We start from the raw sequence: 144,179 nt of genomic DNA on the forward strand, positions 1-144,179 counted from the left end.
ATGATCTTTCCCTGGAGGTGGTGAAGTTGCCACTTGTTGCTCCTTTGATGCATCCTTGCCTCAAGGATGTTGGCATGTTTCAAGTCCTGGCTTTGCTCCACATCAGCCATTTTCCCTGTGTAGGAGGCAGGAGTCTGCGCAGGGAGAGCCTGGATGGTGGGAAGCAACCTGGACTTTCTACCCTCTCCCAACAGAGGGAGAGAGAGAAACCAAACCTGAGAGTCACAGAGTGTTGGAGGGGCCTTAGAGGTTATTTCGTTAGGTTCTTTCTTATAAGCCACAAAGAGCCACTCAATGATTTAAACTGAAAGGAATTAATTGAAATGACAGTGGGTGGCTGGAGACCCCGGCTTGGAGAAGAGGCAGAAACAGGGGCAGGTCGTTAATGGGCAGGACCACAGCCAAAGTCACGTCCCACAGTCAGTCTGGCGTTAAGTCCTGCTGCTTCCCGGACGCCACAGCTGGAGCCACCTCTGCTCCTGACGCAGCTGTCTCTGGAAGATGGATGAGGAATCTGCCACTTGCTTCTGTTCCTTTTTTTAGTACCTGATTCAGCATTCTGATGCCTTCAGGTTACACCTAGGTCACAGCCCTTCTGACTGCAGGGGAGGCTTTCTGCTTTCCAAGGGGAAGTGATCCCGCCCACACACCAGGACTTACATGGCTCGGTGTCTGAACCCAGGAAGATTAGATGCTGGGCAGCCCCACAAACCAAAAATGTCCACTACAGCGGTCATCTAGTTAAAATTTGTTTGCATAACCTCCCCTCCCCCTGCCTTAAACTACAGATGAGATGCTGAGTCCTAGAGGGGAGAATGGCTTTCTTAATGACATCTGTGCTAACACCAACCAACTAACTGGATCCCAACTGAATGGAGCACTGTTGGGGGATCTCGAGGCTTTGGCTGGCTGCGGGAGGAATGGGGGCCAAGGTTGTTGTGCTGTCCTGCACTGTGCTTTCCCACGTCAGGCATTTCAAACAAAGGCACAGCTGTTTCTTGCTGGAAAGCCTGAGTCTTAGGTGTCTCCTCTGGCCACCATGCCTTGTGGATGGCTAAACACACTAATGCCATTTCCTGTCTGGCAATTTTACTTTACAGGATGAGAACATTACAAGGTTTACCAAGAGACTGTTCGTACTCTAGACTGGATGTTCCCACACCTAGCTGTGCTGAGAACCATCCAGATTCCTCTGCCCTGCTAAAGGCCTATATGGGCAATCTCCTGGGCATGGGCAAGAAAAATCTTAAAAAAAAAAAAAAAAATCTCGTGGTTTCTTGTGTGGCACATTTCTTGTGTGGCATTTGGGAACTCACTTCCCAGAACAGAAGCCTGTCTTCCATAGGTAGAGAAGGTTCCAACAGCTCTTTATCATCTGAAGTCCACATGAACCCAAGGATGCAGAATTTCCAGGCTTAGAAATAGCTGGGACATTTCTCTATATATCTGCATGTCACATGACTTGGAAAACAATATTACAATTGCTTATGACACCTATCTTCTCTTGACCTACCAGGCTCCTAAGAGGAGCTCAGCCACATGCATCTGTGTCCTCTGCAATTCCTGGCACCCAGCAGGCTCTTGATTCATGAACATGTAGCATTATCCAAAGTCATTGTTCCCTCCACCAAACACCCAATACAAATCAGCCTTGAAAACTGCATGAATCAACTTGACAGTTGCCTTAGGAAGGTACTGCAGGATTGGAGTGCTTCCCAGAACCTGGGTCTGATCAGAATTCCAGGGGACCTAGACTGTCAGAAATCCTTGGCCTGTTCTCCAAAAGGCCCAAGATAGCTCAGGCTTTTCAGTGAGTCCTTGTACCTGATCCCGTTGGGCAGCAGGCCTTTTGTGTAGGATTTAGGTATTAATAAATCAGCTAACAGGTACTTCATACTGTCCTAGCACCTTACATGTTAGTGCATTCAATTCTTACCACCTTACAAAGTAGGTTTTATTACTTTCTTTGTTCTACTCATTTAACAGGCCCAGAAAATAGGCAGAGCTGGACTTTGAACCCAGGCATTCTGGTTCCAGAGTACTCACTTGTAACCACTATGATTTTTTTTCTTAATATAAATTTATTTTTGGCTGTGCTGGGTCTTCGTTGCTGCGTGCGGACTTTCTCTAGTTGTGGTGCGCAGGCTTCTCACTGCGGTGGCTTCTCTTGTTGTGGAGCACAGGCTCTAGGTGCGCGGGCTCAGTAGTTGTGGCGCGCAGGCTTAGTTGCTCCACGGCATGTGGGATCTTCCCGGACCGGGGCTTGAACCCAAGTCCCCTGCATTAGCAGGCCGGTTCTTAACCACTGCGCCATCAGGGAATTCCCATCACCACGTATTTTTGAATAAACGAGATCCTTTTTTGGATATCCCAAATTCAGCTTTAACCTGGGCAGCTAAGACCAAATAAATTTAGAAATGGCAATGATACACCTGCAGTCCAGAGGACCCAAAGGTCTCTATTTGCTGGCAATGATCTGCTTGCTTCCAGTCCACGCTGCCTGGACTTCCTGGCTGAAGCCACTTAATCCCATTTGTCAAGATAGTGGCCGCACACATGCCACCAGCAGCTGTGCTCTTAGCACAGGAACCTAAGGAGGCCTTCTCTTTGTGCAAACGAGCCTTGCAGATGGTGCTGCACTGACCTCGTGATCTGATTCTAGTGACCGCTCCCCCACATTTGAATCCTGGCCAGGTTGGTCAAGTCTGGTTGTCTGAATGTCCCTAGGCTGGACCAGCCTGCCAGCAGAATTGCACACAGGACTCCCAGCAAGTCCTGAAGTAAGCCGTTATCGTAGTAAGGACAATCTTTCCACCTTCTGTTTATATACTTTTGTCACAAATGACAAAATAGGCACTAGACACACTGAGACAAGGAGAGCCAGTGTGGGACACGCAGGCATCCAGAACTCAAATCCAGGCAGACCAGGCAAGGTTAAAGCAGAGTAATAAATGAGATATAAAGTAGATATAATTATTTAATGACAGGAAAATAATGTTATGAAACAAGATGGTTACAAATAGTGGATAAGGATGACTTACTTCACCTTTGATTAAAAAAAATTAAAATGTATACAAAACACTGGAGGGTTATGTATCAAAATACTGGCAGTATTTACTTCTGTTCAGTGATTAAATATTCTTCTCTTTGCTTTTGTATACTTTCTGAAACACGATTACTTCTGCAACAAAAAAGAATAGTTACTGGAAAGAGAAACAGTTATTAAATGCCAGAAGCCCAGCAATTGAGGCCTGACACCCAGGACCTGTCCAGCCAGGGAGACAGTGGTCGAGCCCAGGTGTGGGACAGAATACCATTCCTTCCTTTTCCTACTGCAGTGCTGTTCGCCAGACGGTTTCTTCTACACTTGATAGTAATATTTAATAGGAATCTATGAATATGAACTGGTACAACAGCAAAATGATGCTAGCAACTTTGGTTTTAAACAACTACAAAATGTAATAACCATTCTTAGTTACAAAACACACTAGAAATAAAACATAAAACACACCAGAAATCAAAAGTTCCTACAACAAAAAACCCCATCTGACTAAACCACTGACTTCGTTGCTCATTCTGATGTGTGTTCATTTTCAATTTTCACCATAAATCTATTTTTGTTTCATGGATCTAAAAGAGGCAATTTTTCTCAAAAAGATGCTCTGCCTTCTAGGTACTGTGAAGAGTTGGAAGGGCTCACCAAACTCCAAACCACTTCAAACAAACAAGTTTGACTGAGGAGTGTCACCATTCTCTGTGCCTTAAAAAAAAAAAAAAAAAAAGTCTGCTAAGTTACCAAATGGAGAACAGCAGAGTATTACACCTGTAAATGAGGCTCGAAGCTCTCAGATCCCATCCCCACCCAACCCTCCATGTCAGGACTGCTGGGGCGCTTTACTCAAGTAACAATGACAACCCGTATTTCTTCCTCTTAAAAAAGTAAAATGGAGAAAGGATCATTATTTTAAAATCCAACATATAAAGAAAACAGTGCCACCTTTAACCAGAGGTGCTTCTTAGGTATTTCCCAAAGCCCTCTGCCCTTTTACGTGGCAGCATTTTCAGGAGGGGTCAGAAAACTACTGATGGTCCAAGAAACAACAAAAGGTCCAAGAAACAACCAAAACCAAAAAAATAAACTGAGATAACTGCAGCTGTCCAGTGTCACCTGCCCTGTCTGGCAGGCTGACAAAGCACCCTAAGCCATACAAATCTTCAGACACCAGGAAGGAAAGGTACCAAGAGAATTACACTAGAAGAGTAACCAGTTTTGGGAAAAAAAGATTTAAACTTAAAAACATTCTGTCATCACAAAGACTAAGAAGATCCCTTGCTTTGTCCTTGGCCAATCAAGAAATACTGAACTGTTTTATATCCCCAAAGAGGAGACCCACTGGAAATATCAGTGCCAGCGCCCCAAGTCAATTCATACTCTTGTTAGATGAGTCCCAAATCCTACGGCAACAACAATCCCTTTGTTAGAGCAAGAAAAAAAAATCCATTTCAGGACAAAGGCGTCTTCAGTGAGAGAACTGCCTGCCATCAGATGGTTTCTTGCTTATGTGCTTGAAGATCTTGGACTTCTCGACTTTTCTGGCTTTCTGGTAGCCGAAGCCACCGCCGCCGCCCCTTTTTTTAAGTTTGCCATCGTTGCTGTTCACGTCTAAAGGGGGATGTTAAGGAAATCAAGCAACTCAAAGACAAGGACTCCAGTCTACCGCCTGCAGAAGAACCAGCGAGCTGTACCCCAGGGGCCCCACCACCCCTCCCCAGGCCACGAACACACGTGAACATTCCAGACAATCAGGAGTGGCCACGTAACTGTGGACTGAAACTAGCAGGACAGATTTTTAAGCCCAGTGTAATACTTGTATTATTCTTCCACGCAATGAAGCCGAAGGGGTAAGTCGGTAAGTGTGTAGGAACACATGAAGACATACTCCCAGTGTCAAAACGAAATGACTTTCACCTCTGCTGGGAGCTGATTCAGAGGCATCTGACCGAGTGGAGTTGCTCTTCCTGTCACATGGGGACTCAACATGTGTTCACAACGGCAGACATCCACTCGACGCTCCCGATGCGGACGGCCACCCAAACTGTGGTCCTCCAAGTCCCCTTGGGAGTTTCTACCAGTGTTAACGAGTGGGCCTCACTCTAGCTGGTTGTTTCTTCTGTTGAAAATATGTAATAAAACACATATTACATATCATAACAGAAGCAACTGGACGTGTTCCCTTTGCCTTTTATCTTGAGTAGCACTTAGGTTATTTTCTTTCACTGGTCTTATGACTTCCTTGCATGAAATGCTTCAATGACCGAGAGGATAAAAGCCCCCTGAGAGGTTCCATCTTGTCTTCAGCTTCTGCAAGGTATCCCGCTCCTCTGTGCACCCTGTATACTGGAGCCACACAACCGCCAAGCCCTGCCCCTCTGAGCTTCTCCCCAGAACGTACAACACCCCCTGCTCTGCCACTCAAATTCTGCTGTCTTTTTTAAAGCCATGAACTGTCTCGCTTCTGTAGTCTCCACCCTGACAATTAACCCCTGCCCACCCCATGTGAGCACTGACAAGAGGTCAGTGACCAGCTTGAAGGCCTGGGCCCTGCAGGCCTCAGCCAGAGCAGACACACCAACCCAAGTGCTAAGCCCCAAGGCCCCCGGTCAAGCCTCTGTCCCTTAGTGCCTGGACGAATTCATAACCACAAAGAAAAGGATACTCAAATCAACAAAAGGAGGCACCTTGAAACCAAAGGACAGAGCAACCTGAGGCAAGTTTAAGTTATTAACATTAAAGATCTGTTTCAGCGAATGGGAATCATACGCTCGAATGTATGACTTATACGCTTCCTGGGCTGACTTATGAAGGAAGTAGTTCTTTTCAATCAGTTTTTCAAGCTGAAACAGAAACAAATATTGCTTTTAATGAAATAAAAAAGCACGTCATATAAAACATTTGTTCCAATACACTTGCTCCAAGCTCTGTAATATCTGCAAAATCAGGCTGCAGTTAAGAATAATGACAAAATTCTTGTAAGATACGGACTGAAACAAGGTAGAGAGCTCTGGAATGTGGTCACCAGCACAACAAGACACCGAAACAATCGCTCAGTCCAAACTTCTCACTTTATGAAAAGGGAGACTTGGAGTACAATGACTGTCCATGAGACACTACAAAGGTGGTGCTGGGATGACCCTTCCTCCCCACCTCTGCCCTGCATACCTGAGACTGAATGTCAGAAACTTTGGACCAGGAAAACTCAAATTCACTTAATGGAACCTAGAAAACAAAAGTACACAGATGAGTAAAGCAGGACGGCTCTGCTGCAGCTCGTCAGGCACTGAAGAGATGAAAGGGGACAGGCCTGTGGGATCCCATGGGCCAGATATCTGCTTGTCTCCCAATGCCAATGCGAAAGGCTTACCTTCCCTCTGCTCACTGCACAGGAATCATGCTATGGAACCCTCTTGAAATAAGAGGCGAGAAACCGGCAGGGGCAATAAATCACTAAAGCCCTTTCTCTAAACGAAGATCTCTGTGGATGCAACGTGATGAAGCAGCTTGAAGCTTCTAGCTGAAGGAACCACCAGCCCTTCTCTCCAACACCACACTGCCCTGTGACTGGGGTTTATGACACTAGGTCACAATGATCACAACTCCTACAGGAAGGATATTTCTTACCAGTTCTAACTTATTAGACGACTGGGAAAGTGCGAGACCGGTGCTAGATGCTGGGGGAAAAGAACAGCTGCCCGAGTCACGGGCCCTGCCGCCAGGGAGCCTGCAGCCTTGGGGGGAGACAGGTAAGTGATCAGACAACTTGACAAGCACCCGTGCTGGGGGGGACATGAAGGAGGGCAGGGCCTCCCAGAGGAGACGGCAGCTAGCGGAAGCAGAGGCTATCTGAGAGCCAGGAAGCAGGCATCTGGAGAAAAAGTGCAAGGGCTGATGGGAATCCCGAGGAACTGCTCCACGATGGGGGCAGTGGGGGAAGGAAAATCCACCAGGCGACACTGTGCCAGTGAAGAGGCAAATGTTAGGCAAGACAAGGCCCGACAAGCATTCTCAGGACCTGGCAACAGAGAGGCCAAAGCCTGATTAGGGCGCACTGGAGACCAAAATCAGAGGAGTTGAAATATAACCCACTTCTCAAAACAGCAGACTGAGGAAAGGCGACAGGCAGTAAGTAGCCATGCTGGACCTAGTGATAGGAGAGTGGGTTTAGGGTTGAAGTTATTTTTTTTTGGTCAGACACTTGAGATGGTAAAGAGCTAACTGCCAGGGAGGGACTGAGTCAACGAATAAGTGCCCGAAAGAGGAAGAGGTAGGAAGGAATGGGTTCCCTTGGCCTCGGGCGAGGTGCAGACACCAGGGTGAAGACACGTGGAGAGGGGCTGCAGCAGGGGAGCAGAGATGACCGGTGTGAGGGAGCTCACTCACAAGGGGTGGAGGAGGTTTCAAACACGGCTGGGGGGACGAGAGCGGAGACTGGGGATGGGATGCACCCTGCGCGACACAGAGCTCAAGAACTGGGCCTCGAGGATAGTTTTCTGCTCACATTTCCTGGGGGAGACCCACATAAATCTCATCTGCTAAACTGCTGTAACAACTGGCCAAACAGCATGGCGACGACGCAGGACTCCTCAGACACACCTAGAAATGGTGCTTAAGGCCATGTGCACCGGTTACCAATTCCTCTGGAGAGGAATCTGTCCCCAGCTTAAGGTTTTCCAAGTGAAGGTCTTTACCTTGGACTGCTTCAAATAGCGAAGGAAACCCAATTCTTCAGGGCGCAAAATGAGCAAGGCATGCCCTCTGCCGTTCAGGCCTCTGGCTGTTCTACCCACACGATGAATGTATTCCTTTGGTGGAGAGAGAAAACCTGAAGTAATACACTGGTTTCCATGGCAACCTGTGGCGATCTGCATGTCCAGAACTTGCACGGTAGTGGACGGCAGTGTGCCAGCACATCAGTGTGAGACGGTGCCCACCTCTACCTAGTGGCGCCACGCAGCCCATGACCATGCTCCCCAAAGCTAGTCCCCCATTCCTTCTGCAGGGAGCATCCCCACAGAGGTAACAGAGCCGTGCGCGGGGCCAAGGAGAGCTAGATAGAACATTCACATTAATTCTATGATCTCATCAAATGACTATTAAGTGTGCTTCAACTTCAAAAGGGCTTTGGGAAACATATTTAAATGCTGGCTGATAATTTATATAATCTATTGTTTGTTGAAATACCCAATAAAACTTATTTTACTACATATACTAAAGAACGGTATCTATCTCTGTAAGCAAATTTTATTTCCTTCTGACACCTACTGCTCTTAACAGATCCTTCCAAGCACACAACTCGCCTAGCTTAAGTCCCACTGACACCTCTGCAATCTCCCTGCACACACCCCCTTTGGGTCCCGCAAAAGCCCTCAACACTGTCAGTATCAGAGAAGCACTGCAGTCACTGCATCCTAAAGGGATATCCTGTGGAATGTGGTATTTCTCAGGGAACCTTGGGGTCATCCGGAGGGTCATACTGAACGATCCAGTCCACTTCAGGAATATCCAGCCCTCTAGCTGCCACGTCTGTACACAGCAAGATCCCCGAATCGGCATTGCAGAACTGGAAGAACGTGGTCGTACGCTTGTTTTGTTTCTGCCTCCCCTAGAATCAAAACAAAACATCCATTGGAACAGAAAACTTGAAGTTGTTTGTGGGAGGTCTCGATGTAGAATCCCCAAGCTGTGGAACTATTACCCTGCTTTATTTCCAGTTCATAGCCCGTCCTATCTCAAGGGACGGCGCCTGCTCCTCCTGTCTGGTCGCCGCCCCTCCTCCCCCAGCAAAGCTCCCTCCACACAGGCTCAGTCACCCACTATCGCCCAAACTACCCAGAGCTATGTCTGGAGGAGACAGCAATACCTCAATCCCCACAATCTCTATAACGTGGTAAGTGTAACCTGTTTTTAATAAATTCATCACCATCACTTACATGAATGGCCAAGACAGGCAAATCGATGTAGTTCAGCAACTCGTAGTGGTATTTCACGGACTTACAGGATGAAAAGAAGACCATCAGTTTCTTCTTCCGGTTCTTCTTAAGGAATGTAAAGAGGAGGAGGAATCTCTTTTCGGAAGGACAGACAACATATCCCTAGGAGAGGTTCAAGTGAACAGACACGAAATAATCAAATGGACATTTTCAGCTTCATGAGCTAATATAATCTGATGGAGAGCACCACTGTTATGCCTCACCTACAGCAAAATTACTGCCGTCATTATAACAATGCATTCCTAAATATAAGACTAATTTTAACTCTTTTGATTCCTTTTATTGGCCACAATCACTGGATACTAAATACTTTCCATATTTCTGAGACTACTGGTTATTAAGTTCTTGTAATCATAATATACCAATACTTCTATTAACTGGAACCCTCAAAGTGTATCAATGATTCATTTTTAGAAGGTCCTTAACAGCAATATCTCAAATAACCACAGCTTAAGTGCACTGTCCTAAACACGATAACAAAGCTGGGTGAATATATTTTTAAAAACTAAACCACCAATGAAAGGTTTTTAAGCTAAAGTGTTACAGGAAACATCATTCATCAGAAGACTCAACCTTACAGCTCTATTTTTAATCAACCTAGTCTGGATCTGTCACCTCATTTCCACAGCGAGGCGCCTGAAACCAGCCTCTCCGCCTTCTAACTCACCTCACATCTTAGCGCAAGAGATGATTAAACAGCAAAATGTTTTTTACTCCTCTAAAATTGGCAGTGATATATTTAGCTCATTGACCCATTTGCTTTCTCGACGATCCTCCAAACACTTGCAAGGAAACACCAACGATCCTTAAAATTGAAGGTATTGACAAAAAGTACCTGCTCAAGACCGTCCACGGTTGCATGAGCTTTATCGTCATCAACACCAACATACAAGGGCTCCTTTTTCAGAGAAATCCTTGCCAGGTCTTCAACTTTTCGAGTTTGTGTGGCAGAAAAGAGCATGGTCTGTCTGCGGGCTGAAACACACCCACAGAAACATAACTCAGATCATTCAGGGAACCTTTAGAATTGCTTCACCACTAAAAACGCTCTCAGTGCAACTATCAAAAATGAGAGACATGGTATCACTATAAATAGTAAGAGAGGAACACCATGGACAACTTTATGTCTAGACATTTGACAACTAAGATGAAATGGACAGCTTCCTTGAAAAAGAAACTGCTAAAGCTTGCTCAAGAAGAAATAGAAAACCTGAATAGCCTTGTATCTATTAAGGAAATTATAGTTAAAATCTTCATGTGAAGAAGACTCCAACCCCAAGGGCCTCTGCTGGTGAAGTCTATCAAACACTTTAAGAAAGAAATATTATCAATATTTCATAAACTCTCCAGGACATTGAAGAGAGCTTCCCAACTCATACCTTTTACAAAGTTTTAGCAAAGTGAATACAGAAATATATATAAAGGATAATGCATCATGACCAAGTGGGGTTTATTCTAGGAATGCAGGGTTGGTTAACAGTTGAAAATTAACCAATATAATTTACCACATTAACAGACTAAAGAAAAAGCATCTGATCATTTCAATAGACACAGAAAAAACACCTGTCAGAATTTAACATTTATTTCTGATTTAAGAAAAATCTTAGCAAACTAGGAACAAAAGGGATCACCCTCAGTCCGATGTAGGGCATACAGACCTAGAGCATCTACAGCTAACATCATGCTTAATGGTGAAAGATTGAATGCTTTCCCACCTAAGATCAGGAGTAAGACAAAGATGTCTTCTCTTGCCAGTTCTACTCAGGATTATACTGTAAGTTCTGGCCAGCTCAATCAGGAAAGAAAATAATTAAGTGAAAAATTTTATCTCACAAAGATATGAAAAAACCTGTACACTGAACTCTGAAACACTGCTGAGAGAAATTAGGGAGCTAATAAACGAAGATCTACCTCATTCACGTGTTGAATCAACATTGTCTTCCACCAATGATCAATATTCAGTACAATCCCAAGATCCCCAGAGATTAACAAACTGATTCTAACATTCATATAGAAATGCCAAGGACAAGACCAGCCAAAACAATTTTGAAAACGAACAAAGTTGGAGGGTTAACACTACCTAATTTCAAAACTTAACAGGAGGAACTGGAAATTCCATACACTGCTGATGGGGATGTAAATTGGTACAAGTTAAGCATACACCAGCCACTCCATTCCTAGGTAATCACCCAGCAGAAGAGGAGATATACGCCCACAAAAAGAGGTGTAGATGGATGTTCACAGCAACTTCATTTGTAGTAGACCGAAACCATTAACAACACAGTCGTCCATCAACAGTTAAATGGATAAGCAGGTTGTGGCATATTTATACACTAGAACGCCACTGAGGAACAAAGCAAAGAACTACTGATATGTGTAACGGCACAGACGAATCACAGAAGAATTTGCTGAGCACAAGAAACCAGGCAAAAAGAGTTACACTGCATATGAATCCCTGGAAAATGCAAACTGATCTACAGTGACAGAAAGCAGATCGATAGTCCCCTGTGAGAGAGATGTGCGTGGCAGCTGTTGGAAGTAGGGGACGGTGAGAGGGAGGGATTACAAAGGCGCACAAAGAAAGTTTTGAGGGTTATGGAAATGTTCACTGTATTGACTGTGGTGATGGTTTCGAGGTGTAAACAGGACAAAAACGTATCAAATCATACATTTAAAATATGTACAGATTATTATGTTAATTATACCGCAACAAAGCATGAAAAAACCAACTGTATAATGTACTGAACCATGGTGTTTTTATAGACATAAGCAGGTTACAATGTTTCAAGTACTATAACCAAGGTATGTACCACTCAAACATAACACAGAAAGCAGCAAGTCGATGACTACCCAGGAGATGTGAGATGGGGTGGCGGGGACGGACGGGAACGAGATGCATGTTAAGGCTGTTCAACTTGCACGGCAGCCTCTCAAATGGCAAAACCACTGCATTAAGTCACTAGTGAGAGTGATGCTTATGCTGCAAACTACATCTGAGGGTGACTGGCACAACCACTTCACGTGCTAAACTAAAATTCTGACATTAGTAGTTTTCATACAGGAAAAACTCTCATCTACTTCCAGCAGCTACTCGGCAAACCACATGCAGATGCTACCTACTTACTTGGCAGAAGTTTAATAATTTGCTTTAATTCTTCTTCAAATCCAACATCCAAGATACGATCAGCCTCATCAATAACCAGACACTGTAGGTTTTTATACATAAACCCTGGTGTATTCTGACAAGACAAAGGACAAGGAAAAACTGTTAGCTGTCAAGTTTATGTTTCACACAGACAAAAGATGGGGACCACACAACAGTGTTCTCTTACCTGCATATGGTCCAGGAGACGGCCTGGTGTGGCCACAATGACGTTGATCCCATTGGCAAGCTTCTGTGCTTCAGCAGATCTGTTACTGCCACCCATTATTAACCCATACGTGTGAACATGGTGTGTCATCAGCTCCTTAAGGACACCAAAAGTCTGCATGGCCAGTTCCCTAGTAGGTGAGAGAATAAGGACTCCTGTTCCTAAAAAGCAAAACAGGATATACAGTGAAAGTCAAACTGTAGTTATCACCAGGAGTCCACCAACAGCTACAACAGACTTCCAGTGAGATACTGGCAGAAACAATGGGACCACAGACTTACCATTCCTGGGCATGAACTTTAACTTAACAATGAGTTCAACTGCAGGAATGAGAAATGCCAGGGTTTTGCCACTGCCTGTTTTTGCAGCTGCTAGAAGATCCCTAAAAAATAAAAAAGAAAAGGAGAGAGACATTTAGTCTACTCGTTCAACAAGCACCATGTACTATCACACATGTTTTAGGCACTGAGGCTGGATCATAACAAGAAAAAAGTCCCCATCTTCTCTATCACTGAAATCAATCATGTGGGTTAAATACTTAACTCAAAAATAAGAATTGTGCTAAAATCAGAAGTGAACAGCTTTCTCCAAACATCAGTAAATAAGCTAAAGCCTTTAACGAAGGTTGGGTATGTTACCCAACACGGTGCAAGGTGAATAGAACATACTGGTATTTTATTTCCCAACTACTAGCACTAAAAATAGAGATACTAATGCCCAAACCTCAATGTTAATCATACCTGCCCTCCAGAAGTGGTCTGATACTTTTATGCTGAATTTCAGTCATGTTTGTAAAGCCCATTTCTTTTATTGCCTTCAGAGTGTTCTCATTGACAAGATTAGCCAGAGAATCAAACGAAGTATCCTCAAAAGCTCCTGAAGAGAAGACAGTTTATCATTAGCAAATTTATCTTTTCTTAATAGTTACTATTGCTAGTTTCCTAAATTAGTTTTGCTGATTGAAAACATGACTGGGTTGGTGTCAAGCTTAGAAGAGCTTCTTCCAATAAGAAAATAAACCCCAACCATTCCTATAAAAAAACCTTATACTTTTGAAGTTTCTCCACTGCTAATGGCCGTGTGATGTAAAGTCCAGAGCCTATACTGTAACAAAATAACAGACGGAGAGGGACTTGTATGAAATGAAAATGCCAAGGTGGCGGGAAGGGGAGAGGGGAGAGACGGGGGTGGTTTGCGGGGGCAGAGTTCAGAGAGAAATGAAATGTTTAAGAAATGAGAAATAAATAGTGAAAGCATTCAGTGTAATAAAAACTGAATATGAAATCAATCAAAATAGTAACTCTCACTCCAGAAAGACAACAGAGAAGAGTCAGATGTAGCCACAGATGGTTAGACTGTACCCATGTATCAGGTGTACTGTGGTTCTCCGGCAGGGGGAGGCATCAGGATCATCCGGGAGCTCCCCGCCCCACACGTGCCCTGGCTATAACCCAAGTTTTGGCAACCTTGACACCACTGACGTTTTGGGATGGGTAATTTTTTGTTGTGAGAGGCTGTCCTATGCATTATAGGATGTCCTGCAGCATCACTGACCTCTACCTACTGGATGCCTGTAGCCTGCCCCCAGTTCTGACAACCAAACATATTGGTGGCCAACCCTCATGGTTTGCCTGGGACAGAGGTTTAAGGGATGCAGGACTTTGAGTGGGAAAACTGGGATGAGCCGGTCACCCTACCTGGGAGGTAAAATCACCCTGTTTGAGAACCACTGCCATAACCTTTGCAATTTTGATTATGGAGATTGGGTGCTGGACCTCAATTATTTTAATAACCAAAAAACCCAACCCAAACAACCCAAACAACTGCTAGACATTTCTGGTTAGGAGCAACTGATTCTAGCCTAAACGCTTGACTTTACAGGTAAAGAAATAGAGGCTAAAGGAGGTGACTCTGGCACCAGCCCCTCAATAATGTTAATTTCACCCTTCTCTTTCAGTATTGGAGCCAGTATTGAACGTCTGGGCTCCAGACTTCCGGGCCAATGATTTTCCTACTACAACATGGAGTGAGCTTTAGAAAGTGACAAACCAAAGGAACAGAGGACCCCAAGAACTATTCGTGTGCATGTCAGAATATTTAGTGTTAGAAATAAAGAAAAGGGGAAAACAGAGAAAGAAACAACAAGAACTAAGGCACACAACGTGGATGATAAAAAGCAATAGTTAGATATAAAACCATTTCTTGTCAATACTTATTTTTTCCAGGTAAATTAAAAGCCACAACTGAACCTTTAAATACTATAATCCAAGGAGGCATGGCATTTTAGAGAAGATCTATCTGGACAACACTGACAGCTACCTGTCAGTCCCAGGGGCAGGCTGGGCACCATGCTGTCATCGTCCTCATTGTCTGGCTTCTCCACACTGTTTTCTGTTTCTTCAGGAGCCTGGGCACCAACTTCAGAGTCTCCTTTGTCTTCAGTTTTTGCTTTTTTGGAATCTTTGGATTAAAGGACAAAGCCCCCCCAAATTTTTTTCTTAAAATAAGAATACCAAATGAGACCACAAAATAAAACATGTGTGATGCAAAAAGGCATATTTTCAAAAGCTTAACATATTTTCAGTTTTAATTTGCTAAGAATCTCTTTTTCCTGATTAAAAAATCTGGCTATATTAAAAAACCCAGTGGGACACACAGATTTGCCAACAAACTTTACTTTTTAGGTTTCTTAATACATATTCTTTTACTGAAGTATAGTTGATTTACAATATTGTGTTGGTTTCAGGTATACAGCAAAGTGATTCAGTTCTACATACATATATGTATATACTGACATTCTTTTTTAAAAATTCTTTTTCATTATATTGAATACAGTTCCCTGTGCTATACGGTAAATCCTTGTTCTTTGTTTTATATATGGTAGCATGCATCTGTTAACCCCATACTCCCAATTTATCCACCCCCCTTGCCCTTTGGTAACCATAAGCTTGTTTTCTGTCTGTTTCTGTTTTGTAAGTTCATTTGTACTATTTTTCAGATTCCACATATATGGGATATCATATATTTCTTTCTCTGTCTGACTTACTACTTATATATTATACCATCTTAAGTGAGCAAGAAATTTTTTATAAGCTGAACAATTTAAGTATATTAATCACACCCAGTTCTATAAACTTTACTGAGAAAAAAAACACGGGCAAGTCATTAACATTTTTTAAAAAAACTTGTAACAAGCACCGGTTTTTCCTCCTATGCCATTAAACATAAATTTTCTATAAAAGCTAATTTTGTTTTAAAGGGGAACAGAAACACAAAAGGCTCTTCATGTTACCAGACGCAGACTACAAAGCAAGAGCAACAATCTACTTAGCTGGGCGATAGAAACTGGCCTGTTCCTTGAATGTAAGTGGTGAGGGGAGGAGAGGGAAGGCCTCCTGGCTTTTCATTTCTACATCCACAACTTCTGTAACACAGTCCCTTAAACTACCTTTCCAGTCTTACCTCCCATCATGCTCTTCAATGTTCCACTCTGGGCCAAATGGCTTAACTACCATACTGGGCTTTTACAAGTTTATGGCAGTTAGTGATGCTAGTTAGAACAGAATTGACCTAAACCAGAACTCAGGACTCTTTGTAGCCCAGGACTGGGCTCTTGCTTGGACCTTACTAACACCCTTCTGGGAAATGGTCAACACTGCAGGACCCACACGTTCAAAGGCCATGGATATTATCAGCTGGTCTTCAAGGCCTATTACTTCTGTTTTCCTTAAAACAGTTCTTAAAGGTTACCAATAGGATTTAAACTCCCAGCCCTGTGATTCAATGCTTGAGAGAAGAAAAAATATCACTTCCTTAGGCATACTCAGAACAAGAATCCTAAGGGCACTAATCATTTTAGAATAGGATTACAATCACTTTAAATCAAAACTGTAATGTCTAATCCTCATGCTTTTCTCTATCTTATTTCACTTTTTGTTTAAACGATTTATCATAACTTATAAATGTATTATAGCCTGTAGGCAGTAAAAAGACAGCCATACATGTTTGGAAAATTCAAAGTGTCTTTCTAAATGAAACCTTTATTTCAGACAAAAGATGAATAGGATATGCCAACACAAGTGCTGGCAAACTTCTATAAAGGGCCAGACTGTAAACATTTTAGGCTTTGCAGGCCATATGGTCCTATCACCACAAAGGCCAAGTAAAAAAATGGGCATCTCAGTGTTACATTAAGCTTTATTTGCAAAAATAGGCAGAAGGCTGAATAGTTTGCTGACACCTGTCCTATCTTGTCTTGAAATCTCTGCTTGCTCACATTTCAATTAAAATGCCTATTCTTTCACCTAAGCTTATTCCATCCAAGAATCTTGCAAAAGATAATAGCCCTGCCTCCCCAATCCTGGCCATTCTACTCACTTGGAAATTAACGTTCCATTTATTCAGAAGTTTCCTAACTGCTATTTTATACACTTTGCATATCCAAGTTATCACTAAGTTGCCTTTCAAAGGTAGGAATTTATTGTAGGAAAAAGGAATGGGGCAAAAAAGACGTAAATGAAAAGAATCACTAATGCAAAGTCCTTGATACATAAAGACCCAAGATAGATTCTACTACCAGCCCAGATTTCTTTAGTGTCAGTAATTCCACAATTCTCTTTGGAAACAGGTAAACCTAAAATATTTTCCATAAGATCTTACGGAAAAACTCGAATGAACTTTTTGGCCAGCCCAATACTATGTCATAGTACGTTGTGTTTATCATTAAAAGCTCAGATAGTTAACTGCCAAAAAAGAGCAGTATTTTGAGAAACGTTAAACTGCAGCCCCCGCCCCCCGCCAATGTCTGCTTTAGCTACCAGGCTATTTTCTCGTATGCCAGTAAGTACAGAGGAGTCTTGCATGTCATGTGGACATAAGAAGAAGAGAGGAAAAGCAGAATGATAACTTGAAAACCTGAATAGCTTCAGTTCAAAGACAATACATACCAGGCCCAGCATCATCCACTATTTTTCTCTTTTTCTTCTTCTTCTTTTTCTTTTTTGATTCTGAATTGGGAGACTGCATTGCTGCTTCCCCACTGGTCAGTGTGGTAGATTTCTTGGAGGATTTTTTAACTTTTACATTTTCCACTGTTTCTTTAGGTAAGTCTCCATTTTGGGCTTCTGACCAGCCTGCATTCATAGACTGTTTTAGGAATTTTTTAACTTTTCCACCTACTACTGCTTCTTCAGAGATGTCTCCATTTGGGGTTTCTGACAAGCCCACATTCACAGACTGTTTTAGGGACTTTTTAATTTTTCCACCTCCCACTGTTCCTTCAGACGCATCTCCGTTTTGAGTTTCTGACAAGTTCACAGCTGAGGCCCCTGTTTAAAAACAGAACACACATAGTGACAAAGAAGGAGAGGTTTACTTAGAAACGCCGGTATCCCAAACGAGAAACGTCATGGCTTCCAGGACTAAAATGATTTAATTTTTACTTCCCTGTCATGTATATTAAAAGACAACTTCCAATTTTACAGTGTTCTACTGCAGGACAAATAAATTAAAAAAAGAAAAAAAAAAGGGAAAGCCGCATTGATTTTTTAACTTCAAAAACCACATCTCTGTCCATAAGGAATTAAAAGCGTGGAACAGGAAAACTTCAGTGAGGTTAAATAAACAGATGGGGCCAACGTTACTTACAAAATATACATTCTAATATTAGGTATTTGACAAATACACTTTCCTAGACATCAGTGAATTGAAAATTCTGTTGATGTAACCACTTATTTGATATTTATCATATATAAATGCCTAAGACTGTCTTTACAAAAGTTTCTTTTTGTATACAGAAGAAGCACCATCTTTTGTTACTTTTAACTAAGAAGTAGTTAGCAACGCTTTGTTATTCCATAGGAAATGGAAATATAAAGGAACTTCAAAAACATTATTCCTAAAACCCACACACCTCTTCTCTCCTCCAGAATTTCTTTCAATCAACTAATCTCTGCAGAAAACCAGCTAGTGTAAGGCATTATGCCTCCAACACTACCCTAGGGGGCTTCCGTATTATACAGGACCGAAAAAGGTTAACAACTTCAGGATGTCTGACCCACTGTCAGGAAATTAGGACTGCAAATGAGGTAGGTAAAGAAAAGTGACATTCAGGTAAAATGCTTTTCATGGAGGTCTTTAAGGATGCAAATACGTAGAAGCTCTTGAGAAATTTATAACCTAAAGTTAGGGGTGACAGGAAGACAGGGCACGAGATTACGCACATGCGTATGATATGTGCAAAAAGACACTTTAGGAGCTGAAAATGATGAAGTTCTTCAAGAGTCGAAACAGGGCAGGTGGGCAGGGGAAGGCAAGGGTATCAGGAATGTTCTGTGAAGAGCGACACCCACCTTGTTCTGAAGCGACAGAGACATGAGATAGATGATGTGAAAGGAAGATGCGGGGAGGTGAGAAAAGTCCCACGTGCCTGATTGGAAATGGGGGTTGGGGATGACCCTAGAGGTGGTGAGGAAGTCAGAAAGGGAGGGTGCAAGTGGGGCAGGCTGGAAATGAACTCTTAGAGGCCTCCTGCCCGAACTCTGTAAGGACCAACTGCTGCTCCGAAAGGGCAGATCTGGGGACACGCGGAGAGTCGGCATCTGCGCGGGGCCCGACGGGAGGCCGCCCCGGGCTGCCTTTCCACGCTCCGCAAGCACGCGCGCTCTGCGGGGACGCTGCCAGCGCTACATCGGGGCCGCAGGGCCTCCCCACCAGCGCCGCTCGGCCGCTCGGCCGCTCGGCCCCGCGGCCGCCGCAGAGCGCCACGGCCCACGTGCTGGCTCTCTCCGCAACCCAGGCCGCCGCGAAGCTCAGCGCATCTCACCCTGGAGCTTTAGGTTTCGCTGTCGCAATTTGAGGTTCCGCTTCTCGATCTTCTTGCGTAAAAGTTTCATCGGTAAATGAGACATGTTGTCGGTGAAGCGCCTTCACGGCGGCGCCACAACCCGGCTTCTCTGCTCTCCCCGATGACGTTACTTCCTTTCCGGCCACCCGAGCTCAGCTCAGCCAGCCGGAAATACGTCACAGGAGCACTCGCGGTCGGCGGAGCGGAAGTGGGTCCGGAGCGGAAATGCTTCCGGGCGCGTGCGCCGTCTTACCCTTGCAGAACGGATTCTCTGCAGCGCCTTCTAGGGGAAGGTAGGACTGGCCCTGCACTGTGTTCCTTCGCATTGTACCCGAGCCAGCAGAGCACTGGGGACATTTGGTAGTTTGAGCTTATCCCGGGGAAGTGGGAAAAATCAGGCGGAGCAGAGGGCCTTAGGGAGTCTCCATTCTTACGCGGGCCTCTTACTGTTGTGGCCTCTCCCGTTGCGGAGCACAGGCTCCGGACGCGCAGGCTCAGTGGCCATGGTTCACGGGCCCAGCCGCTCAGCGGCATGTGGGATCTTCCCGGACCGGGACACGAACCCGTGTTCCCTGCATTGGCAGGCGGACTCTCAACCACTGCACCACCAGGGAAGCCTGGGAGTCTCCATTCTTATGTTCCTACCCTCTTTGGATCCTGGACGATTTAATTTGAGTAGTACCTAAATTTCGTAGATGTGTGTTTTCAAACTTGTTTGACCGCTCTCCTTAGTGAGAAATACACTTTCCATGTCACTTGCTACCCAGTAATCCACACATAAATATAACATTTCTCAAAGCAATACCCTAACTCTTGTTTCACATTGATGTTTTTCCTTCGATACCATTCATCCCATCCTAAATTCTGAGTCCGTTAAATATTCTAATTAGAATGCATTTAAATTGATTTTACTACTCTATTAAAGGATCGGCTGCAGTTTGAAAAATGAAGGTTTATAATCCCCAAAGCTCATACCCACAGACCCTTCAGAAGTCAGGACAGAAATTACAATCTGGCTGGCCAGTAGACATTTTTGTGTGTGTGGAAGAAGGTACATTAAAAAAAAAAAAATGTTGCCAACATTAAAAATTTGGGATAGTTCTTGTAGAAATTCACATTTTCCTTTAAAAATTGGTCCTAATGGGCTCAAATTCCCCTTGGCAATAATCAATTTGAGCTGAACGATAATTGGAAGGGTTAATGAAAGCTAGAGTAATTTGTTCACTTGGAGTGGCAGAGCCTGAGCTCATAGGGATTAGACATAATCATAGGGAAAAAGAGAGAGGGAGAAAACTTGGGAGGGAGTTTAAACAGAATGTAAATAAACTGACTGAGAAATCACATTGAATTGGACTAGAAATTGAGACAAACCATGATGTGCTTAAGTTGTTACTAATTTGGTGGGTTAACAGATGAGTCAGAAATTTAAACTGGCACACACGCACAGACACACACACCCACGGACACACACACAGACACACACAGACACAGACACACATAGACACACAGATATACATACATACATACATATCTCAGTTTAAATATATATATGGCAGTTTAAATTGATATATATCAGTTTATATATTTGTCTATATACATTGTATTTTTTATACTTAGAATTTTTTGGTATATTATGAAGTTTTGACATCTTAAAAAACTCTTTCTGGCTGGAGAGAGATTGCTCCTCCAGGGGCTAGCCAATTTTTAGAGATAGCAAAAGACTCAGCCAGGAGCATGCCTTTAATATGCAAACTAAGTAATGCAGAGCCATACCTCCGGGCCTGTGTACCCCAAGAGGCAATATTCCTCTGCCTTAATCATCCCAGGGCCAGGTACCAAGCAACTATGGACCACTCCTATAGTTTACAGCCCACCTAAATTATTTAAACCAGCCAACTGCAAACTGTTTGTTTTGCCTTGCCTTGCTTTTCCTGAGGAACCTCCAATAAAGGCTGTGGCCTAGGCTCCTCCTTTGGTCCTGCCCCTTCTGCCTGTATGGGATGCTGGTGCTTTCCCATGTGGCCCTGCATGGTGTGGCATGCCTCCTCTTTCTAGTACCTGTGAGTATAATAAACTTTGTTTTCTTGAGCCTCTCCTGTGTCTCCTCTTGTGGTCATACCTGACTATCAACATGAAAGAGCACAGAATATACATACATATCTAATTCTCTCTATATATACATAAACATATATTCACATGATTACACACCTGAATATTGGGTCTGTGACTTTGAAATTCACATCCATCACTCTTAGGTGCAACAACCAATATCTTCCATTTTTCTTAAGGTACATGGAAGTGCTTAATTTTAGGGATTGGCAACCTTTCAGTAGCCACATATAAGGCTATTGATGCCATTTTTCTAGACTTTTAGGAAAGGGATGAGAGACGATAACCTTGCATCAACTCTCAAAATTGGGGGTAGGAGTTTAACAGAGTGAATTTCCAAGACCAGGTCTGGTGAACAAATGAGTATCACTGGATTGGACTTCAGAAAATATCTGTGAGGTTTGGAGAGGTGGCAATTAAAAACATGTGCCTCTGAAAATCCTTTTGTCTCTCACTGAGACAAAATATCTTAATATTTTGAGCCTATCTTAATATCTATTCAATATATGTTTGCAAAAGTCTTTAGAACTTTTTGCCTTGGTTCCCCATCCCAGATGTCCCTCTCCCCAGATATTCATTTCTCAATTATCAACTCATTTAGCAATTATTTTCTGAGCATATCTGTGCAATGAGTATGTGATTGGTGTGTGCTAAGTTCTGAGAATAGAACTGTGGGCAAGATCAATGTGGCTCGCCTTTGTGGAGCTTACAGAACTTACATGGAAAACAATCATGGTAAACTGTGCAGTGAGAAGGGAAGCACATGACAGGAACAACACCCTAGTCTGGGAGTGGAGTCCTTCATTCAGTACCCACTGTGCATGTGCACTGGGCTAGAGGCAGGCAGAACAGGGAGTGGAGATGATGTCTTTTACCTGCTTACAAGAAATATTTAAATTTAGTATGGACCATATTCCTTACCCATACCATTCTTTCAGTTCCATTTGAGATCCTTAAGGCTTAGACAAGTGTTTGTATAATAAAAAGCAGATTTGTCCATACAAAATTTCTTCTCATTCAAAAAAAAAAATGCCTCACTTCACTGGGAAAAGAAATCAGTCTACTTCACAAATCCCTTAGAATTTGTCAGAAATAACTGACTCACTCTCTAATCACTGCATTTGGATGCTTGAAACATTTTCCTAGGGACTTTCAAATGCTATTTTCTACAAGGTTAACCACCCTTTAGTGTGTAGGAAAGTGCTGCATTACTGTAAGTAAGTGGGGTGTTGCACCCTTCATGTGGCTTGACCCTGGTTCTCGGTATTGTCTTAAGCAGATGGCAGGTGCTTGAGAAATGTCTTCTTCAATGAACTGACAGATATGAAAATGAGAGAGCATTTTAGGGAGCATTACCACAATTCTCCAAGTCATGATTATTGCAGTGGTTCTAGGGACTAGAGTACATAACCTTTCTCTAAGTGTATTCATTTGCTATTTTAAAAAATCTACTCTGTTCCAGGTACTGTTTCGGGCCCTGGGAATCAGCAGTGAACAAGACAGGCAAGGTCTTTGTTTCCAGGGAGCTTAGTGCCTAGAGAGGGGAGACAGATATTAATCAGTTAAACAAGTGAGCGAACAAGGTAACTTTACATGGAGCTAAATGCTGGAGAGACATTAAAATAAGATGATGTCATATAATAGAGAGAGATGGATAGGAGGCCAGGGCAGCATGCTACTCACGGTGGGAGGTATTTTTGTGGAGCCAAAGTCAGCCATGCAAAGACCTGAGGCCAGAGAAAAGGCTGGCAAAGACAAGCCTTAGTATTTCATTAAATGACAGTACAGGACCACAAGAGCAGCTATGCATGGGAGAGTCCAGGGCTTGGGCCAGGCTTGGGGAGGGAGGCTTAAAAAGGTATAGGAATTGGTGGGGGAAAGTGAGAACTTCAAAAAGACACCTTCCTTTGACTACCTGCCCCCTGAGACCTCCAGTCTGACCACTGATGACAGAATCATAGACTGACCTTTGCTTATCCAGTACCTTGTGGAAATAAGAGTTCAGAATTAGGATTTACTTTAATACACTTTTTACTTGTCATGACTTTATTTATTTTAAAATTTTATTTATATATTTATTTATTTATTTATTTATGGCTGCGTTGGGTCTTCGTTGCTGTGCGGGGGCTACTCTTCGTTGCGGTGCGCAGGCTTCTCATTGTGGTGGCTTCTCCTGTTGCGGAGCATGGACTGTAGGTGCATGGGCTTCAGTAGTTGTGGCACACAGGCTCAGCAGTTGTGGCTCACGGGCTCTAGAGCGCAGGCTTAGTAGTTGTGGTGCATGGGCTTAGTTGCTCCACGGCATGTGGGCTCTTCCCAGACCAGGGCTTGAACCCATGTCACCTACATTGGCAGGCGGATTCTTAACCATTGCACCACCAGGGAAGTCCTGGCATGACTTTAGATTTACAAAAATGTTGCCATGATAGTACCTGCCACTCAGCTCCCCCTTATGTTAACAGCTCATGTAGCTGTAAGACATTTGTCAAAATTAAGACATTAACACTGGCAATTTACTATTTTCTAAATAATCCATGTGAATAAATGAAGGTAGTGGCTACCAGCTAGAACCTGGTAAGTTCTACATCTTATTTCCTAGCATATCATTTTTAGTGGTTCTTTATTTTACAACCGAAGATCTCTCCTCTGCCCATGCTTACTTACCCTATCTTTCCCAGGGTAGTGTTGTCATAGTAATTTTAACAACCACCAGGTCAACATATTTCTCTAAAAAATTTTGAAAATGGGCCACTTTCAGAGAATGAGTTTAGGGAAGCAACTGCTACCCCCCAACCCTCTACCTAGCTGCTTTACTACAGTGAAAACTATGAGACGTCTGACTCTTCACCAACTGATTTCACACAATTTATCAAACTACCTTCCTATATTATTGTCTGGGTCTTTACTTCACAGTTAATTTTCCTTTCTTGAAGACAGGAGTGTTGTTTCATTCATCTTTAGAGACCACCTACATTTAGAACTTTCCATTCATTCACTGATTCTTTCAAACTAGTATCTATGAATCCATGATGATGTGACAGGTAATTGGCTATATGCTGGCAATATAAAGTTAAATTAGCCAAAGCTCCCTCTGTCAACATGCTTACACTTTTGGAGGAAGTCAAAGATGTCTCCCTTCCCATTTAGACTTCCCATGCCAGCACAGTGCCTGGAGTTATGTAGGCCCTCAATAAATGTTTGACACCCTGTTTTGAGAAGACTTCTCTGACAGCAGTGGAGAGAATAGAGGTGAGATGATCAATCAGGTGGTGTTGCAATGGTTCCGTAGGGACATTATGAAGATCATGGGGCTGGAACAGAGTGAGTTTCAGTATATTTTCTGAGACAGAATTAATGTAACTGGGTGACCAGTTGGATGAGGAAGTTAAGAGAGAGGGAGGGGTAGAGGATGCTTCTGAAGTTTCCAGCTTGAGATGTGCTGTACAGACTACAGGAAGAGAAGAAGGCTTGGAGGGCACGGTGGAGAGGAGGAAGGGGAAAGGGAAAATGAGCTTAGTGGGACCATTTAGTTGGAGAAGAAGTACATATAGTAGATGGCCCACAAATACCTCTTGAATGAGTGAAGGTAGGGACGGATTGCTGCTCGAATGTCAACAGAAAGATGGGGAAGATGGACTCAATGGGGCGAATGCTTTTTCTGTATAAAATTCTGAGTCTGTGATGCCAGTTGCCCAGTATTTTTGACAGCCGGAGCAGGTAAAGGAGGAACAAGAACAGGTGGCACAGGGCCTGGGTCCTAAGCATGGATAGAATTTGGCTGTGGAATGGCAAAACAGAGGTGTAAGGTGGGGTTTAACCTCCTGTCAGCAAAGGACTAGAGTCATTAGAAGTTTTTGAGGGCAGTTGGGTAAGTAATAGGGAAGATAAGGAAATGTGGAAACAGGTCGTAAGGTCCTTAAGTAAGAGCCTGAAGTTTAGGCATAATGCATGACACTAGAGGCTCTTGAGAAGGGCAGTGGGGATGACCAAAGTTATGCTTTTGGAGGACTTTTTTGTCAGCAGTGTTCAGGAGGAATTGGATACGGGAGAGAATTGAGACTGGTTGGTGGCAGTTTTGCTAGTCCAGAAATAAAGTGATGGGATTTCATAGTGCTTGTTTCATGCCCCCATGTGGTCTCCATTGCTTGGCACACCTTCCCCTCCTTCCCTGCCTCCACTTAGTTTTGCCCCCCAGTCAGCTACCTTCTCATCATCCTTCAAGACTCTGCTTCAGTGCAGCCCCTCTCTGGGGAGCTCCCCCAAACCCCTGTGGGCTGAGCTGCTCACTCCCTCCTCAGGACTGCCTGTGTATTGTGTTTTTACTGATGCTTCTGGATAGTAATGTGTTCTCTGGAATATCTTTCTTTCTAGTACCCTGTGAGCTACTTAAAGACAGAGATACTATCCTTCAGTTCCAGAACTCTGCCTAGCACATAGTAGGCACTCAGTGAATTGAATTAAATTATGTTGGATAAATTAATGACAGGGAAAATGGAAAGAAAAGTATGGATCAATGGTAAATTTGGAGGATAAAACTGGAGAGATTTACTGATTAATCAAAAGAAGAACTGTCACCTATAGAGTTGATGTATTCATTGAGGGTAGAGCAGGGGTGGTGATCTATAATGGGAGTAATAAATTCAGTCTGGAACATACTTAACTGCCACATACAGTAAGTCCCCTGCATACTGACCTCCAAGTTGCGAACTTTCAAAGATGCGGACGTGAATTCGCATGTCCAGTCATGCAAGTTAGTTCACATGTCTGGCGTACATTGTCATGTGCGTGCATCCGCTACAAGTGGTTGTGCTTTTGTGTACTTTACTGTACAGTACTGTATAGAGTACAGTAGTACAGTATCTTTATTTCAAGCCCAGGATGTCCAGAAGCAAGCGTAAAAGCAGCAGTGATGTAGCTGGTACTGCTAAGAAGTGCCAAGCAGTAAGGATGGAAACAAAAGTGAAAATAGAGAGTGGAGCAAGGCAAAAAGATGGTAGATATCACTCGTTCTTATAACATGAATTGTTCAGCCATCGGCACGGTTCTAAAAAACACGGACAAGATCGTGGAACATGTGAAGTCTGCTGTGCCGATGATGTCAACACTAATATCGAAGAAGCATGGAAAAGTGAGGGAGGAGGTGAAGAAACTTCTCAGTGTGTGGTTGCAGGATCAGCATCAGCATCGAGTCCCACTCAGCTTAATGCTGATTCAAGAGAAAGCTAAAAGGCTTTATGAAGACTTGAAAAAGAAACACGGCTAAGAATCAGAGGGTGCATCTTTTAATGCCAACCATGGCTGGTTTCATTAGTTCAAGGCTAGAGCCCACCTTCACAAGGTAAAAGTAAGTGGGAGGGTAGCTGCCCGGGAATTTCCTAAAACACTTCGAGAAATTATTGATGACGGCACGTACTTACCTGAGCAGGTTTTTAATGTGGATGAGACAGGATTGTACTGGAAGAGGATGCCAGACCAAAGTTACATCAGTAAGGAGGAAAAGTTGATGCCAGGCTATAAAGCAGCAAAGGATAGGCCAACTCTGTTGTTTGGTGGCAATGCTTCGGTGATATGAAGCTGAAGCCTCTCTTAGTTTATCATTCAGAGAACCCAAGAACCCTTAAAAACATAGCCAAGGGCTCTCTTCCTGTTGTGTGGAAGAGTAACCCCAAATCCTGGTTTACACAGACCATTTTCCAGGACTGGTTTTTCCACCACTTTATCCTGGAGGTAGAGAAATATTGCTTGGAGAAGGATGTCCCATTCAGCAGTCTTCTGCTGTTCGACAATATTCAGGGCCACCTCGCGTTCATGGATGACTTGCATCCCAACATCAAAGTAGTGCATCTGCTATCGAATACTATGTTGCTCATCCAACTTATGGACCAGGGGGTTATAGCGACTTTCAAGAAATATTATTTATGTCATACTTTTTGTCAGGCAGTAAAGGCAAGTGACAAAACAGGAACAACCATGCAACAACTTCGGAAGGAGTATTGTTGTTCATCCAGAAGGCCATAAAAAACATTGACTTTGCTTGGCGTGAGGTTATGGCCATCACCATGAATAGGGTTTGGAAGAACCTTTGCCTGCAGTTTATTTACGATTTTTGTGGATTTGAGAAGGTGGATGAGGAGTCCAAAGAGGTCTTCAGCAGCTTTAGTGACCCTTAGCCAGAAGCTGGAGCTAGATCTGCAAGAGGACGACTTCATTGAACTCCTTGCTGTGCATCATGAGGAGCTTACTGATGAAGACCTGATGGAACTGGAGGCCCAGAGAAAGGACGAAGAGAGACAAGGGGAAGAAGAAGTAACTGAAGAACCGAAGAGAGTAACGATGCAGGAAATGGCACAGGGGTTTTCTTCATTTGAGGAGGCCCTGTTAGTTTTTGAGGCACAGGACCCAAACACAGAATGGTACCTGAAGGTTGCAGCAGCTGTTCAGAATGCAATCCAGTACTACCGTGTCATCTGTGACGAGAAAAAAAAGCTACCACCCAGACATCACTGGATCGTTTTTTCAAGAGTGTAGATAGAAGTGAATCCAGCAAGGAACCAGAACCTGTGTCATCAGCGTCAGGTGTGAGTGACATTGCAGCTTGTCCTCCGTCTCCTATTGCTGAGGATCCTTCAGCTCTACCATCTCCCACCTCCTCTCCCTCCTCCAGTCAGTAACTCTTCTTGCCTGTTCACGCGATGCCAGCCCCTGGGTGCCAGCTGTTGTACTGTACTACTGTACTTTTCAAGGTACTGTACTGTAAGATTAACAATGTTTTCTTTATTCTTTGTGTTTGTTTTCTATGTATTATTTGTGTGAAAAGTGTTATAAACCTATTACAGTACAGTACTATATAGCTGATTGTGTTAGTTGGGTACCTAGGCGAACTTTGTGGGACTTAAGAACAAATTAGACTTACACATGTGCTCTTGGAATGGAACTTATTTGTATGTAAGGGACTTACCGTATGTATAAGTATGTAACGATATATAATGTATAAATATATTAAAATAACAGTGTAATACAGTACACATAAATATGAATAACTAATATATAAATTATATATATAATGCTGTCTATGTATATATTACATATATTTAGTATATATAATATTTTATAGTTTCCAAACTAAATGTTTTGATTTTAAGAGAAAAATTAAGTTTAGTCGTTAAAGGCTCAGGTTTGGAGTAAAACAGATATAAGCTTGAATTCCAGCTCTGCCATTTATTAGCTGTGTTACTTTCGGCAAATATTTATTTGGTTTTAGCCTCAATTTCTTTATCTGTAGAAGGGGTATAGCAAGAATTATCCCATGGAGTTGTGTGAGAATTCAATGAGTTTATAAATGTTATGCACATTTACGCTGATGCTTAGCATTTATTAAATGACAACTGTCATTATTATTCATGCACATGTATTATTCATGCACATGGAGCAGAATTAAAAGGGAGTTCAGAAAGAACAGGGAGAGCCAGTTAAAACCAATAACTGTGGGGAAGCCTTGGAGCTGAGGACTGGAATTTCTACTAAAGTGAGAAAAGAAGGGACAAGGGAAATGGATCTCTCACACATTCGTGCAATCATTTTTGAGTAAGTTTAATTAAACTGCACCTATCAAAGCATCTGGTGGAAGAATTTCTGCATTTTATACTGGAAATATGGATTGAAATCCTAACTACATTCATGTGGCTAATTGGGAAGAATATATCCAAGCCAGAGTCACCTTTTTCCGTCAAAGGAAAGAGAATGTGTTAGCCCTGGGTAGAGAGTTAGGATTATTGACATGAGATTTTCTTGAAGTCCCACACTGAAAACTGATGCTGCTTATCCATTTTTAGAGTATAGGGGAAAATATGGTTATTGAAAGCCCAAAGGAGTATATCTTCATATACCTTAATTGAACATTATACTGAAAATATGAAATTTATGAATAGCTGGCTTGATTCTCCAGCCTATGACAGAGAACAGTCTGCTGCAAACTTCCAAAGGTTTCCTTGCTTGGGATTATGTAAAGATGTGCAGAGACTCACTCATCCTGTTTGCCAGAATGTCTGACTTGTTTTCCAAATGGGGATCCTGGGGGCCCAGTCTGGGATGGACAAAGCAGAGGTATTGTGTCCAGAAGGATTCATAGAATGCCAGGGCTGGAAGGAATGTTGGGGTACCAGCTTCTCGGAGTAGAGGCTCAGAGGGAAACTGTGAAGGCCTTCCTCTTAGGAGAAGATGCAGCTGTGTCCCCTTTGACACAAACATCAGGCTTGCTTACTGCAGAAAAATTTGATTATATATTCTTATGTAATCCACACACATTGGAAGGAGGCAGTGTAGCAGGGGTCACACACCTGGTTTTAGACAAGAAAAACAATTCTACTGAAACAAAGGGGCCCAGTGCTCTTGGTATCACAGAGGAAGAATTAAGCCCAATATTGGGGGGATCTCCACATCCTGTCCTGTGAGGCCTCAGCCTGACCTTAGCCTGTACTTCAGGTTAAAATATTTTTTTTAAGGCAAAAAGAAACAAGAAGGTACGTTTTCTTTAGATAATTTAATAAAGCAATCTATTTGTCCTTTAAGTTGTTTCTTAATCACTGTCTAGGAAAAATATGAACTGGGAAATACCAAAATACTGATGATGGCTCAGTGGCCAGTCTGACTCAGGATTCAGGCACAAATCCAAATGGAAATCATTTGTTTCCTTTGCATTATGATATTTGTTGTTAATTGCATCTGTCACGTAGGTATTAATTGCTCATCTCTGTCCAGTACACACTGGATATATTTTGTATCAGATATTTATTAATGGTATTAATAAATTGCATGTTTTATATCAAGTATTCATTAATGGTATTAGGACATTTATAATTAGCCACTGAGTGAGCCTCAAACTTGAATTATTCAGCCTATGACTTTACCAAAATGTCTCATATTTTGGACTGGTATAGTTTAAGATACATCTTGAGATTGTTTTCATATTAATTGAATAATTTTTTCAGCCTGTAACTGGTTTGATTGAGGATTTCAGGCTCATTGGGGTGCCAACATTGCAGAGTTTGACTTTTTAAACTCTTACCCTGTCCTGTCAGATCCCTGTATCTGCTGTGTTGTGAGGTCCCTTAAAAATATTTCAGTTTGATTCTATAACTTTTCATCTTTAGTTATTTAAAATCTAGCTATTGAATACGTCAACCTCTTATTCAATTCAAATCTCTCACCTCCCTCTAGAGCAGTCTAGGTGTTCCTCTCCAGAGATCTGAAGAGGAGGAATGAGGCCTTTGTCTGCTACATTCTTCTTCCCTCCTCTTTCCTGTGCTTGTTCCTTGGGTATTACAGTGAGGAGAAGGGAGAGGACAAAAATGTAGAGTCATTTACTTTCTTGAGCTTCCATGGTGAGTTGGTTCTCCTTTTGTTGCTGTTGTTGTTACTTGGACGTGCTTTCTTCTTACGCAAGCAATCACATATTGGCAATGGGGAGGTTACTCTACCTATTTTTCTAGTCACCATCCCTTATCTAGCTCCTTACCACAACGCAAGCACAGGGGAGGCAAACTGCCCCGGCACTTTCCATGGACAAGGAACTCCCTAAGGAGTTCCCATAGACATTGGTGGTCCTTCTGTGATGCACCCGTATCTTCCAGTTGACCCCTAGGTGGCAGCCTCTGAGTATCTTCCTGTCATGCGCGTGCCCTATTCTTTGTCCCATGCAGTAAACCTCTCCAGAACATCTACAGCATCAATCTCATCTACGTTTTGTGGACCCTTTAGTCCCTGCATTGGTTTATCTTCCATCAATTTTCTTAGATAAGACATTGCAATGGAGCTAAACGTGCTAGAAAAGGATACAGGGTTAGTTATTTTCCCTTGCCTTGCGCTACACCCCTACCCCCACCCCTCTTTCTTTAAATCTTCTCTGCTCAACTTAATATGACCAAGTCTTTTTGGGCCTCTCACTGTTGTGATCTCTCCCGTTGTGGAGCACAGGCTCTGGACGCGCAGGTTCAGCAGCCATGGCTCACGGGCCCAGCCACTCCGCAGCATGTGGGATCTTCCCGGACTGGGGCACGAACGTGTGTCCTCTGTATTGGCAGGCGGACTCTCAACCACTGCGCCACCAGGGAAGCCCAATATGAATAAGTCTTATACTTAGTGCTGCATTATCATGGGCCTATTTTTGTAAGTAGCTGCCTATGAATTCACAAGCATGAGACTTCCTGAGGCAACACGACAGGTATAGACAAAGGAAGGCCTGAGCTATGAGCATATTGTATTAGCTCAGTGCCGATCTAGGTGGCTGTATTGACGTTGTTTTGCCCCTTTGTTTGGGGAAATTCAATGTGACTATGCAATAAGAATGCCTTTTTATTCTCCTCCACCTTTTCACTTGGTTTGCCTTATGTCTATGTGAGAAGGAAAATCAACTGGCATTCTCAATACTTACAAAGTCTTAGAGTCAAGCTGTGTAAACTTGGGGCAAGCTACTTAAATTTTTGTGTTTTGTTTCCTTATCTGTAAAATGAAGATGAGGTTAGTAGCTACCTTGTAGTGTTGTTGAGAGAATGAAATGAGTAAATACAGGTGAAGTGCTTGGAACGGTCCTATCAATAAATGCTGTGTGATGTCAATAAGGTGTTCCTCTGGCTTGTTATTTTGCATCTGTAAAGAAAGCCTTATGCAGGCTGGAAGTAGCCAGAGAGCTCATCAAAAATATGCTTACTGTACTCCGAACTCTTGATGCCAAGGGAACATGCTCTGTTTGTCTTCCAGCACACAGTGTGGTGTTTGGCCCATGGTCAGTACTCAGTAGGAAATGCTTGAATGAATGAACATGCTCTCAGTCCTGCTTTAACCCTTGGCATGCCCTGTTCACAGTACAGCTCAGACACCTTGAGCAGGGGAAGAATGAAGCCTCCTAGAGGTACAGGATTTAAACCATAAAGCACCAAGGACCTGTTTTATTAGATCACCTCTCCACAGGCCTCCCATTTACTTAGAAAGCTTCAAAGAATTTTGTTGTTGAGAACCCACTCCCATGTGTTTCTACTCGAAGCAATGTTAGCACTGCAGATCTTTTTACTTGCTGTCAAGGCTACAATAGGGTCATTGAATAATGAGCAGATTAATCACAATTTCAGATGCTGCTTCTAACTCATAACTTATAGATTGACAGGTTCATCATCCTGAAGTCATAATTTTCCCTAGGGTCTGGGGCTTTTCTATAAGAAACTATTCTTTTTTCTTTAAACATGAAGGTTCTCAATAAAAGAAATACAATCTCTTTTTTTTTCCAGTAGAGTGCACTGCAGTTCTTTATACCTATTCAGCTAAAAAATATACATGTTTTAAGAAGTCACAATGAGGGATTGATTCATGCACATACACACACAAAGAGAAATATGGGCTAAATCTGTAGACTTAACTCACTGCTTTCAGTTCATAAAGTAACTTATGACCACGAAGTAACCCAGAAATGTGCAGTTTACCCTTCAGTCATTATGGTGGTGAGTTTAAAGTTTTTAGTCCACAGTCTGCTCCTAAACCAATGTCTGAGAAAATACAGCCATAATTGCTCAAGTTCTCCACTTGTATTTGAGGTCTTGAGAATTTGGATTTTTGTGACTGAAACAGTGTACTAACTCATACTGTTTTTTTTGTTTTGTTTTGTTTTGTTTTTGCGGTACGCGGGCCTCTCACTGCTGTGGCCTCTCTCATTGCGGAGCACAGGCTCCGGACGCGCAGGCTCAGCGGCCATGGCTCATGGGCCTAGCCGCTCCGCGGCATGTGGGATCTTCCTGGACCGGGGCACGAACCTGTGTCCCCTGCATCGGCAGGCGGACTCTCAACCACTGTGCCACCAGGGAAGCCCCTCATACTGTTTTTAATAAGGCTCAGAATGGGATAAATATATCCTTTTAAAAGTTCATGTGGCTCATACTCTTTGATTAAAGGACCTGTTTGCTCTTCAGACCTGTTACCTAATGCCAAAATTTTCAATAAATTGGGACAGATTTATATGGCTTGATGATATCTCCTTCTAAATCATAAGAAATATGTTGAGAGGAGAGACTCGAATGCATATCACTTATAATGAGGAAGCTCTTAAGATCTGATATCAAAAATATTTATCTTTTTTCCTATCTGTGACTTCTGCCAGAACAAGCCCTCTCTCTTAGCCCATCATGAATAGTTTTGGCTAGTTATCAATGGGTTTTGTACTTGGAGTAATCAATCTAGTCACTCTTTCTTGTCCTACTAATCACATGTGAACTAAAGCAATAGTGATAATTTGAATATCTGAATAATTTCCAGGGGCCTAATTACCCTGGCCGCTCATATTACTTGTAAATAACCTGAAGGCAGTAAATTGAAATGGAAGCTCTCTCTTGCTGCCTCTTCCAGATCAGCTTTTACGACAAACTTGTATTCTAGTACTTTCAACCATATTTGAGGACTTATGACAAACTGTGTGGTTTGGCTCTTACTTTGGCATTGCTGTAAACGAGAGTACAAGCTTAACTTCATCGTTCTTAAGGAAAAATGTATGAAATTTAACAGATGTTATGGACTGAATGTTTGTGTCACCCCCCCCCCCCAATTCTTATGTTGAAGCTCTACCACCTCAATGTGATGGTTTTAGGAGATGGGGCCTTTGGGGGGCCATTGGGAATAGATGAGGTCACGAGGGTGGAGCCCTCGTGAATGGGATTAGTGCCCTCATAAGAGTCACTGGAGAGCTTTCTTTCCTTTTTGCTCTCTGCCATGTGGGGTTACAATGAGACATCCTCTATCTGCAACAAGAAGAGGGTCCTCACAATGCTGGCAACCTGTCTTAGACTTTCAGCCCCTAGAACTGTAAAAAATAAATTTCCATTTTTTATAAACCACCTAGGCTATGGAATTTTGTTATAGCAACCTGATCTAAGACAACAGGAAACATACACATGAACTCTAATAATCAAGGCAAGAGTCCTGTTGGCTGTTCTGGACTCCTATTAGTGCCTTTTCTGACTCTAGTACACAGCCATGCATGGAGCTGTCTGCTCTGTCAGCACTCAGCACCAGAGGAATCATGTTCAGTCATTCATTCAGCAAAATTGATTGAGTGCCCACTGTGTGCTGGCACCAATGCAAAGCGCTAAGAACACAATGGTGAGCAAAATGCAGACACAGTCGCTGTTCTCTTGGTGCCCTTAGTATGAAGGTGTCAGACATCAAGCAAATATTTACATGTGGCTGTATCATTACAAAGGAAAAGCAGGGTTCTATGAGTGCACATGGCGTGTGTAAGTACTAAAGCCAAAGGCTGTATTACCTGCCTCTTGTGGGGGCAGTGCTGCCACCTAGGAGGCTCTTTGGAAATCTGTGGGAGCATTTTTGTTTGTACCCCAAAATAGTTGGAGGTGTTTAGTGGGAGAGGAACAGAGTGTTTGCCTACAGCTCACAGGACAGTCTTCTATATAAGGTATTGTCTCACTTCACACATGACTTTCATATATACTTATGTGTTTAATTATCTGAGCTTGGCACTGAACTCCATTTCACATAGAAATACAAAGTATTTTTGCATGATTTTAACATATGTAGAATTTTCCAACAATGTAACTTCAATGTAAATTGCAGTAAGATTATGCTTTATTTTGTCTGCAACTTGAATGAGAGAAGTGACCCTTTGTAGTCTGGACTCAACCACAGACAGACATGGGTGCAGCCTGACTGACTGCCTAGCTTAGAGCCCCTAGGAATAGTGCAGGGGTTCTCAGTTCTGACTGTCCTTAAGAGTGACCTGGGGAGCTTTTATAAAGTACTCACATCCAGACCTCACTCCAAACCAATTAAATCAGAATCTCTGGGAGTAGGCGGGCTTCCTCATTATAAAAGACTTCTCAGTTGATTATAATATTTGGCCAAGTGCTGAACACCTTGTGCAGGTTCTTTGGTGAATTCTGGTTCTACCAATAGGGCCATCTATCTCTCTGGTAGATTTAGAGGACTGGTTTATTGGATCAACCTCACCTGGCCAGGTAGAGCATTCCAGACTTAATAGGCCATTGATTCGCTCCTTTTTTTAGGTTGTTGTTCCTGGTGAAAATCAGTTATATACTCCTTTCTATTCTGTTAAATCCACCACTCTTAACATATCGACACTTAAAAGATTTAAGCTGACAGTAATTCATTTGCCAGTACTAAGAATAGGTTGATTCCATGAAGATTTATGAGTTTGTACACTTAAGCACAGTGTTGTACAATATGCTTTTTGTGAAAATTATCTAAAGAGGGAGACAGGGAGGGTTATTTGTGTCAAGGTACTAAAAGTTCTTTTTTTTAAGTTGTAGCAAATTGAGAGGAATGAAAAAAATATTTTTCTTGTAGTAGGCTACATGTAGAGAGATTGATCTGAGATAGACAAACTAGACACACAAAAATGCTGAGCATCATGTAGAGGAGATACTAGTTTGTAGAACCTGGTCTTGGCCCCTGGCTGCTTTGGTTTATTTGATTCATGGTCATTTGTATCTGATGCCGGAGGTCTATAAATCACCACCAGGGGGCCCTGAAAGCGTTTCTATCTGATTTTGGGGACTGTGGTCTCTTTCCATGAGCAGAGCTGATAAAATATCCCTGGTGTAGATTGGAGGGGTGCCTTGGACCCTATTTGAAGTTTGGCTTTCTCCCATGGATATTTTCGCTTAGAATGTAGCAGCAGCTGCTGAAATAGCTTTGATGTACTCTGGGTTTTATCAATTTTTTTACTGTAATGTTGAATAATCTTATGTCTTGGCTTCTATTTGATGAGCCAAGGTTTTGTGTAAATTTGATATTCGCTGTGGTAAGAAAAAAGGTTTATTTCTTTTTAAATTAAAAGCAAAAAAGAAAACAGTTAACTTTTTTCTCTATCTTTTTACTGAGCTAAAATAACTGGGGATTTGCAAAGTCTGTTCTGAGTGTATGGTGAGTTTTTGTAACACCCCATCCTTTGCATCAGATCTACCCTGAATTTTCCTTTAGATCTATTTCAAGAACCTTGAATTATTTTCAAATGAATACTTAATTATGTTACCTGAAATATAACTGTTAATTGCTCAAAAGGGATATGATTTGTAGCCTTAAAGTAATTTTATTAATCTGGGCAATCCATTTAAATTTTTAGAGAAATATTTCTCACATTCAGATAGTTATCAGTAGATTTTGCATCATTTCAAAATATTGCTATTTTTATTTAAATGATCTCTTTTGGGGAGGAGGGATTCATACCACTTAGAATGAGATACAAGAAGTAAGGCTTTATTATTGTGAAGAAATGAAAGATTATCTGTTTATTCTGCTTATGTTTTGAATTGACTTTTGCAAGTTTAGCATTACGTATCTGAAGTATGCGTATTCTTAAGTATTAGAAAGAATTTTATAGTTTTAATGGAACCCACATCGAATTCAAAATTAAAGTTGTACCAAATACAAATATTTAATAATACATGAATATATTCTAGTAAGGCTTGAATAAATATAGAACTAATCCAGAAAGCTCTCTGGCCCTGTATCCAACAATAAACAGATAACCACTTGCCAAGAATCAGAAGGAGAGATTCAAGCATCACAAATCTGGTGAGTAGAGATATCCCCTAAGACATTATTCACATTTTAGATTTTATACATATGTGAAATCAGATACTCCATTCAGTTCTATTAAAACTGTTGTTTCCACAAACTCCACAGTTTCCATATAGACAAAATGTTTTGGTGATATGAAATAAAGTTGAAGGTGAATTTGCAGGATGCTTAAGGCCCATAGAGAAACATATATTCAGGGTTAAGTTATTGAACTGAATTTGTTTCTGTAACTGATCATTGGATATAACTGAGTCTGTGTGCCTTTATGGTGTGCTTGCTCTCTGTCTACTTGTATGTTTTATATTTTCACCTTATAAATCCATTTGATGCATTCTTTTACCCAGTGCCCTCATAATACCAAGAAATTATGTCAGTTTGCTAAGAAAGCTGCTGTTAGTAGGGCTCCAAAATGCCAGGGGTGAGCATATCATCTTAGAATGAATTTAACAGTTTATTTCTGGCAACAACTTCTTTCATTCAGTGAACTCCAAGACTGTTGGGTTAAATGAAGGGCACAGATTTTATGTTTATGTACATGTGTGGTGCGGAGAATAATTTCTTCCCCAGTTCTTATAGGTAAGTGTTTTATAGAAGTAAATTTAAATGTACAGGAGTCAATCCAAATATTTGCATTTGAAAGTTACTAGTAGATATGGTTCTTAGAGATTCTAGAAACATTCCTCAATTGAGAAAATGGAATCACTATCTACAATGCTAATTCAGTCTCATTGAATTGATGGTAGAGAATTTCCATAGTTAACTAAAGGTCACATCTTCTTTTTTTATTGAGGCGTGGTTGATGTACAATATTATGTAAGTTTCAGGTTTACAACAATTTTTAAAGATTATATTCCATTTATAGTTCTTATAAGATATTGGCTATATTCCCTGTTTTGTACAATATATCCTTGTAGCTTATTTATTTTATACCTAGGAGTTTGTACCTCATAACCCTCTGCTGCATATTACCCCTCTCCTCTTCCCTCTCCCCACTGGTAACCACTAGTTTGTTCTCTATATCTGTGAGTCTGTTTCTTTTTTGTTATATTCACTAGTTTCTTTTACTTTTTAGATTCCACATGTAAGTAATATCTATTTTTAAAAATATTTATTTTATTTATTTATTTTCTTTCTTTTCTTTTCTTTTTTTTTTTGGCTGCGTTGGGTCTTAGTTGCAGCATGCGGGGTCTTCATTGAGGCGTATGGGATCTTACATTGAGGTGTGGGCTCTTCGTTGTGGCACTCGGGCTTCTCTCTAGTTGTGGTGCGAGGGCTCCAGGGTGTGTGGGCTCTGTAGTTGTGGTGCATGGGGTCCAGAGTTCATGGGCTCTGTAGTTTGTGGAACACAGGCTCTCTAGTTGAGGCGTATGAGCTCAGTAGTTGTGGAGTGTAGGCTTAGTTGTCCCACAGCATGTGGGATCTTAGTTCCCCGACCAGGGATTGAACCCACGTCCCCTGCATTGGAAGGCAGATTCTTTACTGCTGGACCACCAGGGAAGTCCCATAAGTGATATAATACAGCAGCGGTCCCCAACCTTTTTGGCACCAGGGACCAGTTTCACGGAAGACAATTTTTCCATGGACGGGGGTGGCGGGATGGTTCAGGTGGTAATGCGAGTGATGGGGAGTGACGGGGAGCAGTAGATGAAGCTTCACTCGTTTGCCCACCACTCACCTCCTGCTGTGTGGCCCGGTTCCTACCAGGCCGTGGACCACTACCGGTCTGCAGCCTGGGGGTTGGAGACCCCTGTCATACAGTATTTGTCTTTCTGTGTCTCACTTATTTCATTTAGCATAATACCCTCCAAGTCTATCCATGTTGTTGCAAATGGTAAAATTTTATTATTTTTTATGGCTAAGTAATATTCCATTGTATTATATATATATATGTGTGTATATATATATATGCACACACACACAAAGAATATATATATGAAGAAGATGTGGTATATATTGGGTTGACCAAAAAGATCATTCAGGTTTTCCATTAAGGAAAAACCTGAATGAACTTTTTGGCCAACCCAATGTATATGTATATATATATATTCGTCTGTTGATGGACACTTAGGTTGCTTCCATATCTTGGCAATTATAAATAATGCTGATATGAACATTAGGGTGCATGTATCTTTTTGAATTAGTGCTTCTTTTTTTTTTTTTTCCAGATAAATACCCAGGAGTGGAATTGCTGGGTCATATGGTAGTTCTATTTTTAGTTTTTTGAGGAACCTCCGTTCTGTTTTCCATAGTGGCTGCACCAATTTACATTCCCACCAACAGTGTATGAGGGTTCCTTTTTCTCCACATCCTCACCAAAAACGTGGTCTTTTTGATGATAGCCATTCTGACAGGTGTGAGGTGATAACTCATCTTGGTTCTAATTTATGTTTTTCTGATGATTTCATGTACCTGTTGGCCATGTGTATGTCTTCCTTGGAAAAATGTGTATTCAGGTCTTCTGCCCATTCTTTTAATTGGGTTGTTTGTTTTTTTGATGTTGAGTTGTATGAGCTGTTTTTATATTTTGGATATTAACCCCTTATTGGTCATATCATTTGTGAATATTTTCTCCTATTCATTAAGTTGTCTCTTTGCTTTCTCGATGGTTTCCTTTTGCTGTGAAAAAGCTTTTAAGTTTAATTAGGTCCCATTTGTTCATTTTTGCTTTTATTTCCTTTGCTTTAGGAGACAGATCTTAAAAAATATTGCTACAGTTTATGTCAAAGAGTGTTTTGCCTATGTTTTCTTCTAGGGGTTTTATGGTTTCCAGTCTTACGTTTCAATTTTTAATCCATTTTGAGTTTATTTTTCTATATGGTGTTAGAGAATGATTTCATTAAAGGTTACTTATCTTCAAGTATATATTTGAAATCTGGAACTTAGAAAAACAGATGTGTGACTGTCAAAATAGATCACTCAAGGTCCAAAATGTAAAGCCTATGTCTTTTATTCAAGAAAGAGCCTCTGAAGTCCTACTAGTCTCTGGACTCTTGATCTACCCACACTCCTATGAAGATTGGTGACTTTGATTTCTCATCTGCAGAAACCACAAACGTTGGGGGTGGGTGGGCGGAGGAGAGCAGATACCGAGAGCCATGCTGATAGGCAGCAAGAAGCGATTGCTGACATTGTGAAGGACACTATAAAACACATTCAAACTTAAAAAAAGGACATAAAGTTTGGATCATAATTTAGGATTATTGAGCATAGGAGTAGCCTTCTATCTTTCAGCAGCCTTTGAGAGTGTTACTATGTGGCACCAGAAGTTTCTAATGATGATTCCTGGAGTCTTAGTTTTCTGTGTTGTCCCAGAAATACCAAGTGGGTGGGATTCTGCCACACCCCTATTTCTCACTTCAACTCTTCTTTTTATCTATTTCATATGTTAGAATTGTATAATGTGGCTTCTCGTTTAAAATGTATAGTATTTGAAAGCCAACAGTTTAGAGTATAGTTTGGTTCTATGATAAGGCTGAATCATTAAGAAAAGATTAAATTATGCTCAGCCTTCTTTGTGTAAAAGGCAGAGAAAGATATAAAATATTTCAGAAATATTTGCATTAAAATGGTGAAAATAAAAGTTTAGGCATGGTAAAAGCTCTAAGTAAATATTTGTTGAATGGGTGAATTACTAAATGCAAAAGAGAGAAACTCAATGTATCCTGAAAGTTGCCTTCCCTCACATCACTGAATAAATAAGGCAGGACTGAATGTGGCTCCTTTATTGAATTTTGTTGTGTTTATGGATACCTGGGTTCAGTCTTCTAAGAACAGCTCAAATAGAGAGGTGACGACATTTGGCAAGGCACTTGTCGGAAGTGCCTTCAGGTAACATCCTGGAGTCTTTAAAATGTCTTTAAGAAATACATCATCGTGGGGCTTCCCTGGTGGTACAGTGGTTAAGAATCCACCTGCCAATGCAGGGGACACGGGTTCAAGCCCTGGTCTGGGAAGATCCCACATGCCACTGAGCAACTAAGCCCGTGTGCCACACTACTGAGTCCGCACGCCTAGAGCCCATGTTCCACAACAAGAGAAGCCACCGCAATGAGAAGCCCGTGCACCACAATGAAGAGTAGCTCCCATTCGCCGCAACTAGAGAAAGCCCACACACAGCAACGAAGACCCAACGCAGCCAAAAAAAAAAAAAAAAAAAAAAAAATCATCGAAGTATTTGGAGTGAAAGCTGATGAGCCATTCTCTTGCAGATGTGGAAACTGAGACTCACATCAGCTCTAGAGGAAGTACAATTTATTTTATTTATGTAATTAATATAGTTAATTAAAGAGAAAGGTACTTATTTTCTTAAAGGTAATTGATTCATTTGGTATTTTGTGCATTGAGTATCTAGTGCCAAGAATGAGGCAGAGCTATACATGAAATATATGTATATGTATATGAATATATGTATTTTACCAGTTTAACTATATATATATATATATATATATATACACACACATACATATAAAACTAAAATTGTAAAATACAAAATGTATGTATGTAATCACCACATATACATACATGTATGTGTATATATCCTTGTTTTTTTGTTTTTTTTCCTTATTTATTTATTTATTTATTTATTAAAAAAATTTTTTTTATTAGATTCTGCTTTATAACAAAGTGAATCAGTCATACATATACATCTGTTCCCACATCCCTTCCCTCATGCATCTCCCTCCCTCCCACCCTCCCTATCCCACCCCTCCAGGCGGTCACAAAGCACCGAGCTGATCTCCCTGTGCTCTGTGGCTGCTTCCCACTAGCTATCTACCTTACGTTTGGTAGTGTATATATGTCCATGCCTCTCTTTCGCTTTGTCACAGCTTACCCTTCCCCCTCCCCATATCCTATCCTTGGTTTTATCTCTTGACTGCACAGCCTAAAAATTTTAGCATCTGGCACTTTATAAGGAGAGTTTGCCAACTTCTGTTCTATTGTCTCACCAACCAACACTTGGATGTTGCCAATCTTTAATTTCAGCTATTCTGATGGGTCTGTAATCGTATTACACTGTAATTTTAACCTTTATTTCTCTAATTTCTAAATTTACTGGATACCTAGCCATTTGGATGTTATCTTCTAAGGAGTGTCTATTCAGGTCTCTTGCCCATTTTTCTTTTGGGTTGTCTGCCTTTTTCTTACTGATAGATAGTTCTTTATATGTTCTGGATGTAAGACTTGGTCAGTTTTGTGTTACAAGTTTCTTCTTCCACTGCATAGTTTGCCTTTTAACTTTCTTTATGGTCTCGTTTGATGAACAGAAGGTCTGCATTTTTATTTACCCATCTTTTTCTTTACAGTTATGTTTTGTTTAGGAAGGCTTTTCTTACCTTGATCATGCAGATAGTCCCCTAATTTAGCATCTAAAACAGTGACTCTCACACTTCCCTGTGCATCAGAGTGACCTGAAAGGCTTGACTGAACCCAGCTGGCTGAGACCCACTGCCACACTTTCTGGCTGAGCACATCTGGGGCGAGGCTGGAGAGTTTGCATTTCTGTCAAGTTCCCGGGTGGTGCTGACACTGCTGGTCTGGGGTCTTTATACCTATGATCCACCAGAAGTTATGAAGGGTCAGTTTTCATTTCTTTCCTATGGAAATCTAAGTACCATTTGTTGACAAGATAGTCCGCTCTCCACTATTCTGTAAACCAAGTGTCAAAAAGTACACGTATTTGTTTCTGGGCTCTCCAGTCTACAGTGGTCTCTTTGCCTGGCCTGGGCCAGTACCACTCTCTTGTTACTGTAGCACTATCTTGAGTCTTGATATACCATAAACTGTCCATCCTTCCTTTCCCTTCAATATACATTTATGACCAGCTTGTCAATTTACTGTCTCTCTCTCTCTCTCGGAGTTTTCATTAGAAGTGAATTAAATCTATGAATTGGTTGGAAGAATTGATATATTTACAATATTGAATCTCCTAATTCAAGCTTCTCAACCTTTTTTTCCCTAATATTCCTCCAAAGAGTCTTTTTTAGACTTTTTTCCCCCTAATTACCCCCCTACCTCCATGAAATGTTAATGCCACAGATATACTGTATGTCTGTGCCTTACACACAGGTAAGGACAGTAAGATTTTTCATCCCTCCAGAACCAATTTTTATTCCTTCTGGGGGAGATTTCAGTTCTGTTGTGAATATGTATCCCAATCCATAGTATAGCTTTCCATTTACTTAGATATACTTTGACTTCTCTTAATAATGTTTCTAATTTTCTGTGTAGCAGGCAAACACTTATTTTTAGATTGATTCCTAGGTATTTTGGAATGTAGAGTTCATGCCCTCCTGGGTTGGCTATGCAGCTCCCAGGCAGGCTCGGGTGAACAGGTGTGGTCACTGCTGTGCAGGGCCTCCTGGCTCCCTACCTCATTAAATCTTGATTTGAGGCGCCATTTTTCAAGACCTATGGTTGAAAGTCCTAGTGTAATTCCAAACTCGTTTGTCATTTGCACTATAAAAGAAAATAATATATATGGTTATAAGTGCAGAACAGGCATTTGGAAAGGATGAATTGGAAAGTCTTGGAAAGTGTTCCTAATTAAGGAAAGTCTTGGAAAGTGTTCATAATTAAGGTGTGAACAACAGTGAGTTTTTTTTCATGGTTTATATGAGCAGTGTGAAAATGTATCAGTAGATGGCACTGTTTCTTAATAGATAAAGAAATCCCTTAAACTGGTGGAATAGGTTTGAGGAAAATATTTTTTTGTTAAATCGGAATTAAGAATAAGATAAATAAAACTAAAGAAAGTTCTGCAGAATCCCTTGTGATCTACTTCTCTGGTGAGCTTAATTAAAGTCAAGGAAGACACTTAAAGCTCTTTCACCCCCTCATTTGTGGTGGGCTGTTGCTCTAACTGTGTCTTTTCCCAGGCCAGGGAAAAGTGACAGCGTATTGTGCAGTTGGCGTGGCTAGAATAAGATCACCAGACGGAAGCGCCGCGTGCCTTGCTGTGTGTGGCCCTGTGCTCTGCACAGAAGGCAATGCTGGTTTTCGTTTTCAGAACGATCTGTGTGGAAGACAGCCTGAAACATGAAAGGAATAAAACCCAAGCCTGCCGTCACTGTGTTTTCTGTGCAGCAGAGTGGAAGATCTGGTTGCAACCCTGCCTCTGCCACGTACTAGCTCTTTGAACTTAGCAAACCATTTAATCGCTCTGACCTCAGTTTTGTTACCTGAAAAACGGAGGTAATACCTACATGACACAGGGTGTTGTGAGGAGTAAATGTGGCATCATCTGTAGAGCACTTAGCCTGGCACCAGAGAGCGACAGTGTGCTCTTGGGACCAGTCCGTGCTCTTTGGAGCTTTGAAAGTGGCACAGAAAGTAGACCTCGTGGCATGTCAGTGATAACTGTCGTGTGCCCAGGTGACAAACATCATCAAACCTGGCTACTTGCATTGCTCTCAGGTTTGAGCTCTGCAACCCAGGCGAATGGCCTTAAGCAGTAGAACCCAAACCTGCTTGCTTCCTGGTTCCCCTGAGGAGCTTCCAAAAAACAGCAATGCCTCGGCCCTAGAGATTCTGATTTAACTGGTCCAGGGTGGGTCAGGTCTGAGGAGACTCCAGTGGGCAGCTGCGTTGAGATGCCCGGTTTACAGTGAGCCATCTTTACATGGTGTCACCTACAGAGGGTCTCAGGCTTGGGGTGTGGCCACAGGTTCGTATGTGAGTATCCGGGAGGTGTTGGAACCATTCCTCTCCTCCTGGGCGCTGTGCAGTCTGCTCAGGTAGCTGGCCCACAGACATCTTTGACAGCTGGTTCTGACTGGGCAGAGGTGCAGTTAAGATATAAGGGGCATGTTTCCCCCTCAGATGTACTCCCTGAAATAGAGAAATAAAGCTCCATGAGTGAATCAGAGAGAACATGTATTTTTTCTTACCTTTTTCTTATCTTTGTGCTTCTGTGCATAGGTATATCTGTGTGCATACCTTCCTGCTTTCTTTCTGTCGTGTGTTCTGTTTTTTTTTTTTTTTTTTTTGCGGTACGCGGGCCTCTCACTGTTGTGGCCTCTCCCGTTGTGGAGTACAGGCTCCGGACGCGCAGGCTCAGCAGCCATGGCTTACGGGCCTAGCCACTCTGTGGCATGTGGGATCTTCCCAGAGCGGGGCATGAACCCGTGTCCCCTGCAATCGGCAGGCGGACTCTCAACCACTGCGCCACCAGGGAAGCCCTGTTCTGTTTTTTTTCTATCTGCCTCTCTCTGTGTGTCTCTGCCCTGTACCTGTCTGCATCTGTTTTGTCTGTCTCTTGATTCCTCTGTTGGTGCAGGGCCTGATTTATGCACCCCACGGTTACCGAGTATATTAGTCAGGGTTCTGCAGAGAAACAGAGCCATTAGAAGATGATGTATGATTATATACATATAGTTATATATGTATGTCATATAATGACATACATATATAAAGAGATCTATTATGAGGGATTGGCACGCATGATGATGGAAGCTGACAGGTCCCAAGATCTGCAGAGGCAAGCCTGAGACTCAGGAGTGCCGAATGTGTGAGTTTCACTTTCAGTCCAAGTCCACAGTCAGGAGAAGACTAATGTCCCAGTTTGAAGATAGTCAGGGAGAGAGGTATTCTCCCTTACTCAACCTTTCTGTTCTATTCAAGCCTTCAGCAGATTAGATGGGACCCGCTCACACTGGGGAGGGCAATCTGCTTTAGTCAGTCTAGTGATTCAAATGTTAACCTCACCCAGAAACAGATACATCTAGAAAAATGTTTGACCAAATATCTGGACACCCCGTGGTGTGGTCAAGTTGACACATAAAATCAACTATCATACCAGAGAAGTCCGTATGTCCACCATCCTAGAATTTCTGGGTCAGAAAAGTCTTAAACCAGATGACTAAGGGTCAAATCAGGCATGTCTTGTTGGTCTCCCACCCTCATGCCTATGTTACATCCAATGATAATACACCCAGGAAGCTTCACTCTGTATGTTACCTACGTGACCACTTTTTCTAGGTCATGATGAGATATGTCACTGAACACGAAACCCCTTTTCTATCTATTCTAATAGAGTATAACAGAACTAGGTTAAACATGGTTTACTTACATCACTGAGAAAATCTAAACACATTTCCTAATTGCACTGGCGATATTACTCAGCTGAAAGAACTCAGCAGTTTGACTATGCAACTGCCTGAACTCACTTCTTGATTGACATTTCTGGAAAAAAAAAAAGAGTTTCAGTCATTCGCACCCTGTTTTCCAGGGTGAACCCCAGGGCGTTTTAGTTGTTGTCCATCAGGAAAGAAGGTTTTCCCAAACTCACTGTCTCCCATCCTGACTTCTTTTTTTTAGGTTATCTCATGCTCCTTCCTCACTGGAATTTTGCCTGACATCCCCAAACATCTAAATGCTTTATCAACCAAAACATATACCCCTGGGCTGCTCCAGATGTAAACTGTCTTGTGGAAATACCTCGGAGTTTGAAAATGTCAATACAGGTTTGTCAGTATATAAATTTTATGACGTTTAAAACAGAACTTAAAAGGTTTTGAAGCAAACTGTTCTATCCAATGGGAATAAAAGAAAAGGCAGGTCCATAACTATATAATAGAAATATAATACCCTGAGCTAAAGACTATGTAATTATGCCAGTGTTTTATATTCTTTTCTGAAAATCTTCGGGACAAATTATTACAATTTTCTTGTTTTATGTGGAACATTAAAATATTTCCAATATTTTAATATTTTCCAAAATATTCTTGTTTTGGAAAGTGTAGGGAAAAAAGCAGTTTCAAATATTAAAAATTGAAAACAATAAATGATAATTTCTGTGCTCTTGCCAGAGGCTAGAGGCAGAGGTAAGGCTCTGGCACAGAGAAGGCTGAAAGAGATGCAAGTGTAAGAACTGGTGGTGGAGGAAGCAGAGAGGGCGAGGCGTGGACCCTAGGAACCTCTCGAGGCTTCTTTCCTCAGGATCCTCTTGGCAATACTGGTCAGCGCTTAAACCATCCCAGAAAGTGACCGTGTGCCTCCAATCTCTAGGAACAATTTCAGAATCATTCCGGGGCATTTCCAGTCAATCTGGCAGTATATCCAGGTCTGCGATGGGGACTGGGATAAACCGGGGCCATTAATTCTGCTGGAGTTCTTAAAGCCTCTCAATCAATTTAGGGGCAGATTCTTTTTGCCCTGCAAAGGAATCCAGCTTTTAAAATAAAAGTTGAATCCAGAGGCAAGGATGGTCCAGTAACATTCTGTGTTTTCAGGCTGGCTGAGCACAAGTCAGGAATTTGGTTAGTGGCACCAAGGAAATAGATGAGAAGGAAAACCAAAGACTGTGTCATGAAGAAACGACTGATTTGCTCTGAGGAAACCTGTGTAGGAGGCCTCTAGGGATAACCTGCTTTTTGAAGCTATTGAGTGTCAAAAATAAGTGGAGCCCGATCCATGGTTGAGATCACTTCCAAGTGCTTCTAACCTCTGTGAAGCAGCGTCTCACAATCGTGGCATCTCCATCTGTGGCTTGGCTTCCACAGGGGCACACACAGCACCTCCTGCACTTTTCTCTGCCAATTTCAAAACCAGAGTATGTAGGTGCAAATACTTATTCCTGAGAACTGAAGGAAGCCTAGTGATTTGCGTGGTAAGAGATCCACAGATCGATCTCGCCACACTGCGGCTGCTGACTGGCGTCCTTCTCTTCATTGAACTATAAACTCCTTGCAAGCAGGGTAGCAAAGACTCTCTCTTTGACCCGACTTTAGTCAGGGTCCTCTGAGCCCTCTTCTTGACTAGATCCTGATTTGGACACTGTCCTTAGCCCACTTAGTCCAATTTAAGCAAAAATCCTGCTGGGTCAGTTTATCAAAAAATCCCCTACCCTTGATATCTAATCAAATCCCTCACCCTCAATATCTTATCACCCTTGTCTGCCTTCAGCAAGAATACTGTTGAGTTGGTCTAGCAAGAATTCTCCTTATCCCTACTGTTTCCTCTTAGTAATTTTTCATCCTCTGACCTTCACCCTGCTCTTTGGCTGTAAACACCCCCTCCTTGTCCTTGTTGTATTCAGGGTTGAGCCCGACCTCTCTCCCCTATTGCACCCTCCCACCCCCCACCCCAAATTTTGGTAGTCCCTTGAATAAAGTCTTCCTTACTGTCTTAACAGGTGTCAGAATACTTTTTTTTCTGCAGCTCGACTTTGCATCTCTAGGATCAAACACAGGACCTGGATCATAATTGGTGCTCAATAATTTTTGAAGGGACAAAGGAATGAATGAATGAAATAGGTAGCTTGGTTTAGCTTTGCAAGCAGGGGCTTTGAAGACCACAGACCTGTGTTCAAATTCGTGTTCTGATATTTACCAGCTATGAGGTCATGGATAAACTATTGAACTTTCTTTTGTTCAGCTTCTTCAGCTATAAGAATGAAGAAAATAGAACCTATTTTACAGTTGTTTTGAGGAGCAAATGTGATAATGTGAAATGTTGGGTACTTGGTTTTTGATCAATAATGATTGCCATTGTTATTATTATTAGTAAGAGTGATGGCAAAATGACCACCCAGCCTGGGGCATGTAGGGAAGGTGTAATTCTCCATTTTTTCCAAGGATTTCCCATTCTGTTATAGATGAAATTGTGTCCCCCTCCCTGCCCCCCTCCCAATCCACCTGTTGAAGTCTTCACTTACAATGTGACTATATTTGGAGATAGGGTCTTTAAGGAAGTAATTAAGGTTAAATGAGGTCATAAGGATTGGGGGCTAATCTGATAGGAATGATGTCCTTATAAGAAGAGAAGGAGACACCAGAGCTCTCTCTCCCCCAGCATGCACAGAGGAAAGGACATGTGTAGATATAGCGAGAAGGTAGCTATCTACAAGCCAAGAAGAGAAGTCTCACCAGAAACCTTGGCACCTTGATCTTGGACTACCAGCTTCCAGAACTGAGAGAAAACAAATTTCTGTTGTTTAAGCCAGCCAAGTCTGGTATTTTCTTATGGCAGCCAGAGCCAACTAGTGAATATTCTAAGGCCCACTGCTGACACTTAGCTCCTCACTATGTAAACAACCCCCTTTACCCCGCCACGTTGTAATTTCTCCATCCATCATTGCATTCTTTACTTACTCAATCTGATTTTTATCAATTTCATCTAAGCCTTTGTACCCTTTTCCAGAATTTGGCTCTTCAAAGACTATTATTATCTTCTCATCAAACTATCTTTCAAATGAAAATTGTTTTCCAAAATTTTGAGTTCATAATTTTTTTTTTTTTGCGGTACGCGGGCCTCTCACTGTTGCGGCCTCTCCTGCTGCGGAGCACAGGCTCCGGACGCACAGGCCCAGCGGCCACGGCTCACGGGCCCAGCCGCTCCACGGCACGCAGGATCCTCCCGGACCGGGGCACGAACCTGTGCCATCCGCATCGACAGGCGGACTCCCAACCACCGTGCCACCAGGGAAGCCCGAGTTCATAATTTTATGTGACCAAAGTGCTAATTAATTTTGTAAATAAGACTTGAGATGTTGGGAAAAAATTACAGAGAACTAATGCAGATTGGGAAGGCTTCATGGAGGAGCTATATCATGTGTTAAGAAGGGAGAGGAGTTTCATTATTTTGGCCAAAGAGAAGGTGGAAGCCTGCATTTTTTGAGGCATTGAACCCATTAATGCTTATGATTCAACTTTTAAAAGAGCAAATTCCTTTCCATGACACCATCTGGGGGAACAGTTATTCCAGTTATTTATTGCCTAACAAACCACCACAAATTTAATGGCTTAGAATACTGATTATTTATTTTGCCCATGAACCTGAAGTCTGGCCAGGGCTTGGCAGGTCTCATCACGTCTCTGTGATGAGATCTGGGGCAGGTCTACTGTGGGCTGGAGGAGCCACTTCCAAGGTGGCTCATTCACATGACTGGAAGTCTGGTTGCTCAGCTAGACTCTGGATCAGCTGCTTGGGCTTCCTCACAGAATAATAGCTGGATTCCAAGAATGAGGTCTTAAGAGACAGGAAGGAAGTAGAAGCTGCCAGTTGGTAAGGACTTGTCTTGGAAACTGGCATAGTGTCACTTTTGCCTTAATGTATTGGTCAAGTTGTCATGGAGCCCAGATTCTAGAGGAGGGACCCTAGACCTCTCCTCCTAATAGGAGAACTGTCAAAGAATTTTGGGTCCATGTGTTAAATATGGCACTGCAGATTGTATATATCAGAGGTTCTCAAATCCTGGCTGTATTTTAGAAACATTTTGAAGTTAAAAATAAAATACCAGTGCTTGTGACCACCTCAAGAGATTTTGGTTTAATTAGGCTAGGGGAGGCCTAGGAATCTATATTAAGCAAAATTCAAGGTGATTCTGACATGCAGCCTTGTTCTGTGGGCCAAAGTTCCTGTGTGCAAGGATTAGCAAAAATGAGCCTTGAGTCAAAGGGTGAGAATGAGGCTCCTTTGGCCATCTGGAGGCTAATGCAAGAAGACACAGCTCAAGAAGTTTGCCTAAGAGTTATCCCAACACCACTGCCTACAAGATAAATTGCTTCCAAATGAGTATGGGGAAAATCCTTCAATTAAAAGGACCTGCCATCACATACATGTTTTTTCTCATTTCACATTTTACCTGAAGATTGTAAATATTACTGAAAAAAATCAACAGTGCTGCCATATTGCCATGATCTAATTTGTCTTTTCTGATTGTGTGAAGCACGGGTAGGCATCTGGCATCACATTTCCAGACCACAGAGAACGAACGATGTTAAACATTTATAGTGTACTTAATCATCTGTCAGAAATGTACAAAAGCATAATGTCTCATTAATAATTATTAAATCATTGAGTCACACAGAAGGAGATGTTCTCCTCTTTCCTTATATAATGACCAGTAACCACTAAAACATAGGCCATTTGTGAGGCATGACCAGCATATCTGATAGTGGAAATGTGCTTGAGGAAATTAATAAAAAATCTTATTAAGAGATAGACTTTTAGAAAGGAAGAAAACATGCATATGGATGCTGTAATATTCAGCCAGGGCAAATAGATGCTCCCTCCCTGTTTAGAGTCAGGTTAAAATTCAGTCAGGTAATTGCTAGGAGTGAAGAGATGTGAAAGGAAATGATCTTATTTGCTTTCTGAGGTTAGATAACTCATTTCAAAATGCCCAGCTTTGGGCTTTTATTCATAAGTATATGTATCATTTTATGAATAAAAGAGATACATATTTTGATTTGGAATGAAGCTGGGCTGGAAGGTGCGATTTTTCAGGACTTGGGTTTTATTTCTGATGCTGTTCATGAGGATTTTTTTATTTTATAGGAACTTTTAATATCAGGCAATGTCATTTTAGCAACATATAATACAAGAATTGAATTACATCTGTTGTAGATTCCCCCCGCCGCCATCTCCCAATATTCAGCCCAGAGAATTTAAATATTTAGCCTTTAAAAAATTTGCAAGTTATATTTTTCTTCACAGCAGCTGATATGATCAACTCTTCTTATTTTTCATTTTCAACCTTAAACTTTCTTCATTCTGAGTAAAAGTGAAGCCTCCTAATCTACACATGTGACAATTGCATGATCTAGTCAACCAAGGTGGTGGTTCAAGGTTGTGTGGAATTGTTATGGGTATCACATGCTGTCTGTTTTGGCCTGATGTGGCATTCTGTGCCACCAATATTCCTTCAGTCAAACTTTTGGAGTCTTTCATACATTGCTCTTTACCATGCTAAGGCTGGGCTTTGGCAAAAAGTATTAAACACACAATATTTGCTTTTGGTGCTCATCCTTCCAGTTCTGGGCCAGTAATCAGTAACCACATTCCTTCCTGCCATTAGTTATCCCTCTGCACAGTCAGCTGTTAGACACAGCCTTCTCATAGACCTTTGAACCATTGTGGATTGAAGCACTTGCTAGTTGCCACTTACCAGGAAATCGTCAGAATGTCTTGTGTGTGTTATCATGTCTCCCAGAGGTTTTGGGAAAGAGGACCACGTTTAAAATGCCTCTTAAAATTTGGTAAGATTTACTTTCATGTTAATTTGCCTGAACAAATGAATAAAAATCCTCCCCTCCATTGTCCATAAATGATTTAAAGCATTTATAAGGGTACATTTAATTTTTTAAAACACCATAAATAGGATTAGGTGAGAAACAAGAAAGAAATGTACTGGTGGAGATATGAAAAGGGGCCAGGAATGAAGGCAAAACAAAATGCAGACTAATCTGTTACTCTTGAAACAGATGGGCCCCAAATTGTTCTGTAAGTATCTAGAAACGAAATGAAACGGAACATTTGTTTGGTTGTACTATTCAGAGTACATGAGAATAAAAACAAACCCATCCCTAAGGAGAGGCACAATTCATTTTGATATTATGGCAAGAATAACATTCCTTCTGGGATTCTCTCTAATGAGCACACCGTAAAATGCAACAGTGTCCTCAACCTCCTCCATGTAGAGACCTGAGGTTCCACTGGTGTGCCTCTTGTGTTTCTCAATGTAGACTGATGGCGTCACACCAAAGCCCAACTCAGTGAAAGCCTTTGAGAATATGAAAGGGAAAAAGGTGAAAGACAGTCTTAGTTCACAAATTCCTGCTGGTCTAGCTTAATTCAAGAGTGGACCTTAGAATATCTGGATGGAAGGATAAAAGGGATAGATTTTACACATTCTCCATCATAATTTTTTCTCTAAACTGAGCTTTTGATAAATACCAGAAGGCAGCAGCATGTTTAATGTTACATTTGCTTAAGGTGTGTGCATTTTGTGTCACCAATTAAGTACGGACCCAAAGGCCCTAACAGACAGTGGCTGGGGGTAAAAAGTTGACACACCCTGTGAAAACAGGTGCTGAGAGAGGGCTTACCTGAATCAATGTCCATTCCACTCTGGTAAGAGGTCAGCTGAAAGAATCTCTGTGTGCAAGGGCCAAGGGCTGAATTGTGTTTTACTATCTCTAAGCATTTTTGCAATTACTGTTGCAGGAACATGAGAATCAAAGAAGTAGGGCTGACAAATGATAATAGTCAAGGTGAATCATTGCCAAAGGCAGAGGGAGTGAGGAAGTAAGATGGCTGATTTGTGCAGATTCTAAGATACATCTAAATGGAGCTTTCTGGCAAAGCAATTGATTTACTTGTCCCTTTATTCTTTCAATACGTAAAAACATATGATTTAGTTCTCTCTGTCTATTTTTTTCATTCTCATCTTCCATAGATAGATCGATCTCCCTATGCCTTCTACTGGAGGTTTTGGAGCTCACTGTTTGTTGTATGGCTTCTCAGCACCAGTTACCCTCGGAGAGCAGGGTGCCAAGCCTAGTCATATGGTCATATAAAGACTTCAATCCTATATTCTGTTAATGACAGAGGTCCTGGTGTCAAGGAGAGAATTGTTTCCATTTTCTTGTATTTAAATTGAGTAATAAGATAATGGCTAGGAATTACCATTAGCAACACAGATATGAGAGGTCATTCTAACTTCCTCACTAGAATAATTGTTGGGAAGCCATAGTTTTATGCTGAATGATTTTGGGACCTAATTACTGAATCTGAAAGGCTGTTCTTAAAATGTCAGTAATGGTAGAAAAAGATCCTTTATTCTTAAAGGCCAGCCAGGAACGAGCAGTACAAAATGTTCTTATTAAAATTTCCCTTCTCTTTTTAAAATAGATGATCAAAGACATCCTGGCATTTCTATCATTTTAGGAAATGTATATATATATGAGGAATGGCACATAGGAAGACTCAGATCTTTATGACACGTGGAAGTTCACAGAATAAGAGAAAATTCAAAGTGGAAGGCAATGTCTAGCCCAGCCTCCTCATTTTGCAGATGAGGAAGCAGTGATCTACAAGGGGGGCATTACTTATAAATGTTGTTAAGTTTAATGGCAGAGCAAGTATTGGGTCCAGGGTTCCTCTTTCTGAATCTAGTGGCCTGTCAGTGGTGTCTAGGAGATGCTGGCTGCCCCATTCCTCCTTGCTCCTATAATGTCTACTTTGATGTTGCCATAATATGCCCAGCCCCAGTGAGACAGATGGTGACTATCATGGTAATGTTGACTGAAAAAAAATGCATAACCTAAAAGTGGAGAGTTATGTTTTATTCGGCGAACTTTCTGAGGACTTCCAGCTCAGGACACAGCATCTCAGATAACGCTGAGAAAACTGTTCCAAAGAGTCAAGGGGGGAGGGGGAATCAGAATATATAGGAGTTTTTGCAACAAAGACCAAGTATTTGGAACATCAAAAGATTACTGTTAATTAAAGAAAACCAGATATCTCAAGTTAGGGAATTTAGTTCTTCTCTATGTATGGGAAGATGCAAGAGTCTGGGCTCACTGAAGTCATTCCTTTGATATGCACCTCAGCTATCTGGGGCCAGTATCCTGTGTTTTCTCATCCTGAGTCTCTTTGGGGTGCACCATGGAGGTGGCTGCAGGGGCTGACTGCTAGATGGGCTTGGAAGTGGGCAGCCCGTTTGTCTCCATCCTGAGTTCCCTCAGAGGTCAACGTCCCAGCAGCTGAAATGTAATGGCTTGATGGCTGCAACATCCTTTACTGATATGGCAGGCAGTATTTTAGTTCTTAGTAATCACGTTCCTCTTTGCTAGTGGGTATGCTGTGGACTATGATATATGAGAGGAACTTTGCTGGTGCCCTTTGGAAGAGTTTTACCTCCCTGACAAGATGAGGCACTTGAGGTTAGAGCCCTTTTGCTAATACTTCCCTTGCTTTCTCTTTCGGACACTCTCATGGGACTATGCAAGGCTTAGAGCTGTGACAACTCCCCTTGTGACCATAAAAGGAGATTGTTGCCTCTGTATTGAAGTCTGCAGACTAGAAAGAGAAAATTAGTCTCATCCTTGTGGACATAACTGACCTCTGAGCAAGGCTGCAACTGACTACATCTTCTAATTAGGTTAGCAGAACATTCCTTTGATTTAGGGCAGGCAGGAGGGTGCTTGAATAGACAAGAGGCCCATGTGTTTGGAGAGCAGTGAATGAGAGGGAGTGTAGAAGGAGGTGAGGTTAGGAGGTAAGGGGAGACCAAATCAGGTAGGGTTTTGTAGCTCGTTAGGGACTTTTAGCTCAGTGAATGGGAAACCATTGGAGAGGTGTAAGCAGAAGCATGCTGTGTTCTGACTTATGTGTAACTGAATCACTCAGGCTATGTTGAGAATAGACTGTTGAGGTCAAAGATAGAATCAGGGAAACCTACTGGGACTCTATTGACATAATCCAGGGGAAAGATGGAGGTAGCTTAGGCTAAGAGAGTAGTGGTAAAATTCTCTAGAAGTCATCAGAATCTGGATACATAGTAAAGGTAAAGATAATAATGAATCTTGACGTAATAAGTAGAGAGATAGAGATAGAGAAAGAGAGGGGGAAAGAGAGAGAGAGAGAGAGAGAACAAGATAGATTTTGGGCTTGAGCGATGGGAAGAGCAAAGTTGCCATGAATGTGACCTAGTTGGGGTAGACAGCAAGAGGAATGAAAGTTGGGGGGATGATCAGAGGTTCCATTCTAGACATGTTAAGTTTGAGGTGCCTATTAGACTTAATGGTAGTGATGTTAAATTGGCTGTCAGATCATGATGTCTGGAGTTCAGGGGAGAAATCCATGCTGGAAATGTAAATTTTAGAATTTTTATCATATTGCTTGTATTTAAAGCCATGGAGCTAGATGTGATCTGTAAGGGGCTAAGTATGGAAGCGAAAGAGAAGAGATGCAGACATTGATCTCTGGGGTGCTCTAACATTTAGAGGTGAGGAGAAACTGGAGTCTGAGAAGGAGTAACCAGGAAGCTAAGAGGAAAACCAGGATAGAGGGTGATCCTGGAGGCCAAACCAAGAAGGTGTTCAAGGAGGAGGGAGTAATCACCTGGGCCAACAAAGTCAAGTTGGCTCAAATCCCCAGCCAGGGTATAAGGGGACACTCAGGGTCTCCTTCCAATATTTTCTAGTGGTCTTGGGGGTGGTGGGGAGGGGGAGAAGGAATACTTGCATGTCTTCAAGTTGCCTCTGACACCACAGTCTTCTAGTTTAGACTTCTTAATCTCTACTTGCATTTCAACGACTCCATACAGTGTCCCATTTTGCTACCACATCACTATACTGGGGACTTCCTTGACCATCTCCTCTCTCCAGTCCACCAACTCTAGGCTGCGTGTGTGGCAGACTGAATGGAAGATTTAGGGCGTCTGGGGGTGTGTGTGTGATATCACAGGGCAACACAACATTCAATGGAATTAATCAGCCAGGATAGGCTGTGTTATGCTATGGTAACAAACGACTTCAAATATCAATGACTGAAACGAAGAAATAAAATTCTTCAATTGGGCATGTAAGATTTGTGTATTTCACTTTCTGTACATTTTGCCAAAAAAGAACTGCAAACAAATATTGGGCTCTACTTAGCAACATGCATGCTGAAGTGTTTAGGGATGATATGTATTGATGTCTGCAACTTACTTTGAAATGCATCCAAAAAATAAAACATATTGATGAGTGGATAGAAGGATGAAAGGATGGATAGATATGTCCTTTATAACCTAACTTGGAATCTTATGCAGCACTGCTTTCATGCATTCTGTTTGTGGAAACTGTCACAAAGACTTGTTCAAGGTCAAGGGGAGGGAAATGGGGGGAGTGACAACATACTGGAAGAATATATGAAACTAGAGATATTGCCGCGGTCATTTTTAGAATATGCAGTCCACTGCAGCTGCATCTAATATTTTTCTTAATGGGAATGTGTATAGCAGCAGTGCTGAGGAAGCCTCCAACAGCTGAGGTGATGCTTGGCCATGGTGTAAGGAGTGATAGAATCTGACAGTCTGATTAGGTAGGCAGGACATATTTATTATTCCCAATTTGCATATGGGGCAACTGAGGCATAAGAGTTGACAAATATGCCCAAGGTCATGTGCTTTCATAAGGGAAATACTGGAAGTGGTTTCTAGTCTCCTGAACCTCAGCTCAGCTCCTGAGACAGCCAAGAGATTCTCACCCAGGCATGAGGCATTTCCTCAACCTGATGCAGGAGACACAACAGAATCTCCAAGAGTGGAACCTGAGAGCTTTTATCTATCAAATGGAAAGACACTTTTTAGAAAAGGTGAAAAATTCTTTATTAGATCTTAACTGCTGCAATTAACTGTAGAACGTTTTGTTGAGTTCTTTGATTCTAAAATCTATTCATTTAACCAAGAATCCTTAATATAAAATCCCAGATTCTGAAGATTTTAGGAAGTATACTTGAATTTAATGAGGGAAAGAAAAACCTTTACTTCTTAGAGTTAATTCCTTCAAGAGTTAGAGGTGTGGGGCTTCCCTGGTGGTGCAGTGGTTGAGAATCTGCCTCCCGATGCAGGGGACACGGGTTCGAGCCCTGGTCTGGGAAGATCCCACATGCCGCGGAGCAGCTAGGCCCGTGAGCCACAACTACTGAGCCTGTGCGTCTGGAGCCTGTGCTCCACAACAAGAGAGGCCACGATAGTGAGAGGCCCGCGCACCGCGATGAAGAGTGACCCCCGCTTGCCGCAACTAGAGAAAGCCCTCGCACAGAAACGAAGACCCAATACAGCCAAAAATAAATAAATAAATAATTTAAAAAAAAAAGAGTTAGAGGTGAATTGATGAAATGAGTTAGTGACTTACTGCTTTCCTCTCATGTCCGACTTCTGTAAACCTTTAGCGATTACTGAATGAGAAGAGTACTCTCTTTCCTTAGAGATCTTCAGGTCAATAAATGTTTATTGATAACTTTCTATGTGCTAGAAACTGTGTTATATATTGGGGGAACACAATACACACACCATACTATCTCCTCTGAAAAAGCTTACACGTAATTTATTTGAACACCAAACAAGAAGTGCTATGATATTTAGATATGTCCACACTGCTATACTGGTATTGAAATTAGTTTGGGAGGGAAGGGGCAGTCTTGCAGTAGAGGATGCTGGGCAGAGTCAAGAAGAAATTGTAGGAGATCCCCAGGCATAGCTGGTGGGAAAAGAAGAAGAATACAACTTAATCTTTTGGAGCTTCATGCAATCCAAGATTAACTGGAATGGTAAGGATGATGAATAAAATGAATTTCCTCTCCTTCTGGTGTAGTAGATTCCATTTGTCCACATCAGTGGATTTTCTTAGCCAATGTAACCCTCCACCTTCATGGATTGGATAGGGAACTAATTTGTTTTCTCGTTTGCTTAAAATGAAGAAAAACATTATAAATACTTAAAATGAGTAGCATTTTTCAAAACCTCTTTGTTTGGTTTGTAGAGCTGAAATTTCCGTACTTGATCAATATTAACCTTTCAAGTTGGTTTGGGTTTTGGATGCATGGATTACTCAATCTTTAAAGACTAATGCTTTGGTTCCAGGGAGGGATTTGATTCCCCCCCCCTTTTTTTTTTGCAGTACGCGGGCCTCTCCCTGCTGTGGCCTCTCCCGTTGCGGAGCACAGGCTCCGGACGTGCAGGCTCAGCGGCCATGGCTCACGGGCCCAGCCGCTCCACGGCATGTGGGATCTTCCCGGACCGGGGCACGAACCGGTGTCCCCTGCATCGGCAGGCAGACTCTCAACCACTGCGCCACCAGGGAAGCCCTGATTCCACTTTTGAATGTGTTTCTCTTTGTAGTCTCCTCCTAAACTGGAAGATGGGCTGTGTCTTGCTTTAACAGTAACTTCTCAGTTTCCAACAAATTTGATCTGTAGCCACTAGGGAAAGCAGGATGAAGATCTTCAGACAGAAATTCCAGAGGCTTAGCTTCAGTTACAGGCTTTGCATTCCTCTCTCCTGGGATGCTTTCTGAGCTAATTCTCAGAAGTCTGGCCTATCTCAGGTTCTAAAATGTGCCTGGATCACCACCGCATGTCATGGCAAGGTTGATACATAAAAAAAGCCAGTCACGGGCTTCCCTGGTGGCGCAGTGGTTGATAGTCCGCCTGCCGATGCAGGGGACACGGGTTCGTGCCCTGGTCTGGGAAAATCCCACATGCCGCAGAGCAGCTGGGCCCGTGAGCCATGGCCACTGAGCCTGCGCATCTGGAGCCTGTGCTCCGCAACGGGAGAGGCCACAACAGTGAGAGCCCCGCATACTGGAAAAAAAAAAAAAAAGCCAGTCACAACTATAATGCCCAACCAGAGAGGAATATCTTCGTAAGTTATGGCACAGCCATGCTATTAAGTGCACTTCTGTGGCTAACGCGAATGAGGTAGTTCTGGGTCTTCTAACAGAGAAAGATCTCAAAGATGTACTGTTGTGTAAAAAAAGTGAGCTGCAGAGCAATCTATGACACCATTTAGGTGAGAGTTATTCCCATGAAACCATACTATATGTTTCATGGGTCCACATATGTGGATGTAAATGCAAGGAGAAGCTCTGGAAGCAGAGATGCCAAAGGGTAGCAATGGTTGTCTTCAGAAGACAGGATTGGGGGTAATGGCCAAGTAGGAGTTGGAGCTTATTTGTTATAGTTGAGAGTTCTTGTTACTCAGGGAAGAGACCATACTCATGTATTACCCATGTGACTTTAAAAACTAAATAGAAGTCAGTTGGAAGTGACTGTTCTAGGCAACGGTTGCCTTGGAGGGGGTTTAAGTTAATTAAACAAGGAGGCCATTAGGCAGATGTGGCTGTACTGCTGTAGTGCTGTCAGTGAGGAAGATGTTTTCCTCTGCCCCTCTAGGTCTTCTGGCTGGTCCAAGATTTAAACTAACATGAGACAGATTAACAGGAGAAGATCAAACAAAGGTTAGTAACACGTATAGATGTTACAATGAGTAACTCGCCAAAATGGCTGAAGCTCTCATCTTAAATACCATCTTCAGCTAAAGACAAAAGAGGATGCTGGGGGTAGGGGGTTGGGACTTCAAAGAGGAGGAAGGCAATTCACAAGGAGATGGAATAGCAAATGTTTGGTAGATAAAGTTCTGCTAGACTGGGCAGAGACAATGGGACACACAGTGGACTCTGATCTCTAGACCCTGTTCCTCCCCCCTAACCTCGCCCATATTCCTTGCAGATCTCTCTGGTGATGGATGTATTCGGGGAACAGGCTGTCTGTCAAAATCCTTTTCGGCAGTTAGAGGGGAGGTCAAAATTTCTTTCTCAGTCTTTTGGGCCTTGACTGTTTTCAGCTTGAAATAACACACATGCATGCCAGAGACATTTTGGGGTGGCAAGTTTTGCTCCCCTTCAACGGCAAACCAAAATCTGAGCTTGTAAATGCCTCAAGGTTATGAAATCAAAATGCTAAATGCTAAAGACAACCAATCACAAACAGCCAACTAGGATTTAAGCTTTAGCCAATCAAATAATTTCCTTTCTTTGTCTTGTACTTTCTCTGTATAAATATTTCCCCTGGCTCTTGTTGGAGGAACTCTTTTAACCACTTCTGGTTTGGCACTGTCCAATTTGAATCAATTTTTGCTTAAATAAACTCTTAAAACTTTTAGTAAGTCTTATTTTTTAATAGGGAAAAGGTTGAGACCCCTCTCAAATGCTGGTTCTACTGCTCATGGCTGTGTTAATTTAGCAAGTCACTTATCTCCCGAGACCAGTAACAACAAACTTGCAGGGCTGTTGTGAGAATTATGTTTGATAATTTATGAAAAACACCAGACTCTATTTCTTTCTGCTCATGAATTTTGGATCCTGGCTTCATGGCCCCATCTTCAGTACTGGCCTTGGACTTTTCAGGGTTAGATACCCACTTGGAGTCTCCTGAGTTCTTTTGTTTTCAGTTCTGGAAGCCCATGCCTCTGGTTGAAGGTCCCCTGAAACTTCTGTCGAGAGAATCATTCTCCCAGTCCCCCTCCAGTCACATAGAATTCTACCTGCAGGGTCATTACCTCCCTGGGGTGGAGTAGGTAGCCTCACACATTGACATCCTTTATCATTTATATTCTCATCCATTAACATGAAGAGGGATGTTTTCAGGTCTCACATATTCTGGGGCATAATTCTCCTCTTCGTTGTTCTTTGTATGGCAAGTGGCATTTGTAAATCAATGGCAGTTTTGCCTGAGAGCAAACAGCAAAAAGAGAGCCAACAGTGCCTGCAGATTTGTTGGGATCGGGTACAAAGAAGGCAGGCTTTTCTGGGGGCAAGTTGTCCACAGTGACTTCCAGTAAGAGGGGGGCTGCTACCTCTTGTGAGAGAGGAGACACTCCCAAGTTAGAACACTGGACTGTCAGTGGGACAACACCACCTGCGTGCGACAAGGATAATTTAGTTTCCTCCTTTCTACATATTTTGTTTTTTTACAAAATCATTTCCCTTTGGAACTTTCCAGGATGATGGGAAATGTGGATTTTTAACCCCTTTTGTTTTCCCTTACCCTGCTGCTCTCTGCTTGAGCTCCCACTTTCAACACTGCCAACGGAGCGATTTTGCTGCCGGCTTGTTGATTTACAGAATATGTTTGAGACCCAGGTTTCTTATTATCTTTATTTCTTGTTAATGATATGAAGAATGTGAATTTCCTGTTGTTGACTGAGATTAAGGCTTTTCTGTGGATGTCTTTAGAAAAATGAACATTCAGCCCAAGGAGGTGTCCACCCTGACTTCTAGAAGGGTTGGCTTCACCCACAAATGGTCCAACAGCTGTAGAACAGTAGGAATTTAGAAAATCTAACCCAGGAATCAGCACTTCTTCCTCATTCTCTTGCTCTATTGCCTGAAACTTCCACTGTTAATGAAACCGTGCACCTCAGATTGGGACTTGAACCTATGTACCAGGACTAGAACCCGGCCAAAACTTAGATTGAAACTTGAACCCACAGTCTTTTAACTGAGATCACACACCTGGTCTCAGGACTTAGTGAAGCTCAGGTTCTTGATGTCTCATTGCAGAAAGAACTCAGTGAAAGACAAAGTGGTAGGTAAGAAGTGGATTTATTTAGAGAGATACACATTTTATAGACAGAGTGTGGGCCATCTCAGAAGGCAAGAGGCCCCGAAATATGGGTGGCTAGTTTTTATGGGCTGGGTAATTTCATAGGCTAATGAGAAGGAGGATTATTCCAATTATTGGGGGAAGGAGCAGGGATTTCCAGGAATTGGGCTATGGCCCACTTTTTCGCCTTTTACAGTCAGCCTCAGAACTGTCATGGTGCTGGTGGGTGTGTAATTTAGCATGCTGATGTATCACAATGAGCCTATAATAAGGCTCAATGTCCACTGGAAGTCGAATCTTCCACCATCTTGGACCTAGCTGGTTCTGACCAGTTTTTATCATGTCCTATGGCTGTGTCATTGCTTTAAAGGTTATGCCCTGCCCCCTTCCATCCTGTTCCATTAAGAGTCTTACCCAGGGGTGATTCCAGTAAAATGCAAGATGTGTTCCTGAACAAAACTTGGGTCCACTCACCCACGCACAGCAAAGCCTATCTACTGACACCAGGCTGTGGTGAAGGAAAGTGAGTTTGCTGCAGGGCAGTATGCAAAAGGTCCAGGCAGCTAGTGCTCAAAAAGCCCAAAGTCCCCAATGGGTTTCAGCAAAGCATTTTAAATGCCAGGTGAGGGAGGGGGGTTGCAGGGTATGTGATCAGCTCGTGCACAATTCTCTGATTGGTTGATGGTGAGGAAACAGGGTAGTGTCACAGGGGTCAACATCATCAATCCTCAGGTGCCGGTAGGTCTGGGGGCTATGCGTTCATGGTCATCAAGTAGTTAATTTCTTTCATTCGTTGGGGGTTTTAGCATCTGTAAAACAACTCATGAAATGTGTATCAGACACTATTATCTGGTACTTCAGAGAGGAGCTAAAGCAGAGGATATGGGGGTGGGGTCTGTTCTGGGAAGGCCTCAGAGGGTCCTGCTCGGTTACAGATGGTCTAGGAAGGGGAGTTGATCGAGTCAGAAATCTGCAAATGGTATTTGTGTAATTCTAGTTCCCAAAATGTTCCTTAAAAATAATGCCTGAGAGACATGGTATTAAATATCACCTGTCAGATATTAACAATATAAATCTGAACAGTAAATGTTTAAGATATTTTCAAGTAGAGTTGCTGACATTTATTTAAGTACATGTTTTCCACAATATACAATTTTCAGGTAAACTCTTCCATTGTCTTGAAGGATCAGTGTTCTCAGATAATATGTTTAGTGACACTTGTCAACAACCTGGTGGAATTGTTAGGGAACCGTTGACCAAAACCGCCTACCTCCCCAGCTCAGCCAGCCTGCTCTGGGACCATGGGTCATGGTCAGTCCTGACTGCCCTCCCCAACTTGGAAGCAGGCAACACAAAGCCCTAGGCAGATGGCTGAGAGTATCATCTTCTAAGAACTTTTGACTCTTCGATCCCAAGGATTTGCTGGGAGAAGTATGTGGACCTCAACTTATACTACATTCTACTGCAAGGGGAATAAGGTTTCAGCAACATTTTAGTAAAAAAAAAAAAAAATTACTATTTCTGTACTGGAGAGCCTGTGGAAATAGAAGTAATGGTTCTAATGGGAAATCATAATGCACCTAGCATGCCGTATGGCAGGAGTCACACTCTCCCCCACCTAACTCCCACCATATTTTTAAATAATATCAAAAAGTAATAGCTCATTTACAAGAAAAGTATCTTGTGAGCAATTCTAGCTGCTTTAGCCTTTAGCATTTATAGCCTCCATAACAAAGTTAGATGAAGGATAAGGATGTTGGAAATAGAAATTGGATGAGCCAGTCTGCAGTGTCTACCGCAGCAGAGTCAGGATTTGAACCTGGGCTATCTGACTCCAAGGCCTATTCCCTTAGTCATGATTTCTACAGACTCTGTTTTATTTGGAAAAAAAAAAAAAAAAAGGTCAACCAATGAAACTTTAAAAGAGCTAAGTTATAAGAGTGAAGTTGAGAAATGAATGGACTATTCAAACTGGTTAATTGAGAAAACTTCATAAGGAGGCAAATGGGGGTCTAGATGAGAAAAGGACTGAGCCATTTAGGAAAGAGAAAAGGAAGGAGGTGAGGTGGGGAAGGGGAGGAGAAGAAGAAGAGAGACAGAGAAGAAAGAGAAAAAGAGAGGAGAAAGAGGATGAGGGAGGGGAGGGAAGGAGGGAAGGAAGGAAGGGAGAAAGGAAGAAAGGGAGGGAGGAAGGAAACTTTGGGTTTAGTGTATAATTCTATTTGGAATTTATTCTATATAAGTAATATAAGGATCCAAGCTTGCCAGAAAACTCTGAAACAATTTAATAGTTGTCTGTGGCTTGAAGGGGAGTGGGTTTCACCACCCCAAAATATGCCAAAGATAATATTTGGCATGAGGATTAGTTTGAGCTTATCAAGGTCAATGTCTAGAGGAAACAAGGTTGTATCTGGAGAAAAAGGCAAAGTGTCGAGGCTGAAGAGCAAGATGAGAATGGAGAACAACAAGTCAGCACACCTGAGAATAAAAGCATAGAGTGGTCCGGGAAGCAGTGTATAAGTGGCGACTATGCATGGCACTCCAGTTCTAAAATGGCCCTCATGAGCTATGTTGAGTGTGAGCAATGCCCTGGTTCACAGGAGAGATGACGGAGCAGGCAAAGGCACTGATGTGATAACCCTGTTGCATTGAGATGGATTGTCACCATGGGGCATCCACCAAAAGATTTTCTCTATGGGTCTCCGTTTGTTGACAGCACAAATATATATTGTCTGCTCTCTTTGCCTATTTCCCTGGATTCCTTTTTCCAGCTCTGCAGAAGCTGGTATGATTAAATGTACCTTGGCTTCATCATGCACCCCCTCCAGGCATTTGAATGGTCTTCTTATCATCCCAGGCCATGGAGCGTGGCTCCTTAACCCTCTGCCAAAGATCACTCAGTGAATGAAGCCAAATGCAGTTCTTTTAGGGCTGTTGTTGACTCAGTGTAGGAACCATTCTCTGAGCACAGTGTATGGAGTGTTTTCCTTATCACTGGGCCATGAAGGCAGCTTAAGTGGAAAGCTGGCATTTGAGGTTGGATGATTGGCTTCTGGTGTCTTTTCTCCCCATAAGGTAAGAACTTGGATACTTTTAAAGATTAAGAGAAGACGTGCTCCATTGTTTTTCATATTCATACTGGAGGCCTGTGGTCTGCATTCTGCATACATGCATCTCAGACAGCCTGGTGCATAATTCAAATTTGGAAACAGGCACTGTGAAAGCCATACAGAATGCATGCATTCTGTAAGCAGGCAGAACGTTCAGCATCCTTATCCTCTTGTACTGGGTTTTATTTTGCATCCTGCTTTTTGCTGTTTGCTTTCAGAGCCTCCGTGTACAGTTGTAAACTAGGCTTATAAGTTATGCAGGTTGTGCACTGCAAAAACGCTCCTTGTCTAAGGAGACTCCATTATGTTGTATACATTGTGGCTTTGTGTACTCACTACACAAAATCTGGAAGGTGGCAATAAGTGTCTTGTTCTAAAAAACATGGAAAATATTCTGACAGATGGCAGTGATGTGTGATGTGTCTTGAGGAAGGGGTACTTTTTTCTTATTTGTACAAAGTCCTTAGATGAGTAAACTTTAGGAAACTTGAAAGACAGAGAGGTTTTCTCCCTTGCTTCAGTATATGAAGGTAGCCAGGTGTCTGTGTGGCCCTACCTAGGTATTATCTGGTGGTAGCTCATCGAAATGATGGGCAGAGAGTCTCTTAATGGGCAGTGAGGAGGCAGCCCTGGCTTGGCTCTCTTGTTCCACAGAAATGTGAATGGCTTTCCTATGACCAGGGAGAGATTGGGAGTGGTGGTGGTCTCCATGAGAAGTGGAGACCCAGGCCATGATTGTCCACAGTACCCTGGATGGAACGGTAGCTCCACAGACCCAAGGTTGTGTGTCGGGGGGAAATGGATGTGCTTGGAAGTCATGGCAAAGGATCTCCGAGGCCCACCTTGGTACAGACCAGGGATATTCCACCTTCTAAACAGGTCTTGCCAACCTGAGCACTGAGCATCTTAGTAGTGTTAAAAAAACAAAATTCAACTGAGTAAATTTTAGGATCTAATTGGCTTTATTCAACAAGTCACAAGTCAGGCAGCATTCCATCTAGTAAATAGAAAAGGGGCTCTGAGGAACTGTACAAAATTAAGGCTTTTATAGAACCTAGAGGGAGAAGGAGGTTATTAGCTAAAAAAAGAAAGGACTGTTTCCAGCAAGGTTACCTCACTAGTGCTGATCAGGAACTGCAATTAAGTCTTAGTTTGCAGTACTGGGGGCAGTGGCCCCACCTTGGGCCTGTTGTTTCCTTCTCTCCCTCCTCCTCCCCCTCCCCCTCCCCTTCCCCCTCCCCTCCCCTCCCCTCCCCCCTCCCCTCGTCCTCCCCTCCCCCTCCCATCCCCTCCCCCTCCTCTCCCCCTCCCCCTCCCCCCTCCTCCTCCCTCTTCCCCTCTTTCTCCCCTTCCCTCTCCCTCCTCCCCCTCCCCCTCCCCTCCCCTCCCCCTCTGCTTCCCCCTCCCCCTCCCCTCCCCTCCCCTTCCCCTATCCCTCCCCCTCCCCTCCCTCCCCCCTCCTCCCCCTCCCCTCCCCTCCCCTCCCCTCCTCCTCCCCTCCCTCCCCCTCCTCCCCCTCCCCTCCCCTCCCCTCCTCCTCCCCTTCTGCTTCCCCCTCCTCCCCTCCCCTCCCCCTCCCCCTCTGCTTCCCCTCCTCCCCTTCCCCTCCCCTTCCCCTTCTTCCTCTTCCTTTTCCCCTTCTCCTCCATCTCCTTCCTCTTCCTCTTCCCCTTCCCCTTTTTCTTCTTCTTCTTCATCTAATTCATCTTCTTCTTTTCCTCCTCTTCCTTCTTCCAGCAGCAACCAATAGGGATGTAACAACATGGAGAGAAATGTAAGCCATTTCTCCCTTCCTAGGACTTATGTATGAATTTACATGATATTAGGCACCTTACCAAATTAAATCTAAACCAAAAATAAAGCAATGTGATGTTACTTATACCAAGTCCAGTGGAGCACCTTTATATGCACTACACCTGAAAACAGATGGTGCATTTAGCTCAGAATCACAGTATTTCCAAAGCCAGTGCCAGTCACTGGAAGCAAGTGTAACTTTGGTAAAATCTGTCTTTAGCGTTCTGTTTCTTTCTTTATAAAACACCCTGTCTCATTTAGCTTCCTTCGCTTCTTCGTCCCAGGAACCCAGCCTGCCTCTGGTGCATGTTTGCTGCCCCAGGTCCCCCTTCTTGCAGGAAGCAACCCATACTCTCCTTCTTGCCTCAGTCCTGACCCTCTGTAAGCGAACGTGTCCTGTGACACATCCTTTCCAAACTTACCCTCTGGCAACAAATCAGGGGAGAGGCGTTAATGACTTTTGGTGAATTAATAGGTTACCCTGCTGTCAAAGACAAAAACAAACCAGAGACCCAGTTAGCAAAGGCCATTTATTCATAAGCTTACAGCAGCACTGTCACTTTCCTTTCAGCAGGGGTTTGAAGGGGCTGTATAGGTTTTATAGAACAAAAGGAGATGTCTTGAGACAGTCTCTGACTGGTGACCATTCAATTGGCGTGGCTTTCTGATCTGCCTTTAAGTATATTTTGGTAGCCTTTAAAGAGTTCACTATCCGTTTTTACATGACTGGGGAATTTTCCGGTTGGGCAGAATTAGAAGGGCTTTTCTGCCTTTCCAGGGCTATCTAAAGATATTTCTTTTATTTATTTATTTATTTATTTCCTTTTTTTTTCTTTTTTTTTTTACTTTTTGCTTTATAACAAATTTAATCAGTTATACATATACATATGTTCCCATATCCCCTCCCTTTTGCGTCTCCCTCCCACCCTCCCTATCCCACCCCTCCAGGTGGTCACAAAGCACCGAGCTGATCTCCCTGTGCTATGCGGCTGCTTCCCACTAGCTATCTACCTTACATTTGGTAGTGTATATATGTCCATGCCGCTCTTTCACTTTGTCACAGCTTACCCTTCCCCCTCCCCATATCCTCAAGTCCATTCTTTAGTAGGTCTGTGTCTTTATTCCTGTCTTACCCCTATGTTCTTCATGACATTTTTTTTCTTAAATTCCATATATATGTGTCAGCATACAGTATTTGTCTTTCTCTTTCTGACTTACTTCACTCTGTATGACAGACTCTAGGTCCATCCACCTCATTACAAATAGCTCAATTTCATTTCTTTTTATGGCTGAGTAATATTCCAGTGTATATATGTGCCACATCTTCTTTACCCATTCATCTGATGATGGACACTTAGGTTGTTTCCATCTGCGGGCTATTGTAAGTAGGGCTGCTATGAACATTTTGGTACATGTCTCTTTTTGAATTATGGTTTTCTCAGGGTATATGCCCAGTAGTGGGAGTGCTGGGTCATATGGTAGTTCTATTTGTAGTTTTTTAAGGAACCTCCATACCGTTCTCCATAGTGGCTGTACCAATTCACATTCCCACCAGCAGTGCAAGAGTGTTCCTTTTTTTCCACACCCTCTCCAGCATTTATTGTTTCTAGATTTTTTGATGATGGCCATTCTGACTGGTGTGAGATGATATCTCACTGTAGTTTTGATTTGCATTTCTCTAATGAGCAAAGATGTTGAGCATCCTTTCATGTGTTTGTTGGCAGTCTGTATATCTTCTGTGGAGAAATGTCTATTTAGGTCGTCTGCCCATTTTTGGATTGGGTTGTTTGTTTTTTTGTTATTGAGCTGCATGAGCTGCTTATAACTTTTGGAGATTAATCCTTTGTCAGTTGCTTCATTTACAAATATTTTCTCCCATTCTGAGGGTTGTCTTTTGGTCTTGTTTATGGTTTCCTTTGCTGTGCAAAACCTTTTAAGTTTCATTAGGTCCCATGTGTTTATTTTTGTCTTTATTTCCATTTCTCTAGGAGGTGGGTCAAAAAGGATCTTGCTGTGATTTATGTCATAGAGTGTTCTGCCTATGTTTTCCTCTAAGAGTTTGATAGTGTCTGGCCTTACATTTAGGTCTTTAATCCATTTTGAGCTTATTTTTGTGTATGGTGTTAGGGAGTGATCTAATCTCATACTTTTACATGTCCCTGTCCAGTTTTCCCAGCACCACTTATTGAAGAGACTGTCCTTTCTCCACTGTACATTCCTGCCTCCTTTATCAAAGATAAGGTGACCATATGTCCGTGGGTTTATCTCTGGGCTTTCTATCCTGTTCCATTGATCTATCTTTCTGTTTTTGTGCCAGTACCATACTGTCTTGATTACTGTAGCTTTGTAGTATAGTCTGAAGTCAGGGAGCCTGGTTCCTCCAGCTCCATTTTTCGTTCTCAAGATTGCTTTGGCTATTCGGGGTCTTTTGTGTTTCCATACAAATTGTGAAATTTTTTGCTCTAGTTCTGTGAAAAATGCCAGTGGTAGTTTGATAGGGATTGCATTGAATCTGTAGATTGCTTTGGGTAGTAGAGTCATTTTCACAATGTTGATTCTTCCAATCCAAGAACATGGTACATCTCTCCATCTATTTGTATCATCTTTAATTTTTTTCATCAGTGTCTTATAATTTTCTGCATACAGGTCTTTTGTCTCCTTAGGTAGGTTTATTCCTAGATATTTTATTCTTTTTGTTGCAATGGTAAATGGGAGTGTTTTCTTGATTTCACTTTCAGATTTTTCATCATTAGTATATAGGAATGCCAGAGATTTCTGTGCATTAACTTTGTATCCTGCAACTTTAACAAATTCATTGATTAGCTCTAGTAGTTTTCTGGTAGCATCTTTAGGATTCTCTATGTATAGTATCATGTCATCTGCAAACAGTGACAGCTCTACTTCTTCTTTTTCAATTTGGATTCCTTTTATTTCCTTTTCTTCTCTGATTGCTGTGGCTAAAACTTCCAAAAGTATGTTGAATAAGAGTGGTGAGAGTGGGCAACCTTGTCTTGTTCCTGATCTTAGTGGAAATGGTTTCAGTTTTTCACCATTGAGGACGATGCTGGCTGTGGGTTTGTCATATATGGCCTTTATTATGTTGAGAAAAGTTCCCTCTATGCCTACTTTCTGCAGGGTTTTTATCATAAATGGGTGTTGAATTTTGTCAAAAGCTTTCTCTGCATCTATTGAGATGATCATATGGTTTTTCTCCTTCAGTTTGTTAATATGGTGTATCACATTGATTGATTTGCGTATATTGAAGAATCCTTGCATTCCTGGAATAAACCCCACTTGATCATGGTGTATGATCCTTTTAATGTGCTGTTGGATTCTGTTTGCTAGTATTTTGTTGAGGATTTTTGCATCTATGTTCATCAGTGATATTGGCCTGTAGTTTTCTTTCTTTGTGACATCCTTATCTGGTTTTGGTATCAAGGTGATGGTGGCCTCGTAGAATGAGTTTGGGAGTGTTCCTCCCTCTGCTATATTTTGGAAGAGTTTGAGAAGGATAGGTGTTAGCTCTTCTCTAAATGCTTGATAGAATTCACCTGTGAAGCCATCTGGTCCTGGGCTTTTGTTTGATGGAAGATTTTTAATCACAGTTTCAATTTCAGTGCTTGTGATTGGTCTGTTCATATTTTCTATTGCTTCCTGATTCAGTCTTGGCAGGTTGTGCATTTCTAAGAATTTGTCCATTTCTTCCAGGTTGTCCATTTTATTGGCATAGGGTTGCTTGTAGTAATCTCTCATGATCTTTTGTATTTCTGCAGTGTCAGTTGTTACTTGTCCTTTTTCATTTCTAATTCTATTGATTTGAGTCTTCTCCCTTTTTTTCTTGATGAGTCTGGCTAATGGTTTATCAATTTTGTTTATCTTCTCAAAGAACCAGCTTTTAGTTTTATTGATCTTTGCTATCATTTCCTTCATTTCTTTTTCATTTATTTCTGATCTGATTTTTATGATTTCTTTCCTTCTGCTAACTTTGGGATGTTTTTGTTCTTCTTTCTCTAATTGCTTTAGGTGCAAGGTTAGGTTGTTTATTCGAGATGTTTCTTGTTTCTTAAGGTGGGATTGTATTGCTATAAACTTCCCTCTTAGAACTGCTTTTGCTGCATCCCATAGGTTTTGGGTCGTCGTGTCTCCATTGTCATTTGTTTCTAGGTATTTTTTAATTTCCCCTTTGATTTCTTCAGTGATCACTTTGTTATTAAGTAGTGTATTGTTTAGCCTCCATGTGTTTGTATGTTTTACAGCTCTTTTCCTGTAATTGATATCTAGTCTCATAGCATTGTGGTCGGAAAAGATACTTGATACAATTTCAATTTTCTTAAATTTACCAAGGCTTGATTTGTGACCCAAGATATGATCTATCATTTAGAATGTTCCATGAGCACTTGAGAAAAATGTGTATTCTGTTGTTTTTGGATGGAATGTCCTATAAATATCAATTAAGTCCATCTTGTTTAATGTATCATTTAAAGCTTGTGTTTCCTTATTTATTTTCATTTTGGATGATCTGTCCATTGGTGAAAGTGGGGTGTTAAAGTCCCCTACTATGATTGTGTTACTGTTGATTTCCCCTTTTATGGCTGTTAGTATTTGCCTTATGTATTGAGGTGCTCCTATGTTGGGTGCATAAATATTTACAATTGTTATATCTTCTTCTTGGATCGATCCCTTGATCATTATGTAGTGTCCTTCTTTGTCTCTTCTAGTAGTCTTTATTTTAAAGTCTATTTTGTCTGATATGAGAATTGTTACTCCAGCTTTCTTTTGGTTTCCATTTGCATGGAATATCTTTTTCCATCCCCTTACTTTCAGTCTGTATGTGTCTCTAGGTCTGAAGTGGGTCTCTTGTAGACAGCATATATACGGGTCTTGTTTTTGTATCCATTCAGCCAATCTGTGTCTTTTGGTGGGAGCATTTAGTCCATTTACATTTAAGGTAATTATTGATATGTATGTTCCTATTCCCATTTTCTTAATTGTTTTGGGTTCGTTATTGTAGGTCTTTTCCTTCTGTTGTGTTTCTTGCCTAGAGAAGTTCCTTTAGCATTTGTTGTAAAGCTGGTTTGGTGGTGCTGAACTCTCTCAGCTTTTGCTTGTCTGTAAACGTTTTAATTTCTTCATCAAATCTGAATGAGATCCTTGCTGGGTAGAGTAATCTTGGTTGCAGGTTTTTCTCCTTCATCACTTTAATTATGTCCTGCCACTCCCTTCTGGCTTGTAGAGTTTCTGCTGAGAGATCAGCTGTTATCCTGATGGGGATTCCCTTGTGTGTTATTTGTTGTTTTTGCCTTGCTGCTTTTAATATGATTTCTTTGTGTTTAATTTTTGACAGTTTGATTAGTATGTGTCTTGGCGTATTTCTCCTGGGTTTATTCTGTATGGGACTCTCTGTGCCTCCTGGACTTGATTAACTATTTCCTTTCCCATATTAGGGAAGTTTTCAACTATAATCTCTTCAAATATTTTCTCAGTCCCTTTCTTTTTCTCTTCTTCTTCTGGAACCCCTATAATTTGAATGTGGGTGCGTTTAATGTTGTCCCAGAGGTCTCTGAGACTGTCCTCTGTTCTTTTCATTCTTTTTTCTTTATTTTGCTCTGCATCAGTTATTTCCACTATTTTATCTTCCACCTCACTTATCCGTTCTTCTGCCTCAGTTATTCTGCTATTGATCCCATCTAGAGTATTTTTTATTTCATTTATTGTGTTTTTAATCGATGCTTGATTCATCTTTAGTTCTTCTAGGTCCTTGTTAACTGTTTCTTGCATTTTGTCTATTCTATTTCCAAGATTTTGGATCTGGGAAATAGAATCTTGGATCATCTTTACCATCATTATTCTGAATTCTTTTTCAGGTAGACTGCCTATTACCTCTTCATTTGTTAGGTCTGGTGGGTTTTTATCTTGCTCCTTCTCCTGCTGTGTGTTTTTCTGTCTTCTCATTTTGCTTATGTTACTGTGTTTGGGGTCTCCTTTTTGCAGGCTGCAGGTTTGTAGTTCCCGTTGTTTTTGGTGTCTGTCCCCAGTGGCTAAGTTTGGTTTAGTGGGTTGTGTAGGCTTCCTGGTGGAGGGGACTAGTGTCTGTGTTCTGGTGGGTGAGGCTGGATCTTGTCTTTCTGGTGGGCAGGTCCACGTCTGGTGGTGTGTTTTGGGGTGTCTACAGACTTTTTATGATTTTAGGCAGCCTCTCTGCTAATGGGTGGCGTTGTGTTCCTGTCTTGCTAGTTGTTTGGCATAGGGTGTCCAGCACTGTAGCTTGCTGGTCGTTGAGTGAAGCTGGGTGCTGGTGTTGAGATGCAGATCTCTGGAAGATTTTCGCCGTTTGATATTATGTGGAGCTGGGAGGTCTCTTGTGGATCAGTGTCCTGAAGTTGGCTCTCCCACCTCAGAGGCACAGCACTGACTCCTGGCTCCTCAATTTGGGATGATTTGTTGTCCATTCATGTATTCCACAGATGCAGGGTACATCAAGTTGATTGTGGAGCTTTAATCCGCTGCTTCTGAGGCTGCTGGGAGAGGTTTCCCTTTCTCTTCTTTGTTTTCACAGCTCCTGGGTCTCAGCTTTGGATTTGGCCCCGCCTCTGCGTGTAGGTCGCCGGAGGGCGTCTGTTCTTCGCTCAGACAGGACAGGGTTAAAGGAGCAGCCTCTTCGGGGACTCTGGCTCACTCAGGCCAGGCGGGAGGGAGGGGTACGGAGTGCGGGGCGAGCCTTTTGGGAGGTCTGGGGTCTTCTGCCAGCGTTCAGTAGGTGTTCTGTAGGGGTTGTTCGACGTGTAGCTGTATTTCTAGAGTATCCGTGGGGAGGACGGTGATCTCCGCGTCTTACTCTTCCGCCATCTTACCCGGAGGTGTCTAAAGATATTTCTTAACTCTGCAGGGCAGAGTGGGATATCTGGGTGTTGGTTGGTGGGAATATGGAATAATATCCTCCGAACTGAGAAGGAACTTTGAGACCAAAAAGTGAAGGAGACAACTCCATAAAGTGTAATGATGATTTTCATTGCAGGTAACTTCCATACAGGCAGGACTGGGCGGAGGATGATTCAGAGGCATTCACAGCTTCACTCCACACTGCCCAAAGGGGTACTGGGGATTTAAAGGGTCCAAAGCTAGAAATAGAACCTGACTACCAAGGGAGAAACACATCTGTGCCAACAGGAACCAGGGTTTTTTTCTTCCCCAGGGGTCTCATTACCATTATTCCTCAAGGACCATTAACCATCTGCATCTGTAGAAGGCATTCTTCCAGTTCTAATATCAGGGGAAAGCAAGGGTAAAAGTTGATTGGGAACTTATCTGGCTTGGGTGCATTCCTTGTGAGTAGGCTAAAGCCCAGTCATGCAGAAAGGGGAGGGGGCAGGACTGCGGGCCTAAGATGGAGCTGACAGAATAGAGTCAGTGTGGTTCAGCCACACACTGGGCCTGACAGAGACCAGGCAGGGCTTCCTTCCTTTGTGTGAGAATGTGTTTTTCTTTCTTCTCAAGAAATAGTTTCTCACTTCTGGGATTCTATTCTTTCCTTCTGTCGTATTTCAACAGCAGCAACAACAGCAATAATCATGAAAGAAAAAAAAATCTACGGAGTGCTTACTAAGTACAGATACTATGAGGTAAATGTAATGATTCCCGTTTTAATGAAGGAGAAACTGGGTCTCAGAGGGGTTGAGTGAACTGACCAAGGCTCTTCAGCTAGTCAGTGTCAGAACTGAGACTGAAGCCTGTTTGGCTCTGAATACCAAGATCTTTCAACTGTACCATCTCCTCCTTGGGTAAAGCCAACCAGGAGAATGATGGCAGCAATTGGGGGTACTGTTCTGGATAAAGAGCTCCACTAACATCTTCTAGGTCAAACCTTCTCTTTGGGCCAAACTATAGCAGCCTGCACATAGCTCTGGCTTTGATGTACAAAGTGTCTGTTCTGAAGTTTCGCATTCTTCAATTTCAGCTGTGGTTGCATTAGCGAAAATGCCCAAAGTTTGTTTAGGAAGAGGTGGAGGTAGCTAGAGGGCTCTAGGGTCTGGAAGGGACAAGTAGACTGTGGCAACCCAATTGTTGCTAAGTGAATTTGCTACTGGGATCTGCCACCAAAACCTTACATCTTGAGATAGAGGGTCGAAAAAAAAGGAAGATTTTCTTAAACTTTCAAAAGGAAAAAAAATAGCAGTAGAGAAGAGTACCAAGCCTTAGACATTTTCTCCATTACTACACAGTTGAGTTCATTTCTTCTTGAATTTTCAGCTCAGTCACATGACTACACACAGTCCTTTTATGGACCTATTGCTCCAGCAATTTGACATTAATGGGAGATGATAGGGTACTATGTTGAAACAGCCTCCATGGAGTGGAGAGAAGTGATAGCAACCATCCAAAGGAAGATAATGTTCTTTTTAAGTGTGTACCTGATGGGACTTGATTGTACCGTACATGCTGTAAAAATTTCTCCTTCTGCCATTCTTGCATCCCTGGGCACCTGACACCCTTGGATCTCAGGTGTGAAAGCTTTACTGAAAGCTCCCTTCTTCACACCCCCTAGTGTGCATACTTGGCACGGGGTGGGGGCAGACACTGGAGGATACTTTCAGGAACTCTTTGGCTTTTCGTCCACCACCAGGATGATCCATCTGCAAATGGGGTATGCCATTAGTACTTAAAAAACACCCACGGAAACTGGTTTTAGTTACAGGTTGGTAAGGGGCACCTCTGGGTGCAAAAGGGAAGTGGAATCAGATGTTCAGTCAGGTGAGGGGTAGAAGAGTTAGAAGTTCCTGCCACCCCACCCAGATGCCTAATGAATGCAGATGGGAGACAGGAGACCAATAAACAGATGTCTCTGTTGTTTGTGAATTTTATTGTAGAGGAGAAAAAGGTTACCATGTAAATTAGAGTAGAAAGCCAATACAAATTACTCATTACTTTTTAACTGCCACCAACCAATTAATGTTCTTTTCTCATACTTAAAAACTTGTACTTCCCTTCCCCAGGGCTTTTGAGTCATACTAGGAAGGTGCAAAATATATTCATTCTCAAAGGATGATGACTCTCAAACTCTTGGGCATGAGCCGTCATCTTAAAGATACTTCAAGGTGTACAGAACTAGGGACCCCCATGTTTCTTAGCCCACTTGTGCAAAGCAATGCAGGAAGGAGGGCTCATGGTTACATTAACAACTATCTGGTGGTTCCTAACCTAGAAAGCTGGGATCTGCTCACTCCTAAAACTACTCAGAGTAGTTTTGTATTAGCCAGATGTCTGCTGAGGTCTCCTGACCACTGAGATTCAAATGAAGTTGGCTCTGATCTTGTTCCAAATTCAGTAGGAAGTCAGTCATTCCCAGTCTCTTGAGGGATTCTGGGAGAGGGTGGCTTACATTTCTACTGGTTTTCTCTGGCTTCAAGCCTCTGTTTCCCAGAGTAATTCAGTTCACAGAGCATGTTTCTGTCCTGCTCACGGTGTCATGTTCCAAAATTCATCATCTGAGCTGCAGAACTTGGCCTCTTTCCTTGCCTTACAACGCTGTGCCCCAAAGCCCAAGGCCTTGAAGTGGTAATTGACTTCAGTGAAGATTTGGGAAAATAGAGAGAACTGATACTACAAAAAGCCAAACAACCTAAAATTGGACGATATTCTTTATAACCCCTTCACCATTTTCACCAACCCGAGCTCCAGCTTCACAACGTGTTCCTTGGCGTTTCTCACTTGTTTTTTTGCTCCCTTCCTTTATCCTATTTATTTCTCTTCCCTCCTCAACTCCTGTCCTCTTCCCACTAAGGCATAACAACAGGAAAAAGTCCCAAAGTGCTTAGCTCAGCCCCGGGTCTCTTTGCACATCCAAGGGTTCACAAAAGTGGTTTGCAGCTCAGTGGACCATGAACAATGGCCTCAGACTTTCTCCTTCCCCACCGGTGTCTGCTGAAAGGGAAAAAGAGTAGGAGAGAGATTTTAGGACTCACAGATATGGTTAATGACACTCCCCCAGCTCCCTCCTTAGAAGGCAGAAGCCTTGCAGTCCATTCGGTTTTGGTCATTTTCCCCTGTTGATTTGATGCATTCCTTCACTACATCACAAGTCTTCCCTAGTGGAGCTAAGCAGACTCCTTATATGCTAGGATGTGTCTTTTACGGGAGGTCTCCAAGTATCATTCCTGGACCAAGAGTACCATCTGGGAACTTGTTAGAGATGCAATGTCTCAGGCTCCATCCTAGACCTAGAATCAGAGATTCTAGGGGTGGGCCCAGCAGTCTGTGGGTTCCCATGTGCCCCAGATGATTCTGATTTACACTCAAATTTGAGAACCACTGAGCTAACAGATGGGCTTAAAAGACATCCGGGCAGAGCACGCTGTCCACAAATGCCAACAAATCAGTAACTAAAGTACATGCGAAACACTACATTCTTCCTATAGGGTTGATAATTGTAAGGAGGCTGAGGGCCTTGTGGGTTGTACCAAGTGAGGACAAGGAGGAGCATTAATGGAAGTTAACATTTACTGGGAACTTACTATGTGCTGGGCACTGTTCTGTTATATGATAACTCATTTATGTCTCACAATAATCCTGTGATGTAGGTATTATTATCTCCATCTAACAGATGAGGAAAGTGAAGCACAGAGGAGTTAAATAACTTGCTCAGAGACACACAGCCAGGAAGGGACAGAGACCATGCAAGGGGTTTGTGGCTCCAGTCTTCACCTCTCACCACTTTGCCATATGCCTTCTTTTCCACCAGCCTTTCTTGAAAGGGTACTTTGACGTCCTGCTTCCACTGGTAATGGAAGAAATGGATTCAAAAGAATATTAGCTACTCTGCTTGGAAAGAAAGCAAGCCAAGAAACTAGAGTCATTTCTATGGCTCTCTTCTTATTTGTAAATAGGAAAACAAACAAAAAACAAAAAACATTGGGAGGCAATATACTAAAGGGAAATCTGAACTTTGAAATTAGATGGCCCTGGGCTCAAAGCACTGCTCACTGTAGGCTGAGTCATTAGATGACCCTGGGCTCAAAGCACTGCTCACTGTAGGCTGAGTCTCTGGGGAAGTTACTGTCCTTATCTGTAAGATGGGTATAATAATTTACATCTCAGGGTTGTTGTGAGAATTAAAAAGCCCACATATGTAAAGATCCAGGATGAGCAATCCAAGAATGTGCATCCCTAGCCTGCCCCTTCCTTTCTTCTGCATAGAATGATTTCCATAGAAAAGTAGAATTTAGGAATAGGTCATAATTTTGTGGGGGATTCCTAGATACAAACAAATAAAAGCAGAATTACTAATTCTATACATTTTTTTTCAGATTTTATTCTTCTTTTGCAAGGTATTTCAGAGCATTTGATTACTAGTACACCTAGAAGGGTGCCGAGTGAGATACCTTTTGATTAGGTGAGCAGAGGTAAAAACCACTGGTCTTGAGCATGGGTTACCAGGAAGCAGAGGGGGCTACTTCCCTGTATCCTGGGTCTGTGGGTTACTGTTTATCTCCTCAGTCAGCATATGGACTTGCTCTTGGTAGCAGCTGGATCCTGGATAAAACCTTCACCAGCAGACCAAATATTGCCTGCTCCTCGGGAGCCCCCTCACTGGCCTACTTAGAACCTGCACCTTCTAAACATCTCAAACCCTCTCAGCAGCAAAGAGCAGGAGCAAGTATTCTTGAGACAAAATGTGTGAGGGTGATAAATTCACCATACAGTACTTTTTCTCTTCAGTAATCTCACTTCCAAATCCCTCCTGACCTTAAAATGATTAAGATGATAAAAAAGCTTTGTCATTTCATTGACCTACCATTGGCCCTCATAAAAAAGTCATCATGAACTTCAAATGTTAGTGTATGGTTACTAATATGATTTTAACTTTTCATATTTTTACTTTCTCTCATAATTATGTTCCCTCAAATAATTTTTTTCTCAATGACTATCCGGTGTACATTACAGGCAATTTCCAAAGTTTTAAAGAAATGTTCTGCTGGCCTGAGAGATTTTTATACTATTATAGGGAAAGTGTGTGGTTATTGTGTTCAGCATAAATGCCCCTTCTTGAGGCAAGTGTGCCCTGATTCTCCATTCTCAGCCCATATGCTTCTAGGAAATGAGTCTACTTCAGGCTTCAGGGTGGATCACATGATCCAAGTTAGACAGTCAGTGCATTCTATCTTCCTGGCTGTGGTTTGGCTCAGGAATAGGCCTAAGACCCAAATCAGGTCTACTGGCATCAAAAAGGCCCTATTCAGGGATTGTGGGTATAGTATTACGGGAGACAGAGTCTTTCTCTCACTTCCTCTGTACTTCACATTATATCATTGGGAATATAAGATGATGGGCTCAATCCTGAGGAACTTGAGGATGATGTCATCAAAGAGAAGAGTTGAGAGTTGGTTCCTGATGACATTGTTTGGTGTCTTAGTCTGCTCGGGATGCTTCATCAAACTACCATGTACTAGGTGGCTTAAACAACTCTAGGGATGGGGAGTCCAAGCTCAAGGCACTGGCAGATGTCTGTTGAGGACTTGCTTCATGGCTTGTAGGTGGTCTTCTTGTTGTGTCCTCACATGGCAGGAGGAAGCACACTCTCTTGTGACAGGAATCCTGTTTATGGGGGCTCCACCCTCATAACCTCATCTAATCCTAATTACCTCCCAAAGACCCCACTTCCTAATACTATCACACCGGTACACAAAGGGATACTGAAAACCTGGCAGAAGAATATAGTCCAGACCAGAATTATTCTTTTAGCCACATTGTTAGATATTTGACAACTATTTATTACTGAGTGATTACTGTGTCCCAGAATAATTACTAGTTTCTTGGTAAGATTGAAATGGAGATGGATATCAGAACCATTTCTTTGTGGTCCTTAGATATCTTTGTTCATAGTAAATTATATTTGTTTTCACTATAGAGTGTTGGTCCAGCTGGTCAACAAATTATTTTGTAGTCTTTGTAATATTATTTATAAATGAAAATCTCTAGGCATTACACATGGCTATAACCAGGTGCCTTGATTAGGTGGTCTTCGCCTGATTTTTCATAGTCATGACGTCTAAAGTGCAGATAAACAAGCTTCCTATAGGAGTCTATCTTTTTAAAATTTTTTTATTTATTTTTTCCCCTTATTTTTAAATGTTTATTTATTTATTTATTTATCTTATTAGTCATCCATTTTATTTTATTTTTTTTTTCTGGTACGCGGGCCTCTCACTGTTGTGGCCTCTCCCGTTGCAGAGCACAGGCTCCGGACGCACAGGCTCAGAGGCCATGGCTCACGGGCCTAGCCGCTCCGCGGTATGTGGGATCCTCCCGGACCGGGGCACAAACCCGTGTCCCCTGCATCGGCAGGCGGACTCTCAACCACTGCGCCACCAGGGAAGCCCTAGTCATCCATTTTATACACATCAGTGTATACATGTCAATCCCAATCTCCCAATTCATCACACCGCCACCACCACCCCCCACCGCTTTCCCACCTTGGTGTCCATACGTTTGTTCTCTACATTTGTGTCTCAATTTCTGCTCTGCAAACCGGTTCAACTGTACCATTTTCTGGGCTCCCCATATATGCGTCAATAGATGATATTTGTTTTTCTCTTTCTGACTTACTTCACTCTGTATGACAGTCTCTAGATGCATCCACGTCTCTACAAATGACCCAATTTCATTCCTTTTTATGGCTGAGTAATATTCCACTGCATATATGTACCACATCTTCTTTACTCATTCATCTGTTGATGGGCATTTAGGTTGCTTCCATGACCTGGCTAGTGTAAACAGGGATGAAATGAATATTGGGGTGCATGTGTCTTTTTTTTTTTTTTTTGCGGTACATGGGCCTCTCACTGTTGTGGCCTCTCCCGTTGCAGAGCACAGGCTGTGGATGCACAGGCTCAGCGGCCATGGCTCACAGGTCTAGCCGCTCCGCGGCACGTGGGATCTTCCCAGACTGGGACACGAACCCGTGTCCCCTGCATTGGCAGGCGGACTCTCAACCACTGCACCACCAGGGAAGCCCTATGTGTCTTTTTGAATTATGGTTTTCTCTGGGTATATGCCCAGTAGTGGGATTGCTGGGTCATATGGTAATTCTATTTTTAGTTCTTTAAGGAACCTCCTTACTGTTCTCCATAGTGGCTGTATCAATTTACATTCCCACCAACAGTGCAAGAGGGTTCACTTTTCTCCACACCCTCTCCAGCATTTGTTGTTTGTAGATTTTCTGATGATGCCCATTCTAACTGATGTGAAGTGATACCTCATTGTAGTTTTGATTTGCATTTCTCTAATAATTAGTGATGTTGAGCAGCTTTTCATGTGCTTCTTGGCCATCTGTATGTCTTCTTCAGAGAAATGTCTATTTAGGTCTTCTGCCCATTTTTGGATTGGGTTGTCTGTTTTTTTAATATTGAGCTGCATGAGCTGTTTATATATTTTGGAGATTAATCCTTTGTCCGATGATTCATTTGCAAATATTTTCTCCCATTTTGAGTGTTGTCTTTTTGTCTTGTTTATGGTTTCCTTTCCTGTGCAAAAGCTTTTAAGTTTCATTATGTCCCATTTGTTTATTTTTGTTTTTATTTCCATTAGTCTAGGAGGTGGATCAAAAAAGATCTTGCTGTGATTTATGTCAAAGAGTGTTCTTCCTATGTTTTCCTCTAAGAGTTTTATAGTGTCTGGTCTTACATTTAGGTCTCTAATCCATTTTGAGTTAATTTTTGCATATGGTGTTAGGGAGTGTTCTAATTTCATTCTTTTACATGTAGCTGTCCAGTTTTCCCAGCACCTTGCTGGGAAAAGACAGTCTCTTATTGAAGAGGCTGTCTTTTCTCCACTGTATATCCTTCCCTCCTTTGTCATAGATTAGTTTACCATAGGTGCGTGGGTTTATCTCTGGGCTTTCTATCCTGTTCCATTGATCTATATTTCTGTTTTTGTGCCAGTACCATACTGTCTTGATTACTGTAGCTTTGTAGTATAGTCTGAAGCCAGGGAGTCTGATTGCTCCAGCTCCCTTTTTTTCCCTCAAGACTGCTTTGGCTATTTGGGGTCTTTTGTGTCTCCATACAAATTTTAAGATTTTGAGTTCTAGTTCTGTAAAAAATGCCATTGGTAATTTGATAGGGATTGCATTGAATCTGTAGATCACTTTGGGTAGTATAGTCATTTTCAGAATATTGATTCTTCCAATCCAAGAACGTGGTATATCTCTCCATCTGTTGGTATCATCTTTAATTTCTTTCATCAGTGTCTTATAGTTTTCTTCATACAGTTGTCTCCCTAGGTAGGTTTATTCCTAGGTATTTTATTCTTTTTGTTGCAATGGTAAATGGGAGAATTTCCTTAATTTCTCTTTCAGATGTTTCTTCATTAGTGTATAGGAATGTAAGAGATTTCTGTGCATTAATTTTGTATCCTGCAACTTTACCAAATTCACTGATTAGCTCTAGTAGTTTTCTGGTGGCATCTTTAGGATTCTCTAGGTATAGTATCATGTCATCTGAAAATAGTGACAGTTTTACTTCTTTTCCAAATTGTATTCCTTTTATTTCTTTTTCTTCGCTGATTGCCATGGCTAGGACTTCCAAAACTATGTTGAATAATAGTGGTGAGAGTGGACATCCTTGTCTTGTTCCTGATCTTAGAGGAAATGCTTTCAGCTTTTCACCATTGAGAAGGATGTTTGCTGTGGGTTTGTCATATATGGCCTTTATTATGTTGAAGTAGCTTCCCTCTGTGCCCACTTTCTGGAGAGTTTTTATTATAAATCGGTGTTGAATTTTGTCAAAAGCTTTTTCTGCATCTATTGAGATGACCATATGGTTTTTATTCTTCAATTTGTTAATATGGTGTATCACATTGACTGATTCACGTATATTGAAGAATCCTTGCATCTCTGGGATAAATCCCACTTGATCATGGAGTATGATCCTTTTAATTTATTGTTGGATTCTGTTTGCTAGTATTTTGTTGAGGATTTTTGCCTCTATATTCATCAGTGATATTGGTCTGTAATTATCTTTTTTTTGTAGTGTCTTTTTCTGATTTTGGTATCCGTGTGATGGTGGCTTCATAGAATGAGTTTGGGAATTTTCCTCCCTCTGCAATTTTTTGGAAGAGTTTGAGAAGGATGGGTGTTAGCTCTTCTCTAAATGTTTGATAGAATTCACCTGTGAAGCCATCTGGTCCTGGACTTTTGTTTGTTGGAAGATTTTTAGTCACAGTTTCAATTTGATTACTTGTGATTGGGCTGTTCAAATTTTCTATTTCTTCCTGATTCAGTCTTGGAAGGTTATACCTTTCTAAGAATTTGTCCATTTCCTCCAGGTTGTCCATTTTATTGGCATAGAGTTGCTTGTAGTAGTCTCTTAGGATGCTTTGTATTTCTGCATTGTCTGTTGTTATTTCTTCTTTTTCATTTCTAACTTTATTCATTTGAGTCCTCTCCCTCTTTTTCTTCATGAGTCTGGTTAATGGTTTATCAATTTTGTTTATCTTCTCAAAGAGCCAGCTTTTAGTTTTATTGATCTTTGCTATTGTTTTTTTTGTTTGTTTCTATTTAATTTATTTCTGCTCTGATTTTTATTATTTCTTTCCTTCTGCTAACTTTGGGGTTTTTTTGTTCTTCTTTCTCTTGTTCCTTTAGTTGTAACGTTAGATTTTTTATTTGAGATTTTTCTTGTTTCTTGAGGTAGGCCTGTATAGCTATAAACTTCCCTCTTAGAACTGCTTTTGCTGCATCCCATAGGTTTTGGATCATCATGTTTTCATTGTTGTGTCTCTAGGTATTTTTTGATTTCCTCTTTGATTTCTTTAGTGATCTGTTTGTTATTTAGTAACATATTGTTTAGCCTCCATGTGTTTGTGACTTTTTTTCCCTGTAATTGATTTCTAATCTCACAGCATTGTGGTCAGAAAAGATGCTTGATATGATTTCAATTTTCTTAAATTTACTGAGGATTGCATTGTGACCCAAGATGTGATCTATCCTGGAGAATGTTCCATACGCACTTGAGAAGAAAGTGTAATCTGCTGTTTTTGGATGGAATGTCCTATAAATATCAACTAAATCCATCTGGTCTATTGTGTCATTTAAAGCTTGTGTTTCCTTATTAATTTTTTGTCTGGATGATCTGTCCATTGGTGTAAGTGAGGTGTTAAAGTCCCCCACTATTATTTTGTTACTGTCGATTTCCTCTTTTAGAACTGTTAGCAGCTGCCTTATGTATTGAGGTTCTCCTATGTTGGGTGCATATATATTTATAATTGTTATATCTTCTTCTTGGATTGATCCCTTGATCATTAACATAGTGTCCTTCCTTGTCCCTTGTAACATAACTTTATTTTAAAGTCTATTTTATCTGATATGAGTATTGCTACTTCAGCTTTTTTTGATTTCCATTTACATGGAATATCTTTTTCCATCCCCTCACTTTCACTCTGTATGTGTCCCTAAGTCTAAAGTGGGTCTCTTGTAGACAGCATATAGATGGGTCTTGTTTTTATATCCATTCCGCAAGTTGTGTCTTTTGGTTGGAGCATTTAATCCATTCATGTGTAGGGTAATTATTGATATGTATGTTCCAATGACCATTTTCTTAATTGTTTTGGGTTTGTTTTTGTAGGTCCTTTTCTTCTCTTATGTTTCCCACTCATAGAAGTTGCTTTAGCATTTGTTGTAGAGCTGGTTTGGTTGTGTTGAATTCTCTTAGCTTTGGCTTGTCTGTAAATCTTTTGATTTCTCCATCAAATCTGATAGAGATCCTTGCTGGGTAGAGTAATCTTCATTGTAAGTTCTTCCCTTTTATCACTTTAAGTATATCATGCCACTCCCTTCTGGCTTGTAGCGTTTCTGCTGAGAAATCAGCTGTTAACCTTATGGGAGTTTCCTTGTATGTTATTTGTCATTTTTCCCTTTCTGCTTTCAATAATTTTTCTTTGTCTTTAATTTTTGCCAAGTTGATTACTATGTGTCTTGGCGTGTTTCTCCTTGGTTTTATCCTGTGTGGGACTCTCTGTGCTTCCTGGACTTGGGTGGCTATTTCCTTCCCCATGTTAGGGAAGTTTTCAACTGTAATCTCTTCAAATATTTTCTCAGGTCCTTTCTCTCTCTTTTCTCCTTCTGGGACCCCTATAATGCAAATGTTGTTGCATTTAATGTTGTCCCAGAGGTCTCTTCGGCTCTGTTCATTTCTTTTCATTCTTTTTTCTTTATTCTGTTCTGCAGCAGTGAATTCCACCATTCTGTCTTCCAGGTCACTTATCTGTTCTTCTGCCTCAGTTATTCTGCTATTGATTCCTTCTAGTGTGTTTTTCATTTCAGTTATTGTATTGTTCATCTCTGTTTGTTTGTTCTTTAATTCTTCTAGGTCTTTGTTAAACATTTCTTGCATCTTCTCGATCTTTGCCTCCATTCTTTTTCCACGGTCATTGGTCACCTTCACTATCATTATTCTGAATTTTTTTTTCTGGAAGATTGCCTATCTCCATTTCAGTTAGTTGTTTTTTGGGGGGGTTTATTTTGTTCCTTTATCTGGTACATAGCCCTCTGCCTTTTCATCTTGTCTATCTTTCTGTGAATGTGGTTTTTGTTCTACAGGCTGCAGGATTGTAGTTCTTTTTCTTCTGCTCTCTGCCCTCTGGTGGATGAGGCTATCTTAGAGGATTGTGGAAGTTTTCTGATGGGAAGGACTGGTGGAGGGTAGAGCTGGCTGTTTCTCTGGTGGGCAGAGCTCAGTAAAACTTTAATCCTCTTGTCTGCTGCTGGGTGAGGCTGGGTTCCCTCCCTGTTGGTTGTTTGGCATGAGGCAACCCAACACTGGAGCCTACCCAGGCTCTTTGGTGGGGCTAATGGTGTACTCTGGGAGTGCTCACGCCAAGGAGTACTTCCCAGAACTTCTGCTGCCAGTGTCCTTGTCCCTTGGTTAGCTACAGCTGCCCCCCATCTCCACAGGAGACCCCTCAACCCTAGCAGGTAGGTCTGGTGCAGTCTCCCGTGGGGTCACTGCTCCTTCCCCTGGGTCCCTATGAGCACACTATTTTGTGTGTGCCCTCTAAGAGTAGAGTCTCTATTCCCCCCCAGTCCTGCTGAAGTCCTGTAATCAAATCCCGCTGGCCTTCAAAGTCTGATTCTCTAGGAATTCCTCCTCCCATCACCAGGCCCGCAGGTTGGGAAGCCTGATGTGGGGCTCAGAACCTTCACTCCAGTGGGTGGACTTCTGTGGTATACTTGTTCTCCAGTTTGTGAGTCACCCACCCAGCAGTTATGGGATTTGATTTTATTGTGATATGCCCCTCCTACCATCTCACTGCAGCTTCTCCTTTGTCTTTGCATGTGAGGTATCTTTTTTGGTGAATTTCAGTGTCTTCCTGTCGATGATTGTTCAGCAGTTAGTTGTGATTCCAGTGCTCTTGAAACAGGGAGTGAGAGTATGTCCTTCTACTCCACCATCTTGAACCGATCTCTAGGACTCTATCTTAGCAAGACTTATTTCTGCCTTGGCCTGCTATACATTACACTAGCAATGAACAAAACACTGTTTTGACAAGGATTTCCATGGCTTTCTATGGAGGAACTCCTGTTTACAATCTTTACTTCTAAACAGTTATGTCTTTTGTCTTCAGAAATGATTTTTGGGGCTATAACAAAACTGTAATGAAACAGCTGAAATGTACTGAGTACTTATTACATGCCAGACTCTAAGCTAATAGCTTTACTTGGATTAGCTCATGTAATCCTCAACAACTCTGTGAGGAGCCATTATCCCCCTTTTTCAAGGAGGTGGTCTGAGGGGTACGGCTGGGATTTGACCCCATCAGTATGGCCGCAGAGCCCACCTGTATGGAACCTCCGATCCTTACTGGGGTGTTGGTACTTGATGACAGCCTGTGTTCTCTCTCCCTCTGTCAGAATCTCTCATCCTCCCTGACGTGCTCTGGGCTTATTTCCCATATTAGTTCACAGTGATGCATTGCCAACTAGAAACAGACTTTTTAAAAACCAGTGGGCCTGTATTTTAAAAGCTTTGTTTGCAAAAGCAGTGGGACAGCTGGCTGGGGCTGCTGTTTGCAGAAGAGATACAGAGGGAGGAGGTGCAAGGAATTTGGCCAAATATGAATATTTCTATTTTTCCAGATAATTAACTATGGCAGCTTGTAAATGAAATATTTGCCAGTGCTCATGAACATTATCCAGGGTAATGTTATCTTTTGATTAAACAGCATATGTTCCCTAATAATGCGTATGTATAAGGGATAAAGAGGAATGTGCCAAGATGCTCAGAATTTCTTAGATTTGGTGGGTGTCAGCCAGATTCTAATGTAGTTCAAGACTTTCGAGGGAGAAAAGGAGACTAGGATTCTGTTGAATATGCATTGTTCTTTTTCTAATCCACCTATAAACAATATTGTGCATGTTAATAATGTGAGTAATAATACATGCAAAGATAACTGGATTAAGTTTGGTAGTAGTAAGGAAAATGAGCAATTTTATGAATTATGGTTTGATTTAATTTCTCCATGAGACTCATTTTCTAGATCCGTGCGTCTCAAAGTTTAGCTGCATCAGCATTACCTTGTGGCCTTTGAGAACGACTGACCTAGGTTGAGGTTAGATTGTGTGAAGCAACAGAGGAACATACTAAATTGACCAGGGGTCCCACTGTGATATTCGAGATGTGTCTCTTCCAGCATGCTCTGAGAAATTCACATGCATTTTTGTTTATCAGAGTATTAGTGGTTTGATGAAATGGTGTCTGGCATAAAATCCACTTGGTTTAGCCAAAATTGTAACCTGGACCCTAATTATAAAGCTGCAAGTTATTTTTCTTGCTGTAGACATCAGCAGATCTTCAGGAATACACACAAAAACAGCATCAATGAAGAGATGTCTGTCTGAGGGCATCACAGTGCCCAGCTGGGTGCTCAAGTTCTCAGTCACTGGTTGGTTCATTGGTGATGCGTCTCCACTCAGTACTTTTCTCAGCAGCTCCTCAGCTTCTTGTCGGCTTGAATTCTCAGGATGTACACTTCAGAAGAATGCTCCATTGCATGGCTTTTTGGATTATTTTGAGTAATATTATTAATATCCTAACACAGTTACAAATATTAGAAAATATCTAACTCAAACCAAATCAAATATGAAAATATGACAACCAGATTGTCTGTACCATGGCTCATTGCATGGTGTCCCATGATCAACAAGTATTATTTCTATAAGTGAAGTAAGTCAGAGAGAGAAAGACAAATATCATATGATATCTCTTATACAGTATGTGGAATCTAAAGAAAATAATACAAACATTTATTATCTTATTTACAAAACAGAAACAGACTCACAGATTAGAAAATGGATTTATGGTTACTGGGGGGTGGGTGGGTGGGAGGAGAGATAGATTGGGAGTTTGGGATTGACATGTACACACTGCTATACTTAAAATAGATAGCCAACAAGGACCTACTGTACAGCACAGGGAACTCCACTCAATACCCTGTAATAACCTAAATGGGAAAAGAATTTGAAATAGAATAGATACATGTATATGTATAACTGAATCACTTTGCTGTGCACCTGAAACTAAAACAACATTATTAATCAGCTATACTCCAATATAAAATAAAAATTTAAAAAATTAAAAAAAATAAAAGCAAAAATGACAAAACAAAAAACCAAGTATTTCTAGAATAAGTAGAGTCAGGCTCAATTTTAATTGGGTGTTAAGACTGTGGTATGTCAGATCCAGCATGGTTGGAGAAAGAATTCTCCTAGAATTCATGGACTTCTCTTATTTCAATCTAAGGTGATTAACTCAGAGTCATCCTCCTGGTCTCTTATATTCCATTGCAACTTTAATTCCCTTTTCTGGTCTAGAGCACCGTGAAGAATATGTCAACTTTAAACAGCAGGTGAATCGTCCAGGTTGTTGGATTCTGAAGTGAGGGTTTTGAATAGCTGTGGAGCAATGTGAAGACACTGAGATATCTAATTAATATATGTCAGTGGCTCTCAACCAGGGCCAATTTTGCCCTTCTGCTGGGGACAGATTGTCTGGAGACATTTTTGAGTATTACAGCTGGGGAATTGCTACCGGTATCTAGTGCATAGAGGTCAGGGTTGCTGATAAATATCCAACAGTGCACAGGACAGCCCCTCTCAGCAAAGAATCATCCTGCTGCAAATGGCAATTGTACCGAGGTTGAGGAAACCCTGGCCTGGGAGCTGAGATGCCCTCAGTTCACTGGATGTATTAGGAGGATAAGTCATTGCCGCCTGTGATGCCTCAGTTTCCTACTAAAGATCCAAGAAACCTAGAGTGTGACTTGGGAGCACCCAGTCCTGTCAAGCCAGCTAGGAGGAAGACGTGGACAGAACGGAGTGTCTGTTCTTGGCCTTTCCAGAAGAAAGGCTGCAACTCTCATCCAGCAGCGTGGAATCCAGCTCTTGCAAGAATGTGGCATTCACTCCAAGACTGAGAAACAAATAGCTGCTTTCCTGTTATCCTCCTGTGGAGCTGCACAAGTCATTACATGGCATTTTGAAGGAAGAATGATGGGTTAATTTATTCTGGCTGGATGTGGAGCAAACCAGTGCCGGACACTGGGAGGAAATCCATGCCTGTACCTCATTATCTCTAATGGGAGTTTCAAAGGCGCTCGCAGATTTAGTGTCCTATTTGGTCTGAGTTGTATAACACCTGTCAGTAGGCTGCTTCCTTGCTATGTCATTAATATTTAAGTAATGTGATTTAAAGGTCAAACTGCACCTACAGCAATATTAAAATACATCATTCAGGTTTTCTAGATGGTTATGCAAAGGACTAAGCGTGGCGACCCGCAGGAGACAGTGAAAAGTTACTGGCCCTACCCAGAAGACAGAATTAGCCACAAATATTTTTATTGTATGAGTATAATTAATAAATTAAGAAGGTTGCTTTTTTTTTTTTCCTGGTCAGAAATCTACATCCGTGTATTGAATTGTTGCAAAGATGAACTACAGGGGATGAGTTCTGCCTAGACTAGCTGGGAGTGAGCAGCAGAGGTTGGGGAGCTTGCCTTCCCTTTACTGTCTCCCTTCTGAGGTTTCCATCCCCTTTACCTCCGTGGTCCACCCTGGTCGCCTCTCCTGGGAAATGCCTTGGCTGGATGGCTCTACCACCTTTGCCTGCAGTGCACCTCATTCCCAGCAGAGAGAGCTAGTCTCCACCGTTGTTGCTTTGGAAGGAAGCTCATTAACACATTTACCAATGATGTTACTAAGGAAGGGGTAGTAAACATTTGCTACTTTTTGGCCCCTAGCATTCACCTGCCGCCCCCTCCTTCTATCATGTCTTTGTTCAACTGTAAAGCCAGGTGCCTGGCTCCCACCATGGGTGACAGAAGACCTGAGTTTTTCCTCTCTAATTGAGGAGACTTAGTATGCAAGATAAATTCATCTCAGTGTCCTCATGTTGAGCAGAATGTTCCTGCTCTTTGGAGCTCTGCAGCTTTCTTGGTTCTCTCTGTAACCAACCCAGCTTTTACAGTGGTCCATAGACTCTCTGAGCTTCCTAATGCTGTTGTTCTGTGGACAGAAAATTAGCACATTGAATGGCCTATCAGCAGAATCCATGCCTGATTTACGAATGAGCCTTCCTAACGATGCAGGACAAATTGGTCATGAAATGCCTTCCAAACTGTGGTCAAATTACAACCAAGAGGAGGTGCTTTGGACAAAGAATGTAGTTTGCCATTCCAGTAAATGAATGTTGCCCACCATCAGGCCATCAGCCACTGTAGCCACCTTGATGGTGCACCCTGAGGGGAATAATGGATGGAGAAAAACAGGATGCTGACCCTAGATAGTTAAGGTGCATATCCAAGGAATAATTTTAATGAGCCTAGACTCTTGCAGAGCGCACCCTCCTTACCCCATTCTGTCTACAGATTTGTGGGTCTGCCCTGTGTGTGGGTGCACAGAAGCTCAAACAGGGATGAGGCATGGTCCTCCTTGATGGTAGCAAATTGGGTTGTGCTGTTTATGCCTGAAGATGACACTTCATCAATACTGGAAGAAGCAGAAAATCTACAGGATCTGATCTGCCCAAGTTGTTGCCAGGGATGAGGAAGGGAACCCTGAACAAGGATGTTTGCAGGCAGCAGTGAGAGGAAAACAAGCTTTTTCTTGCTTGTACCCTACCAGTTATTATACTGGCTTCACTTAATTTACCCTTATGAGTTAACAGAGTCAGTTTCCCAATCTTGAAGCCAAAGCTCTGTACACACTATAAGTGTGTCATGCCTCTCAGAGGTATTTGTGTTGCAATGCAGGATAACTTTAAATTCAAGGTGAGATTTTTCTGGCATCACACGTAAGAGTGTGGAAAGGGGAGAGTGGCATACTCCTTCACAAGACGAAACACAGTGAGTTCCCCCAGGTTTGGGCTGCATCCTTGCTGGATGCTGTCAGACAGAGGGCCTGGTGGGAAGGTCCACCACCATGGCCACCTGTGGCCATCTTGATGGCTTTAATCATGACCCTGTTTCCAGGTCACTTAATGACTCCAAAACTACTTTTCTTATCTATAAAGTGGGAATAATAGCAACTCATAGAATTGTGAGAATTCAATGAGGTGACACATGTGAAATAGCTTTTTAAACTGTAAAGGGGTGTACAAATAGGAAAGATTTTTTCTTAATTTAATTTTTGAATAGATAACACATTTATGGCATATGTGGTTTAAAATATTTTAAAAGACATAAAAAGAAAGTTCCCTCTTACTCCTGTCCCTCAGGCACCCAGTTCTCATCCCAATCTCTTCCAGGTCTACACTGTTTTTAGTTTCTTTATGCATATTCAAACAAAACCTAACATATATTCTTATTTTCTCCCTCATTTTACTCAAAGGTAGAGTTATTCTTCTGTAACTTGCTTTTTTCTATCTAGTTAAATATATATCTTTTTGCAACCTGGCGAAAACACTTGACTTTGTTTCTATATAGCTAATTCTTTTTCTTTTTTAACAGTTGGTTTAGTGAGTCCTCTATTGATACATATCTGGGTTGTTTCCAATATTCTTCTATTCAGATAAGTCTGCAAAGAAGCATTGTGTGTGTGTGTGTGTGTGTGTGTGTGTGTATGTGTATGTGCGCGTGCACACGGGTATATGTATGTATATTTACATATTGAAATTCCTCCGTCAAAGAGGGAAGAGTTTTTCTTTCTTTGCTGGCGCAGGTGCCCTGGTTAGAACAGGAAATCTTAGGCAGAGCTCTCTTTCTGTAACTCTCACCAAGCTCTGATTATTTGGCCCTGGACAAGAACGGATGGAGTCAGAGGTCAGTCCGAGAAGAGAAGGCAAGTGGGAAGCCTGGGTCTAGAGTTGGATTTCTCTCCTCAGGACATGATAAGTCTGCTCCTATGGAAAAGGGACCGATGTTGCTTCTTTCCCATATTTTGGAGCACTTTTCTCAACAAAGGAATGGGCATGTTAGCACTCACCCACAGCACCGAGCTCCCAGCACAGCTCACTCTGTAATATTAGCCACACGGCTGTCCTGTCAGCAGGGTATTTGATGGACCCTCACTCCATTCAATTCACTATTACAAAGTGAAATACGACAGGTGCCAGAAGAGAGGGAGCGGAACAAAACCATGGGTGTACGGCCATCCTTCATAGTCTGTGGTCTCAGAGGCCCAGTGACTCCGCTTCTTAGTTGTCTCAGTGGGTGTCATGTCACACTGATGCTGAGACAGCCCACCCGCCCCCTGTAGCTGAGCACGACCTGGTCAGACACTGCCCATTCTGTTGCTTGTCGGAAGGCAGCCGCTGTGAAACGGCAGAGCGTGTTCGGGGCAACATGGAACAGTCACTGTGCAGAGGAAATAATGTTTGTAGAGACGGGCAGAGGTAGTTGCTGAGAAGAGCCAGGCAGGACTGGATTGGGACAAGTCTTGATGGCTAAGTTCAAGCTTTCAAACCATTGCAAAAGCTATGGGTTCCTTTGGGGATTTTAAGTAAGAGTGTAACCCCAAACGCGCTTGCATTTCCATGTAGAAAGAGCACTCTGGCACCAGTGTGGCGATGGATGGAAGGGGAAGACCCTGGGCAGGGAGCGCAGTGAGGGCGCCCCCCTAAGGCAGGAGGTGGCAGTTCAGGCTGCGACCCACTGGGAAGCACAGAGCGTGGGAACCGTGAGGCGTAGCAGAAGGCAGAGGGCCTACTCTGGGATGACCGCCCAGTTTCTGGCTCTGTTGGCCACGTGGATGGTGGTGCCATTTATTGAGCTGTACGCACAGGAAAAGAAGCCGGTGCTGCATGAGGGCTGAAGGTTCCGTTTGGCGGCGAGCTTGAGTTTCTGGAGGGACATCTAAATGGAGACGTCCAGCGGGCAGTTTGCCGTGTCAGTCTGGCTTGGGAGAGACATCAGGACTGACAGTTGTATGGATCAGCCTCTACAGTTTTTTGCCGCAGCTACTTATTTTTCTGGGAATGTTCCTTTCTTTTTTCGTGTCTGCATTCTCTCACCCCCTCAACGCTGCCTTTCCCTTACAGTGGAGACCATGCCACCCAAGATGTAAAACCTCCTGGGAGGCTGTTTCTCAACTAGTGGGCCCTTGGGGCCGACAACCACCTGCTTGCTGAAATGGAGTCTGGCCTGCACATTTGAAAGTAATGTTAGCAGTTCTAGTCTCTGACGGATGCCGAGTCCACTAGTTACAATCACAAGTAATGAAAAGATAGATTCAATGTTTCTTTCTTCTTTTGATTACAGGAGTAATTATGTAGGTGTTTATTTGATCAGCCTATCAGTCAAGAGACTGGAAATTCTTAAGCTGCATCCTTTCAAAGCATCAGTGGCAGATTGCGGCCACCCTCTCACTCATGCACGCCCACTGTTTCTTGTCTAATGGAATGAATTAACCATTGTTCCTTCCTTTCCATGTGGATGTCTACAAACGTCCAGGCAGATGCCCTGGTAAGAAACCCACTGGTAGAGAAGAAAGCGAAAGCCCCTTCCATGTGTCATCTTCTGGAACACTGCAGAACAAGCATTGTGGCATAAATCACTCCAAATTCATCAGTTCTGGCGTACCATCAAAGAAGAAGAAAGATTTCTAATGGGGTGAGTGAATCTTTGTAAATTCAAGAGCTCCTTTGAAAAAACCCTGACATTTCCTGCTGCCATAGAAACCATCTTTTTCAAGTGGATTGTAAATAAAAACAGGGCCCTCTGGCTTCACATTTATATTATATGTCTATGGTCTTTTAAATATGGAAAAGTATGCCTTATTTCTCTTGGAGGTGTCTGGCCTGTTGATCTTATTCTCATTGTATCTGACTGTAGTCATAGGGAAAGCTTATGTTAGCCTTTCTGGGTTAAGAGATAAGAAATTCATACAACTGATAGATGCCGATATTTGTTTTAATGCAGTCGGAGGTTTTGTGTTCCTGAGAGTAGATGAATCATGGAAAAGAATTTAAAAAAATCTCTCCCCAAGCAAGGGTAAAATAGTGTCATAGATCTGTGTGGAATTGCTCACAGAACTCCTGTGCCATGAAAGCTGTGGCTGTTTTGAGATAGTTCATTTGTTTATCACAATTCACTTTGTGAGGAGAGCCCAGTATTTCATTGGGGCAGATATGTGCCCTTTGCGTATCCTTCTCGAGTTTTGACTAGCAGTCACATGGAAGAGAGCCTCTAAGAGTCTGCATGGAGGATGAGAGCAGAGTGGCTGGGAGTCGCTCGTGCCATTAGCTACACCTGCCAAACACCGACCGGGCAGGGAGGCATTCTGGGAGATGCAGGGCTTGAAAGCTTTCTTTGCTGACCTTGAGTTAAAGCAGAACTGATTTCACACATATGAAATGCACCCCAGGAAAAGTTCTCCCTCAAAAAGCTGCCTGTTTACCCTTGATTTAGCTAAATGTTCCTCTTTTGCATCCCCCTAGCCTCCATCCTGTCACTCAAGAATACTGAAATTATCTGTTTCTGTTTCACCCACCAAACTCTCCACTTTTTAAGGGCAGGGACAGGGTTTGATTCATTCTTATGCTGCAGTGTCCAGTCCAGCACCCTGCACCTAGTAGGTCCTCACGAAATATCTTTCAAACAGAACTGACATGAGTTGAAAAGCCATATCTTGTAACGAGGAGTGAGCTTCTCCAGGGTGGGTACCATGTCTCATTTATTTTTGGAATAATAATGAAGATAATAGCTTACATTGATTGGCTATTTGCATGCATTATCATTTCTAATTGCCTCATCAATTCTATAAAATACCTTCTATTATTGTCTCCATTTTTCAGATAGTGAAACTGAGTCAGAGAGGTAATTTGTTTGACCTGGTGCAGCTAGTACGTGGTGGATCTGGGGTTCTGACACATACCCTCTAATTCCAGAGCTCGTGGCCAGTGTCATGACGGTCTGCTGCCTCCAGGCCTAAGCATAGTCCCTTGTTTAGAGAAGATATTAAGAGATGTTTGTTGAATGAGTAAATCTCATAGGAACTCTGGTAGCTCAAAGTTGTCATGTGCCTGGCTTACTTTTTAGAAGCAGTCAACACCTCATTTCTCACGGTGCTTCTGGTTGATACTTAGGAGATTGATCTCATGACCCAATCATGAGAGTTGTTCACAAATATTTTGTTTCCCATTCTTCCAGGCACAGTAGAATTCTCTTCCTTGTTCCTTCCTGTCAGTCATGGACTTCTGACTTGCCTTAGCCCATGAAATATGAGGAGAAGTGATACGTGTCACTTACAAGCTGAAGCTTTGAGGGCCAACGTGTGCTTCACCACATACGCTTTCCCCTGCCATGGTGAATGTGGTCATAAAGGCCAAGATGGAACAGAGCTCCTTGACGATCCATGTTGGTCGTGTGTAGTGTGAGGGAGAAATAAACCTTCTTTTGTTGTTAGCCACTGACATGGGGGCTTGGTTGTTAAGTGTAGCATAACCTCCCCCATCTTGCCTAGTCCAAATATCAAATGACTGCTTCTCTCTCATTTCAATCATCTGGGCATCACTGGCAGTGATGGTCAAAGTACAAGAGGTCTTCAGAAGACCCCTCATAATTCAACAAATATTAAATTACTCCTCTTACCATATCCTTTTAGACGTCAAAGGCACAGAGTCCTGTCTTAACTTGGAAACTCTTGATGGTACCCACTAGATATAGCTCCTTTTGAAAGTTTTGTTAGTTTGATTGCTTTTATGGATTTGGCTATGTCTTAGGTCGGGTTCTGCAGAAACAGACCCAGAAATGAGAATTCCTGTACAAGTGCTTTATTCAAGAAGGGCTCCCAATGGAGACCAGGGAGGGGCTGGGGGAGCAGGACAGGAAGAGGGAGGGAGCCAAGGCAGCATGTGGTCTCAGGCCAAGTCTTCAGGAAGATTCCCAGGGAAAGGTACATTACACCTTAGTGTTTTCTTGCCTGGAGCAAAGGAGTTAGGATTCCCTTCTCCCTTGGTGAACAGTTTTGATTAACGGTTACCCTGTAGAAGGTGGGATGTAAACCCCGGGAGCTGGCCTCCTAGTAGGATAAGGGCATTCCCAAAGAAGATACACAGGCGCTGGCTGTTGAAAGCACACTGAAGGGGGAGGAGGGGTGTGCACAGAAAGAGTTAATTAGGGGACATTTCTTAGTTTTGACCTATTTTAAACACTCTTTGCTTAGACACTTGTCAGGGAAAAATCAAAGATTGGCCTCCCCATTTCTGTGTGACAGTGACAGACAGGGGGACCTGGGGGTGCAAAATGACCTTCCTGTCATCAGGGAGGCAGTTGCGACAAAAGATGATGTTGGCACTTGTGACCTCTGAGTCTGGTGCCAGAGAATCGTGCACCCGCTCTGGGGCACTCTTGGCATGAGAGCTGATTGTATCAAACTCTAAGTGGGCTCTACTTTAATACAATCTGATGTACAGACTTCTTATTGGCCCACAAAGACAAATTAAAGTATATCTATTTACATTACAAAAGCATTTAGTGAAGCTGAAAGGTTAAATGCCAGCATTCCTGGAAACAGTTTCCAAGATAGCAAAAATAAGAATCGTACTGTGTAAATTGTTAAAAACAAGTTTACTAGAAGAGTTTGCAGGATTTCTTTCTTCTGAGGTTTTCAACAAGGACTTAATCTAGGGGCATAGGAGTATTATCCTAGATGGGATGGGAAGGGAATGACCTTTCAAGGTCGCTCAGATGTTGTGATCGCAGTGCAACAAAATTGGGATTCCACGTAACTTATCAGAACTGTTGATGCTCAACACTAGGCACTACATGAACATATGGCAGGAAAACAGACACTGTGGAATGTATACATTGCATCGTTATGTTTGTGTGACTTTATACACCGGTCACAAGGAAGGAGTGAAGCCTGTGATTATCTTTCTCTTAGACTGACAAATGAATGTGTAAAAGTTGGAGAAAAGACAGACATTGTATTTACCAGAAACTCATAAACTACCAGAAGCTGTAAGTAAATGTGTGAGAATCCATTTCTTCATGCTTGGGAATATTACCAGCATTTCAGCTGTAACTGCAAATAATGTGAGATTTGAAGACAAATACCAAATATTTTCCTGTTTGGAAATGTTTTGAAGTTTAGTCTTTATCAATAAATCTAAATCTCTTCATTCCACCTAAAGCTCTGACATTTTCTTTTCAAAATGTTGTGTTTTCCTTCTGGCACACACCCTTCTGCTCCCTTACCGCCTCTATAACAAACAATCATACACACAAAGATCGCCTCGAACCTTTAGAGTTCATTGTGCTATGCTGGCCCCAGCTCAAACGTTGTCTGAACTTCTTAGCAGAATTATTTCAACATGTTGTGTTTTACTGTCTAGCTATGATACTTATCAGGTCTTTTTTTTTTTTTGAGAAAGGGGAAGAGCAGAAATGAAATACACCTTTCATTATAATTTATTTTAAGCAGTAAGGGAACATGGCTGTGCGATTGGCTTTTTTTTCCCTTGCAGCTCTTGCATTCCCTGACTCTTTGTGGAGTCTTACTGGGTGACTCTAGGTTACCTGCTGCAGCAGAATTGTGCCTCTTGCCTCTCAGTATGGAAGGGGCATGTATAGCATGATCTGTGGCAGGTAGGATCAGCGAGAAGTAAAACACTAAAGCTTATGGGTACAGGTAGATTTGGGTATGGTGCTTTAAAAATGTGTCCACAAATTCTTTAAAATTCTACTGGCACCCCATCTTCCTCTTTTCTCTGAATCTGATTTTACCCTCATCATGACCCTGAACCTTAGCTTTTTCCTATTCTTTTTCCTCCTATCTTTCTTTGGGTTCTCTTATCCTTTTGTCTATGCCTTTACGGGCACCCAAGATTTTCTTATTCCCTTACCCTTTCATTTTGCCTGCTTTGACCACCACTAACCACACACAGCTCCCCAGTGTCTGTATTCTGTTTCCAGTATTATCATAGGTGTGCATTGTCGTGGAGAACTGGGATGAGACTGTCTGTCTAGTAAGTATCCATGCCCTCCTTTCTCAGCTGGGGCCTCAGTTCAGCAGGCGACTCCTTTTAGTTCTCTTCTGTTGCTTCTCTCTTATGTCCTCCTTTATCCCACTCTGCCGTACACAAGCCCTCACCTCATCTATTCCTCATTCTTTTCTCTCCGCTTATAATCTTACCTTCTGCTTTGCTAAGAAGACAAGTCTTTTAAGGTGAGCCTTCTCAAATCATTAACTTCCTTACCCTCATGTTTGTAAGGAAACATCCCCTGAAATAGCAGTGGCTCAAACAGGATAAAATTTATTTTCTCTTATGTATAGTTAAGAAGTGGGAGGTTCGGGGCTACTTTCATGATCCTCAGGAACCCAGATACCTTCCAGCTTAGTGCTCTCCTGTACCTTGGGTGTGGCTTCCATCTTCATGAGCCACATGGCTGCTTGAGATCCAATGATTGTATTCACATTCCAGGAAAGAGGATGAAGAAAAGGAAGAAAACAGGTGTATCCCTTTGTTTAAGGACACACCCCAGAAATCACATACAACACATCACCTTACAGCTCACTCAAGAGTTAGTTAGTCCTCTGGCTTTAGTAAGTCTGAAGAATGCAACCTTCTCTAGGTAGCCATTTGCCCAACTAAAATGTCAGAGGTTCTTTTTCTAAGGAAGGAAGGAAGAACAATGCCACTTCATGATATCTCTGTAGAGTCACCATTCTCTGCCTTTATTTGTCTATCCAAGGAAATTGAGTCCTGTCTCCTTTCTTTATTTTTTTTTCTTTTTTTAGCATCTTTATTGGAGTATAATTGCTTTACAATGGTGTGTTAGTTTCTGCTTTATAACAAAGTGAATCAGTTATACATATACATATGTTCCCATATTTCTTCCCTCTTTCTGTCTCCTTTCTAAGATGACAACTTCTGATGTTCCTGTGATCCCACACATTTCATAACGATTTGAAACTGTATACTTGTCTTCAGAATTAGGTTAACTGTGTTTATTTCTCTTTGTATTTCTGACAGTGAACATTTTTCCTGCCTCTACCATTTATCACATTTGGTTCTTTTTGAAGATGAAGTTATTTCAGAGGTTTAGTCATTGTATTTAATAAATAACATAAAATTACTCTTCTGCCTGCTGGCTACCCTTTTGTATCGTTTGAACTTGCTTTAATTAAAAAAAATGTGACTGTGAATATACATATGCATATATATGAGCATGATATATATATATATATGTATATAGGTGAGCATGCTACTCATTTTCATGTCATTTTAAGATGTTTTATTAATGTTTCATTTAAAAGTTAATGTATTGGTTATGAATACATTATTGGTCTCAGGAAGTATTAGCCTGCTCTGTTATTCCGGCTGAGCTATTCAGATCTAAGAGATTGTCTGTAATCTTGTACCAGAGCGGATGCTTTGCAGGTAAATTTTCATTTCATGATAAAATGTTATCTGGTCCCATGATATGTGACTCAGTCTTAATTTATAAAGCTGACCGAGTGATGACACAGAGAAGCCAATGCCATTGAAAGAAGGATTTTTATTATGTATATTTCTTGAAAAAAGGGGACACACATGCCATGCAGGGTCACGCGGAGAAGTACCAGGTTTGGTCAGGAGGTGGAAGCAGGAGTGAGGGGAAAGCCTAGCCCACAGGGAAAGAAAAGGCAGGGCAGGGTAAATGCTTTAGGATGGGGTAGTTTGAATAATTACAGTGGGCTTTGGGGCATAGGGGCTGTCCCTAGCTGTCTGGTACCTGGCCCTGGGTGATGAGGGCAAAGGAATATAGTCTCCTAGAGTGCATGAAGCAGATAGAGGAGATGATTTAGAATGTGGGCTCTGGATTGCATAGTTTGCCTGTGAAAGACTTGTTCCTGGCAGAGCCCTTTGTTACCTCTAGGAACTGGGTAGCCCTGATGGGGACAGTCTCTCCCTGCCAGCGAGGTATTTAAGATGCCAAAACCTAAGAAACACCACCAAAAAAACCCCATGATTACTCCAGCCCGCCATCACTTTCTTAGTTCTCATCTTGTTATCTCACCACCCCATCTCCGTTTCCTCTTGCTGTCAGATTAGGTTCTCTCCTAACATTCAGACCTAAGTCATCCACTTTTGCTTTTCAGTCTGGTGCTGTCCTCGTGCACTTTCGGGGCCTTAATCAGTGCCTCTGTCTATCAAGGATAGGGGTGTGGTCTTGGAAACTCTAGTTAGTGTTTCTCTTTGGGCCTCTGCTTCTTTGTGTATAAAATGGGAGGAGGTGGGGGGTGGAGGAAGGCTTCATTTTTCCTCCCATCTATGCCTTTTTTCTCAGAGGCCATAACAGCCCCTGAAAAGGGGCCTCTTTCTGAGATAAGGTGTGGAGGATATTCTCTGTCACCCCAGTGTTTATTTACCTGGGAGAACAGAGGAGGGGAAGATGGAATATCTCTGGGTCTGACAAGAAAGGAAGGAGTAGGAACAGATTTCAGAACTCTCTGCCATCCAGTTGAGTATCAACACTCTAATTCTGCTTGTATATTAATCCTGCTGGGTATTAACTTTAAGCCCCCATAATATGAATGTCTGCTCTTTCCCAACACAAGCCGTTGTCTGCAGCCTGACAGGTCTTTGTTAATTGTCTTGCTTATTTCCACCAACGTGTCTTTCTTCATCCTTCTCCTCTGCCTTGCATGCCCTCTCCCCTTCTTTCCTTTTATGTTTGCTCTTCAAGGCCTAGGGCTTTTACTCCTGATTTTCTTCTCTGATTTTTCTGACCTGCCTGGAGCTCTTCTACTGGGCTTAGGGTCAGCACCATACAAGAATCCCTTAACTAATCCTAATTGTTACATATGTGTTAGCTTTTTAAATTGGACCCTGAGCTTTGGGTGGTCAGAGGCCGCTTCTGGATGAACGTGGTTGCCGTTTACATAGTACGTTTCCTCCATGGATCTCCCGGGGGCCTGCTACGCTTCTTCCTGCATCAGCTGAATGCTCTGCTGCTTCAGAATCCAGTGCTTTTACCCATGTAATTCCCTATATTTGTACACACTCCCTCCGTCTACACTACTGTTTTATTGGTCTCACTATGACTGCTTTAAACCTCAGTCAATTCTGTAAGCTTTGGTTTGCTTATCTGCCACTCCCTAGGCTGTGAGCCCCTGGGGGGACGTGACTGGCAATGCTTGGCACACAGTAGGTTCTTAAGAACTGTCCTGCGTGTAATTGAGGAAGAGGCCCAGCTGGCTTTTCCCATTTTATACTCTTCTCCACCCAAGACCTACCACCTTTATTTTATCTTGAAGGCTGATATTTTACCAGCACAGCAAGGGACAGAAGGTGCCATGAATTCTGACTTCTATTTGACCCTGTACAGACAATCTGAATATTTTCCCTGTGGGTGCTTGAGGGAAGCAAATTAGCCCCATGCTTGTCAGATTCCCTCCTCTCTCTGAGCTGTAGATGAAAGTACAAGGAGTGAAAACTGGAACTCTCTTAACCTTTTTAGGTCTTCAACTAATGATTTTCTAGACAGATAAGACTAAACTGGTGCTGGATCTCTGCTTGGGAGCAGGAAGGATGGCTATTTACAGGCTGCATGTGTCTTGCTCTCAGCTTCATTGCCTTCCCTGCTTCTCGGTGGAGGAAATTAAAACTCTGATGGTCAGATGACGTGGTTCTTAGCCTCTGGCCCTTGCCTGCTGCCGCAGATGTGAGAATTAGGCTTGTCTACCGGTTCAGATGAGGTGGTCAATAATTTGAACACTTGAAGAAATGACTGAGGTAATAAGAACCTTAAGCGAAAGGGCTCGTGAAGTGTTAAAAAAAGTCCACAACCGAAAGCAAACAAATGGCAGTCCTCCCCCTCGGCTTCCCACTGAAGAGCAGCGGGTTACCTACCCAGAGTAAAGTAGAGGGCAAGGTCCAAATCACCTAATTCCTAGGACTGCCTTCTGCTCTGAACTGCCTCTATTAAGTCATTCCTTTGAGTTATGGCATCCGTCTAAAATGGAGCTGCCTGTTAACCAGGAGACATCTGCTGTTGACCTGTGTTAACAAGACTTTCATCCAGGTATTCAGCTGGTCTTGGGGGAGCTGGACCATGGGTCAGGTGAGTCTTCAAGAGGAAAGGAGGTTGGCAATAATCCAGAGGTCCGGGTTTGTTGCTCAAGGCCCATTTTCATTACATCCCACAGAGAAGGTAACTGGTGGGCATTGGCTTCTTCCCTGAAAAAGATATATCAGTGGTTGGGAGGAGAGGTCCTCAAAAACACATGTGGCTTAGGTTTCAATGTTGCCAAAACTAGCAATGGCTTCTTCAAAGCGTCCTTATCAAGGGCCATGAGTCAATCCACATTTATTGGGTGCCTTGACTCTTGGAGGAATGAGAATTGGAAGGCCAGATAGGAAAGTTGTCATCAGACATCATTCAGTTTAGTGGCGGGCACCATTATAAAATACACTTTTTCTGTACCTCCTCCTTTATGTTACTGATCCTCTTATGGGGTGGCTTTGAATCTCAATCATATAACTCTGCACTGTCTGGGATAAAGCATTAGGAGAAATAGGCCTGGATAGTCATTCCTCTAAGGTTTAGCATAAATCAAGCTTTATTTATTTATTTATTTTTCATGCTCTGTAGCTAAAGGATACAGAGTATCATTGCATCTGACTGTCACAACAGTGTGACTTTTCTTCTAAAGCCAGTGGAGGAGGATTGGTTTTGTGCAGTCACACAAGTAAGGAATCTGAGAGTCACAGTAAACCACTAAATAAAGCCTAAATAAGACTATATACAAAATACTAATAAGAGGCTGATATTTTTTCTCTCCATCTTTTAGCCTCTTGCCCTCTCTTTGTCTCTATCTCTCTTTCCTTGTGTTTATAGAAGGATGGGAGCTCTCTAGATATTACATGGTCATTTTTTCCTATGACCCTTTAATTTCACTAAAACATCTCTCATTATTGGGAAAAATTAGGTTCAGAAGAGCATTTACTATTGTTCTTTGGTTTACTTAATGGAAGATGAAATAGTTAACTTGTGTGGCATTTATATGATTTTTTTATAGTTCCTAAACTGAATATTGTACAATGGTATGACCTTTTTATCAAAAAGCTGAATAGTTTTGGCCTGCAAAGTGTCCAGGACATAGATGATCAAAGTCCCCTTCTCTCTGTCTTGATCAGACTCTCACCAGGTTCATTCTAAGCCACATTTATCAGAGGCCTGTGACAAGGCCTAGGATAAAGTCATACTGAGAAAACATGTCTTATGAGCTGAAGGAGCCAGGGGAAATGTAGCCTGGAAAAAAAAGACTAAAGTGAGACTTCATTTGTTGTCTTGAGATATTTAAAGTGGTGTCCTGTTGCCAAGGGGCAGAACTTGGCCTGATGCCTAGGAGTTCAGGGCAGGGAGACCTGAGTAACTATTCCATCAGAATTGCTAAAGTCATGAGACTTCTGTCACTTGAATTATTCAAGCAAAGGTTGAATGCTCACTTGTGGGAATGTTCTAGGTGAGATTAGGCTGAGTTCTCCTGTGTGCCTGCATCTCAGGCGAGGTTTTCCCCAGAATAACCCTTGGAGAATCTTTAAATACTTTAGTTGATGCTACTTTTAATGCATTAAGATTCAAATAATAGAATCAGTCAAAGATGAAGCAAAGGAATTTCTGAAAAATTTAGTAATGGTTTCTGGGTATTTGACCTTGCAGTTCAAGATATTGAGGTTGTCATAAACAAATAATTTAAAAATCATATAATACAACAGTACAGTAAGAGTTTGCGCTCTGGCAGTGGTTCTTATCTGGGAACGATTTTGCCTCCTGGGAGATACTTGGAAATTTTTGGAGCCATTTTTGACTGTCACGGCTGATAGGGGTCGTGCGTGCTGCTGCCACCTAGTGGACAGAGGCCAAGGCTGCTGCTAAACATCCTGCTGCTCGCAGGACAAGTCCCCACAACAAAGAATTATCCAGTCCAAATGTCAGTTGTGCTCCAGCCGAGAAGCTTTGCTTTAAGGAAGTCAGGAATAGAACTACAAGGCTAATAAAAATCATCTCAGTGACAACATCATGTGGAGTCCCCAAATCCTATATTTTAAACAACTGTTATGGGAGTAAAGATGATGTGTTTTGATGAGCCACGTTTTGTGTTATGTGGCTCAAAAAATGTCTTTGGTAACAGCAGATATTCTGTTGTCAGCAGTGTATGTGAAGAGTTCCAAGAAAGATGTTTCATAAAATGTGTGAATGAAGAAAGCAATATTTCTTTTTTTTAATTTAATTAATTTATTTTATTTATTATTTATTTTTGGCTGTATTGGGTCTTCGTTGATGTACATGGGCTTTTCTCTAGTTGTGCCGAGCGGGGTCTACTCTTCATTGCAGTGTGTGGGCTTCTCCTTGCGGTGGCTTCTCGAGGCACGCAGGCTTCAGTAGTTGTGGCTCGTGGGCTCTAGAGCGCAGGCTCAGTAGTTCTGGCTCAGTAGTTCTGGCTCATGGGCTTAGTTGCTCAGCGGCATGCGGGATCTTTTGGGACCAGGGCTCAAACCCATGTCCCCTGCATTGGCAGGCAGATTCTTAACCACTGAGCCACCAGGGAATCCCCAAAAGCAATATTTCTAAATCAGTATATTACTGTATATAATATGTGATTTTAAATATTTATATTTAAATATTTATATTAATTATATATATATAATATTTTATATAAATATAAAACTAAATTTTTTAGTCATTTGGCAATGTAATTTACTCTAATAGTTGATATACTGAAGAGGGCCTGAAATAATTTTTTGTTCTTCTCATTGGGAAAAATGGCTGCATGCCTTGTATTCAGGCAAGCCTTGTATTTGGATGTGAACAGAAAATCTAATTCCAGGTCCTCCTAAGCTCTGTGTGTCTGTGTTTGGTCATGGCATACATTTTTTGTCATGATATGAAATTCCTTCCTCTTATGAATCTGTAAATAACTTCCAAAGGTAATCAAATCTTTCCTACTTTTATTTGCTTTAAAAAATTACACACTGTAAAATTCAGCACATGCTATGAGTTTTGACAAATGCATACAATTGTGTAACGACTGCCACAATCAAGATGCAAACAAGTCTATCATCCTCCAAGTCTATCATCCTCCTGCTTTCCCTTTGTTATCAACCCCTTTTCTCCATGTTCCTGGTTTTAAAATTTACTTTTACACAACTTACAAGTAGAATGCTTATTTTCAAAATAAACTCTTCTGCAGAGACCCAGCATCTAAATCAGACCCACGCAGATCTTCTCTGGGCAAAGTGGGTCGTGGGGTCCTAAGTTCACCTACTCTGCCTCCCTCTGGCCCCAGCAAGGGCCTTGGGGACTTTTTGGGGAAACTGGTGCTCTGCAGAACAGCCAGCTCCACTGATTAAATTCTTCCATTTATCAAATGTTAGGTCAGCCCTTACAGTGTGCCAGGCTGTTAGCTGGGGATGGAGAGAAGGATGAATCAGGTAGATATGGTTCCTCCCTTTAGCAAGCTTAGATTCTAGTAGACTGACATCAGTCAAGTGTCAGTGAAGCTGAGGAAAAAATGATGTCTTCTCTGATGGAATTATTCCTGCTTCTGAGCAGAGGAAGCTTCATGGGAACCCTTAGGGGGAAGGTGCAACCACAAGAAACCTGGTGTGGCCAGACAGGCAAGGAGTTCCTGGAGAAGTCATCAGGGATTAGACTGAGTAAGGATTTGCTGAAGGAAAGAAGAAGAAAAGGAAGAAAGGAAGAAAGGAAGGAAGAAAGAAAGAAAGGAAAGAGAAAAAAAAGGAAAGAAAGAAAGGAGGGAAAGAAAAAAGGAAGGATATTGAAAGAAAGAATATTGAAAAAATTGAACTTCATCTCAAGATTTGGGGTGAAGGGTGTTACGTAGGACAGTGACATGTTCAGAGCTCTCAATTACACTGGTTACAATTAATAGAACGGATTAGAGTGTGGGATGGGCAAATATGGATGTAGATGGAGTAGTGAAAAAACTGTTTCAGCAGTAATGGGCAGGAGATGATGGTTGGTACATGGAGGTGATGGTGAAAATAAAAACGAGGTAATTCATTAAATATAGGTTTCTGAGGTAAATTAATGCTGGCCTATTGCTGAGATAAGGAGAGAGTGACAGGGAGGTTGACCAGATTTCTGGCTCGGGGACTGCACTTACTGAGGTGGTGCCCTAGGAGGGGAATACAGAGTCTACTTCTGAATGTGTTAGACTGTGGGGCATGGGAGATATCCAGAAGGAAATCCAGAAGAGGTAGACTGATATCAAGGTCTGGAACTCCATTCCAACCATTGTTTACTTATTGGAAAGACCCACCACATTCTGGTCCCTAGCTAGGAGTTGGGGTGAAAGTATAGCTGTGATGTGGTTGCTGCCCTGGAAGCACTGGAGAAGGAAACAGGATACATTTGGCTTAATGTTGTGAAAGAAATATGTTCACACAGCCATGTGGCTCAGCAGAGGATGTGATTTCTTCTGCCTGAGGGAGTCAGAAAAGTTTTTCCCAGCTTTGCTAGAACAAGGGTTTTCCTAGATCTAAAGTGGAAAGAACATCATTCTCAGGACAGAAAGCAGTAAGTACAAAATTTGCAAGGTATGAAAATTGATGGTCCATGTGGGGACTTTCAGGTAGCTGGGTATAGGCAGGCTGTAGAGACTGTGTACTAGGGAAGTGGTTGGAAAGGAAGACTTTTGGGTCCAAATGTTGAACATGCAAAATGCTTTGCAAGGGAGAAGCCAGGCAGGGCAGCAAGGAGGAAGGAGACACAGTAGGATCTGTGGCTGCAGATTGCATTGTGGACTGGAGAGGGAGGTGCTGGGGTCAGGGAGACGGGCTGGGAGGAATCCCAGGTGTCCAGATGGGAGAGGAGGAGGTTCTCAAGGCTGTGGCAATAGGGATGGAGAAAAAGTGATGATTCGGAGACTTAGGAAGCAGAGTATAGTGGTCTTGGTGAGAGAAGAGATGAAAGGACAGAAGACTATATTGTTTCCATTTTGAACAAGCAGGTTGTCGTGATGCTGTTAACTGCAGGTAGGCTGTAGGGGAGCAGCAGTGTTGTGGTCAAATAGTGAATTCCGTTTTACACATTTTGTGTGTGAGCTCCTGAAGGGCCTCCGTGGACCCCCAGTGGGCAGTGAGGATGATGTGAACCTGTCGTGTCAACTGTGATTCTCTGGCATGCTGTGTCAGACCCAGCCCATACTATATTGCATTCCAATGGTTTGTTTTATGAGTCTCTGTTTAGATTATGGGTATTCTCAGGGTAAGAGTTGGGCTGTATTTTCCCTTTCTCTCTAGAGATATGTTGTAGGGCAGTGTCTTTCAAACTTTTTTTACTTCAACCACAGTGAGAAATACATTTTATATCATGCACAAACATCCATCTAAAATATACCTAAAATTTTCTTAGAAAACATTTACCCATAGCAACTGCAGTGCTCTCTACTCTCTCCTTCCCTCCCCTCATCTCTCCTCCCCTCTCCCCTTCTTATCTCTCCTAATTTCTTCTTTTCATTTTTCTATTCTAATTTTAGTTTAAAAAGTTATTCCTTCCTATATTCACTTCAAGACGAGTAGTCTGCTGTCAGCTGTGTGTTAACCACTGACATGGAGCACAGAGTGTAGTAAAGATCCTGGAATCTATAGTCAGGCAGACTCAGGTTTGAACTTTACTCTGTCACTGAATAGCTGTATGGCCCCAGGCAAGTCATTTAACCTCTCTGAGCCTCAGTTTTCTCATTTGTACAATGGAGACAAATGTTTCAACCATAGTGAAGAGCAAATAAGAAAGTAAATGTATATTAAACAAACCTAGTTGTATTAGTTTGTCTTGCTGCTGTAGCAAATTATCACAAAATTAGTGGCTTGAAACAACACAGATTTTTAAATCTTACAGTTCTGGAGGTCAGAAGTCCAAAATGAGTCTTACTGGGCTAAAATCAAAGTACAGTAGGGCTGTGTTCCTTCTGGGGGCCCTGTGGGAGGATGTGCTTCCTTACTTTTTCTAGTTCCTGGAGGCTGCCTGCATTCCTGGGCTCATGGCCTCTTCTATCTTCAGTGCCAGCAGCACAGCATTTTCAATGCCTCCTAGACTAACCTTCTGCCTCCTGCTTCCACATTTAAAGGACCTTGTGGACTCCCTCTTGCAAGACCACCAGAATCACAACTAACTACTGAACAGTCATTGACAGGAAGCCACTGGAACTCACCAAAAAAGATACCCCACATCCAAAGAGAAAGGAGAAGTTGCAGTGAGATGGTAGGAGGAGCACAATCACAATAAAATCAAATCTCATAACTGCTGGGAGTGTGACTCACAAACTGGAGAACACTTATACCACAGAAGTCCACCCAATGGAGTGAAGGTTCTGAGCCCCACATCAGGCTTCCCAACCTGGGGGTCCAGCAACAGGAGGAGGAATTCCCAGAGATTCAGACTTTGAAGGCTAGTGGGATTTGATTGCAGGACTTGGAGAGAATTGGGGGAAACAGAGACTCCACTCTTGGAGGGCACACACAGAATAGTATACATCAGGATCCAGGGGAAAGGAGCAGTGACCCCACAGGAGACTGAAGCAGACCTACCTGCTAGTGTTGGAGGGTCTCTTGCAGAGGTGGGGGGCAGCTGTGACTCACCGTGGGGACAAGGACACTGGCAACAGAAGTTCTGGGAAGTACTCCTTGGCTTGAGCCCTCCCAGAGTCTGCCATTAGCCCCACCAAAGAGCCTTGGTAGGCTCCAGTGTTGTGTTGCCTCAGGCCAAACAACCAACAGGTAGGGAACCCAGCCCCACCCATCAGCAGATAAGCAGATTAAAGTTTTACTGAGTTCTGCCCACCAGATTGCCACATATACACTAATATGTATAAAATAAATTAATAAGAACCTGCTGTATAAAAAAAATAAATGAAAAAAAAAACCCCAAAAACAAAGGACCTTGTGTACATTGGTCTCTCCCAGATAATCTGGGACAATCTTTTTATCTTAAGGTTGGCTGAATAGCAAACTTAATTCCATCTGCAACCTTAATTCTCCCTTGCCGTTGAACATACTGTATTTACAAGCTCTGGGTATTAGGATGTGGGCATCTTTAGGGCCACAATTCTGACCACCACAACAGTACAGTGAGTAGAACCTCATGGGTGTCCAATAAAGAGCTGATACACTGAAGTTCCCTTTTAACTCTATCTGTGAAATTAAAAAATTCATATAATATGAAACAATGCAACACACACACACAAAATCTGACCTTTAAATACAGATTCAACTTTGAGCCAGATGCCCATTTAACCTTTGGAAATTGACATTTGACGCTAAGTACAAGACTTGGCATTTGACTCTCTTATAGTTTTGAACACAGGTATCAGCATCAAATAATCTTTAAATGCTTTGCTTCAGTTGAGAATTTGGTGAGCATGCTTCGTTGCCAGTACTCAAATCAAGGATGAAAATATTGAGCAGGCCAGGCCTCATGTCGAAGTCTTGAAGAGTTCTCCTGGAGGCTTTTCTTGGCCCTGAAACTGATCATTCATCAATACTTTCATCTGACCTGAGAGATAGAAGGAGAGGGGGAAGAGAAAAAGACAAGAGGAGAGAGAGAATGACTAAGAACAAGCTGCACTTCTGAGAATATGACACAAAGCATATGTTTTTTCTGGGGATTGGTGTCTTGGAAAAAAAATGGAGTTATAATAAGGCCACTTTTTAATAAATATTTGCTATTATTATTATTCTACCTATTTTCAGCATTTCTCATAGACTAAACCTGGAGCTACATATAAGACTCTTCCTGTTTCATGCTGGAAAATTCGCCTCCCCTGCGGATGAGATTAAAGAGCTAAATCCCTGGCTCCTCAGGCAGCTTGTGAGCCTGCAGTCAGGGAAGTGCCTAGTTCCCTGGCACCTTGACTGCAAGAGATTTGGAAGAAGGGCCAACAACAGCACAAAAGGATCTGGGAGCTCAACACAATCTTCAGCAGCAACACAGAGGAGGGTGACATAGGGTCAGAGTTAGGGATCATGAGGGTGAGTTTACAGCAGGTCTGCCTCCTCTGAGCTGGGGAAGGGGGAGGTGGTGATAAAGGGAGACAAAGCACCACAGCCAAATAAGAGGAGGTGAAGGATGTCTCCACTCATTTTAATGTTTGGTCCACATGGCATCAAACATGGGGGCTTTGGGGACTCTCCAAAGGATGAGTTGACTTTTTCATACTCCATTGTCTTTCCATGCTCATGAAGAGTTCCAACTTTCTGTTTTCCAGATGTTTTACCTCTAGATGCATGACTAATCATGTGGTTGCCCACTGACATCTGACATCATATTGATTCAAGGTAAGGCTTTTCCGGAGTATAAGGTTGGTTGTTCTCCTGAAACCGTGAGCAGGGGCCTGTCTGAAGACAGTTCTGTAATCCAGTGCCTAATCCAGAGCAGACCCTCAGTAAATTTTTATTGAATTTAAGAGAGAATAGATTCAAATTGCTTCTCAAGAGAATTTTGTATCCATTTTCTTGACACCTGGTCATTATGCAAATAATTTTGTAATGAACTCTGCCATTTTTTGTGATAATAAGATTCCATAGTGGGAAGAGAACAAACTTAGAATTATGCCCATGATCAAATCTCCATCTGGACATTTACTTATATTTTTGTGTTTTGAGACAATGATTTAAATGATCTGTCTTAGTTTACTCATCTGTAAAATGGAGTTAATAGTATTTCCCACCTTACAGAATTATTGTGAGAAGTACATAAGACTTTTCTCCCCAACCTGAGTCAGGATGCTTTTGGCTGCAGGTTACAGACACTCAGTGAACATTGAGCTGATTTATGAAGGTGTTCATTGTTATCTTACAAAGCAACTTATAGGTTGGCAGCTCCACAGTCTTTCGATAGTTCAACAATTTCAGTTGGGATGCAGACTCTATATATCTTTGTGATCTGCCATCTAGCATTTCCTCTTCTTCAGTTTATGCTTTATGGCCACAAGATGGGTGCTCCAACTCCAGGGCACCATGTGCTCACAGCATTGCCCCAAGGATAGTGGCGTCAAAAAGCTTTCTTCTCAGAGATCTGTCTTTTTATCCTACAAGGCCTCCCATGATGGACTTCCCCTTATGAATCATTGGCCAGAACTACTCCCACCCCAAGACTAATCTCTGGCAAAGGGAGATGGATTTTCCACTGACTTAGAATGATCATGATTCACACCCTGGATGGTGGGTGGAGGTGCTTGCTTTCTTCTCTGTGATCCAGGCATCTCTGCCCCCAAGCAGGAGGTTGGAGAGGACTGTCTGCTGGGTTGACCACGAGCAACATCCACCATGCCTCCTATGCACACTCCCTTCCCTGCCTGCCGTCTCCCCACATGCCTCATCTGCAACCTGTGCCTCTGATCTTTGTTTTCTTCCAGAGGTCAGAATCCCCAGTACACTGGTAGTTCTAAAGGGTTAAGAAGGAACCCCCTACAACATGTTTACTTTGCATCTTCTGTCTTCCCCAATACAGCATGAAGTCTTGAAGAATAAAGATTGTATCATATTCTTTTTTGTCTCTAGCGTCCAGCACAAATCCTGTTTGATGGTTTCTGTTCACAATAGGTGTGTTAAATGAAATAAGTGCCTGAAACCTGAAATTTAATGAGAAAATCATGCAGATTGGGGTAGGAATTCAATAAAAAACCTGTGTCCAATAAAAAACACAGGTTTAATAAAGAACCTGTAAGTACAGAGTAGAAGAGTGATTGACCAAAATGCCTGATAGGTGGAAAATCAGATATCACTACCTAACTTGCTGTTGATTTGCAAAGTAATCTCCTGTGTATCTAGAGGCAGCATCTTCCAGGGAAGGGAGGAGGAGCTGATAAATGGTGTGAATCAGCTGGGTCTAGCACAAACATAGCTGTGTGCAAGTGTGTGAACATGTACTGAGTCAAATTGGACTCTTCAATGGTCTGTAACCTTCAACTCCAGTCTTGTGTACTGGCCTTTTGTCCACCTTCACCTTGGGCCCTTACCTTTTTTGTGTATTACCCTCCTCTCCCACCCAACATACCCACAGACAAGGTTAGTGTCACACTCATGTCTGTATTCCCTGTAATAAGAGTGCTGGGCCATTGCACAGGAGAGCTCAGTAAATACTTGTGGCATTGAATTGGATTTCCTCAGGAGAGGAGGAAAACACAAGTGGCCTCCAGCCGACACTAAGGCTTGCCTGCATGGGGAATCTTTAGCTAGCTTTTGGAGAGGTCATCTAGCATTGCCTGAAACTTCAATTCTTATTATGTGGTTCTTCTTCTTTCTGTTTTGTTCTGTCTTTTCTACTCTCTACACCATTGATTCCTTAAGCACCCCGGCATGTATGGAGCAATGATTATTGCCCAGGATTGGAGAATCCTTTGAAAAGTTTTTTTTTTTCTTTTTTCTCATAGAATGCAGTAGTTAAGGCTGACACTCTCATTAAGCCTATTTCCTCACTCTCTGAATTGCTGTATGCTACATGCTCCTGAGGATGAACTGTCAAAACCACATTCAAAACCCACTCAAAACCACACACTGTACATTCAGTCCAATTTATTAGATTCCCTCCAACTTGGGACTCTCATGTGCTTGCACATAGGTAATTAACACCAATTTTCCCAAGAATGAGGAAGGTTGGAATCATGGGATGACATTTATTTGATTTATAATGTGACTATCTTATAAATTGCATAAATCTTTGGTATTTGTGGATGGAATATCTCAAGGTTGACATTATTCTAGGTGTACAGGAAGTAGATGTCTAACTAATGGACCTCACAGAGATCAAGATAGAGGTGAGAAGAGTAGGCAAGTGGGAAGAGGTCAAACATGGGACAACAAACTTTTCATCCACTCCCTCTACCATCCCCCTTAGGTTTTTCCATGTGCCAAGGATGGATAAGTCTGAGGGCATCACCAAGCCAAGAGCCCATGGAATGCATGGTTCGTATGAGCACATGATGAGATTGAAAACAGTTAGGCGGAAATGCAAGAAATAATTAGACCTTCTATTACTTGGAGCCTAGTGATATTTATACGTTTCTAAAATCCAGTGAAGATCATTAATTCTGATAATAATTCTAATTTTAATCTCACATTCATTGTTATAGCTTTCTGAATATGTCTGGTGCTGAGAGGATGGATTGGTGCATTGGGTATATTTGCTTGAGATGGACAAAATGTGAACCACGTGGAAGAGAATGCTGTTGTGAAATACACATCTGGATTCTGAAAACCTGACTCTTTCCCTAATAAACTGACCTTGGCCAATGTACTTAGTCTATGAGACTCAGCTTCTTTCATGTGATAAACTAGGGAATTACCACCTATATCTTACTGAGCATTCGTGTGAGGGTCAAATGAGGTCACACATGTAAACAACATGAAACAGTGCCTGGTATCTGGTAGAAGCTCAATACATGTTAATTCTCTTCATTGTATGTAGTAAACTTTTAAAGTGCTAACACAGTGTAATAGGATGTTTTAATGGGACTCGTTCTGTCTTTATTTTGGCTGATACCCAAGACATTAGGTGCCAAAAGCCCCCATATAACAAAGCAAGATGTTCTATTGTTTTTTGTTTTTGTTTTTGTTTTTTTTTAAGATGTTGAGGGTAGGAGTTTATTAATTAATTTATTTAGTTTTGCTGTGTTGGGTCTTCGTTTCTGTGTGAGGGCTATCTCTAGTTGTGGCAAGCGGGGGCCACTTTTCATTGTGGTGCGCGGGCCTCTCACTGTCGCGGCCTCTCGTTGCAGAGCACAGGCTCCAGACGCGCAGGCTCAGTAGTTGTGGCTCACGGGCCTAGTTGCTCCGCGGCATGTGGGATCCTCCCAGACCAGGGCTCGAACCCGTGTCCCCTGCATTAGCAGGCAGATTCTCAACCACTGCACCACCAGGGAAGCCCAAGATGCTCTATTGTTGAAGAAGGACTTGCAAAGGAAATTGAAGTCCATAAGCCCCTTATCCATGTTGGGGGATGTTGCTGAGATAGGAATGCTCACCAATATCTCCTGTGCTTTCCTTCATTTCCTGGCCTCCTTGCAGGTAGGCGGGGCCACAGGACTGTTCTGGTCAATAGGCTGTGAAGGGATGGGACACTTGTCACTTTTAGCTCCAATCGTAGAAGAGTGGGTATGGCTTCTACATGCACTCTCTTCCCTAGTCTTGGTGTTGTGGCTAAGCCACAAAACTGAAATTGCCTGGAATCCTGGGTCACCTGATGAGCAACAGCCCTCACAAGACATCCCGATTCTTAGCAGGCTTCTCCTGAGAGTGGATTAAAGTTTTGCTAAGCTACTGACATTTGGGGATTAATTTGTTATTGCAGCCTAATCTGTCTATGTAAGGAGAAGCTGGAAAGTCAAGAGAAGACTTCTTTGAGGAAGTTGTCAAAATGTTGTAGTGTGTTCTTTCCCTTCTCCTGATGGGAAAGGGGAGGTGGGTACTTCCCTTTCACTTCTACCTAGTGAGAGGGACTTCAGAGGGAACTTGCAGAGAGCTGGACCTTTTCATCTGGGGACCATGAGGAGGCACAGAGACTGTAGGATCCAGAGTTGGGAGTCTGAAGGTGAGATCCTGTGGCCAGTGGGAGAGCTGGTTGCTTTGGGAGCAAGCTATGCTTCCAGAGTTTGTGAGACAAGGATGAATGAGATGAATTAAGAGACAAGTGGAAGAGGGCTGGCCTAGAGGGACTTTGCTGAAGCTGACTACTTGTAGGGGCATTAGGACCTAACAGAGTCAGGCTGTGTCTGGGAAGGCTGCAGGGGCAGGGCTAAGGAGGGAACTCCTGCAGCCAGTTGGAGGAGAGGACACCAACCATCAGGCTCTGAAATACCCGTGCAAAAGGGCCCCAAGAGGAAGCATCAGCCTTAACCGTCTGCCGCAGCTGGAGGTCATCCTTTCCTGCCCGCGAATTCTCCTCCGTTCTGTCCCTGGAGGAAGCAGAGATGTCTTTTTGAGTTGAGGAAAGGGCCAGACGCTGTAGGTGGGGAAATGGAGAATGTGGCCTTGACCCCCCTCCTGGATGAAGAAGCAGCTTTGCTATTAAGTATCGATGAGAGTTTGACTCTTGCTTGAGACTGAATAGTTATATTATGAAAAAAGATTGGGAGTCTAAAAGTAGAGAATTTTTTAAATATATAAGAATGAGAGAAAAAATAGAGAAAATATTTTTAATATAAAGAAGAATTAGTCCCACAGAGCAGTTTTGAAAGAGCAGAGTGGAGAAAAATGTGTGATTTAAAAAAAAAATTTGTTTTACTGCACTTCCTCTTTCAAAGGTATGGTTTCACAAGCATCACGTATGATACTATTGATTACATTAAAAGCAAAACACCCAAAACAGAGCAGTAATCTGAAATATGTAATAGGAGAGAGGTCTTTTCTTGAGCAATGTCACAGAGTATGACAGTGAATAAGGTATCTTTCTTCTAATTATAGAACATAATCTCCTAATATGGGATAGGCTACCAAGGGCCAAAGGTTCATGAGCCTTCTGTATAGTGCCTTAAACACTTAAAACAGTGTCTTTTAAAAAAATCAATTAATTGTAATGCAAAATTGCTTGATAGTTAGAGCTCAGAGAAAAATTTCACAATGATTTTCCTAAATGCCCTTTATTCTCTGCAGCGATGAAAACAGCAAAACTAGAGATTATACTCTACAAACATGTTCCATGAAGAAACAGGTACTACAGTTCTTGCCTTTTTAAAATGGTGTGTTTTATCCTCCTCTAAAATGTTTTCCATTATCTACTGTTCCCCTGTAAGAGCAGCAAACAGTGTGGTGATAAGCTCAGTAATTATGGACACTGTAGGTTCTGGAAGATTTTCGTAGCTGGAGTCATTGGGCAGCATTATTATCTGAGGCCATCACACGGGGTTAAGTGTCCTTCAGGATGAATCTTCAGAGGATCTCAGTGTGTCTTCCGTGTCTTCAGTAGAGCCTAGTGGCGGTAGTGTTGGATAATGGGTAAAAGAAGGGCTTTGAAGATGGCAACCCCCAGACCAGCCCAAACTCTTCTCCCTGATGACTGTACAATTTTGGGGAAGTCACTTCACTTACTTAAGGCTCAAGCTTCTTCTTCAATAATATGGTTATTACCTACCGAGGGTTACTCTGAAGGTTAAATATAATAACACACGTAAAGCGCTAATACAGTGCCAGGAAAATAGGGTGAAAAAGACTAATAAAGAGAATTATTTCAGGCTGATTATACAATGACATTAACTAGAATGGTAAAAGAATGGATGATGCTAAAAGGATAAACCCATAATGATGAAATGAAAATTGGATAACTGTGAAAGGAGAGAATGATAACCAGTGTAAAATTTATACAATTATAACAAAATGTGCATACGTCACAGTCCAAAGATACACAGTTTTCCTCTTTCAAATTATTTTATAACTATGAGAGACCTGAAATTTCCTTTTAAAATTCAGGAAAGAATTAATTATTTAACTTATTTAGGACTATTCCTTCTACATTGATGTACAGAAAGTGCTTCATACGTTAGAAGAATCAGCACAGTTTGCTTCTGTCTTGTTTTGTGGTTGTAGTGTGCTCGGCTCACATCAGAGGATTCTCAAAGGCTTTGCTGATAGTCCCTTCCAAATGTGTTATTGGCTCTCAAGCTGTAGTTGAATTAGCTTAAAAATGTGGGCACGTGCTTCTCTGAACTGAACTCATTGCTCCCTGGGGCCTTCTGTTTCTAGAAACATAGATACATTTTTAATCTCTCTCACTTGCATACAAAGAGGGCAGGGATTGCTCCTTGCCAAGGGACTGGGTGTTTTAACCCAATGGAAAGATTGCAAATTCCTAGGAATAGCCAAACTGCTGCTTTTCCCTCCTGAGCCCAAGGATCTTGGGTTCACAACTGTGGCCGTTACTTGCAGAATTGGACACTGTCTGCAGCTTTGAACTTGCTGCCATTTGGCCTGAGGCTCAGAGCTCTGAGCATCTCCAGAGGCAGTGGTATGGTTTTTCCCAGGCATCTGCTGGAGGAGATTCAAAGTGGAAGGAAAGAGTGGAAACAGAAACTCCCAGTAACACAACGTGCTCATCTCCAGTTATGCCCAAGTACTGTGCATCTAGCTGCTCTCTGGCTTACAGATCATTTAGACCCTTACTTTTTTTTTGCCCTTCCCTAAACGGGGTGCCATCTGACCCTCCCCTATGGGTGTTGTTTCTCAGACAGTGACAGTGACAGTGACAGATAATAAACATAAAGCATCCATTTCCTCCTGCCAGCATCTCTCTAATGCTCAGAAAGGCATTTGTGTGGCCATAATACATGGTGGCACCCTCTCTTCTCTCATTATCTGCTTCAGCTCTTATTCTACTGCCCTATGTTTACCTTCATAATTAGTAACCTCCCAGAGGTCACAAACAGGACTCATCTCTTTTTCTTTTGTTTTCCTCCCATTATAAAAAGAACACGGCAAGTTTTGACTATTTGGAAAATTTGAAAACAAGTAATTAAAACACTATTCTGAACCCCACCATTGAGAAGCACTAGGTATTTATGTTGTGTTGTATTTCCATCTTGGTTTGACCTTGTGCATGTATACAGTTGAAATCACACTACCTATTAAGTTTTATGTCTTGTTTTATTTCACTTAACATTATATTATGAGCATTTCCTTAGACCAATAAGCATATTTCTCATAACTTGAGTGGCCAGTACTATTCCACTGTACAGGTATTTCTGAGTTATTTAAACTTTCCCTTGTTGTATGTAATTTTTCTCTGTCATAGACAATGCCACAGTGAGCATCTTTCCCATAAATTTTTGCTGTTCCCACAGAGTATGGGATACACAGTGCTAAACACTTTCCAGAGAACTTGTATGCATTTACAGTCCCTTCAGCTGTGCCTCAGAGTTCCATTTCCACCAAACTCCCCCCATTGCCATGAAGTATCATATTTTACTGCCTATTTTAGAATAAGGAAATGACACTCCACTGTTATTTCCATATACGTTTCTTGGATAATGAATAAAATCTGTACAGCCTGCTTTACTTATTTGGGGTACAAATGTGATTATATTGCTCTAATTACCCCCAAAGGATGATTTCAGCATTTATAGCCAATATGAGCAGGGAGTTCAATATGCCCTCTTGAGGCCTCCCAGCAACATCCCCATCCCTGCCTCATCTGAGAATCCACAGGGAAGAATTCGTCTGACTTCTGAATGCCTGGGAATAAGGTAACTGGAGAGTCTGATCAGTACCTTCTGTCAGAGGCTGCAGAGGGGGTGGCTGTTGAAGGCTTGCCCTGAGCAATTCAGGTCCTTGTCCACATGTCCCACACATACTCACTCACTGTGTTCAAGCTCAGCCGTGGTGTCAGGTTGGCTGCCTTGGAGGTGAGAGTCATGCTTATAGCACTGTCCCATGCTACCCCAGATCTAGCCTGTGAGCTTCAGGGACCCTATCGTGCCTGAGCCATTAGATGCCTCCCACCTTTTGGTGCCCTGAGCATCCTTTCTCTCTGCAGACTTTAAGGGCCAGGAACACCTGGTCCAGACAAGGTGCTAGTTTAGAATCTGGGAGCTGGGGAGTGGGGGCCAAGACTGTGATCTCAGAAGGCTCTTGAGCTGTTCGTGAAACAGATCCATTCCTTCCAAAATATCTGTCTACCAGGTGGAGGGAGCTTCTCCTAAAACCTGGGTGTGAGAGTATCCTCTGTGGGTTTACTGCCTGACTTTGAATCCTGGCTTTACCATTTCTGAGCTGGGTAGTCTTGCACAATTTGCTTAATCTCTTTAAGACTCAAATTCCTCATCTGTGAAAGAGGGTTTATTTAAGTACCTTCCTCTTAGGATCCCTGTGAGGATTAAATGAGATAATCCATGTGAAGTGTATAATGTCCCTGGCACAAAGACACACAACATAAGGTAGCCACAAAATTATTATGGTCTATAAAACTCAAAAGGTCCTATTGCACCCAAATGAAAGTTTTGCTACCAGGGGACTTCTTCTCCATTATGTGGAGAAACTGCTGGAAACTTATTTCTTGTTTAAAAAATCTGTCTTAAATTCACTGATTAGTAAAGTTAAACGTCAACCCCCCCCAGCCCCAGAGTTGCTATATTTATTTGCTGTTTGGTGAATTGTCAGTCAAAGTGTTTCCTGTTTTCTGCTTTCTTTTTATTTTTTAGTTAAACTTTTTATTTTGAGATAACTGTCTATGCAGTAATAAGAAATAAGGCAGAGAGATTCCATGTAACCCTTGTTTCAGTTTCTTGAACATCTGTGCGTGCGTGTGTATTTACTTATTTTTCCAGCTTGTTTCTCTCTGTTTTTCAGATTATGTCATTTCTATTGTTCTATCTTCAAGGTCACTAGTTCTTTCTTCTGCCCTCTACATTCTGATGTTGAGTCCATTCACTGATTCTTATTTAGGTTTTCTATTTTCTTATTCTAAAATTTCCGTTTGGTTCTTCTTTATGTCTTCTGTTTCTTTGCTGAGATTTTCTGTTTCTTTGCTAAGTCTATGTTTTCATTTGCTTCAAAAGTGTTCTAAATTGTTCATTGAAGCATTATATGATGGCTGATTTAAAACCCTTGTCAGATAATTCTAACATCTCTGTGTGGGTATCTGTTTTTTTGCCATTCTAGCTGAGGTTTTCTTAGTTCTTTGTGTGATGAGTGCTTTTTGATCAAAACCATTTGAGGTATTATGTTATGGACTGTGGGTCTTAGTTAGACCTTCTTTTTTAGCTGGCATTTGTAGCATTGCTCCATCCGAGGAAGGGAGCCCACCCTTGTTACTACCTTGTCACTGATCCTACATAGCCTCCATGGTTGGGAGCAGGGTGGCCTCCTTCGCACTGGGTGGTGGTGAAAATCCTGACTCAATGCCAGGCGTCTTCTGAACCCAGCACGGTGCCTTGTTACTGCTGGTAGGTTCCTTACTTGGTGCTGTTATATTGCAGCCTTCCCACATGGTCTCCACAACGTGGGGGTGGGGGACCACATTACTGCCTATTACATGCCTGTTACTGCAGGCAACCCTACTGCTTGTCCTGCTCCCTACTCTGCCTTTTCTGCCATCACCCTGGTGGAAGAGTTCAGAGACCTTCTTACAGACCAATGAAGATGGTCTGTAAGCTCCCTACCTTTGCTGGCATGGGTGGGGTGGGCCACAGTTTTATCTGTGATGTTTAGCTGGAGGAGAGCATTATGGTCTAAAATTTATCTGTCTTGCTAGGCTGCTCCTTGCAAGGCTTTCCTTAGGGAGAGAAGAATTTTGGGGGATCTGTATCCATTGGCCTTTCCAGGTTGCCAGCTCCTGAGGCTCCAAGTCTGGGGTGTGTATATGGGGCAAAAAGAAAACCCAGGGAGCTCACCACTGTGTCATTTCTCAGGTCCAAGGTTCCTAGCTGGTCTGCCTTCTTCCCTCCATCTTTCAGAGTCTCCTTGTTTGTCTTACCTATAAGTTCAGGGGTTTTAGCTGTACTTAGTGGGAGGATTAGGGAAATGTATGTTCCCCAGAAGTGAAAGTTTCTCTCTGCCTCCTTTTCAAAAATAAAGTTTTATTGTTTTCCTTATAAATTTGTCAGAAATCAAATATTAAGGATATCAACCTTCTGAATGTCAGAACTGTAAAAAGTATCTTTTCCTATATGTGGTTATTTGTATGCTTGTTCAAGACCTGTGCTACATTCACTTAAAAAAATCATATTGATGTTAGTGGTGATGGTGATGATGATGAATCAGAAAGTATTGGCTAAAATCAAGTGCTTAGATCTTTAGCCAAATTGAGTTCTGTAGGTGGTCTCCTGTCGCCATAGATAATTTTGAATTAGCTCCAGGGGAGTGAAGTCATGGTAGCAGATTCAAAGTTTGACATGTCCCTGTCCTCCAGGAGGAATTGAGACTTTCAAGGGACTGATCAGGAGGCTGCTGGCAACAGGAGCAATTTGGCCTACAGCTGAGCTGAAGAAGTTCCTATCAGCAATCCATGCTGGCTCTGCCTGTAGGATCTTGATGACACTTTAGTGCCTTTACAATCAGAGCGGCAGTGAACAGCTTGTTCCTTTGGAAAAATGCTGGAGATCTGCCCTTTATAACTCCAATGCTGCAAAATTGAGACTCTTGGACTCAGTGACTTTGGGGACATTATTTATATGACACCTCCACGTACCTGCTGAGCTTTCTGGTCCCTCCAATCAGGGGAGACCCTCAGGAAAATTGTGACCCTTGGGATGATGGTTTTGGGTGATTCTAACTCCATTTTTGCCCTTCATTCATTTATTCATTCATTGAATCATCTATTCCATTGTTTATCTACTTATTAGAGAACTACCTTATTTTCAGGAGGCATCAGGGAAACAAATGAAAAACATCCTTTTTGCTGACAGGATGATCATAAGTAGGGAAGACAATGACCATTACATTTACAGCCATGATGGAAAGAAGTGCAAGGTCGTCCCAGAGTGCAGAGCAGGCTAAGGATAGACTGTCAGAAAGGGCTTCTGGAAGGAGATGACACGTGGGGTGAGTCTTGTTGGGGAAAAGGAATTAGCCAAGTGAAGAGGGAGCAAGTGTGCAAGGCTGACCACTGCAACAGAGGGATGTGGTTCCAGGATGGTGGGACCACAGAGTGGGAAATGCCAGGTGTGTGAGAGGTGAGCCTGAGAGGCAGAGGGGGTTTGGTGCTGCAGGGCTTTATTGTCAGGCTACCGAGCCTGGAGTTTAGCCTAAAGATGACTTATAACCATGAAGGGTTTTTATGCAGAATAGTAGCACAGTATTCCAGAAAGCTCATTCTGACTATCATGTGGAAGAAGAATGGATTGGAGAAGGATGTGCCTTTGTCTTGAATATAATCACTGGCCACTTCAGTCTTGGAGGAAATCAGTATGTTCATTTGTACCAAAATATGAGTGATTTTACATGATCCTAAGAACAGTATTTTTGTTGTTATTGTTATAAATGAGGATTGGGAGAATCTGATTTTGTGGTGAGCCCTCAAACCATACCATGTGGGTGAGCATACATTTGCTGAGGTTTGAAATCTGCTGGCCAGTCCTTCTCATAAACTGCAGGTAACTGAGAGCTGTATCATCAGATGAATTATTTTCCATCCGTTTATGTAAATAACAAGAAGCGCCTTTCTTGTGAGCTGTGAAGATTGTCCTGAATGAGAAAACAGCTGCTTTTCAGTGCTTTGGAAGAATGATAGGAACTGATGGTAAAAGAGGGGAAAATGAAGGTCCTTTCCCATTCATTTCCTTCCTTTGGATCAGAAACTATGAAAATGTAAATTGAACCTTGAAACACTCATGCAGAAATGGGAAAACAAAGGACAAAGGCTGTTTGAGACATAGCTAGTGAATTTGGGGAGGCTGGGAGGTGGGGGAGATATTTGCTGTCCCCAGGAAACAATATCGCTTTCATCAAAAGGAAGAAAAAATAAGTTCTCTGGTTTCCTATGTCCTGAGGCTGAATTTAATTAAAGCAAGAAAGGGCAGAGAGAAGTGATAAATAAAACAAAACCTAGATCTGTAGGAAACTGCCCTAGAGAAGTTAGAGGAGAGTGGGGCTGGTAATCATCATTACATGAGGGATGAGATATGTCAAGGGTAGAGGATGTCGTGTGGACAATATAATGAAGCACAATATGGGAGGAGATAGTAAAATCCAAACACCTTTTATAATAGCAGAACTAAGATGCAGGGTGCATGCACAGCACTGGTTCTTTTCAGTTTGACAAAACGGATCTTTGATGTCTCCCTCTTTATCAGCCTGGGGGATGAAAGCAGTGGTATCTGCAAGGTGATGCCCTTGGCTGAGGGCCACTTAAGTTTCATTGGAGACGTGAGAGAGGAAAACTTGAGTGGTGAATAATTTGTATGGTAAGGATCGCATTTCAGATGATCTTGGGGAAAAGGTAATATACGCAAAAACATAACCAAAGGTAACAGGAATGCCTGGAGCAATGAAAATCCAAGTTCTCAAATGCGGGATGGCAACCCCAGGTTTGCCACTTTTGGACTGGGTGACTTTGGGCAAGTCACAAGTTCGCTATTCATCAGTCAGTCAAGGAATGGGGCTAAGGTGCAATACCTCATTTTAGCTATTGTTAAAAGGATTAAATGAATTAATATGTGTAAGGCACTTAATTCCTGGCACACAGAAAATGCAACATATACAAACATTTAAAAACTATTGTGATGATGACTGTCTGCCCATGTTAGTGGGGTGTCTGGGGACTCAGCTTGAGACAGTATAAAAGCAACAGTGTCACTTGGAAGCTCTGAGCCAACTTGTGGAAGAGTCTAGAATTAAGAGAGTGAGAAATCAATACTAGGATCCTGCGGGGAATGGGAAAGATCAGGATCATAAATGGGTGGCAGAGCCGTGAGTCAGGGATGGGCTGGAGAAGGCATGGAATCAGAGCCAGTGTAGAGCAAGCTGAGGGCAGTCTGTAAGCAGGGATTTGTGTCACTTTGTTCATTGCTATAAGCCTAGTGCCTAGAGCAGTGCCTGATACATAGCTGGCCCCCCCCAAGTGTTTGTTGAGTAAATGATTGAAGTGTTGAAAGGGCAGTGGACATGTTGGCCTGGTATAAAGGAACAGAATCAGGATGGACAGATGTTACAGGGAAGCAACCTTAAAGGCCACAGTAATTCCCACAGCAAGGAGTCTGGGTTTTCTGGGGTGTCTAGAACTAGAAAATCCTGAATTTGAGTAAGGAAGGCTGAGGAACATCAATTAATATCTTTCTCTCTCTCTCCCTCCCTCCCTCCTGCCTTTCCTCCTTCTTTTTGGATCTTTGTCTTTCATCTGCCAATCTACCCTGATATAAAGGAAGTAGTTGCCTTCTAATTTTTCTCTCTTCTGTGGATGGAGCAAGGACACAATCAAGTGAGTTTAAGGAACAGTTAAGAGATTTCAGTTAGGTTTAAAGAAGAATTTCTTACCAGCAAGGAGTACTCAATCCTGAAATCTGTTACAGAGGCAAGTGGGGGAAAACCTTCTTGTCTAAAAGATCTCTGCCAGTAGCATAAATTCACCATTCTCTAGAAAGCTCTGTGATCCTACATGAAAGAGAATGAATGAGGAAAACTCATGAGGGCTCTCTGCCCAGGAGGATGCGGAAGTGAAGGTGACCTTAAAGATGACTCAAAGATTTGCAGCCTTGCAAAATGGAATTGGGTGATAGGAGGGAAAGGGATGAAGCCCAAAGACCAGGCCAAGGCAAATGGCAGCATTCTCTTTTCAGCAGATCAAAGAAGAGAGGGCATGAATCCTTGGTGTTTAAGCCTGTTTGGGATATTGTGATAAGGATGTGTAGGATTGTGGTGATGGTGGTCTTTGTGTAGGTGTGAGCATGTGGTATATGTATGTGGGTCTGTATGGATTGTGTGTGTGTGTGTGTATGAGAATGAAAAAGAGGTGTCTATACTTTCAAATGCTGCTGAAGTGCTTAGAGATCCTCATTGTGGGTTTCCATGGAAACATGAGATTTTGTCTCAGAAACAAACGGCAGGATCCTGGAGAAAAGGGCACGGAAACTCACATTTAATATCCTTTTGTAATCTACCTATTTTTGTGCATTTGTGAGGGCAAGTAAGCTAAAAGAGTGATCAAAATATTCAGAAATATCTTAGTGGTTATTTTAATAAAAAAAAGGAGGGCATTGGTCATTCGGCTTTTGTTTTACACAGCTTTCACATAACACAGAGGTTATTTCTAAGATTCTCTCTTTGATTTCTTACTTTACTTCAGCTTGTGTACCAACCAATTCTTGTTAAATATTTATGGACAAGATTAAAGACTTTATAAAACTTAGCAGCTGGCAGCTGTCCTCACCTAAAGGATAAAGCAGAGAGTTTTCATTTTAATTGGATAACTATGTGACAGAAATATCTAACCCCTAAGGGAAATACAAGAATTAAAATATGTAAAGCAATTTTCAAAAGAGAAAATCACCTTTTACATTTTGTAGTTTTTATTTCCGTGTGTAGTTTGTGTGAAGGTGAAGTTACAGTGTTGTCTTTTATAGTTTCCTAAGGTTGAAGACATATTGCAATGTTTCAGAATGTTTCCTAATAAGATTCAGGCAGTGAAAAGACAATTTTTGTCCTTGATGTGACACAAAATCACTCATCATACTCCACTTCTAAGAATCTTTAACACAACTGTCTCATGACCAAGTTGTAGAATAAGAGAGTAAACTGAAAAGTTCTGGGGAGTGGAGGAATCCATTAAACTGGCTGTCTGACATTGAATGTAACCAACAGCAGTTGAAAAAGTGTTTTTTCTTTTTTTCCCATTATTAAGCCAGCAATTGCCTGACATTGAATAGCCATACTCTTTGTACTGAGCTTCTGACATTGATCTCATACTGTTTGAGAGAGAGAAATACATTAATTGGTGTTCCTCAGCTGATCTTGGACAAGTCACTTCCCCTCTGTGGGTCTGATACTCAACCATAACATACGGGGCTTGGACAAAATATTTCCTGAGATTTTTTTGTTTTTGTTTTTGAGGGCCTAAGTGTCTAAGTCAGGGCCAGCAAGCAAGGAACCATGAACCAAATCCTGTCTCCTGCCTGTTTTTTTATAACCCTGAAAATTAAGAATGACATTTTTAAATGGTTGGGGGGAAATCAATAGAAGATTAATATTTTGTGATACATAAAATTATATGAAATTCAAATTTCGGTGTCTATAAAGTTTTATTGCAACAGATCCAAGCTCATTCATTTACATTGTTTTGTCCAGGGCTGTTTTCACACCACAATGGCACAGCTGAGTACTGTGACAGAGACCCTATGATCCTCAAAGCCTAACATATTCGCTCTCTAATCTTTGCAGAAAAATGTTTCCAACTTCTACCTAAATGATTCTCAATCATTTGAAAGAATCAGTCAAATCATCTTGTTTTGATTGTTTGAACAGTAATGTTCTTAATAGAACGGATTGCGTTTGGAAAAAGTTTTTGTTAGATCTCTTCTCTGTGTTTAAAAGGGGGAAAATGTGGTTTTCTTCAAACAAACCAGGTAACTTTTTGACATGAACCAATTTCTCTGGGTAATTTTTCCACTCTCAGCTTCACTTGGGGAGTGTTAGCTGCATTCCTGTAGGAGTGGGGGAGGAGGTGGGAGAATGTCACCTATGGACCAAAGGTTTCAAGAGTCCACTCCTTCAAGGTCTCCCTTGTTTACAAGGTCTCAAACCCAAGCTCTGAGAAAAACTCTTAACTGGCTGAAGTGCAAATGAAACCAATCACTAGCAGACCCAGGGAGGTAACCTTTATTGATCCTTTGCTCTCTGCCAGCCTCAGTGTTAGGCATTTGCATGCATAGTTGTTTCTTAATTCTTTTTAATGACCCCATCTCCCAGGCGGGAGGGCCTGGGGCATGGAGAGTTTAGACAGCTGGTAAGTAGAAGAGTGTAGATTTGAGCCTAGGTCTGTCTGACTTCTAAGCTCAAGTTCTTACAAAATCAACTTCATATTTACAAAAACTCTCTTCCCAGTAAGGAAGTCACCCAAACAAACCAAAAATAAGTCCAGAAGTCCTACATTTACATCATAGACAGGTCCAGGAACCTCTGTCAGTCTCTTTGGATGTGTCAAAACTCTCCCTAAATAGCTTCCAACCTCTGTTTTCAAGTGTCAGAGCTCTCCTTTATGAGACTTTGTTTGTTTGTTTTCCATGCTATGGCTTCTGTTGTTGGCATCCCACTGTTTTTAAGGGCTGACTCCCAGTGTGCAGAGCTCCCAGGAGGCCTGACACTTCGCTGGCTGTTGGCAAGTGGCACCTCCTCTATCCAGTCTGCTAGGAACCTTCCTACACTGGCTGATTACATCTTCCTCTGAGCCCCCCATCTGTCTTTTCCTTCATGTCCAACATTCTGCCATGGAGCCCCATTGGACTGTAAGCTTCTCGAGGTCAGAGATTATGTCTTCGGTCTTTGTAACCACGCAGCACTGAGTGTGGTGCCTTGTGAGGGCAATGAACATTTGTGGTGAATAATTACATGGGAAAAAAATTCCATTCTGGTAATTTACCTCATCACCTACATTCTGAATGCCTACTATATGCTGAAGCCAACAAGAACACACTGAATGAATGCAAGGCTGTTTGTGCTTATTTCAGCAGAAAAGGGGCAGGTTTAAGCTGATATGATATCTAGGGATAGCATTTCTTTCGAATTGAGGTACAGCTGAGGTACAATATTATATACGTTATACAATACAATACAATACAGTACAATACAGTACAATATAGTGATTCACAATTTTTAAAGGTTATACTCCATTTATAGCTATTATAAAACATTGGCTATATTCCCTGTGTTGTACAATATATCCTTGTAGCTTATTTTATAGTTTGTACCTCTTAATCTCCTACCCCCATGTGGGCCCACCCCCTTTCCCTTTCCCTAGGATGGCATTTTTTCTTCCTCTTTTTATCTTTATTTTATTTTATTAAAAATTTTATTTTCCAGGTGTACAGCAGAGTGATTCAGTTATGCATATACATCTATTCTTTTTCAAATCTTTCCCCATTTAGGTTATTACAGAATATTGAGCAGAGTTCTCAGTGCTATACAGTAGGTCCTTTTTGGTTATCTACTCTAAATATAGCAGTGTGTACATGTCAATCCCAAACTCCCAATCTATCCCTCCCCCTACCCTTCTGCCCTGGTAACCAAAAGTTTGTTATCTAAGTCTACGAGTCTACTTCTGTTTTGTAACTAAGTTCATTTGTATCATTTTTTTGTTTTGTTTTTCTTAGATTCCACATATAAGTGATATCACAGGATTTTTGTCTTTCTCTGTCTGACTTACTTCATTTAGTATGATAATCTCCAGGTCCATCCATGTTGCTGCAAATGGCATTATTTCATTATGAGTAATATTCCATTGCACATATGTACCACATCTTCTTTATCCATTCATCTGTCAATGCACATTTAGGTTGTTTCCATGTCTTGGCTATTGTAAACAGAGCCACAATGAACATTGGGGTGCATGTATACTTTTGAACCAAGTTTTTCTCTGGATATATGCCCAGAAGTGGGATTTCTGGATCATATGGTAGCTCTACTTTTCATTTTTTAAGGAACCTCCATACTGTTCTCCACAGTGGATTTACCAATTTACATGCCCACCAACATTGTAGGAGAGTTCCCTTTTCTCTACAGACTTTCCATCCCTTGTTGTTTGTAGATTTTTTGATGATGGTCATTCTGACTGGAGTGAGGTGATATCTCATTGAGTTTTGATTTGCATTTCTCTGATAATTAGCTATGTTGAACATCTTTTCATGTGCCTCTTGGCCATCTGTATATCTTTTATGGAGAAATGTCTATTTAGGTCTTCTGCCCATTTTTTTATTCGGTTGTTGGTTTTCACTGTATTGAGCCACATGAGCTGTTTGTAAATTTTGGAGATTAATCCTTTTTTGGTCACATCATTTGCAAATATTTTCTCCCATTCTTAGGGTTGTCTTTCCGTTTTGTTTATGGTTTCCTTTGCTGTTCAAAAGCTCTTGAGTTTAACTAGGCCCCATTTGTTTATTTTTGTTTTTATTTCCATTACTCTGGGAGATGGATCAAAAAAGATATTGCTGCAATTTATGTCAGAGAGTGTTCTGCTTATGTTTTCCTCTAAAAGTTTTATAGTATCTGGTCTTACATTTAGGTCTTTAATCCATTTTGAGTTTATTTTTGTGTGTGGTGTTAAAGAGTATTCTAATTTAATTTTTTTACATGTATTTAGCTTTCTAATATTCCCAGCACCATTTATTGGAGAGACTGTCTTTCCTTCATTGTACAGTCTTGCCTCCTTTGTCATAGATTAATTGACCATAGGTATGTGGGTTCATTTCTGGGCTTTCTGTCCTGTTCCATTGATCTATATTTCTGTTTTTGTGCCAGTACCATACTGCTTTGATGACTGTAGCTTTGTAGTATAGTCTGAAGTTGGGCAGCCTGATTCCTCCAGCTCTGTTTTTCTTTCTCAAGATTGCTTTGACAATTTGGGGTCTTTTGTGTTTCCATAAAAATTGTAAAATTTTTTGTTCTAATTCTGTGAAAAATGTTGTTGGTAATTTAATAGGGATTGCATTGAATTTGTAGATTGCTTTGGGTAGTATAGTCATTTTCACAATATTGATTCTTCCAACCCAAGAGCATAGTATATCTCTCCATCTGTTTGTGTCATCTTTGATTTCTTTCATCAGTATCTTACATTTTTCTGAGTACAGGTCTTTTGCCTCCTTAGGTATGTTTATTCTTAAGTATTTTATTCTTTTTGTTATGATGATAAATGGGATTGTATCCTTACTTTCTCTTTATGATCTTTCATTGTTAGTGTATAGCAATGCAAGAGATTTCTGTGTATTGATTTTGTATCCTGCAACTTCAGCAAATTCATTGATGAGCTCTAGCAGTTTTCTAGTAGCATCTTTAGGGTTTTCTATGTATAATATCATGTCATTTGCGAACAATGACAGTTTTACTTCTTCTTTTCCAGTTTGGATACTTTTATTTCTTTTCCTTCTCTGATTGTCATGGCTAGGACTTCCAGAACTATGTTGAATAATGCAGGCTAGAGTGGACATCCTTGTCTTGTTGCTGATCTTAGAGGAAATGTTTTCAGTTTTTCACCATTGAGAATGATGCTTTCTGTGTGCTTGTCATATACAACCTTTATTATGTGGAGGTAGGTTCCCTCTATGCTCACTTTCTGGAAACTTGTTATCATAAGTAGATGTTGAATTTTTGTCAAAAGCATTTACTGCATCTATTGAGATGATCATATGGTTTTTATTCTTCAATTTGTTAATGTGGTGTATCACACTGAGTAATTTGCAGCCACTGAAAAATCCTTGCATCCCTGGGATAAATCCCCTTTGATCATGGTGTATAATCTTTTTAATGTATTTTTGGATTCTGTTTGCTAGTATTTAGTTGAGGATTTTTGGGTCTATGTTTATCAGTGACATTGGCCTATAATTTTCTTTTTTTTTGTGGTATCTTTGTCTGGTTTTGGCATCAGGGTGATGGTGGCCTCATAGAATGAGTTTGGGAGTATTTCTTTCTCTGCAATTTTTGGGAAGAGTTTCAGAATGATAGGTGTTAACTCTTCCCTAAATGTTTGATAGAATTCTCCTGTGAAGCAATTTGGTCCTGGAATTTTTTCATTGGGAGTTATTTATTTATTTATTTATTTTAACATCTTTATTGGAGTATAGTTGCTTTACAGTGTTGTGTTACTTTCTGCTTTATAACAAAGTGAATCAGTTATACATACACATATGTTCCCATATCTCTTCCCTCTTGCATCTCCCTCCCTCCCACCCTCCCTATCCCACCCCTCTAGGTGGTCGCAAAGCACCGAGCTGATCACCCTGTGCTACTCAGCTGCTTCCCACTAGCTATCTATTTTACATTTGGTAGTGTATATGTCTATGTTACTCTCTCAGTTTGTCCCAGCTTACCCCTTCCCCTCCCCGTGTCCTCAAGTCCATTCTCTATGTCTCTCTCTTTATTACTGTCCTGTCCCTAGGTTCATCACAACCATTTTTTTGATTCCATATATGTGTGTTAGCATATGGTATTTGTTTTTCTCTTTCTGACTTAGTTCACTCTGTATGACAGACTCTAGGTCCATCCAACTCACTACAAATAACTCAATTTCATTTCTTTTTATGGCTAAGTAATATTCCATTGTATATATGTGCCACATCTTCTTTATCCATTCATATGTTGATGGACACTTAGGTTGCTTCCATGTCCTGGCTATTGTAAACAGAGCTTCAGTGAACATTGTGGTACATGACTCTTTTTGAATTATGGTTTTCTCAGGGTATATGCCCAGTAGTGGGATTGCTGGGTCATGTGGCAGTTCTATTTTTAGTTTTTTAAGGAACCTCCATACTGTTCTCCATAGTGGCTGTATCATTTTACATTCCCACCAACAGTGCAAGAGGGTTCCCTTTTCTCCACACCCTCTGCAGTATTTGTTGTTTTGTAGATCTTTTTGATGATGGCCATTCTGACCAGTGTGAGGTGATTTCTCATTGTAGTTTTGATTTGCATTTCTCTAATGATTAATGATGTTGAGCATCTTCTCATGTGTTTGTTGGCAATCTGTATATCTTCTTTGGAAAAATGTCTATTTAGGTCTTCTGCCCATTTTGGGATTCAGTTGTTTGTCTTTTTGACATGGAGCTGTATGAGCTGCTTGTATATTTTGGAGATCAATTCTTTGTCAGTTGCTTCATTTGTAAATATTTTCTCCCATTCAGAGCGTCGTCTTTTTGTCTTGTGTATGGTTTCCTGTGCTGTCAAAAGCTTTTAAGTTTCATTCGGTCCCATTTGTTTATTTTTGTTTTTATTTCCATTTCTCTAGGAGGTGGGTCAAAAAGGACCTTGCTGTGATTTATGTCATGGAGTGTTCAGCCTATATTTTCCTCTAAGAGTTTTGTAGTGTCTGGCCTTACATTTGGATCTTTAATCCATTTTGAGTTTATTTTTATGTATGGTGTTGGGGAATGTTCTAATTTCATTCTTTTACATGTAGCTGTCCAGTTTTCCTAGCACAACTTATTGAAGAGGCTGTCTTTTCTCCATAGTATGTTCTTGCATCCTTTATCAAATATAAGGTGACCACAGGTGCATGGGTTCATCTCTGGGCTTTCTATCCTGTTCCATTGATCTATATTTCTGTTTTGGTGCCAGAACCATACTTTCTTGATTACTGTAGCTTTGTAGTATAGTCTGAAGTCTGGGAGCCTGATTCCTCCAGCTCCATTTTTCTCTCTCAAAATTGTTTTGGCTATTTGGGGTCTTTTGTGTTTCCATACAAACTGTGCGATTTTTTGTTGTAGTTCTGTGAAAAATGCCATTGGTAGTTTGATAGGGATTGCATTGAATCTGTAGATTGCTTTGGGTAGTAGAGTCATTTTCACAATGTTGATTCTTCCAATCCAAGAACATAGTATATCTCTGCATCTGTTTGTATCAGCTTTAATTTCTTTCATCAGTGTCTTATAGTTTTCTGCACACAGCTCTTTTGTCTCCTTAGGTAAGTTTATTCCTAGGTATTTTATTCTTTTTGTTACAATGATAAATGGGAGTGTTTCCTTCATTTCTCTTTCAGATTTTTCTTTATTAGTGTATAGGAATACAAGAGATTTCTGTGCATTAATTTTGTATCCTGTTACTTTACCAAATTCATTGATTAACTCTAGTAGTTTTCCGGTAGCATCTTTAGGATTCTCTCTATATATTATCATGTCATCTGCAAACAGTGACTGTTTTACTTCTTCTTTTCCAATTTGGATTCCTTTTGTTTCTTTTTCTTCTTTGATTGATGTGGCTAAAGCTTCCAAAACTATGTTGAATAAGAGTGGTGAGAATGGGCAACCTTGTCTTGTTCCTGATCTTAGAGGAAATCCTTTCAGTTTTAACCATTGAGAATGATGTTTGCTGTGGGTTTGTCATATAGGGCATTTATGATGTTGAGGTAGGTTCCCTTTATGCCCACTTTCTGGAGAGTTTTTAAACATAAATAGGTGTTGAATTTTGTCATAAGCTTTTCCTGCATCTATTGAGATGATCATATGGTTTTTATCCTTCAATTTGTTAATATGGTGTATCACATTGATTGATTTCCGTATAATGAAGAATCCTTGCATTCCTGGGATAAATCCCACTTGATCATGATGTATGATCTTTTTAATGTGCTGTTGGATTCTGTTTGCTAGTAGTTTGTTGAGGATTTTTGCATCTATGTTCATCAGAGCTATTGGCCTGTAGTTTTCTGACATCTTTTTCTGGTTTTGGTATCAGGGTGATGGTAGCCTCGTAGAATGAGTTTGGGAGTGTTCCTCCCTCTGCTATATTTTGGGAGAGTTTCAGAAGGATAGGTGTTAGCTCTTCTCTAAATGTTTCATAGACTTCGCCTGTGAAGCTATCTGGTCCTGGGCTTTGGTTTGGTTGAAGATTTTAAAGCACAGTTTCAATTTCAGTGCTTGTGATTGGCCTGTTTATATTTTCTATTTCTTCCTCGTTTAGTCTCAGATGTTGTGCCTTTCTAAGAATTGTCCATTTCTTCCAGGTGCCCATTTTATTGGCATATAGTTGCTTGTAGTAATCTCTCATGATCCTTTGTAATTCTGCAGCGTCAGTTGTTACTTCTCCTTTTTCATTTCTAATTCTGTTGATTTGAGCCTTCTTCCTTTTTTTCTTGATGAGTGTGGCTTATGCTTTATCAATTTTGTTTATCTTCTCAGAGAACCAGCTTTTAATTTTATTGATCTTTGCTATTGTTTCCTTCATTTCCTTTTTCATTTATTTCTGATCTGATCTTTATAATTTCTTTCTTTCTGCTAACTTTGGGGATTTTTGTTCTTCTTTCTCTAATTGCCTTTGGTGTAAGGTTAGGTTGCTTATTTGAGATTTTTCTTGTTTCTTGTGGTAGGATTGTTTTGCTATAAACTTCCCTCTTGAAACTGCTTTTGCTGCATGCCATAGGTTTTGGGTCATCGTGTTTACATTGTCATTTATTTCTAGGTATTTTTTGATTTCCTCTTTGATTTCTTCAGTGATCTCTTTGTTATTTATTAGCATATTGTTTATTTTGCATCTGTTTGTATTCTTTACAGTTTTTTTTCTTCTTTTCTGTAATTGATATCTAGTCTCATAGCATTGTGGTCGGAAAAGTTACTGCATGTGATTTCAATTTTCTTAAATGTACTGAGGCTTGATTTTTGACCCACGATGTGGTCTATCCTGGAGAATGTTCCATGAGCACTTGAGAAGAAAGTGTATTCTGTTGTTTTTGGATAGAATGTCCTATAAATACCTATTAAGTCCATCTTATTTAATGTGTTATTTAAAGGTTGTGTTTCCTTATTTATTTTCCTTTTGGATGATCTGTCCATTGGTGAAAGTGGGGTGTTAAAGTTCCCTACTATGATTGTATTGCTGTCAATTTCCCCTTTTATGGCTGTTCACATTTGCCTTATGTATTGAGTTGCTCCTATGTTGGGTGTATAAATATTTACAATTTTTATATATTCTTCTTGGATCGATCCCTTGATCATTATGTAGTGTCCTTCTTTGTCTCTTGTAATAGTCTTTATTTTAAAGTCTATTTTGTCTGATATGAGAATTGCTACTCCAGCTTTCTTTTGATTTCCATTTGCATGGAATATATTTTTCCATCCCCTCACTTTCAGTCTGTATGTGTCCCTAGGTCTGAATTGGATCTCTGTAGACAGCATATATATGTGTCTTGTTTTTTAATCCATTCTTCAGTCTGTGTCTTTTGTTTGGAGCATTTAATCCATTTACATTTAAGGTAATTATCAATACGTATGTTCCTAATACCTTTTTCTTCATTATTTTGGGTTTGCTATTTTAAGTCTTTTCCTTCTCTTGTGTTTCCTGTCCTAGAGAAACTCCTTTAGCATTTGTTGTGAAGCTGGTTTGGTGGTGCTGATTTCTCTTAACTTTGGCTTATATGTAAAGGTTTTAATTTCTCCATCAAATCTAAATGAGATCCCTGCTGGGTAGAGTAATCTTGGTTGTAGTTTTTTCCCTTTCATCAGTTTAGATATGTCCTGCCACTCCCTTCTGGCTTGCAGGGTTTCTGCTGAGAGATCAGCTGTTAACCTTATAGGGATTATTTTATATGTTATTTGTTGCTTTTCCCTTACTGTTTTTAATAATTTTTCTGTCTATTAAATTTTTGATAGTTTGATTAATATTTGTCTTGGCATGTTTCTCTTTGGATTTATCCTTTATTGTACTCTCTGTGCTTCCTGGACTTGATTGACTCCATCCTTTCCTATGTTAGGGAAGTTTTTTACTATAATCTCTTCAAATATTTTCTCAGACCCTTTTTTCTTCCCTTCTTCTCCTGGGACCCCTATAATTTGAATGTTGGTGCATTTAGTGTTGTCCCAGAGGTCTCTGAACCTGTCCTCTGTTCTTTTCATTCTTTTTTCTTTTTTCTGCTCCCTGACAGTTATTCCCACCCTTTTATCTTCCAGGTCACTTATCCATTCTTCTGCCTCCATTATTCTGTTATTGATTCCTTCTAGAGTACTTTTAATTTCAGTAATTGTGTAGTTCACCACTGTTTGTGTGCTCTTTAATTCTTCTAGGTCCTTGTTAAACCTCTCTTTGATTTTCTCCATTCTGTTTCTGAGATTTTGGATCATCTTTACTATAATTACTCTGAATTGTTTTTCAGATAGGTTGCCTATTTCATCTTTATTTATTTGGTCTGGTAGGTTTTTTCCTTTGTCCTTCATCTGTAACATATTTTTTTGCCATTTCATTTTTTTTGTTTGTTTTTTGATGCATGTTGCTGTATTCCTGTCTTACTTGTTGTTTGGACTGAGAAGTCCAGCACTGGAGTTTGCAGGCAGCTGGATAGAGCTGGGTCTTTGTCCTGAGATGAGGGCCTCTGGGAGGCCTCACTCTGATTGATATTCCCTGGGGTCTGAGATTCTCTGTTAGTCCAGCAGGTTGGACTTGGGACTCCCACCATAGGAACTTGGGCCCGACCTCTGGCTTGGGAACCGAGATCCCATAAGCTTTGTGGCACTGTAAAAAAAAAAAAAAAAGAAAAAAAAGAAAAAAAAAAGATGAAAGAATGAAAAAAAGTGGTAATACATTTTCAAAGAATAAAAAACAAAATAAAATTCGAAAAATAAAAAATATATATTAGGAAAAATAATACTATAATTGATACAACTGCAACAAGGTAAAATAAAACCACAACAGAAAAAAGAAAAACAAATGGTGGTGGGAGGCAACAAGCCAAAAGGAGAGATCACTAACAAAGTGTAAAGAATAAAATAAAATTAGAAAAATAAAAGATTTATTAAGAAAAATAAAAATATAAAAGAATCAACAACAATGAAAAAACAATGTAAAAGAGAACCCCAATATAAAAGAGGAAAAAAAAGAAAAAAGAAAAGCCTTGGCTATGGGGACAGAGTTTAGGCAGAATGTAGAACTTAGGCAAGGCCGGGGTTTAGGGTGGGGCAGGATGTTTGAGCATGGGGTGGTGCCTAGACAGTGTGGGGTGGAGCATCTGCTTAGGACCTGCATGGAAGGGGAGACGCAGCACACTGAAAGGAGGGCCTCTAGAGTGTGGAGTTCCAGAGTTTGGCGGTAGGGCTCTGAGTGAGGGTGTGTGTGGGGGGTGTAGGCCCAGCATGTTGGAGGGGGTCTCAGAGGGGGTCTCTGAGTGTAGAGGTGGGGCCCTGGGTGGGAGTGTAGGGGCTGGGCTTGGGGTCTGCACAGCAGGAGGGAGGCTCAGAGGGCAGAGGATTAGGCCCGGGAGCCCTACCGGCTTCCTGATGTCTAACTGGACAGGGAAAGCACTGGCCCCATTCCTTTCGGTTCCTTTGCACCCCCCCCCCACTGTCTTCCCAAGGGTCTCCCCTGTCCCCACTGGACCCCTAACCGTGGGTGGGTCCCGCTGGGTGTAGGAACTCCTTCCCTCCCTCAGCGACCCCTCAGGGGCTCCAGTCCTGTCCTGCCTCCACTTCTCCTCCCCCTTCCCTCCCTCCCCACACTCCACATCCTACCTGATTGCTGGGGGTTCCTCCCATACCCTTAGGTGTCCATGGTCCCCCAACTGGTAGATGCCCTAGTTGTGAGGAGATGCAAATTCCGCATCCTCCTAGTATGCCATCTTGACTCCACCACCTGTTAGGAGATTTTAAATCACACTTTCAATTTCAGTACCTGTGATTGATCTATTTGTATTTTCTATTTCTTCCTGCTTTGATCTTGGGAGATTGTACCTTTGTTAGAATTTGTCCATTTTTTCCAGGTTGTTCATTTTATTGGCATATAGTTTTTTGTAGTAGTCTGTTATGATTCTTTGTATTTCTGTGGTTTCATAGTAATGTCTCCTTTTCATTTCTAATTTTGTTGATGTAAGCCCTCTTCCTTCTTTTCTTGATGCATCTGGCTAAAAGTTTATCAATTTTGTTTATCTTCTCAAAGAACTAGCTTTTAGTTTCATTGATTTTTTCTATTGTTTTCTTTGTTTCTATTTTATTTATTTCTGCTCTGATCTTTATGATTCCTTTTCTTCTGTTAACTTCGGGTTTTGTTTATTCTTCTTTCTCTAGTTCCTTTAGGTGTAAGTTTAGGTTGTTTATTTGAGATTTTTCCTGTTTCCTGAGGTAAGATTGTATTGCTATAAACTTCCCTCTTAGAACTGCTTTTGCTGCATCCCATAGCTTTTGGATCATTGTGCTCCCATTTTCATTTGTCTCTAGGTATTGCTTTATTTCCTCTTTGATTTCTTCAGTGATCCATTTGTTCTTTAGTAGTATATTATTTAGCCTCCATGTGTTCGTGTTTTTTACAGTTTTTTTTCCTTGTAGTTTATTTGTGATCTCATTGCATAGTGGTCAGAAAAGATGCTTGATGTGATTCAATTTTTTTTAATTTACCAAAGCTTGCTTTGTGGCCCAGCCTGTGGCCAGTCCTGGAGAATGTTCCATGTGCAGTTGAGTAGAATGTGTATTCTGCTGCTTTTGGATGGAATGCTCTATAAAATCAATTAAGTCCATCTGGCCTAATGTGTCATTTAAGGCCTATGTTTCCTTATTGATTTTCTGTCTGGATGATCTGTTCATTGATGATAGTGGGGTATTAAAGTCACCCACTATTATTGTGTTACTGTTCATTTCTCCCTTTATGGCTGTTAGTGTTTGCCTTAAATACTGAGGTGCTCCTATGTTGGGTACATATATATTTACAATTGCCATATCTTCTTCTTGGATTGATCCCTTGATCCTTCTTTATCTCTTGTAACAGTCTTTATTTTAAAGTCTATTTTGTCTGATATGAGTATTGCTACTCCAACTTTTTTTTCATTTCCATTTGCATGGAACACCTTTTTCCATCCCCTCACTTTTAATCTGTATGTGTCCCTATGTCTGAAGTGGGTCTCTTGTAGACAGCATATATATAGGTATTGTTTTTGTATTCATTCTGCCAGTCTATGTCTTTTGGTTGGAGCATTTAATCCATTTATGTTTAAGGTAATTATTGATATGTATGTTCTTATTGCCATTTTGTTAATAGTTTTGGATTTGTTTTTGTAGGTCTTTTTTCTTCCTTCCTTTTTTGTTCTCTTCTCTTGTGATTTGATGACTATCTTTAGTGTTGTGTTTCAATTCCTTTTCCTTTTTTGTGTGTGTATCTATTGTGGATTTTTGGTTTGCAGTTACCATGAGGTTTTAATATAGCAGTCTGTATATAAACAAGATTTTTTTAAGTTGCTGGTCTTTTAATTTCAAATGCATTTCCAATCTCCTGCATTTGTCTTCTCCCCTTCTCACAATTGCTGGTTTTGATATCATATTTGTGTGTGGATGACTTTTACTGTGTGTTTGCCTTTACTGGTGAGCTTTTCCATTCATAATTTTCTTATTTCTAGTTGTGACCTTTTCTTTTCTGCTTAGGGAAGTTCCTTTAGCATTTGTTGCAAAGATGGTCTGGTGGTGCTGAACTCTCTTAGCTTTTGCTTGCTTGTGAAGCTTTTGATTTCTCCATCAAACCTGAATGAGAGCCTTCTGGGTAGAGTATTCTTGGTTGTAGGTTCTTCCCTTTCATCACTTTAAATATATTGTGCTATTCCCTTCTGGCCTGAAGAGTTTCTGCTGAGAAATCAGCTGATAATCTTATGGGAGTTCCTTTGTATGTTATTTGTGTCTTTTCCCTTGTTGCTTTTAATATTTTTTATTTGTCTTTAATTTTTTTCAATTTGATTACTATATGTCTTGGTGTGTTCCTCCTTAGGGTTTTCCTGCCTGGGACTCTGCACTTCCTGGGCTTAGGTGATGTTTCCTTTCCCATGTTAGGGAAGTTTTCAGCTATTTTCTCTTCAAATATTTTCTCAGGTCTTTTGTCTCTCTCTTCTCCTTCTGGGACCCTTATAATGCAAATGTTGGTGTGTTTAATGTTGTCTCAGAGATCTCATATACTGTTTGCATTTCTTTTCATTCTTTTTTTCTTTATTCTGTTCCATGGCAGTGATTTCCACCATTCTGTCTTCCAGGTCACTTATTCATTTTCTTCTGCCTCAGTTATTCTGCTATTGATTCCTTCTAGTGTATTTTTCATTTCAGATATTCTATTATTCATCTCTGTTTGTTCTTTAGTTCCTTTAGGTCTTTGTTAAACATTTCTTCCATCTTCTGGATCTTTTCCTCCATTCTTTTTCCCAGACCCTGGGTCATCTTCATTCTTATTATTCTGAATTCTTTTTATGGAATGTTGCCTATCTCCACTTCACTTAGCTGTTCTTCTGGGGTTTTATTCTGTTCCTTCATCCAGAACATATTCCTCTGTAACTTCATTTTGTCTAACTTTCTTTGATTGCAGCTTTTGTTCTGTAGGCTACAGGACTGTAATTCTTCTTGCTTCTGTTGTCTGCCCTCTGGTGGATGAGGCTCTCTAAAAGGCTTGTGCAGGCTTCCTGATGGAAGAGACTGTTGCTTGGTGGAGCTGGTTCTTGTCCCTCTGATGGACAGGACCATGCTCTGTAAGACCTTAAGCTGCTTGTCTGCTGATGGATACAGCTGTGTTCCCACCCTGATGGTTGTTTGGTCTGAGGCGACCCAGCACTGGGCTCTTGGGTGGGGCTAATGGCAGCCTCCGGGAGGGCTCATGTCAATGAGTACTCCCAGAACTGCTGCTGCCAGTGTCTTTGTCCCTGCAGTGAACCACAGCTGCTCCCCACCTCTGCATGAGGCCCTTCAATACCAACAGGTAGGTCTGGCCCAGTCTCTTATGGGATCACTGCTTTTTTCCCCTGGGTCCTGGTGTGCACGGGTCCTTGTGCACACCCTCCAAGGGTGGAGTTTCTGCTCCCCCAGTCCTGTGTAATTCCTGCAATCAAACCCAGCTGGCCTTCAAAGCCAGATTCTCTGGGGGCTCCTCCTCCTATTGCCAGACCCCCAGGCTCATAAGCCTGATGTGGGGCTCAGAACTTTCACTCCAGTGGGAAAACTTCTGTGGTATCATTGTTTTCCAGTTTGTGGGTCGCCCCCCCAGTGGGTATGGGATTTGATATTATGATGATTGCGCCCTTTGTTGTGGCTTCTTCTTTGTCTTTGGATGTAGGGAATCCTTTTTGGTAGGTTCCAGCATTTTTTTGTCAATGGTTGTTCAACAGTTATTTGTAATTTTGTTGTCCTTGTAAGAAGAGGTGAGTGCACGTCCTTCTACTCCACCATCCTGAGCGATAGTGTTCCCTATGATGGCATTTTTAAAAGGGACTCTTCAGTTCACTGAGAAGAAAGCCTCTCTGTTACCTGGGTGGGTCTTATTATTAAGCTCTCTCTCTTCCAACCAGAACTGATAGAGCCACTACACATCTCTCAGTCAGTTCCATCTTTCCAAATCCTGGATTTACACCCATCCAAGCTCTGGGAACCTGCAAGGAGTCAGGGCCTGGTGGTGAAGAGTATAAGTTCTGGAGTCGATAGATTTGTGTTTTCAGTTCCAGTTCTGTGAGTTACAAACTGCACAACCTTGGGCATTTACTTAAGTTCTCTGGAACTCAGTTTCCTCATTTGTAAAATCAGAGTAATACTAGCTCTTACTCCACAAGGTTGTCTTGAATTTTAGATGGGAAAATGCACCTAAAGCACTTATATGAGAGCAATCATACTTATGATGCTAAGGTAACAGGAGAGCTACCCAACTGTGATTGCTTTTTGGTGACAGGAGTGCTTGTCCACTCAACTGTTGATGTTTTAATTTATTCTGCACGTAGCTGGTGTAGACATTTGGGAGGGAAAAGATGCAGGAGAAAATCTGAGAAGTCCTATTTCCCCTCCCTGCTCTCTCTGCCTTCCCTGCCTACATTCTTCCCCTACTTCATGAGCAGTGGCAGAAGCATCTTCCATTTGTTTCTTTAGTTAAGTCTTGGCCACGTTGGGGCGAGCCATTTCCAGCATCCATCTTTGGCAGCCTGTGGCAGTGCTGGGTGGATGGACCACATGTTTATGAGCATAACGTGGGGCCCAGGCCTCTGTCACAGTCCTGAGCCCTGATGCCCACCCAACATGCAGGGTGGGCTGAGTGGTTAGGCTGAGGGTCCCTGTTCTCTGCAGCTGGGCCCTAGGCATAGAGGAATAATGCAGACCGTTTTGAACATTTACTATGTGTCAGACATTGTTCCAAGCAGTTTATAGGTATTATCCTACTTAACTCTCACAACCCTGCCCATTTTAGACGTAAGGAAAAGAATGGAGAAAAGTTAAGCAACCTGCCCAATATTATAAGCTGGCAGAGCAAAGAATTAAACCCAAACCTTCCAGCTCCAAAAGCCAAGCTGAGACAAGTTGAGTGGCTTGGTGTTTTTCAGCTACCAAGAGTTCATTCCAGAATCTCTTGCAAAAAATGTGCAGCTTCAATGAATACTTTTCACTCAGGTGTTGTTATTCAGATCCCCAGCTTTGTTTTCTTAGGGGAAAAATCCAACTGAGAAAGGATCATACTTAGAGTCATCTGAAAAACAATTTGATAGCTTAGAAATGAAGCCCATTAGAAATGAAGCCCTTTCTCACTTTGTGCTCCTGGAGCCTTTATTTCTGTGTGTGGGGGGTGAGGGTGGGGGGCAGTTGGATGAGCTGTGAAAATAAGTGGATTTTCTCTGATGTCTAATCCACTAATTATGCAGAGCAAAATTGGATCACACTTGTAATTCAGTTTTTACTGTTTGCATCAAGAAATGCTATTGGCAGAGTTGTGAACAGGAAAAGGGAGAAGGATGTTGCAAATCATTACTTATTGTGAACAGAGTGAATGGTAATTTATGGGGGGGGGGGCAAGGTGTTGCGTTTGGACCGCTCGGTGTAATTAATGGAGCTGTAGCAGTGGTGGCTAAAGTGGCAGCAAAAATATTAAGGAAAGTAACATGGAAAGAAATTTGAATATAAGTCATAATGACTACTCTATGTTTGCATACAGGATGAGGAGTAAAATGCAATGCATGGATTCTGTGTCATTGAGTTTAAAGGAACTGTCACCCCCAAATTGGCTCTAATGATAGAAATTTCAGAAAGGTGATAAACTTTTGGGTGAAAAACGCAGGGCTGACCAGCGTTTGGACCTTTCTTCAAGTTTGCTTAGAGCCCAAGGCTACCACCTCCTCCTTTGTGTGTAATAATAGTGCTCATCTCTGTCATGGGATTACTTTTATGCCCCAAACATCTTGAAGCTATTGGAGGCGTACCTCCCTCCAGTCTTCATCGCTTACTAAGTGCCATCAAACACTAGCATTCTAAGGAAAACATCAAGAAGGTGAATTTTGACTTAGAAAAGAGAAAGACCCAGAATGAAAGTAGCCCTGGGTGGAATGTATGTGGGGAAAGGAAAGTTTTCTAGAAAGTTTTTATGGTGTTGAGCTGGGATTGTCTCTGCCTTGTACTTTTGCTCACATCTCTGTCTCCCTCACTCTCTGTCTGCCTGTCTGTGTCTTTCTATCATTTCTTACTAGGAATGATAAAATTATCTTTCAGAAAGAGGTTTGCTTCAAAGCCTATAGTTCAATTTGGGTCCCAGTTGACACCATTCTCCCCTTGGGACAGTGTGTTTCTGTCATGTGCCCACTGGGCAGGTACCACCCCACCTCCCAATTATGAGAATGAAAAATGGCTCCAGACATTGCTAGATATCCCCTGCTGGGAATGTTGCCCTTGGTTGAGAACCACCAGGGTAGCCCATCTTTTTTATTCATTGTGTTCAACTCACTGATGGAGTATGGAAATTGAGGAGAAAAGAGGAAGTCTAGTCCTTGTGGATTTTCCCCCCATGACTTGCCCATCCTTCCTTAGAATTGGAGTTTTCCTAGAAGTTTATTTAGAAGCTGACTGTGTTTTCATTCCTTCTCCAGGAAGGACTTGCCTATGGTAACCCTACATTTAACCTTTTGAGGACCTGCCAGAATGTTTTCCAAAGCAGCTGCGCTCTTTAACACAGGTTTTGCAAATGCAATATCCTGTGACCCCCTCCTCCCATTTCCTCCTCTTTTAGAACTTGTCTCAAATATCACCTCCTCAGGGACACCTTAGCTGACCTTCAAGACTAGTTCAGGCCTCTTTAGTACATGCCCTCATCACAACAAAATTAATTTTCGTGTAGTTTTATTAACTTTGAGACTCTCTGTGCCTCAGTTTATCCATTTATGTATTTATTTGTAAAATAAGGGTAATGCTGTCTAAATTACACATGAGAATACTAGAGTTAAAATGTCTACCATCTCAAAGCCTAGCACATAGTAGGGCTAAAAATGGCAGTTATTATTTTAATATCCTCTGTATGGAATATAAGATCAGAACCATGACTGCACATTCACTAAGCATGAACCAGACATAACTTGTTTTCCCACAGTTTTTTGTTCATAACTAGTTGATACTTGCTTTGTGTTTTGTTGCTTAGAAATGTTTACCAGCAAACAAACAGGTGACAGAGTTGTAAGAGAATATAATAGAAAGAAGATGTAAATAGAAAAAATTCTATTTATTAATTTATTTGAATTGGGAAAATGGCTAATATTTGATTTTAGAAGAAAAGACCTTAGTTTAGCTAAAGGAATCCCAGGATTGGGTGGGGCATATTTTATGAACCATGGTTCTTAACAACATATACAAGGATTTTTTTTTTTCATTTGCATACCATTAGTCCCTCAGACTCCTGAAGAGCCAATGCTCACATTTACTTCTGCTTTTTTCCCCTGAAGCTTGGCCAAGGCAGAAGCTATTTCCCCAGTATGGCAGTGATACTCTCCAGCTGAGAACTGGGCTACTGATCTGTTTCTCAGCAGTTCCCCAAGGCTGGCTATGCTGAGGAGAATCCACAGAGAACCATTTGGAAGTGAGAGTTGGCAGCATCTCACCTCCTGCCCACCTCTGCAGCTATAGTGTAAGTGTCATGCTCCAGGCAGTGCTAGCAT

General features: G+C 41.7%; 1 protein-coding gene and 1 long non-coding RNA gene across 5 annotated transcripts; one reads left to right on the top strand and one right to left on the bottom strand.

Moving 5' to 3' along the window:
* Positions 1 to 2,959: 2,959 nt before the first annotated feature.
* Positions 2,960 to 19,413, bottom strand: DDX18 (DEAD-box helicase 18). Its single transcript, XM_082631189.1, has 14 exons — positions 19,243 to 19,413; positions 17,366 to 17,746; positions 14,739 to 14,879; positions 13,160 to 13,295; positions 12,701 to 12,801; positions 12,381 to 12,580; positions 12,173 to 12,287; positions 9,884 to 10,023; positions 8,989 to 9,150; positions 8,508 to 8,660; positions 7,747 to 7,860; positions 6,221 to 6,277; positions 5,718 to 5,895; positions 2,960 to 4,663 (listed from the first exon to the last, which is right to left on the bottom strand). The coding sequence occupies exons 1-14, from the start codon at positions 19,325 to 19,327 to the stop codon at positions 4,521 to 4,523; spliced, it is 2,106 nt and encodes a 701-aa protein (XP_082487315.1). The 5' UTR covers positions 19,328 to 19,413; the 3' UTR covers positions 2,960 to 4,520.
* A 73-nt stretch (positions 19,414 to 19,486) lies between these two features.
* On the top strand, positions 19,487 to 113,555 carry LOC309809669. Of its 4 annotated transcripts, XR_014294888.1 has the most exons (7): positions 19,487 to 19,556; positions 46,282 to 46,427; positions 59,629 to 59,693; positions 93,675 to 93,833; positions 110,443 to 110,512; positions 113,073 to 113,140; positions 113,308 to 113,555. It is a non-coding gene; the product is annotated as an uncharacterized lncRNA (long non-coding RNA). The 4 variants fall into 4 exon arrangements; XR_014294889.1 differs by lacking the exon at positions 113,073 to 113,140; XR_014294891.1 differs by lacking the exons at positions 113,073 to 113,140; positions 113,308 to 113,555 and adding an exon at positions 111,455 to 111,736.
* Positions 113,556 to 144,179: the final 30,624 nt, after the last annotated feature.

The sequence above is a fragment of the Mesoplodon mirus genome (genome assembly GCF_964341445.2).
Source record: "Mesoplodon mirus genome assembly, chromosome: 8".
NCBI lineage: Eukaryota > Metazoa > Chordata > Mammalia > Artiodactyla > Ziphiidae > Mesoplodon > Mesoplodon mirus.

Bases quoted from the DNA above. Each gene is read 5' to 3' on its own strand.
- DDX18 (XM_082631189.1), bottom strand. From the start codon at position 19,327: ATGTCTCATTTACCGATGAAACTTTTACGCAAGAAGATCGAGAAGCGG. The intron at 13,296-14,738 runs GTAGCTGTCAGT...TCTTCTCTTCAG, and splicing joins CCTGCCCCTGGGACTGACAG to GAGCTTTTGAGGATACTTCG. The intron at 5,896-6,220 runs GTATGCAGGGCA...TTTCTGTTTCAG, and splicing joins TTTCTGACATTCAGTCTCAG to CTTGAAAAACTGATTGAAAA.